We start from the raw sequence: 108,993 nt of genomic DNA on the forward strand, positions 1-108,993 counted from the left end.
CACGGTGACATTAAGGGTCACCAAAATTACGATGAATGTAATTTTTTTTCCAGGAACAAATTATCAGCTGTGTAATGTGACCTCTTTATATTTATTACCACATTAAGCCATATTTTAACGGATCAGGTAGGGCTATATTTTTGATTCCAAGGTTTCTTTAAATGTCACTTTTGGGACTCCACATATGGGTTTGAACATCTTCATTCTTATTACAAGTTAATTTAAGGACGTATTATTATTTTGAAGACTAGTTAATATTAAAATAAAAATATAGGGTTCAGTGAGGAAATATAAAAACCACCAAGAAAACACTAGAATCATTATCTTTATTATTTACGTATTTTTATGATTTGTAACCTTTTTCCTGGAAGATATGTACATAGATCAATTTCTGCCAAAAGTTTAATAACACAAAAATTATGAAAATACGTTCGGTTTGTTTTTGAATTTATCGCGTTCGGATTGTCAAATGCGACTGGGAAGATGACGTTTTATAATATTTATTACAATGACTTCACCTTTAGGTAAAAGTCATTATATCCGACTTTTTTACAAAGAATTTTATGTGAAAACCAAACTTCATAGTGTAAGTCATAATAAACGCTTCATCAATATAGGCGAAGTCATAATAAACGAATTCTACTGTATATCACTTAACCTATCTCAAAAAAGATCTAATATTCCCAATGATAATTCACCATTTACCATTTTCATTTCATTTCATTCCATTACCGTGAAAACATATCTTGCTCTTGACATATTATGTTCCCTCCAAAATAACTCTTAATAATAAATAAATACAAAAACATAATCAGCCTGTAAATTTCCCACTGCTGGGCTAAGGCCTCCTCTCCCGTTGAGGAGAAGGTATGAAGCATATTCCACCACGCTGCTCCAATGCGGGTTGGTGGAATACACATGTGGCAGAATTTCGTTGAAATTAGACACATGCAGGTTTCCTCACGATGTTTTCCTTCACCGCCGAGCACGAGATGAATTATAAACAAATTAAGCACATATAAATTCAGTGGTGCCTGCCTGGGTTTGAACCCGAAATCATCGGTTAAGATGCACGCGTTCTAACCACTGGGCCATCTCGGCTCTTACAAGTAAATACAATAATAAATAATTAATATTTATCTCCATAATAACTCGTGTTATATGAATCTTCAATGCGGGTCGTTAATAATAACGACCGTCGCCTTGAAGTCAAGTGAATTTATTATTATTTTTTGTAACGTCTTCATTATTCCTTTTCTTATGCCGAAGGATTTTCCTATATGTCATAATGTCAAAAATAAAATAACCGTTTTTTTTTTTTCAAAAATAATTATACTTAAATCTTAAATAAAATTCCTAAAATTCAAAATCAAAATATTCTTTATTCAATTCATTTATATTATAAAAGCATTTTTGAATTGTCATGATACTGTATTTAATAAATATAAAGCTCCACCGCACCGGTCTGGTAACTCAATAATAAAAAATATTCTACCGAGAAGAACCGGCAAGAAACTCAGGAGTTACTCTTTTCCAAAATTTCAATTATAGAGGATATTGGTGAAATACAATATTTTTTTTATATATTCTGCCTAGAAATTAACAAATATATTTAATATAATCTTGCATTGAGTAATACCTATGCCTTATTTATCAATGTTTTTTTGACATGTGCTTTAAATTCTTTAATAAGCCAAGCTAAAACTAACTAAGAAATCTTATTATAAAAAAAAAACAAAAGCGCGCGAAACCAAATTAAACAGCCAATATGTTTGTTGTGTTTTATTTTGGACTTGTAAGCTTAACCGAGTAAGTATTTTTACTTCAATATGTATGATTTGGTGATTTAGTTATGTTAAGCTAAATACGAAGTTAGAACTTTTTTTAAATTTATTAGTAAATTGTTTTAAGTATAAATTATTGTGTTTTTTTTTCTATTCTATTTCACTTCGGTGCGCTATATATATACGATACTGGATACATAGCTACAAAGCATGGTGTTTACACTTTTTTCTCCGGATAGAGAGCGTATTTAACATAATATTTTATTTCTAAAATTACCTTTTTTTTACTCGCTTGTACACGTATCAACCACCTAAAGTGGAGGGGGTATGTGGGACTCAGTAACCTACCATCGGTAACCTCTCCGTATCTTAGGCGGGCGCCACGTGATCGCTTTCGCATACCACAGTCACGATACCTACAATTACGTGCCGTAAGTATATATATTTTATTATTTTAAATATATAAAATAATTTAAATACACAATGCAATAACTTAAAAACTATTTTGCACGAATTTTGCGTCTAAAGAAAAAAAATTAATTCTCGTGTTTAGATGCTTAAAATGACATAATGTATTTAAATAAAATTCGCCATTCAAATACGTCTCAGGCGTATATACATTTTATAACAAGATATAGAGAAAAATATCAGGACATGTTGATCATCTTGATAATAAAAAATAATAATATAAAAGATTTAGACATATGTCACGACAGTCGCCCTCAGTTCAATCGAAAAATAAATAACTTTATTTGTGCTTAAATCTAATTTTATGGTTTGACTTATTGTTTTTATTAATTATTATTTATTATATAATAGTTAAAAAATGTATTATACTTCTTATTTTTAGTTATTGCTTATGTTTAATTTACATTTTAAATTCATACATTGTGTAATATGATGTTGCATGGTGTTACCTGTAGGCAGTAGAACTTTTGCTTAGATAATTTTGAAATGTAATTAATTTTTTATTTTGGATGTGATTTGTATCTACTGTCGGTTGTCCTAATTAAAATAATATACTTAAAGTGAAATAAAAGTGACCAAGATTTTTGATATTTTCTCCAAATAACAGAATAATATCGAACTCGATGCCTTTTTTTCTTGTGATAAGTATTATCATTCACTGCACCAATAATTACATTCTGTGAAACAAATATCAACAAGAAATACACAACAAAATTATTTTAAATACTCATTATTAATTTTCAAACCGTAATTTGTAAATTAATAACCACCTTTTAAATATCTACCTCGATTATCCAAATGGAAAATAATATTATTTAAGTTAGTGATGTTTATGATAAATGCAATTATTATAGATATTTCGATAGGCGCTTTAAAAAATATATAATAATATAACTAATAATTAATATAACTCTCCTATGAGAAGTATTTTCGTACTTTATTTCTGTAACACTATTTAATGTACAACCCCACAGGCCTCCAAAGGCTCCCTGCTAAAAGTAGAATTTCGGAGTTTATTCCGCACAATTATTTCCTTTGTCACCAATTGTGATATAAATGAAAAATAAATATTGTTGGAATTGATGAATCGTTAAGAATCAGTAGTGCCTGCTGCACACTGCACGGCTGTGGCATTGTAATCTCGTGTTTCAAATATTAGGCCATCTCAGTTTTACTTAAAACTATAATTAATTATAATTAACTATAATTAAAATAAGCATAACGAGACCCACGATACGTCCTGATTAGTTTGTTTACGAAGTGAAATTAATTTAGATGAAAATACGTAACAACTGTTACATATTTTTTACCTTTACGATAAAATCTAAACATCATTTACTCAAGTGGGTACAGTGTTGAGTTAAATGTAAACCTATATAAGATATACCAATTGTCTGTACATCTGCACCAGATTTTTTTATTGAAGAAATTATATTTGGAAGACAAATTTAGCGGAAGATATACACACGATGTGATATGGAATATATATTTTTTTATTTTTATCTACAACATTTTTGTGTTATGTTGTGTGTTGCTAACTTATATTCAATTAATAGTTCTATATCCATTAATTCACGACGAAGACTCTTTTGCTTCCCACTTTATTTTATTCTATTTATGATCATTGCATACGCATCGGATCTAATTCATATTATTGTTTTATAATATATTTTTTAAGTGAAACAATCGGTACAAGATTAAATTGAACATTAACATTGTAGTAATATTTAACCTCCTTGTTTTTATATCATTTTATAACTTATGTCATATGTCACTCTTAAGAACTATGTATTTTTATTATGTAGAATAAAACCGTTTATACGAGGTGTTATCTTATTACAATTTATTCTACATAATATTTTAATGTGTTTACAAGATGGATAAATACTTGAGACCTGATCGCTTAGATATTGATCCCTCCAATAGTTCTGCAGCGAAACATTGAGAACATTGGAAACGGACATTCGAGAGTTTTCTATCGGCTTCTGATTTTTCTCACATGTCAGAAAAAGTACTGACTTCTTATAAAAAACTTGATTTATATTGAGTGAATGTTCCACGTATGAAACAGCAATAGCTATATTGGATAAAATATTTATAAAACCCAAAAATATAATTTTTGCAAGACATGCTCTAGCAACAAGAAAACAACAAATTGAAGACTCGATAGACAATTATTTACAGGCATTAAAACAATTAACAAAAGACTGTGATTTTAAAAATGTTGATGCAGAAACAAATGGAAACGATAACATACGCGATGCATTTATTTCTGGAATACAATCTAATAAAATAAGACAACGTCTCCTTGAAAATTTAGACTTATCACTCGATGACGCTTACAATCAAGCCTTGTCTCTAGAGGGAGCAGAAATTAGTTCTCAGCAGTATAATATCAGCGTTAATGCTATTGAAAAAAATAAATCTAGAGATAATAGTATGTTTGTACGACCAGAATCATCTGAATATGATAGTAGAAAAAGTTCTTCAGAAGCAACTAATTATAAACGGAAATGCTTTTTTTGTGGTGACCGTATTCATATTCGCAAAAATTGCCCTGCACTAGATGTAACTTGCCAAATGTGTGGTAAGAAAGGCCACTTTGCTAACGTTTGTCGCAGTAAAATATGTAATAATGCGGCAACAATTAAACAATTCGAATCATCTGCATGCATAGTAGCTGCTTTTCCAAGCTCGTTAAAAAAAGCAACGTTGCCTGCCTACATAAAGGGAATTCGAGCACACGCGTTAATTGATACTGGAAACTCAGTGAGCTTTATTAATGATAATTTTTTTAAGCTTTGCGGATTAAAGAAATTGCCTAGTAATCAAACTATTTCTATGGCATCGACTAATTTCACATCACAGTTGATGGAAAAACTATTGTATCAGCAAAAATAGGAAATCACGATTACGATGACTTAAATTTATTGATTGTAAAAAACCTTTGTGCTGATTTAATTATAGGTCACGATATACTGGAAAAACGTTCATTTTTAGAATTTTCTTTTGGAGGGCCTAAAGGGCCTATAATAGTTTGTAATGTAGTAGAAGCGTCAATTCCTGCCATTCCTTATTTGCAAATATATCTGCCGACTGTAAGCCGATAGCAATAAAGTCTCGCCGATTTAGTCAAGATGACAAACAATTTATTATTCAAGAAATTAGAAAGCTTTTAGCTGAGGGTATCATTGAAGAGAGTTCTTCGCCCTGGCGAGCTCAGGTCTTAATAACAAAAAATGAAAATCATAAAAAACGTCTTGTTATAGACTATTCACAAACAATAAATAAATATACGCAATTAGATGCATATCCGCTTCCTAATATAGAAGAAATGATTTCTCAAGTATCGAAATATTTTTTCTTTAGCACAATAGATTTACAGAATGCCTATCACCAAATACCGATACTTGCTAAAGAAAAACAATATACAGCTTTCGAAGCAGATGGAAATCTGTATCAATTTCGACGTATTCCGTTTGGAGTTACTAATAGCGTTTCCAGCTTTCAAAGAATCATTGGCTGGGTGTTAAAAGAAGAAAAACTCAAAGATACATTTGCCTACTTAGATGACATTACTGTTTGTGGTAAGACATTAACCGAATATAATGAAAATTTAGAATTTTTTTTAGCTGCAGCTAGAAAGTATTGTCTCACTATTAACAAGGATAAAAGCAAATTCTCTCAAACAACGATAAATATTTTAGGATATAATATTAAAGATCAAGTTATAAGACCCGATGCTGATCGCCTTCGACCTCTAACGTCTTTACCACCACCAAACGATTTACCATCCCAACGTCGGATCGTTGGAATGTTTGCACATTACAGTCGATGGATACCTAATTTCTCTGAAAGAATTCATGCTATATCTCATAATAAAATATTTCCATTTTCTGAAGAATTAGTACAAAGATTTCAATCATTAAAATCAGACATAATTAAATCAGCTGTGTATGCAATTGATTATAGTCTTCCACTTACTGTCGAGACCGATGCCTCTGACCATTCTATTGCTGCTGTTTTATCTCAAGATGGTCGACCTGTCGCATTCTTTTCTAAAACATTAAATCTAACAGAACAAAATCATTCGGCCATTGAGAAAGAAGCTTATGCCATAGTAGAAGCTTTTAAAAAAAATGGAAACATTATCTTATTGGTAAACCTTTTCGACTAATAACCGATCAAAGATCCGTATCATTTATGTTTAATAACAAATTGACAAATAAAATTAAAAACGAAAAAATACAGAGATGGCGTTTAGAACTGGCACCATTTAAGTACGATATAATTTACAGGCCAGGTAAGCAAAATGACATTGCAGATGCATTATCACGTATCTGTTCCTCAGCTCAAGTCCAACACATAAAATTGATTTCATTACATGAAGCTTTATGTCATCCTGAAGTTACAAGAATGGCTCATTGGATTAAAACAAAGAATCTACCATACACTATAGAAGAAATAAGAAACATGATAAAATCTTGTCATGTTTGTTCAGAAATAAAGCCTAATTACGTACGGAATCCTATTCCTAGACTTAACTTAATTAAAGCAACAGCTCCATTTGAAAGATTAAGTCTAGACTTCAAAGGACCAATTCCAAGCAATACGAAGAACAAATATATACTAACAATAATTGATGAATTTTCGCGTTTCCCATTTGCATTTCCATGTGCCGATATCTCTTCAAAAACTGTTATTAAATATCTAAACTAAATATTTCTTACATTCGGTATGCCATCTTTCATACATTCTGATCGTGGTACAGCATTCATGTCTTCTGATTTGAAAGAATCTCTTTATAATTGTGGCATTGCAACGAGTCGAACTACACCCTACAATCCTCGAGGTAATGGTCAAGTAGAACGCCTTAATACTACTTTATGGAAAGCTGTACAATTAGCATTACGTTCGAAAAACATGCAAATCCACAATTGGTAGGGCTTGGCGCAAGCCCGTCTGAGTATGTATCATCCACTCTACAGATAATCTACCGTCAACATAAGCCAACATCACAACGGCACAAATGACATAACCTCTTAGTTCCCAAGGTTGGTGGAGCATTGGCGATGTAAGAAATGGCCAATATTTCTTACAGCGCCATTATCTGTGGGCGATGGTGACCACTTACCATCAGGTGGCCTATTTGCTCGTCCGCCAACCGATATCATAAAAAAGTTAATTCATACAGTGCAAGCAGAGCTAATATTATATTTAATATATTTGTTAATTTCGCTCGTTACGTCGCCTGATGCTCATGCGATTCTGGTCACATAAAATTAGCCGTTCACACATGCTTGATATATTTCTATATATATTTATTCTATAGTCGTTTTCGCAAAATTATCTACTTCTAAATCCTAAAATTATCTTGTATATTTAGAGTAGGGTCTATATGCGGAAGTCTATAGTAAATCAGTATTTAGTGTAAATAGGAACAAAGTTAATCAAGAACTCTATAGTGATAATTATACAGTCCGAAGACGCGAAGTCAAATTTTCGCTACACCTCATGTCCCGTACGTATAACGAATAAGAATGACTTCGAAATTTTAGAATGTAATCTGCAGTCTCCGGCGCCAATAGGACTGAAATAACATATGACAATCTTCCAGTATTTAAAACAGGTGAGTTTAGATTTATCGAGCGAAATAATATATCCTAGGAGATACAGAATTTATTTTCTTAAAGTAAGTTCAAATTTTAAAAAGGAGTATGAAGGGTTGGCAACTCTGTTATGACGTTGTCAGGAAAATGTCAATTGACAAATTATTGAAGTATTATAGCTGATTTTGAACTCGATTATTTCATTATTGATTTAAGCTGTTTGGAATTTTATATCTTTTGAAATGCATTTAAATTGAACTGAAGTTTCTTAAACTTTCAATAGGTGTCGTTTGTATAAAATGTCATTGTAATATTCATAAATTTGATACATTATTCGTGACTATGGAATAACTATGCAAACCTATTGAAGCGAAACAAAAAAAAAAAAAGAGTTATAATTGACTATAAGACAATTTAATCAGATACAATTATATTTAAGTAATTTAATATGTTACCACGAACATATTTAACTGAGCAAGATATAAGGAAACGACAAATTGATACGTTAAAAATTTTCAACGATAATGTAACCGAAATAAACGAAAACTCTGAGTATAGAGTGGAATTCGAAGCTAGCGGACGCAGTTTTAGTCTAAATGTAGTTCTAAACCCTGAATTTCCTAATGAAAGACCAAATATATTTATAAATCCTGTCATACCACATCCATGGCTCCTAGAAAACTCAAACCAAGTAATGGGAGCTCCAGGCTTGATGAACTACACCCCACATTCAGACTTAGGTCGTGTAGTTCAAGCTATTATCCGTGAATTCCAAAGATCAGTACCAATTATAAGCCACGAAGATAAATCAACGGACACAAGTCCCCAATCAAGTTACAGCTCACAATCATTGATGTTTCCGGAATTAAGTGAATTGACAGTTGAGGAATTGCAAGAGATTATGGAGAATCCAGATTTACAGGTAAATAAAAATGACTATTCATTGTGTACCTACAAAAAAAATGATGTTCATAAACTTATCAAATAGAGAACCAATTGGCAGCTAATGAAGTAATCTGTGTTGTGAGCATAATTGTGAACCTATCTCCATCTTGTGAATACATAATCAATAAGCACTCAATATATTATCACTAATTGATGGAACAATGATCACTTGGTGGTAGGGCTTTGTGGAAGCCCGTCTGGGTTGGTACCACACACTCATCAGATATTCTACCGCCAAATAACAGTACACTGTATTGTTGTGTTCTGGTTAGAAGGGTGAGTGAGCCAGTGTAATCACAGGCACAAGGGACATAACATCTTAGTTCCCAAGGTTGGTGGCGCATAGGTGATGTAAGGAATGGTTAATATTTCTTACAGCGCCTTTGTCTATGGGCGGTGGTGACCACTTACCATCAGGTGGCCCATAAGCTCGTCCGCCAACCAATGCCATAAAAAAAACAAAAGATTATATATATACAATACATATATAAAGTTACAACCTTAACTCCTAGAATTCATAACAAATATTTTGCATATTTTTACTTCCATATTTAAATATATTTTATGTACACTGTGAGTACATTTCTGGACTACTATTGCTACATCGAGTCTATACCCAGAGGTTGTCTGGAAGTGATTGCTTTTTACAAAAATACTCTTTTTGTACATGATCTCTAGTTTCAGTTGGAATAACTGTTCATTTATAATGCGGTGTACAGTAAAGAGTATTTATATTGTATTTTAATATAAATACACCTTAAAATTGAGGAAGTTTTGCACTGCATATAAATATCCATATTGTTATAAAAGAAACCTTTTTGCTGCTTGGTAATCTCTATGTAAACATGTCTGGGTAGGTACGACAAACTTGCCACATATTTTTTACTATCAAGCAACAATACTTAGAATTATTGTGTTCCCGGATGAAAGATGAGTAAGGCAGTGTAACTACAGGCTCAAGGGACATAGCATCTTCGTTTCCAAGTTTGGAATAAGGTGATGATGTATGTCACCAGCAAATTGTAAATACCGTTCATATCATATTTACAATTCTACAGTGATATATATAAGTGGTGTTGACTACATACCATCAGGTAGCCCACTTGCCAGTCTGCCTACCTATAGAAAATGAAAACCATACAAATTGAACTACACTTCTGATCCTGTTTTTTAATTTCAGGATAAATTACTAGAAACAAATCCACAATTATTGGAACTCGATTTGGAGACGGAGGAACTTATGACAAGCATTGAACTCATAGCACAAGAGAATATAATGAAACAACAAGTTTTAGATGATCTGAAAACAGACGTCCTCGACCGTATATCGACGATTGTGCAAATGAAGATGAGTTTTGAAGAATTGAATCGGAAACATCAAAAGTTATCTGAAATGTACGATCCGCACAGGATTAGAGACTGCTTAAAGGATGGAGCCTGTAAAGCAGACGAAGATGCGGAAGTGATAGCCGAACAGTTTTTATTAGGTATTTATAATTTCAATTTACTGCCACCAAATAGCATAGCATGTATTTTAGGGCAAAATACATGCTACGCTTTCATTAACATACAAATTATAAAATATATTCAGATCATTTGATTGTTTACGAGTATGCTATACTCATGTCTATCTTAAAGAACAACTTTAACTACTACTGGATTTCGGTGCAAGTTTAATACATATATAAAAAAAAATACTAACTTTTTTGTATACAATTTTATAATTTTGTTGCAAAACTGTAGACTTTCTTAGAGATTCGCGAAAAGAAGGCAGTTTGAATGTTGGCGAATTAGTGAAATAGAATGAGGAATGAGGATGTGAGTTATAAATTAAGATATATTAATCAGAAACTGTCTGTAGTGCATATGTATGTATTATATAAAAGAGCATCTATGAGTAAATCTCAAGGTATATAAATCTAAGGTTTATTTATATTTTCTCCTTTGATTGGAATATATATAGTCTATTACAGTCCAAGAATGATTAAAGATAACAAAACTTAGATTTACGTATTTCATGCGATTTCCTAAAAGCTCAGCTATATTGTACACTGCTAACAGTTCTTAATTAATATATCTTTATTTATAATATAACACTAATCCACTCTGACTCTATTCCAACCATAACAGGAAAAAAGCCAAGTAAACAAAATTTGACAGCAAATTGACGCGATATCATTGGTCGAGAGCTTGATTAATCTATGATATTCACTATGGATTTGCGAAAAGTGGCATTTTGAACGTCGACGAAACTTATCGGAATTTTTGAAGAAAAATTAAAATGGTAATAAGTGGTTAAGAGCAATAGTGTTGTGTTGTAAATAAATATATATTAATCATAAACTCTTAGTAGTGTACAACATAGCTGAGTTATTAGCAAATCGCACGAAATACGTATATCTAAGGTTTGTTTTTCCTTTTTCCTACTTCCATCGGAATAGGCTATAACTACTTTTACTTCCAAACTTTCGATAAGAGCTCGTCGACGTTTACAACGGATTTTTTTCTAAAATCCATAGATATTTATTAGCTCTCGACCAATATGTCATCAATTCGATGTCAAATGTTGTTTATTTGGCTTCTATACTCTTGTGGTTAGAATAGTTAATAGACGTAACCTTTGATTAATGTGAGTTATGAATACAAATACATTACAAAATTACGAATTATGTCGCGTAGTGGAATACCGAGCATTGCTCTTTCCAAAGCACGTGACCTTGAGCTTGGAAAAGAGGTCGGCGGCGAAGGACCACGTCTCAGATTCTGTCGTCACAAAACGTATCGCTCGATTAAATAAGGTTAATATTATTAACACATTAAAGTTTTCATTCGTGTCGAGATCCGTTTTGCATTCTAATTATTTAATGGTACTAGTGTTTGCCTGTTGATCGTAATTCGACCATAATATTTATTGGAAATTTGATTACTCATTACTATTTTTTTTTATTGAGAACACTAAGCTCTGTAATTGCTGTAAAACAAAAAAAATCAAGAAACTCGGTTGAAAGACAGTGAAAGAAAACGGTACTGAACCTTTGTTTTTGCCAATTTTATGAAGATGTTGACATATTTTTTTTTACAGGTAACATTCCAGTCGAGACATTCATAGCTAAATTTGCTGAAAAAAGAGCACTGGGGCAAGCAAGGCGAGCGAGAGAGGAGAGGCTGGCTCATCAGCTAGCTCAATTGGACAAAGCTACGACATAAAACTATTTCTAAAATCATCATACACATACATTTATATATACCATTTGTTTATGGTCAGTGTGTTAGCTGCATGGAATGGAACGAAAGGGAAATATTTTGTTGGCAGGGAGTTCCCCGTCACCATTTGAGTGGTGAATGATACAAATAATCGGTCTTTATTGTGTGCAATATCAAATAAAATTAGTTTGTAATTTATATTTATTACTGATTATTGATTAACCTTCAATGGTAAACAAACTTAGTAATTATACGTTTAATTTTTTTTATTGATGTAATACAAAGGTTGAATAAGCAAGACTATGAATAATTACAAACACAAGTGCCCGATTGCCCGTTGATAGTGTATAGAATAACTAAGGCTTGTTACGAGCGATAATGGCTACGGTACACAGACTAGTACTGCGTAAGTTTGATTTATACAATTGGATTAATAGCGTTGGATACAATTTTATTACAAATTTGTAACTTATTGTTAGATAATTATATTAGAATTGTATTGGAAACAGGAATAGTCAGTATCAATAAAAATATATAACCTCAATAGATTTATTTCGACCTTTGTTTTACTATTTAAAAAAAAATCGTGAAAAATCCTCTGTGTGTATAATATTAATGTTGTTGTATAATGTATGTGAGAATCAGTAGATTCACAGCATGTAGGGTACCTATGGTCTATTTTAACGGCAGAAGATTTAAAGATAGATTGACGTGACGCCATTTGTTGAGATCTGAAATAATCTGTGGTTTTCGATATTGATTTAAAAAAAAATGTCGTTTTGAACTTCGGCGATGTCATCTAAAATATTAGAAGTAAAAGTGGATATAAGTGAATAAATAAATATGTTATAATCAAGAACTGTTTGTTGTGCATAATATAGCAGAGCTATTATCAAATCGCATGGAAAATGTAAAACTAAAGCTTGTTTATCTTATTCCTTCTTCGGTTGAAATACGCTAAATATAACATGTTATGATGATATGTTTATAAGACTAAACAGAACATGCCCTTAAAATGTAATTTTAGCAATAAAAATAGTCGTGATTGTTAAGTACGTAAATATAAATTTAGTTGCATATTAAAATATATATTGGTATATATTTATCTAATTATATTATTAAATTTCTAAATTCTTATTTTATTGTCGAGGCTCTGTACTGTTAACGAATGATGATCTGTACCAAATGTCATTTCTTGAATAATACTGTTTCACACTGCATAATTGTATATCAATGCCCGCGTATTTACGAAGTAAAAAGTGTAAATATTTCGGAGGAGTTTTATTAAATTATTGCCTAGTATAAAAGAGTTATCTACATTATAAATCAATCGTTTATCATGCAAGTTTATTATAAAATGGTAACGCCATGTTTATTTTATCTGTATGCTTCAAAAATTGAATTTCCAGTAATCAGTATAATAATAAATTTAAAAAAATTGGCGGTTTATAGCTGTTTTCAGTTATCTTTTCAACTTTTAATAGGTAATTTATGATCTATACTACTCAAAGCCAGAAATAAAACATGGGCTTCTGATACAATTAATTCATATTCACTAAATATATCTTAAAATGGTTGTCATTTTTTTACATAAACATAGCTTAAATACTATCTTAATATCGATCATTTTTAAAATACATATTATGTAATATATTTACAATCCCCATAATAATTATTTCTAATGAATTTAAAATCAAATCTATACTTAAATTACAAAATATATTCCTTATTATTTAAAAAAAAAAACTATTATTTAAAATTAAAATACAGATTATACGCAATATTCTTAATTACTACGGAAAGTACTTCCTGGAACAGCCCAGGGATAAAAGTTTTTTAAGATACATAGTTTATCGAAATATCGTGAGTAGGTACAGATAATATTATCAAAATATTATCTGTACTTACTACTAACTGTATTATAATAACTATATAACATCCATATTATACATATAAATTTTCAGGTTGAATCAGGCTCTTTTTATTGGAAAAACTGCATTAAAATCCGTTGTGTAGTTTAAAAAATCTAAGTGTACGACAACGGGAATGGTCTGTTTTATATTATATATAAATTATCTCATATCTGTATGTAGTATGTACTACTGTTGACCTTTATTGACTAGAAGACATGGCATTTGATAGCTTATCAAAAAAGTAATGTATACATTAAAAAAACAAAGAAGTTATTGAACTCTATACATGTAGCCAGGTTGTCATTTTATATAAATAAAGTATTATTATTATATGTAATTTTATATATACTATATATATATAAAGATAGACTTAATAAACACCTCAAAACATCATCGTCGAGCCACGACGACTGATACATTAAATAAAATTGCAGCAGGTTCTGTATAAAAAATTACGTAGACTTTTAATTATATTTTGTTTATAGTACCGCATCTTTTAAAAAATTGCCACTGATTATATAGGAGATAAAATTTCATAGAAAAAGTCATATTATTTTGATTTAAGGTTTCGTGATTTGTATGTCCCTTTAGAAATCTCCTTTGCCATCTGAGCCGTCTTTTGTGGGTACACTCTTAGTTTTATTAAAATTCATTCAACTTCTTCAATCACAAATATCGAGACGAGTCATGGTAGCCATCTGACCATTATTACACTTTCCAGTTTACAATTTAATAACGCATTCCTCTAATGCAAATAGCACACTAACTTTTTTTTAACTTCATATTTTTTTATTATATAGTTACTTATATTAACACACTCATTTAGTCTATTTGACTAAACCAGTAGTATTTAGACTCATATGAATAAGTTTTTATGATTATTTTTTGAAATCTAAAACAAGGCTTTATAATTATTGTCATAAATTTTATTTAAAAATCGAAGAAAATCATCCCAAAGACAAAAACCGTTGTTATCTGTTTTGCAATACTTTAATTCTAACAAAGCAAAGTTTGGTGGGCTTTTTAGTGATAATACATGTCCATGTCTCAGCTGTTTATTTGTTTGATAAACATAATTAATTTTTAGCAAATATTTATTTAATGTCATGTCAAACCACTTCTGGAAAACAATCTTCCCACCAATTGGTGCTGAAACAAAACTATCCGGTAAATTATATGGTTTAAAAGACATTGCATTTAAAATTACATTAATATTTGCATCATGCCCCATTAATAAAACAACATTAGAGATTTTATTATTGAATATGTCAGTCATATATTTTAAAAGTGGTTTTGCTATATCTTTTGAGACTTGGGTCGTGTTAAAAGTAACATTATGATAACCAGCAGTAAGGTCCAAAACTGAATGCCATTTATTTTTTTCATTTAATTTGCCCCAAGCAACTTCTTCCATTGGAAATCCATTATAATATGACATCAAAAAATCATCAATAGCTTCATTACACAATTTTAAAGGTCCCGATAGTTTAGGCTTTTTGCCTACCAATATTTCTAATTGATTTTTATCCTTATTCATGTCACATTCATTTTCTAGTTTACAAAGATCTGAATATTTGTAATTGAGAATATTTTCCATGGATTTATAGGATTGCTCTAAATTTAAATTGTCTAAAACATATTTCATTTCTTTAAGAGCAATATCTTTAAAAATGGCTGACGAATTATGTATTACTGGATTAAAAATGAGATCTGTTTTATTTAGATCAGTATGGTGCACTATAATATTACAATCTGGGAAGGCATTATTAACAAATGCCTGTGCAGAGAGCAGTGTTCTTTGCATTGAATTTGCATATACATAGAATTCTTCATCTGTTGGACAATTTTTAGATAGTAAACCTTCATTATGTAACCAACTGAAAAAAAATGTACCCATATAGCCTTCTAAAACAAAACCTTTTTCAGTAAGATATCCAGGTTTTTCCTTAAAGTGTGGCCATGGCTGTGGGGTCATTCTGCCAAGGTTTTTAGACAAAGGAGTTCTCACATTGTGCCTGCTTAATATAACTACTTGCTCTAATCTCATTGATGGCACATTTGAAAAAAATATAAACACGAAAACAATCACTTGGATTAACACACATATTAATATAAGACATAGCGTATTAATAGTTTCGCGTTTGTCACGCATGATGTTTGAAAACTTAACTAGGAAAGATGCATACTACCTACGTATAAAATTGTGTAAGATAAATGTGTAAATACGATGATGAAAAGGTCATATAATTGTAACCTAAAAATACAATGTTTTACATAGTAATATTTAATCTTATTTGCACCTTATCATATACATTTACATTGAATTTAATAACCCTTATAAATTATTATAACATGAACATATATATATATATAAAAAAACAATAGTATTTTGCAATAACATTGTGTTTTCCGAATTTACACTTGTAACTTGACATGACAGAACAGAAAACAGATTAAATATCATACACATTATAAAGTCACTACAAAACAAAAACAAAAACTAGTCAGTGCTGCCAGCTCTGAAAAATACCTTGACGTTTAAAACCAATCCAATCGAAAAAATGTCTATTCCAATCGTATTCTAGTCGTCGCTATTTTCTAAGCTCTGTTATATTCTTATGATAACATTCTTATAACAGTTCTCAATTAATAAATATTTATAATACAACACTATTTCACTTAACTACTTGAACCCACTTTAATTCTAAGTTCCAATAACTGTTTCGTCGATGTTCAAAACTTCTTGACCAATGATATCGTATCAGTTCGATCTCAAATGTTGTTTATTTGGATTTCGTCCTCTCGTGGTTGGAATAGGATGTATCACTCACACAAATATAACTTGTTTTGCTATTGGTTTTCATATTGATTATATGTAAATAATAAATTTGACAAAAAAAAATCTGCTGAGTTTCTTTCGCCAGTTCTTCTCAGGTATTTTCTTTTCCGAACAGGTGGTAGTGTATAATTTATTTATTTATGACAGTCAATAAGTAAGTGTTATGCTTCTATATTGAATAAAGGTATTTGAGTTTACAGGATGTCTTAGTATCGTGATATGACTAAAATAAAATATACTTTTTACTTAGTTTATACTTAGATTATTTGTTAAGGTTAATTTTATTGAAAAATATTGAGAGGCGAGTGAATCAATAGACCTATACATGGAAATACTTATTTTGATTTACAATTTAATAAGGTTTTCTGATTTTATGCTAAATATAGGCGTTCCATGAATATCACTTTTGCATATACATAAATTGTTCTTACGTCGCCTATAACGCAAATTAAATGTCGCACAAAATGCGATGGAGCGAGCTGTGCTCGAAGTATCTTTTAAGGGTATGATCAGAAATGTAGTTATCTAGCGAAGAACTGGAGTTTCAACATAGCTTGCGTGATTAGTAAAATAGCAAACTGAACTGAAAAGAGCTATCTGAACTATTTATAATATTAGCTCTAGGACATCATTACGCGAAAAAATTAAAGAAATAGGTGTATTAACGGCTGCTTCACAATATATTTATGATAATATAATGTTTATACAGAAGAATATACAAAAGTATTCCATAAAAGCTGATATACATACTATTAATACAAGAAATAAAAATAAACTTGTAACCCCTACTTTCCGTTTGCATACGGTACAGAGAACGTTTTTGGACAATGGTATACGCATATATAATAAGATACCGGGAAATGGAACCATTTACGAAATTTAAAAAGTTTATTAAGACTAAATTAATAAATAAGTCTTATTATTCAATAAAAGAGCACTTTTTAGATAAAAACGCCTGGATTTAGGTTCGGGTTCCATCACAGGACACTAATTTTTGTAAAAAAAAAACAGCGTTGTAAATCTGTCTATTTGAAAAGAGCAACTATGCGAGTTTCTTGCCGTTTCTTTTCGCTGGAAGCTGCTTTCCGAAACGGTGGTAGTTTTTTAATATCGACGATTCAAAAACACTTCGCTGTGAAGTTTACTTGAATAAAATAGATTTGATTTGATTTGAAGTGCTAGTGAGCTGGTCACGTTTGTCGAGAAACCGATGGCCGTTGGAGCAGACGAGTCCTAGAGTGGAGAACGGAGATCGGCTAACGCAGCGTAGAATGTCCAGCCAGATGTACCAATGACGTGAAGCATAGCTTTTCACAGCCGGTCGCGGAACCCGACTGGCTGTGAAAAGCAGAAAACCGTGACCTTTGGCGCATTTTGAGAGAGGTCTATGTTCAGCAGTGGAATGTAATTGTTTTATGATAATTATATAGATGATGTTAATAGTATTTATGGTGCTTTGTTTGCTAATGATAAATCACTACTTTTTAAAATCGATAGAAAGAAAAAGTAACAAAACTACAAATTATATTTTGTGCTAATTTAAGACGATCTCATAAAAAAATTGATATAATATTTTTATAACATTGATACTACTATTAAACTATGAATTGAAATCGATACTTTTCGATACGTATGTTTTGATTATTTTTAAAGACGATTTTGTATGACGAATTCTACTTTAGTATACCAAACACCAAAGTTATGTTTATTCTTTAAAACCAAAATTTTTGCTATCGTGAGGCAAGAGACACAATACGGATTTATATATTGGAAATAAGTAGTTTATTATAGCGTCATAATATACTTACAATATGATGTAAAACCACAATAATATCGATGGAAACAGTGACAATTGAATTTGTAACAAAATTAAAGATACGTATATAAAGGTATATACATATCATAGGATTCATAACCATTTAAAAATACATTGAGGCTGAGAAGAGATATAAACAATTTGGTAAATTTTTAAACCAGAACAAGAGATATGTTATACACTTTTTTATATATTACATTATACATATATTTTAATTACATATATTAAATAGTAGTATAAATACATTTACATAATACATAAATACATTTATAACATACTACTATTACATTAAATATCCTTTAATATTTTCATAAAATCGTCCCAGAGACAATATCCTTGTTTGTCTTTTGGACATCCTGCAATTTCGAGTTCTACCCAACGAGGCGGGTTTTCATTCGATAGTTTTGTACCTCTCCGCAATTGTTCAACAGTTTGATAAACATAATTTACTTTTAACAAATATAAATCCAATTCTTTGTTGTGCCATTTTTGAAATACCAATTTTCCGCCTAATGGGGTAGTTTCATATTGATCTGGCAACACATAATGCTTAAAACCAATGGCCGCTATTACTGAATTCAAATTCGAATCATGTCCGTGTAATAGAGTGAATTTTGGCGCGTTTCGATTTTCAAATAAAGCTTTCATGTAATCTATTAATGGATTTGCTACTTCTTTGGCTAAAATCGTACTATTAAAGCGAACGTTTTGGTTTGCTTTTGTTATTTCTGCGAGAGATTTCCATTTGTCAGAGCTGTCGATTTTGCCCCAAGCTACTTGTTCTAATGGCATTCCTTCATAGTAGCTCATTAAAAATGAATCTAAAATAGAATTACCATAGGCTAATGGACCTATGATGTTAGGCTCATGTCCAATTTCATAATAAATAACATCTTTAGTATCAACAAAGCTACAAATATTGTTCATTTTACAAGCTTGAGAATTTTTTAAATCAATAATTCCTTCTAAGTCTTCATATGATCCTTTAAGTTGAAGTTCGTTTAATTTTTGCTGCATTTCCGCAATTATAACGTTCTTTAAAACATCTGATGTATTTCTTAAGATTGGATTAAATAATGGATCCATTTCTTCAGAGTTAATGCTGTGAACATTAACATTGCAAGAACTAAACGCACCTCGTACAAATGCTTTTGCAGATTGACGTGTCCTTTGTCTCGTATTTGCATAAATGAGAATGGAATCCTTATCCGGACAACTTTCACTTAACAACTTTTCCTTTTGAAGCCACTTCACGATATAATCACCCATGTATTCTTCTAATCTTGCACCTTTCGCTGTCAACATACCCGGCTCTTGACTCCAAGCTGGCCATATATTCGGCGATAAATGTTCCAAGTTAGCTGTCAACGGTGTACGAATATTATGCCTACTTAATATGCAAACTTGTTTAAGTTCATGTCCAATAACTATTAAAAAAAAATTTAAAAATATATAAACGTCAAACTTTCCCGCCATTTTCACTTATAACCGAACGCAATTAAAAATATTTGCACAATTATTTATAACTGTTTCGGTCGATCGAATCGACAACACTGATTACATTTCACTTGAGTTTATTTCATCACGCTCTCGTGATAATGTAGTTAGCTGTAGCTATCACAAATGAACAATTATTTAGCGATTGCTTATAAGTCAAGGACTCTCAACGCATCAATGTAGTCATATCGTATTTAATTAAAAAACAACAATTATTTCCTGTTTGCAAAATTAGTCATTATATTAACTAAGTTACTTTTACACTTTTTTTTATAATAACGTCGTCATAATATTCTTATTATTCTAATGTCATAGAGGTAAAGAGTGTTTTTTTATGCCGTATTTATCGCCACCTTCGAGTTGGATGTTAACTTTTTTTTTTTGCATTTCATTATTTAATTATTACAGAAGTTAGAAATTTATTGTCTGTTAAATATCACGCTGCGGCCCACGGGGCTGAACATGAACGCTGTTGATACCGCGCGGAGTATAAATATATACAATTTGTCTATTAATTAATAATTAATGCTAAGTTTTAATTTATTGCGAGTTACGATACTGATATATTATTAGAATATTAATATTATATAATAAGATTGTCATATTGAGTATTCTGAGTGACATATGTACGTAGTTCTCTGGCACGATTTAATAAAGATATCAATATTTAATAATTAATTCAAATGGATGATATTTTCCTTATTACCCTAATGAGCTGGAATCTTATATTTACGTTATTGGCTGCTAAGAGCCCTATGCTTAAAATAGATCATTACGAAAATTGAAACAAGCAATTGCATGTCATTATTGTCTGGTAGAATTTTTAGGTTATAATAATATAATCCCTGTTCCCATTGCAAAATAGATTGTTCCTATACAGGATATATAACTCCTGTATTCTCTTTGTTGATAATAAAATGTCCGGAACTTTCTTGTCTTTGTAAAGGTGTTTTGTTGTACGAAGTGCGTTGTTTCACGTGCGTTTTAATAATATAGGGTAACTGTTGCAATTATGACTGTTCTCCTGTTAAAACTCAGTTTGTATCTCACTCGTGAATTATTTATTTATGTTTTTTTTTTTTTTTATTTATTGGAAAAGTTACATCATCAACTTATCACTAAGCACTTAAAATTAATATCTGTTGGGTAACATACAAAGTGATACGTCTTTAAAGGTGTAAACATATAACTTATATTTTTTTAATAGTTTTTTGTTTTTACAGAAAAGTTCAATAAAAGTACTACTTTTTATTTAATTATCAAATAAGTAGCTGGTAATACTGTAAAGGTAAGGTTGTTGTTATTAATCAAAACAGATTTTAATGAAAAACTTTAGCAGTTTAGACTATACATAACTGTAGAGACATTTTCCTAGAGTGTTATTAATTTTACATTTGCTTCTATTGTTGGAACGATGTTCTTTTATGCTTACTTAATTTTTTTTTTTTTAATTTCGTCATAATTGTTTAAAACAATCTTGTCATTGCGATTTCATTATTTTCAAATGTTGTTAATTTATATCATTGTGTCTGTTATTTGGTACATAATATATATCGAAGGGAACATCGTTCCATTTGAGTGTCCCACGACACATTGTTTTTTTCATATAATGTAGTTACTGTTTCTTTAATGAATATTATTATTTTATTTGTCGCTTTAATATCCATAAGCAATTGTTGTCGTTGTTTGATTATCCATTTATTTGTTTTAGTTTATTAAATTTTGTATTATAAGCATTATATATATATGTATTATATATAAGCATTATATATGTATTATTACATTTTATTTACAGTATAACATTTTATTTTTAAATTATTGTACCCCTTCCCAAATTAGTTCTACAAACAGTCCTCTGCCCAAAGGTTGCCTGGAAGAGATCGCTGTTTTAGCGATACGGCCGCGTGTTGCATTCATGCAACTTTTAAACGTTAATTCTTAGATATAATCTATTATTAAGGGTTGGTGCAATAATGCATAAATAAATAAAATATTATTTTGAATATTCATAATTAATTTAATTTCTTTTTTTATAACAGATAAGCGGACGGGCAAATGGTTTAACTGATAATAAGTAGTCATCAGTGTCCATAGACATTGGAGTTGTCAAAAATCATTCCATTTCCAATGCCCCACCAATCTTGGGAACCAAGATGTATCTTGTGTTATAACATAAATAAATATAAACATTTAATTTATTAGATTTGGATATATAGAAAGCCCGAAATTCATATCTTTACCTTTTATTCGTACTTCGTACTTGGCAAGCGGCCATATTGGCGTTACTCCAAGCATGGCTTCCCCGATGCCACCACAGTTGACGCTTTACTGCTTTAGAATATTAACGTTACCCAGTTTGTTTAACATTCAATTGAAAGCCGAAAAGAAATATTATTTCATAAATCAAGATAACAATCTTATATTATTAAATTAAATTCAGAGGTCATATTCAAAGCGCGGGAAAAATTGCGCGCTTTCTGTTCATACGATTAAGAACAAAGGCTTTGTGTCATTCATCCTTGTGTTTTGGATACTGATTCATATATCAGGTAAGTTATTTAATTTTAATTAAACGTTTAAATATTAATATGTTTTTATTAAAATATAGTATAAATACTAACATGTTTATGGATATTTAGATTTTTTTGTCATAGTTTTGTCTTATTGTTATAGAAAGCTATGACGACATAGAACTTACACAAAGAGGTCTTATAGAAAATATTGATCGAAATTTATTCGACACTATTTTTTTATTTATTTTGTGTTTATTGATTATTTTGAACACCTGCATTGTTGTGACTCCATTCAATATGTGCAATTCTGACGTCCAAGCAACGAGAGTGCGGGACATTTGCGTAGAAATGTCATTCGGTTCAAATTTATTATGTTGGTCAAAGTATCAATTCGTTTTGTTTTTTTTTTAATTTATATATTTATATGACTGTGATCTGAGTTATAAATTATTATTTAAAAAAAAACGAAAATGTATTGTATGTTCTGATGCGAAATTGAATAGAAACGGCAAAAATTAATGACTGTTATGTGTGACTTACCGTGTTGTAGCCGATTTTCATGTCAGTCCTTCTTCTTTTTCTTTTATAAATACCGAATCGTTTTCATTTTGGTAAGACAAATTTAAATAGTAATGTTCAGTTTGCCGATGTCTTTAAGTACACAGAGATGTTATAACTTGATTAAATTAATTGATGGCGGTGTCTTTATAGTTTATGCATTTTTGTCATTTACAAGAATCATTTAGTAACTGCTTATCATATTTGAAAATAAATCTCATTAACAGTACACTGTTTATAAATCCATGTACAGATAAACTGCCACATATGAAAAGGTACATTTAATTAATATATTTTTTTATATAGTATAATTTGATATCTAATAAACATGTCAATTACAAGTAAACAGCGTGTCCAAATTCATAAATTAAAGACTACAAAATTTAAATTGATTTTTAACTGAATATAATTGTTGTATTAGAAACCAATGTTGGAAATTTATTATTTATGTAGTCGCCATCTTTGTTTTGAGTTTTATAACGTATTTAATTACGAATGCCGGTGTTTTGAGTCTTATTCCAATTGGCATAAGTTCATCTAATAATCGACCGCTATTAAACTTGTCACCTGACAGTATTTTGTCAGCTACGATATGAATTTATGACAGTGGAAACACTAAAAAAAGTTGTCTATGATTTTATGCTTACTTTAAAAATATAAACAATAATAATCCAACGACTATGCTACCTACCAACCTACCAAAGTGATGGAAGCTTCCCTGGCGGTCACCTCTCGAGTATTAGCCATTCAGTGCCTCATAGTTTTAATTTCTAATTTTATTAATTGTAAAATTATTTTAATCACTCTTTATTCCCATTTCGAGTAAAGCAGTCGTTGGTTATAATATAATTATTATTATAATATTAATTAATAATTGATAATTTCTTCGACCCCCTGCTGCAAACATAATTTAAGGCTGTATAATGTGAATCCAAAGCTCAAAACATAAAAAAGTGTGATATTTTTTATTGCAAGTTAGCTTGTGCTTATATAATAGTGTGCGTCACGATTACAAAGGCTCTTTTATAAACATTGAAATTACGCACACAATAATAATGTCATTATAAATATTTCTTTCTTCACTCACAAAGAATGAAAACACTGTTTTAAATACGTATACATGTATGTGCATATAATAATGTACTTTATATATAAAAATATGTCCTTACGCTAAAGATTGACTGTCAATAAATTAATATAAATTAAATAAGATGCCTAATTTCCATGCAGTGGCGTAGCTAGGGGGGCAAGGGCCCCGGTGCATAAAATATGAAATCGGGCCGTCACCCCCTCTTTAACTTATATTGTCCTTCAAAAAAATCTTGTGAGTATGGTCGAGGTTTTCTAGCTTCAGGAGCTGGTGAGTTGGCTGCCCCGCTCGTTTCAAAGATTAGGTTAGTGGGGCCCTCGTTCACTGCACCACCTGATTCGACGATAGCTAAACCACTATTTCCATGCAAAGGTTATTTTAGGTAAATTCGTGTTTTATAAAGTAATTATTACGATTTTGACCATTGCTCCGACTTACTTGCACTCGTGATAACAAGCGAGTAAGAAATTGAGAAAAGGCAGTTTTAAGGCAGTTCATCCTATTTCAACATTGACCTTATTAAAATCGTATAATATTATGAATTCTCTCTATTATTTGCGTCTATACACCCAAAAATAAGTGGGACTCGAGCTATCTGAGATGGGCCTAGGTTCTCTAATTTTTTTCCTGAAAAGACCTTAGCTCCCGGGGACCTTCCGATGCGAGTCGAGGACGAGTATCACAGAGGTTTTATTGCCTAAAAATCCCACAACAACCGGTTATCACCGATTAAGCTTAATATCATAAGCTACTCCTCGAGAAGAAAGGAGTACTTCGACCGGAAGTCGGATATCATCTACGTATAATATTGACGCGGGAATCGTATCGGATAATTGTTTATTAATAAATTTATAAAGGCATAGCAACGCGAGCCAAGCCATTAGCTGGTGTCATGTAATATTAAAACATCTTGATATTATCATTGTTTTTAAGAGTACGTCATTGTGACGTCACAAACACAAATGTTGAATTATTTCTCTCAAAGCTCAAGGATACCAGCAGACTGGCTACTAGCTGGCTTGAGTCTAACGCAGCAGATTCGAAAGACGGAATATTTAGAAATAAATTTATTATTCATTAGATTTCTAGTTAGAGAGAAAGCATGAACGAAAACTGTAGGAAGAAAAGATAACAAGATCTCATGTTTCTTATAAAAAGGAATCTTCAAGATGTCGTACCAATATTTATTTGAAAATAAAGTAACTGTCGCTAAATGCCCGGCTGGGCTAAGGCCTTCCTTTTTTGAGTTTTGTCAATAAATAGAAAACAAAATCAAAATATACTTTATTAAAGAAGGCTTTTACAAGCACCTTTGAATCGTCATTTTACGAACTATATTAAGTGAAATACAATCGGTTCGGAATGTAGATTCTACCGAGACCACCGGCAAGAATTTCAGTAGTTACTCTTTTTCAACATTTAAAATACAATGTTATGTTAGTTTAATACAATTATATATGCATATAATATATCCTGACTGAAAGTCAATAAGTAATTAAGTTGTAATTTTTATTATTTATATTTTTATTCGAGACATTTAAACTATAATTGTTCAATTTCAAATTTATTTATAATATAAACATAAACTATACACTTTCTCAATTATAATTGTAAGGCGGCAATAAAGATAAATAAAAAAAATTAAAAAAAATCCATTCCAACCTTAACCAGGGGGGTGAAATAGAAAAGTGGCCAATATCCTGCCTGTCCTCGGAACTCAAACAACACACAATATTTCAACAGAATCGGTTCTGCGGCTTAAGCGTGACGAGGTGACAGTTACTTTCGCATTTTGGACAACATCACATACATGACTCTGAACCCAATGTAAGTAGCTAAAGCACTTGTGTTATGGAAATCAGAAGTAACGACGGTACCACAAATACCCAGACCCAAGACAAAATAGAAAACTAATGAACTTTTTCTACATCGACTCGGCCGGAAATCGAACCCGGGACCTCGGGTGGCGTACCCATCAAAACCGGTGTACACACTACTCGACCACGGAGGTTGTTTCGCACTTATAATATTAGTAGGAATGTGTATTATAACATATACATGCCCTTGTGTGGGACGCTACATAGGTTAACAATGTTAAGAGCCGGTATTGATGCCGAAAAATCTGAAGCAAAAGATCTAAATATTCGTGTCTTATGTCAAATTACTTTTTTGTCCCATTGAAACACTTGGCCCTTGGAGTAGCGGTGCAAAAAGCTTCATCAAAAGTATAACACATATATATTACCTCTACTGGTGACAGGAGGGCTGGGTCGTTTTTAGCCCAGACGATCGGAATTGCGATTCAAAGGAAATGCTGCTAGCATTCTTGCCACCATTCCACATGGATTGAAACAGTAAATATTTTTAATTCATATTTGTATATATTTAAGCACTTAATGTTATCAATTCTTATGTTAATAATGAAAATGTATTCAATACATATACTTGGTAAATAAATAAAAGTGACATCGTAAACAAGTGCGTCGTACAAGAAAGAGTTATAATTTACAAATTCAGTTCATTCAAATCCCGCAGGTAAACAGGGCAGATATATTTAGACTCAATCGAATGCGTACTTGTAGCTACGAGTTTATAAACAGACGCCTACACGTTGAATTTACGTTCGCGTGAATTAAAACTTGTTTTTGTAACTGCATTCTTTGTTTACGAACAATATATTTATCGATTGGTGGTAGGGCTTTGTGCTAGCCCGTCTGGGTAGGTACCACCCACTCATCGGACATTCTACCGCCAAATAGCAGAACCCAGTACGTGTTGTTGTGTTCCGGTTTGAAGGATGAGTGAGACTGTGTAACTACAGGCACAAGGGACATAATGCCTGAGTTCCCAAGGCTGGTGGCACATTGGCATTGTAAGGAATAGTTAATTTTTTTTAACAGAAACAAAAAGAAATGCCAAAGAAATCCAATGTATTCCAGTGATTACGAAGTTTTTCTTAACTATTAAACACGAGATAAACATAATTAATTCATGAATCATATAGTATTACAGTCATTGAATCATTAGTAATCTCCCACGTGCGTTTTTTTTTTCAACATTTTTTGATCAACGAAATATTTGACTAACAAATTAAATGTGTTTTCTTATTAAATATTTATTGCTGTAAGGCCATTTCTGCATTGACCCTACATAAAAGACATTAGGATAATATCATAGACAACTAATACTTTTATTAAATATGTAATTAGACTTATATCAAACTACATTATATACATTATTTTATTTGGTACCAACAATAATTTCGATACTACGTAGTATAATGACCTGAAATTCTGTTTAAAATTTGGTTATTAATGCCAAACAAAGTTATTTAGTGTCAAGGTTCCGGTCAAACAACTGGGCTATTTCGGGAAGCCATTTATCTCCGCCATTTTGTTTCGAATACAGTCACTGAGACTCGGTGTGTTCAATAAACTTTTTTTGTTTATAAATTAACTTATTATACATACATTATTTAAACATTATCTATTATAAAATTTTATTTATTAAATAATAAACAATTTTATTTAATTAACATTATTTCAACATTATTAAAGAATACGGTTTATTTAATTGTCATGTAGTTTATTTTTTTATTTGGAAAAAAAGGCTTAAATCGCTATTGTTAGTTAACAACTATTTACATTCGTAAAAAACTATATGTTTTGTTACGAAAGCTTTATTATGTTTTACAGATTTCAGAAAGCGACGAGTCAGTTTTCTAAAAGCGAATTTGAGTCCATACCAATAAAGTAAACATAATTGACTCTCTTTAGCCGGTATAACTCTTATTAGAAGAAAAATAAGTTTAAAAAAAATTGAATTCTAATTTGAATTACGCATTCCATCCTTCCATTGACTGTTATATATGTTATATTTTCTGTATCTCATCACTAGCCCGTCTGTCAAAAAGATCAAGCTAACTTGAACGGGGTGTAATAGCTGTTATTTCCCCCAAATAATTGATAAAATTACAGATGTAAAATCCGATAATGTCACATTTTTTATTTGACATTAATAATGGTAATACTATTATGACAGCACCATATTAAATGACGTTTGGGTTTAAAACACAACAAAGAGTACACATTCACTGTAAATACAATACAGGATCCCTATAGCGATAAGGCTGCTTTTGCCTTAATCTACTGATATACAGTACTATGATATTACTATATTGTGCTTGTGTGCAAATTAGCTAATATCTATACAACTAGCCGAGACACAAACGGAAACAGTCCGGGTACAGAATTGTCAAAAATACAACTATTCGTAAAAGTAGTAATTGTCTATGGCTAAATTTCATTGTCTATTACAAGTACTAATAATATATGACAATATACCAGTGGAATAATTCATATATAATGTAAATATCAGTTAAACAATATATTAACTCATTAGTGACAATAATACGAGGATTAACGGCTTTTCGAGGCAATAAGGAGAGTGTTTACCACTCAACTCCGAAACTCCGAGCTGTTACTGGCATATTCGTAACGGAAAATAAATCTTTTGGTCCTACCTGAGATTGGGTTTGATCTCAAGAACTTCTTAGCTGGTCAATAAACTAACGAGTTCAAATCACCCACCCGCAGATGTATGCTCTGTTTCTGTGGATATTTCCGTTTCTATAGCAACGCTGTCCATTTGCACTTTCATCTGACGAAAGACGTCCGTAACCTTGAATTCACATAGGAAGTGCTAATACTAAATAATACTTACGAATTAACGTCGATTCTTGCCTATTTCAACACTGAAATGCTTATTTCATTGAAATTACAAACATAAATATAGACAAGAGTATTACATAAAATACTGTAGGTTAAATGCTTAATCTTGCAGTAAATAATAATTATTTATTAACTACTTTATATTTCGAATTAACAATTTTATTAATGTCTACTGGAATCGAATGATTACTCGGTGGCATCGATGATAGAGCTTTATGCAAGCTCTTCTGGTTAGGTTAGGTTAGGTACCACATACTCATTACCATATTCTACCGTCCATCTGAAACACTTCAACACTTCAACAAAGGTGATATTAAAAAAATATCGAACTAAGTAATTTATTATCTGTGTTAAAAACGATCGGAATTTTTGGCGGGCTTTTATATAAAGTGACATTTGATGAAAATAAAAATGTCCGCTTCTAATTGATCACAACGACAAATATAATTCACAAATTGTTAAATTAACGAGTGTGACTTCTTAAAGAATATTAAAATTAATATTTAAAATAACAAGCTGTAGAAAATAGTTTACGATCTGTCGGTAGATATTCACTTAAAAAAGTTTTCATGAATATGTAGCAGTCTAGTGAGGAGGCTCATTAGATAAAACGATCTAATAACATTGGAGAAAAATAATTCCTTACTGTTGAAATTAAAGCAACACGCAATCGACACAAAACAAATGATAAACAAAACACACGTGGCGCCATCTATTATCCACGCTAAAATAAACGATCAAGGTTATTGGCCCGTACGACAAAATTGAAAAGGTCCCACTAATAATATTAAATCTTCCGAAGCTTAATATCATTTGGAAATGGTTGGCGTTCATCCAAATTGGAACGATATGTGACATTTCATCATGATCTCGGGTTTCCCGAACTTTAAACCTTTGTAGGAAAATGTGTTGATTGATTTTTCTTTTCTAGGTTTGGTTAGGTTTTGGGACGTTCGTTAATGGATAATGAGAGACGACTGCCTCGCTCGTCTCGTAGCTAGCTAGTGAGAGTGAAGTGAAGTTAAGGGTTGGACAATTGTTATTGAGTTTTTCTGTTATGAAATTCGCAATTACAACCCTAAATTTGTAATTTTGCAAAGTTAACACTGTTACTCAGAAGTACTCGTTATTAAGTCTTGTTAACTTCCAAAGGATCACATTTCCCATCCCGAGAGTGTGCACCCGTGTTTACGCGCACACGTGAGCAACATAGGATTCACGTCAACACCTATTTCATTGAAAACATCGTGAGGAAACCTGTATGTGTCTAATTTCAATGAAATGTTCCCTTGCCTGTTCCTTAACCTCATAGGAGAAGCGTGGTGATAACCGTTTCAAACCTTTTGCTCAAATGGAGAGGAGGCCTTAGCTGTGGGATTATTACAGGCTGTAGTAACATACTATTAAAAAATATTTTCAATATTAACAACAACAAATTGACATGACATTACAATAGAATTTGTAAATCTGTAGGATATATGTATTTTATTAATATTAAGTTCATAATTATATCACCATCATGATCAGCCTGTGTCATTCCACTGCTGGACGTAGGCCTCCCCCAAAATACTGCATAATAGCACTTATAGCACTGCTTTGGTATCATGCAAGATTCCCATAATTATATACGAATAAAAATAGTTACCGCACAAATCGTGAAATATGTAGGTGTTGAAATATTAACGACTAAGCTTTAGTTTAACGTGATGTCACTCGCTGTTTTAGTTTGGCGTCACGCTGGTTGGATTATCGCCATCTTTGTATCGATTTTCTTAGCATTTTTGATCACGAGTTTAGTGTTGAGAGATTTCCTCGAACGATCATTGTAGGGTCGCCAACCTTTATGATCTATTTTCTTGTAATAGTGGTCACGTATACCTACTCTGACTTTCTTGTTGTGAATCTGAACCAAAGATTTTGGACTTAAACTCGGAACAAAACCCTTGTGTATCATATGCTTATAGACTATCTTATATTCGGCTTTATGGAAAAAAATTATAAATGAATTTAGGACAATTCATGGCCTAGTTATTAGTATTTTATAGACAAGTTGTCACCTGCGGCTTCTCTGTTGTCTTAGGTACTGTTCGTCAGGTGTTATGCAGAAGAAGAAGAATTAAATTATCGCCTATGTACTTGAGGCTCAAGCTTGTTTCATTACAAATTTTACCAAATTCGGTTCAGTGGATTGGTTATCTAAAAGTAATTGACAGACAGTCACTTAAATAGTTGCATTTATAATATCAGTATACATAAGTATTTTAAATAAGCGTGTCCGAAAGCGGAGCCCATTGTCAATACTACTTGAATTTTAACAATAAAGGAGACAAGCTATATATATATAAAACTTGGTTCGATCCAAAGTGGTGATTACAGTTATTCCATCAACAAAATCATTTTGCCGTCATAGAAACCACAAAGATAGAAGACAGCGTCATAGAAAACTTATTCTTCCAGAAACTTATCGAACTTTTCTCAAAAAAATCAAATGAAAACATTCCTTATAAGTAAGCTCATTAAAGTCTCGAATAAAATATAAACATACCATCGAAGAACCGATAAAAAAAACTCAGTAGTTATTCTTTTCCGCCATTTCAATTACAGAGTAATAATACCCGGATAAGAAACCACATTAAATGTAGACATTCAAATATGACAATATTATAAACACTAACAGCTTATGTAGCAGTTGAAACCACATGTTTTTGTCCGCATGATCGTTACACAATTGAGACACTATCGCCAAAAAATAGGTCGAAGCTCAGGCATGACTTTGGCGTGTATAACATACGATGTTAGGTGTTTATTATTATTGTTTGTAATTTTGCAACGCAATACAAACAGACGTGGTGTCTAGCGATGCTTTTGTTTTCGATACGAGTTAGTTTTATCTATTCATAGTTGTGTATGCCACGTGTCTGTACTAGAACTCTTTGTAGATTTATATGTGTAAAAAATAGATCTATTGTAGACGATTGCTACGTTATTTTCTTTCTGTCAGTTATTTCCAACAAGAAATGTTAAATATCCCTTGCGTCATCAATGTGCGAAAGCTTGGGCACCAAGATTATTGTCAAACTTTTTATTAAGTATATTTCGATTCGTAGGTAAGAAAGTCTTCAAAGCAGAGGGTTTCTAAGCCCAACTGTTAGACATTAACAGACTGTTACTAAACTTTTTTATATTTTTTCCAGTGATCATGCCGTCCGAGGTTATAACTGACAAGTCCTTGCAGCGTGAACTAGCTGACTCCATCATCCGTATGGTGCCATTGGATGAAATACGCATATTGCTCGCTTGTGGGGCTAAGGTAATATATTTTTATTCAACAGTCTAAGAATGCCAACCATAGAGAAGTATTATTTAAATGTTTTCGGCCTCAGCGTGATTGGCTTCCTTAACATTAAAAAGTCTGATAACTAAGGAATAACAAACACTTAACACAGATAGAAACGTTTAAAAAAAAGAAACAGGATACCTAACAAACGACCCCTCTCCCCTCCCACATGGGTTTGAAGCCACGGGCGGAAGCTTATTATATTGGTTTTATTTTAATTTTTGTGATATAAAAAAATAGTCGTGATTTTTGTCATGTAAATATTTTTTATATGTTCAGGTAAACGAGCCCGTGACCCAGGGCCTACGTCCACTGCACTACGCAATCTGGCAGAGATACTTGGAGGCGACAAGGCTTTTGCTTGTTCGAGGCTGTGATATAAACGCTAGAGACGATTGTGGTTACAGCGCACTGCATCTATCCGCCGAACACGGGTAAATATCATCAAAACTATTTCAATTTCTTCTAATCGAAAGAAAAACGAAATTGATCAGTATGATATATCCATCTCACTCTCAAGTAATAAGTAATATTCTTATTCTTTCCAACACTCCAGATTAGCTTTTAGTGTGATAGAAGTTTGAACAACAACAAAATCCCAAGAAAAAGATTCGGTATAGAACCTTTGACTTTCACGTCATTAGGGAGTCGAAAAACTGTTGCGCTAATTACTGTTTAGGAATGGTTATAAATGACACTTAGTATTAGTAAATTCACATATTGCTCGTCACGCAGTATTTAAATAAAAAAAGCACTGGTTTTGTTCACTTTTACCTCAGTTACAAAACTGCAATCTCAAGTAAAATAATTTAATCCTCTTTAAGTAAATCTATTTGCATTTCTATAAACAAAAAGAATTGGATAAACCAAAATTTGTGGCTGCGGTGCTTCTTGCTTGCTGTAAGCTTCGCAATCTGGAAGTTATCTTGGAAGTTTAAGTTTTTTATATTATATCTCATCCAGATACAAGGAGTTAGTGAAGCTGCTGCTGGAGAGTGGAGCAGCTGTTGATTACCGTCCAGATACCGGCGAGGAGTTCCCTCGCACCACGCTCTGCGATGAACCCCTCAGACTCGCGATACGTAACAAACATTATGTAAGTATCTTAAGTAACTTGCCCATTTAGGCTTAGAAATATTTATTTATAATATACTAGTACAAAAATGCCATATTTTATCTGGACCGTCTCAACTCATTTAGGAGCCCGACGGTGCACGAATTTTTTAGGTCTTGATCGTATTCTTGAATATTATCTACATATTTTTTGTTTTTCGTAAATTGGCCTTAGTAGGCTTCCTCCCCTTACCACACGGGTAGTGCGCACTACCAGAATCATTACTAAAAAAAACATTTACATTTCGCGGGCAACAGCCCGAAATTTGGAAGGTAAAATTGTTTCCAGTCCTGTACCTCGGCAAGTACATAAATCCGTTGATCTTGAACTCTTTCCGGTCGTGTCGGCTTGGTTTTATCATCGGATTATGAGAATAAGGGAATAGAGTGCACCTTAAACAAATATGTCCTGCATAATTGACTGGTCGAGCAAGACGATATAATAATCATGATTTTATAACCGTTTTAGCTTATCATATACCTAAATAACGCATATTTTTCTAGGAAGTCGCCCGTCTTCTTCTGGAACACGGTGCTGATCCAAACAAACGTTACTTCTTCGGTTCAGAGATCAATCTCGTCTCGGACCCCGAGTATTTGGAGCTGTTGCTGATGTTTGGAGCCAATCCTGACTCCAGGGACAGAGCTGGCCTTACTCCGTTGATGAAGGCTGCTAGACAAAGAAAGGTAATATTTCGCCAACCAAACTAGTCATCACTAAATAAGATTACTTGAGGACAGCTCTGTTAGCTCTGGGACAATATCTCTATGTGCACACCATCCTGTTAACATATATCCTTATGTTAAGATAAATTTGAAGAGTTTACTATTTCACAAGGTAACCCAATCGGTGTTAGGGCTTTCTGGGTAGGTACCACCCAATCATCACATTCTACCGCCAAGCGGCATCACTTAGAGTGTTGTGTTCCGGTTTATTCCGGTGACTCAGTGTAACTATAGGTACAGGGGACTTAACAGCTTAGTTCACAAGGTCGGTGGTGCATTTTTGATATAAAGGATGGCTTGTTAGTCAATGATGATTTGCCGATGGTGACCACTTACCATCAGTCGCCAGTCTATTCTAAAATATATTACATTTAATGTTGCATTTCGCTTTCAGACATTTCAAAATCTTATTCTGAGATGTTTTTTTTTTCTGATTAAAGTTCAGTTTTTTTGGCCAGTATGTTACCAAAAAGTATTTGCATAAATTTTTCATTTCTTTTATACATATATTAATATGTATGAGCCTCAACTTTATGTTCAGGGTATCGAGTCAGTGCTGATGCTGATCAGCTACGGAGCGGACGTCAACGCGATCGCCGACGCGAGGAATGACTACCGAACGGTCATGCATTACGCCGTTTTGGGTGGTGAGATATTAATTTTCAAATATTATTACAGAAAAATGTTTAGTTAAAAAATAATACCAACTAAAGTAACGCACGATGAACAACTTCGACATTGAATTGCTGCGATGTAATCAGTCCAGATCTTGGACAATCAATGATGTTTACCTATCATGGCGTTTTGAATATCTGCGAAGTTGTTATGGGTACTTTGTTAGTAAAATTAAAGTTAAATTACTGTAAGCGGAATAACAATAATTTTATATCTAAATATATATTAAGAACTGTCTAAATAGCAGAGGAAATAACGTGGAATATTTAAAACTGAGGTTTGTTCATCTTCACCCCTTTTTCGATTGGAATCGAGTATGGCATCATGCCGAGATGGCCCAGTGGTTAGAACGCGTGCATCTTAACCGATGATTTCGGGTTCAAACCCAGGCAGACACCACTGAATTTTCATGTGCTTAATTTGTGTTTATAATTCATCTCGTGCTCGGCGGTGAAGGAAAACATCGTGAGGAAACCTGCATGTGTCTAATTTCAACTAAATTCTGCCACATGTGTATTCCACCAACCCGCATTGGAGCAGCGTGGTGGAATATGCTCCATACCTTCTCCTCAACGGGAGAGGAGGCCTTAGCCCAGCAGTGGGAAATTTACAGGCTGATTATGTATGGCATCATAAAAGAATTAATAGTTTTATTCGTACCTCTTTGATTCACTTGGAATACAAAAAATCCCATACAAGTCGAAAAACTAAAATACCGAAACAAGACAATTTCAAAACCAATTTTACGGCACAAATTAAAAACAGAAGTTTGGAAAAGAATCGTCCTAATATTAGGTTTCATTTTTTAAATATAATTTTTATTATTAATCTTCATTGAAGACTTTAATAAGAATATAAAAATCAGAAATAAATAAGGAATACCAGAAATGTTTCCACGTTCTGATGAAATTACGATTTTCTGAGGAGTAAATGAACCAGTCCGCCAGTCACCCGTGGATGGATAAAATGGTTGGTGTAACCCGGCTTAACCCAGAGTAGGTACAGAGCGGTGCAAAAATACCGGGCTTGATGCGTTGTGGGCACAGACAATGTTACGGTCTGAAAACATCGGTGAGGAGCCCAGGAGGTCTGAGAACATTCTTGAATGAGGAACGCCAAAACACTGCTTGCAATCATGCGTTTGTCTTGCTTAAGACGGGGAGTTACGTCTAGCTGCTTGTATAAATATTTTTGCAAGATTTTTAAATGCAAATGCTCTGCAATAGTTTTGCATACATTTTGAATAAAAGATGACACTTAATCGCTTCAGTATTTTCTAAAACCCATTTTTGTTTCAGGCAGCACAGAAGTTGTGAATCTCTTGATCAAGCAAGGGGCCAGAGTGAACTATGAATGTCCGGACTTGAATAAGCCGAGTCCATTAGACCTCGCGATATTGAAGGGGGATGTGGCTATGCTGCAACTACTGTTATCTGCTGGTGAGTTTCCTTCGAAGATTATTACCAATTTTTCTATGATTCCGATATTATGATATAGAATACAATAATTTTTAGGCTCAAAAATACTACGGAAAACTAAACGCAAACGCGTAAATACATTTTTTGTATAGTTTTCCTCCCCCTCCCTATTTGCTTTGAAGTAGGTGGGGATTAAACGAAAACCAGGTGACACTTTTAAACAAGCGGTGTCTAAACTGTTACCGTTAAATAAATAATATTGTTTAATATCAATTCGAAAACACTTCGTAATTGTCGAAGATAATATTTTATTAAACACATCAACATAAGCACCCCCGTCAACACGTTGTCAGAGAACCAATCCACCATAAGCATTCCCAAGTGAATCAGCCATACGCTAAAAGATCCCTTCTATACAATTTACATGTATAATTAATCTTGAATGAATTATTTAGTTTATTTACTATAATTATACTAATTATTACTACGGCATGTGTAGGAATATGACATATCATTGATTTGATGTCAATTGCTAACCGTTTTCCCCATATCTGAAAAACTGTGAATTTTACGGGTACGTCGATGCATTTAAAGTACGATAACATAAAACGCATGAAACGTTCGTCCTATCTCTTTCTAACTTTACGGTAACCCGTCTGTAAGAAAAGGATGAAGCGAATGTGTAACCGATTTCGATATCATATTCGTTGCATCTCTTTCTCATAAAACGTACAATGTAAAGTTGAAAGAAGACAGGGCGACGTCTAAAATCGGATGTCAACATCGATATTTAAACCATATATCCGCTGACAACCAATGCAATGTCACAAAAATCGGTTATCGCCCATATTTAGTTACTATAGAGTTCCCTCTCAAACATATCCTTCTGGCGTAATGTCAAATATCATACTTACTTATCAAAGACAATGAGATTTAGACATAGACAATTTAACTACTTTTCACTAATATAATGTATTCCTAACATTAAACAAAATTGATTAACGGAAATAAATTTCATAAGTATATTTAAATAGTATGTTAATTCTGTAACTTTAAATGCAATAAATATTAAACATTTCAATTCCAGGAGCTCAAGTAAATTCATCCAGCTCGGTTATCGGTACACCTCTACACGTGGCCTGTTCAGACAACATATCGAATAGAAAGGAAATTGTTAAGGTAGATCACATAACTATAATATTCTAGCTGAAATATCTACTAAACCAATCAAAATCAAAATATACATTATTCAAGTAGGCTTTTACAAGCACTTTTGAATCGTCATTAAACAAACTATTTAAAGTAAAGCTACCAACGGTTCGGAATGTAGATTCTACCGAGAAGAACCGGCTAGAAACTCAGTAGTTACTCTTTTTCAACATCTAAAAATACAGTCATGTTAGTTAAATACAATTATATATGTACGTTATGTCTCCCGCCTGGAAGTCAACGAGCATTAACTCCACGCTTTTTTATCATCTATATAATCTTGTATCGAATAATATGCCTTCTTCGATACAATCTATCTACATAAAACTTATAGCAGAATAGTCGGCGCGTTTCGGAGAAGGTTTAGTGAATGATATTAGAACATATCCCAACCACGTGGTGTCACCCCGTCTGTGTAGATACCACCCATTGATTAGATATTCTACTGTCAAATAGCAATACTTACCCGTGTTCCGGTTTGAAAGGTGACTGAGTATAACTACGAACACAAGGGACATAACATCTTTTTGGACTATTGGTAACTCCCAATGGGCCAACATTGGCGATGTAAATATTTCTTACAGCGCCAATGTCTAAGGGTGGTACTTACCATCAGGTAGTGCATTTGCCCGTCAGCCCGCATATTACATAAAGAAGATTATAATCAGCTGCGTGTTGCAATTTCCAGCTTTAAATGTAGATTATCGCCTTTTTGTTAAGCTTTAAAGGCCATGAGTAAATAGCATGTTATAGCTTTTTTAAAAACATATCGTATAAAATGACATAAATATTATTTCTCGAAAATTCTAGATCCTTCTAGAAAGTGGTGCAGATCCAAATCTAAAAGTGTACAATGAAGATGACGGCGCTCAACTGCGACCAGCCCTAGCGGAGTACCTCGCCAGTAACACGGAGCCCTGTACAGAGACTGTAGCCTTATTGCTTAGATATGGAGCTAGGGTAAGTAATTCTAGAATGTTCTTTTTATCTGATTCAAATATAAATATATAAATATCTATGGACGGTGGTGACCACTTACCATCAGGTGGCCCATAAGCTAGTCCGCCCACCAATGCCATAAAAAAAAAAAATACGTCATATGTTTTTTAATATGTGCTTGTCTGGTTTCAATAAACCTACCCAAAATCGCTTTATTTTTCATTTCCCAAAAAAAAAAACCGCATAAAACTTAAAGTCTAGTTTCGATTACGTATTTTATTGAATATTTACTAATTATATGTTATTTACTATCAAAAGGGCATCAACATCGGACATAAACCCACTGACATGGAACCTGCTGGCGTACTGTCAAATATTTTTTAGATATTACAGATCTTATCAGTACAGATACATTTACTCACGAAGGCGCTAAATTATCAGCTTGCATTAGTGTGAGTGACGCTCGTGCTTAAAATTTGTCTTAGTGTGTGTGAGGCGACTAAGAGTAAGGACAGCAAAAAACACAAATAAGATTCTATTTTTAAAATTGCTTTTATTAAAAAAATATTGTTACATTACCGTGAGTAAATAGATCTATACTAAGAGATTCCTACTCATTATAAACATAAACATAAACAGCCTGTAAATTTCCCACTGCTGGGCTAAGGCCTCCTCTCCCTTTGAGGAGAAGGTATGGAGCATATTCCACCACGCTGCTCCAATGCGGGTTGGTGGAATACACATGTGGCAGAATTTCGTTGAAATTAGACACATGCGGGTTTCCTCACGATGTTTTCCTTCACCGCCGAGCACGAGAAGAATTATAAACACAAATTAAGCACATGAAAATTCAGTGGTGCTTCCCTGGGTTTGAACCCGAAATCATCGGTTAAGATGCACGCGTTCTAACCACTGGGCCATCTCGGCACCTACTCATTACATTTATTAATTATCTGGGGTAGATATAGTCGTCGTCTGTACGGTGCGAAGTTGGCGTTTGTGTTAACGCTACAGTAACATTAATGTTGATAACGCAACATTATGTACTGACCACTGTCATTCAATTTAAATACGTAAAGGCCGGAAAACACTCATCATGTTTGCCTGAAGAAATTCTCAGTTCAAATTTTGAAGAATATTTTGAGAAAATAAAAATATCGTAAATAGGTCTGCAGACATTTTGACTAACAAATTATATTCGATTTTCGAGTTGTTGATCTTGCACCGTAATGACAAGGATTTTTAGTCTGTAATTAACATATTTATTTATTTAAATCTTCTAAACGGTTGGGTCAAAAGTTAAGACCCAATCGGTTGTCTGGACGAAGCCTGAACGGGCAGCTAGTACACATACATAATTACATATATATTTACAGGTGATAATGAAAACCCAGTTCCGTGACCCGGACGGCATCCTGAACCATCTCCAAAATGTCACCTCTGAAGATTACGAACATATATTCTTCCGTCTCCTAGAAGCCGCAGAGGCCTTCGACTTATGTATGATAAAGAGAAATAACGTTCTGAAACCCAATCAAAAACAGCGCTTAATTGAAAGCGCTAAGACTCCAATTTCCTTACTGGCTCAAGCGAGAATATATCTGCGTAAATTCTTCGGCACCGCACTCGTAAACGTTGTTAAAAAACTAGAAGTACCGATAACTCTTCACAGTTACTTGCTTTTTGAGTATAAATAAATTCGTTGGTAAAACTAATTCTTGGCATTATTTTACATTGTGGCAGAACGTCAAATTCTTTTGCCCATTAGTTAAGTTTTTATTCAATGTTGCTAGCTGTCAATGTCACCTCGCGTAAAGGGGTAATTGTACAGGGATCGAAATGAAGGGACTTTATTGATTTTTATGCAATCTACGGGCATCGGAGATGTAGTTCCGAAGAACTAGACTTTAAATTGCTGGCAGTTTGTATTCTTATAAGTAGTTATAAGGTAATGATGGATTATATAAACGTTTCGTAGAATTATGTAAAACAATATGTTTTATGACTAGCTTTGGGTTGTTAAGGTCATTGTTTATATAACGAATATATAATTACAAAATAGAAAAATATTTTTTCAATCAATATTAGATATTATTCTGTATTAGATTTCTTTTTTTATTAAATTGAATAATGCTTCGATAAACAGTTAATTTTGAATTACTATGCTATATCCTGTATGTCGTGTTATATTGAACGAATTTCGAATTGATAAAAAAAATTGCTTTTTATTATAATATAGTTCGTATGATTTTCGTAGTCTGATTTTAAAATATTGTGATATTTTGTGATACACTTTAGGTTAAGATTTATGTTAAATATCTCGATGTATTACAAATACTCATATATTCGACTGGGTTATATATTTTAAATAAACTAAGTTTGTGTGTAAAAGTATTTTTTTGTTGTTTTAATTTCCTGTGTTCTTATATTATAAAAAGTCATTTTTAAAAACATTCTTTAAAATAAAATAAGCAATCTTACTACATAAATTTAAACTTTTTGTTTATGTTAAGCTTCAAAATATTATAAAGCAACACGACACACGGAAATTCAACCACGAGATTTTACAGTACTGAACGCAATCACTTGCAGTAGGTACTGAACTCATGGGCTAAGATGAAACCACGATAAAGAGTCGCCGACAATACAATCTCATTATGTTATTTATTTATTAGCTCACCAGCAAAATACTCACTAATACCTCGTAATACTGACACATATTTAGTGAAGAAACTAAGTGGTATCTTAATAATAGTTTTTATTGACATTCAAAGGAGATAGTCAAAACCAAATATTAAGTTACGTTTCGTAGTAGGTATTTACGTACAATTATACAAAGATGGTCTATGAAATTAAGTTACAGAATAACTACTATAAGTTATATTAGAAGAATATAATCCTCAAAACAAGCAATCTCCCATCTGTTATGTTATGACGTACAAAGTTTTCGGAACAGAGATTTCGCACTTTAAGTATGATGTAAATCATCATACCGTAGATGCATTTCTTTGATGAACTAGTGTTCAATTACTCATTATATGTTAGTTTTGTAATAATTCTGCATTTCTATCGGTTTAGCCTAATAACTTTTAAAAATAAATTAGTAAGAAAGTTGTTTAATTATCATTTTTACCAAATTTTTAATATGAACTATCAGTGAAATATTCAAATAGAAACTAGCAGGTAATATAAAAATGAGTTTGGATGAATTATAGAATATCTTAAAATTAAACCCTCTAAGTTCCAGAGGAATCTTTATGAGGTTTGTAGTTTTACAAAACCGCGCCAAAATTATAGTTTCAAAATAATATAGTTTATACATACAGCGATGCCAATGTGTGGGGAATTTCCCGAATTGTGGGGAATCGCAAGTCGATCGGGGATTGGTGTGGGTGATTGTCACTATGCGGGTTAAACGAGGGGAATTTTATACTTATATTATACCAAAACGTCAGGTAATTGATTCTTTAGCCGTTCTTTTCTTAGTACGAAAATTGAAATTTTAGTCGATTATTAGTTAGCATTATACTGGAAACATTCGTAGCAGCCCAGAATTTAGATGATGAATTAGCTGACGCTATGCTGGATTTCACTGAGCACGGGCTTGATGTGGACAACGATGCTGAATGCTACTGGAGAAACGTATTCTCTTTTAAAAACACCACAGGACAAGATTTGTTTCCATATTTGAAGAAAGTGATCCAGTTTTTACTCGTGCTTCCATTCGCTAATGCACCAGTTGAGAGGAAATTCAGTTTCTTTTACATTAGCAGCCTTTAAGTTTCCCACTGCTGGGCTAAGGCCTCTTCTCCCTTTAGGGAGAAGGTTTTGGAGCATATTCTACTACGATGCTCCAATGCGGGTTGGTGGAATATACATGTAGCAGAATTTCGTTGAAATTAGACACATGCAGGTTTCCTCACGATGTTTTCCTTCACCGCGGAGCCTGAGATGAATTATAAACACAAATTAAGCACATGAAAATTCAGTGGTGCCTGCCTGGGTTTGAATCCGAAATCAATTATTTAAAAAATATTAAAACAATGAATTGAAACAGACTACACACAGACACGTTAGTTTCCTCAATGACTAGTAGAGACGCAATAAAAAAACAGAGTGGTATTCAAATTTATCCCGAAAAAAATGTTAAATACAATTAAAGGTATAGCAAAAGCCTTAATAAAAACAAATAAAACATAAAACTGCATGATTTTTTTCCTTTATTTCTGTGTGGGGAATTGGGTTTTTTCCTCTGAATTTGGGGAATTTCGCTTTGATTTTTGGCGAATTAGGTGAATAGGTATTGGCAACCCTGATGATAATGGCAACACTGAATATAACGTCAAATTTCATGACTTGTCAAAAATTACAATTTGTTGAAAGCCACGCTTAAAACATAATAAAAGAATTCAGGAGTTTAAATCATAGATAATACACTTATGGTTTAAATTAAAAATTATTAATACTATTAACAATGGCTGACAAGCAAAAAGTTGATTTGGGTTTGTTGGAAGAGGACGACGAATTCGAAGAATTTCCCACCGAGCGTTAGTATTACTGCGTCGTAATAAATAGAATACAAAATTGGATTTTCATTTCGTGTGCATACATCTATTTTCACAACCGAAAAATCGTTTTCAGTGATTCCTATTGGAATGGAACAATTTAAAAACGAATGCAACTTTTTATATTTATAAATGAATAAATTAATAGGGAAAGACAACAGTTCAGTACCTTCTTCCAATTTTATTTTTTTGTTGATACTTATTAAAAAGCTTTAGTGTCAATTGAAAATCACTAGAAATACATAATATATCTATTTGTTTGACAGATTGGGGAACAGAAGACGCTGATGACGAAGATGTATCAGTGTGGGAGGACAACTGGGAGGATGACATTGTTCAGGACGACTTTAATCAACAACTAAAGTATGTTTGAGATTAAACCTTAACTAATAAATTAAAGTAAAGATGAATTTGGTATTGTTGAGTTAATTCATCTAATAAAATATCTTTAGCCTATTCCAATCACAGAAAGAGTAAAGACAATAAAACAACTTAAACATTGAATTAACATATTGGTGTCGAGATAGGCGAAGTTAACTATTAGTTTAATTGAATAGTGTTGTATTTATATAAATATATATTAATCTAGAACTGTGTGGTACATAGTATTGGATAGAAATAGAAGATAGAATAATGTTTATCTAATCTTTTTTTTTCTCTACTCATTCTTCTATTGGAATAGGTTACTTTAAAGCTTATTTGATTTTAGAATAAAGGAATAACTTACATAAAATTAATGTTAGTTGCTCAATATGTTATACAGTATCACTTTTAAATGTGACTTATGTGTTTATTGGTGTACAGTAAAATAATTTCATTTTATCATTAAAAGTAAAAAAGATTGATGCAAGTGTTACAATCCTAAATAAAGGAGCTGCTCAAGAAAGCTTACTTACTCTAAATTCATGAAAATTACAATTATTAAAAAGATTGAGCGAATTGTTACCTAGCATCACCTTTTTTGTTGATTGCTATTAATATTGCACTAGCAGTTAGGATTAAATTAAATCTATTTTTTAATTTTGGGTAAATTTGGTGTTCATCATCATCTGAAAATGTTTGTGTTTGTAATGAAATAGGAAGTTGGTTCAATGGTGTAATCAAACATACCCACTGTTGGACGAAAGACTTCTTTCCTTTTAAGATTTGTAACTTTATTTCAACATGCTGCATACAAATACATATTTCCTGACAATGTTTTAAAGATTAGTAGACTTTGAATAAAGCTTGTATTACAATACTGCAATTTTTATATGATCAAATATGTACAGCATATATTTCTTTGTTACAGGCAGCAACTTGAGAAACTTCGTGAACAAAACATGAGTTAATTTAGGCATTCAATTTTAAAACTGTCCGTCAGTTAAAAATGTATTTTCGTTTTATTATATTCATTAAGTTAAGCTGTGGTACAATTAAATTAATAAAGTAAATTATTATTTTATTGGAATGCATATAGGTTACCCTAAAATTAAGTGTGTGTTAAGCTTGTGTTTAGGGGATGATAATAGCTTAAATGAGTCAACATTGATCTTTGATCATGTCTTACTCAGTGTACCTACCATTAAACGAATGAGGTTTATTGTGTAGTGTCCCAAATTTTAATGTTTTAAAGATGAACTATACATAAAAATAATATTTATTAGGACTTATGGAAAAACTATCTGGAGTAACATAATAATATTAACTACAAATACCTACCTATATTTTCTTATGAGTAATTTACCTATATCTCTGAAACTACTGGACCGATTTTAATGAAACTTACACTAAGACTTAATTCTCGAGAAATTCGTGGACTTAAAATACACTTACAAAATTAAGCACACACTTGGAAGTCTAAATGGATCATCATACTCAAATATTAAATTCTAACAATGTTAAATACATACATGTCGAATTGATAACCTCCTTTTTTTTTAAATCTCTTAAAAAGGGACATTATGGGCTATATAACCGTTCCCGAATCTGATAAAAAAATATTGTTATAATATTTTTTTGCAGTGTTAAATTTAAAGTGAGTAGGCTAATTTTATTTTTAAGCCATTTGATTTTTTTTTTGTGATTATACCTAATAAAAAGATTGTATATGTAGTTGTTATATTTATCTGATGATAATTTAAGGCCTTTGAGATTAGTTAGAAGCAGAGAGTAATTAAAAACCTACAATCTACGTACAATATATTTGCGAACAAAAAGCACTTGCGAAGTTAATTTTTTTATTATGTAGTATTTTAATACCTTTCTAATGGTAGGTGCAAAATAAAAACAAATTATAAAAATCATTTATTTCAAAAATTTAAACTACAATTAACTATTGAAATGAATGAGACCGGCTCAATATTATCAATGAATAAAAAAATACAGACAGTTATAGTTCACTTACGAGTTGATTTCCATTGAGGCCTGTATGCACCTACTTGATCATTAGTATAAATAAAAAATCTCATCATAAATGATAGCTTACTTCATTTTATTTTAATATCTATGTAATTAATTGATTAGATTTTTTAGTTTTACTTCAGAATTAGAACTGACTTCAACCCCTCTACTTGGAAAAGACGTCCCAGTCGGTTTGCAGTTTCGACACATAGCAACTGCAGTACTGTTGCAATTCAATTGCAATTTAGCAGTTGGTGTGTAGTTCTGATACCATGAAGACATCACCAAGGCCCCCATAAGGCTTCAATTACGATTACGTAGTAATCCCGAAATATATCTCGAGAAAAACTTACATTACACTGAAATATATAAATAACTGAATCAGTTTTTGGATATGCGAAGTATCTCGTTCACAAACAAAACAATCCAAAATTTTCGAGTACAGTATAATAATAATTGTTAAAAAAAAGTGTTAATAAAAATATTATCTAACTCATATACAACATATAACATACAGAAATTATAACGGAAGGTACATTTCAACTTTTTTTTACGTATTAATAGCGGGTCGGCGGCATACAGCCGAGTGATTTATCACGGAATTTACTAACAAATTCATAATGCAACATTGAAAACGCCGACTCGACATGTTTTTTCAAAATGGGGAGATGTTTTCGCCCTATTTTTCATTTATTTTTAAACTAATGGGTAGCTGTTGCTTATTCTTGATATACTTGCTGCTTGGAATAGTTTAACATAACAATTATCTCCTTCGCAGCTGGAGGGGAGGTTTCATACAAATAGCTATTTAAAAATATGATCACTTACAAAATTTTCTTTCAATCTTAATACCATGTTTATAAGAAAATATACAAATCAATAAGATTCGACTATTCATGTGAGAAAAAAGCTATTCATTAAGAAATTAAAAACAAAATCATGGAGTTCAAAATTTTTTTTACAAAAACATTATCAATATGAATACCTATTGGTATAGGAGAAATTGATAGATTAAGGTTTTATTGGTATTTAAAGTCCCTCCCTCTCTTTTTAAAAGCACTTATCTACTTATTTTTATTTGATTATTATAGTACATCCAGTCTTTAAATTTTTCCCGAGAATACTGGTTAAAAATTAATGTTTCCATCTGCTTCATTCGGCGCAAACTGATACACATCTGACGACTCCTGAGGCTGGGTGTTACGATCTTCTTGATCAACGAAGTAGTTATCCAAGATATAGAGAGCTTTCTTATAGATCTGTATGAAAAATAAAAAAAAAAATTAGTAATGGAATAAAACACGCAATAAATGTTTTTAACCGGTTTGAACCAGTAAGACAATTTGGGATAGATTTTATTTAGTAAGTAAATTCAGTACATACATAACTATTATCTGTTTGTATTTATATTATTAGTATTGATAAGAATTGTACAACCATCTGATTTTGAGTGTTCAAAGATAATACGATGTTATGGTCCTCTTGAACCTAAAATAACACTGGCTTACTCACAATACAAAGTGGAACATATCAATAAAAAAAATAATTGTTGACTTATAGACAGGTTTGACTTCTACTGACTAACCACCTAGTAGAGATTGTGACGATTGTGATTGTAGATAAAGAGCAATAAATTACGTTAGTTTGTTTAAGTTCGAAAGTCGACATAGATCTCGATCGGTAAATTTCATAAATTGCATTAACATTGTCTACTTTAATTATTATAATATTTAATACAATTTAGACTTATTACGATCTGATCGAGCGTCAATTTCATCTCTCACATAATATGTTTACTGATAACATAACAGATCGGCGGTCATACAACTTTTATATGGCTCTTCACAACTAGTCACGCATTTTTTTTTAAGCGAAACGGCACAAATTGAAAGCTCAAGCAAAAAGACAATGTCTTTCATCCAGATCCAGAACAGAGCAGTCATAGAAATTTCAGACACGTAGGGCAGGGCTACACAATTCCTTAAGTTTTACTTCAATTGAACTCATACCTGTTCATTTTCGTGTTCTTGCAACGATTCGATACGATCTAAAGCACCAATCTCTTCGAGTTTTATACAGAGAGGTTCAACTTGGCCGAATTCCGCAGCAGCCTGTAAAATAAAGAAAAAAAAAGTTGCTAGGCATTTTATTTCATATCAATTAAGTTATGTCCAATTTCGCGTTTTACCTTAACTGTGAGATTCATTTCAAAATCTATATTAAAATTCTGAACATAGTGATTTGCCATACATACTTTAATATTCACGATTTATTTCTACCAAGGAAAATTTGAAACTGAGATGTTGTCAACAAAGTTGATACTGGTCTAAAGAATTTTGACTGTGAACTTGTTGTATTTGAAGAATTACAAAAGTTGCAAACACATATTATGTCCAGCTATTTTAGAAATTACACCAAAATGACTCTTGTTTAAGAGGTGTATCTTAATCAACGATTTTGAGTTCAAGTCCAGGGCAAGCACCACTGAATTCACGTGCTTGATTAGTATTTAAAACTAATCTCTTGTTCGGCGGTGAAAACATCGTTAGGGTGACGTGACGTGATCTGCCACGTATTGGAGTAGCGTGGTGGAGTAAATTCCATACCCTCCAAACGGGACGTTAATAGGCTGCTCACTTTCCTTTTTAACCAAAAAAGACTCGATAGAAATAATCGGCACTTACTTTCATCAATTGTGTAAGTCCGTCCAAAACAACAGTGACGGCACGTTGGTCGGGGGACGCCAGTATCGCGCAGTAAGGCTCCAAGAAACCGGCCGATATTAATGCATCCAGCTGTCCCGGGGTCCCTCCCAGGCAAAGATTAGTTATCGCCCAAGCTGCTTCTTTTTGACATCTATAATTAAATATTGATTATATTTATACAATATGAAAATATTTCTACCATGCGCTCCTTACCCTCCCCCGTAACCACGAAGAGGTTTATCCTTATTACAATACTGATCCTATCCACTGACAAAGAGTGTATTGAGTGATTAAGAGTGATTGTATTTCAATGGTTTTTTTTTCAGTCTTTACCTCACATATTATTCCAAAAATTTGTAGCGGTGCAATATAATTATTAACGAGCATTTTTTTTCGTCTCAACGGAGCGATAGCAAGTGAAATACGTTTTTTTTAAGGTTTCTTTAAACATAATATATGTTTCAATCTTTAAAACCCGTTACATCCGATAGAAGATATTGTCTTTCGTGAGAAGTTAAATAAAGCGCTAAAAGCGTTTTATCGGAAAATAAATATAAATCGCTAATGCCGGCACAATATAATATTTAATTTATAACCTCGCACTGACATTAAGACGTACAAATTCAAGTCAAAATTCAGCATTATACACTTGGGGAACGTATCCCATTTGTTTTTGGCGGCAGCGCAGTACACTTAAAATACTGCTGTAAAAATATCTACGCATAATTTAATATCACAACAAACTTACTTGATGTCCTCGGTCGTGAGAACAGACACAAGGTGTTGCAACAGCCCTTTGTCAACTGCCATTTGGATCTGTGTCTGAGTCCCGGCGAGCACGTTGCTGACGGCCCAAGCGGCTTCCTTCACCAGTGACGGTTTCCCGCAGTGCATTAGTGCTATGAGGTGATCTAGACAGCCTGCTTCTAGACAACGATCCGTCTGCAATATTTGCAAGCTATGTATAACAAATTTCAATGATAGGATTAAATATAAATGACTTAGATATTGAATATGGTCGAGATCTCTTTTTTATATACGCAGTCGGGAGGAAGTTATTACGACAGCATATAGACATTGTAAGAAATATTAACCAATCCTTTCAATACCAACCTTGGGAACTAATATGCTTTATCTCTAGCACCTGTACTTACAATGACTCACTCACCCTTCAAACTGGAATATGGTAAACCTAAAGATGACTGTTTGACGCGAGAATATCTACCATAATCATCCAAAATAATCTACGGTATTCATTATGAAATCGTTAAAAAAAAATGGCGAAGTTGTTATCGGACCTTTGAAAGTAAAATTAAAGCGGATATACATTCATTGAACGGGAAAAGTTTCGTATTATAAATAACAAGATCTTTATACCACAAAGCTATCACACAGAATAATAAGAACATAAATCTAAGTTTGTTTATATTTTCTCCAATTGTCAATTACCGTAATAAATCTGATGTGATTAAGTACTCTGTAAAAATATGATTAAACTTACTTGTACATCCGAGCCGGTAAGCATGTTGCCGACAGCTCGCAGCGCTGGAGTGCGGACAGCCGGCGACTTGTGCTGCAAGAGCTTGACCAAGCGCGGCAGGAGGTGTTTCGTATTTTGCACTTCTTCTATACGCTCGTTTGGACCGTCGGTCAAATAAGAAAGGGCCCAACATGTGTCCGCTGTGAAAAAAAAAACAATTGGAATTAAATAAATATCAGGAAAGTTGATTTAGTGAATAAATAAAATTTGGAGCTATTACAATTTCGGAACATAGATTCTAACAAGACGGTTTGGCAAGGATTTCATTCATGTAAAACTCTAGCATGTGCACGCGTGTCGGTGTTGAGGAATTATATATACAACACCGCCGAGCGAGTGCAACGAGCCGAGATGGCCCAGTGGTTAGAACGCGTGCATCTTAACCGATGATTTCGGGTTCAAACCCAGGCAGGCACCACTGAACTTTCATGTGCTTAATTTGTGTTTATAATTCAGCTCGTGCTCGGCGGTGAAGGAAAACATCGTGAGGAAACATGCATGTGTCTTATTTCAACGAAATTCTGCCACATGTGTATTCCACCAACCCGCATTGGAGCAGCGTGGTGGAATATGCTCCAAACCTTCTCCTCAAAGGGAGAGGAGGCCTTAGCCCAGCAGTGGGAAATTTACAGGTTGTTTATGTATGTTATGTTATATACAACACTACTGCCACCTACTAGCACTAACTGTGCGCACTAACTGGCACTACAATAGTCTAACCACAAGAGGACACAAGCCAAATAAACAATATTTGACATCGTCGAGAGGTTGAATAATATTTTATATTAACCAACCAACCAACGTTACCAACGTTACCAACGTGAACCAACGTGAACCAACGTAGGTTTGAATGTTATAAACTTTAATTAACTGTAGTTAAACTGACTTCTATAACATCTCGTTTAATATGAATTATTATTATTCTAAAACAATAAAATTGATCCTAGTCTGATGTTCTGATTAAATCTGATGATGAAGCTCACAAAGTTTTTTCAATTGTGTATCGATTTGTTACAAAATGCTTAGGTATATAAAACCTGAAGACACCCAGTTAATATTATCGTGTCATTAAATTTATTCCTAAAATGCAATTCAAATGTAAGTTTGAGCAGACGCCGACGCCTAAGATCTTTTCACCTCAAGTAGTAGTTACGACTATCCGAAGGGCCAAATACTCTTTATACATATGGGCTAAGACCACTGCTAAGACCTATATAGGGCTATTATCTGAAGTTTATGCAGGGGTGACATAAGATTACAGGGGGTGACAGGTAATAAAATATCCTTCCAAGGGGTTAGAGTAGAAGTTTCTGCCCATTTACTGATACCCTGTCTGAAATTTCATCAATAATTATTTCTGATACATTGCACATTTAACGGTTTTAATCGAAAAAAAATGTTTTCAAGTCAAATCGACTATTTTTTTCGAAGAATTTTCAAAAAATCTTATTTTCGTAGCGTATTAAAACAACAAAAAAAATGTATTTTCTAGATCATTTTGATTTTTAATGAGTTTGTTAGTAATTTGTTTTTGAAAACAACAAAAATAATAAATTTCTTACCGAGCACTTCTTGGTCGGCTACAGTGAGGAGTTCCGCAACATAAGGCAGTGCTGGGGCGACTAGTTCAAATTTCACTAGGGGATTTTTATTCCTGTAACAATTATATAACATGTAAGTAAATTTAGTTACCATCCATGTAATGGTAAACCAACCGCAAGCATTAACATGGATAATTTTCGGTATGTCTGAAAGACCGGTCAGGCTAAGTTTGCCATGCAATGTGTACAAAATACTGGTAAAAATTAAAAAAGGAAGCGCGAGTACATGTTTAGAAGTCTGGACAAATAGCTCTTCCAAGTTGTGCCCAACCTCCCGGTTTTTCACCTTCCGAATCCAATCCGGTCCCATCTTCAGGTCAGACAAGTTTTATGTTAATTTTTTTTTAAATCTGGTGCTTGGTTAACTTCCTCCAATGTTTGACGCCATTAGGCGGAGGACGAAACTGCAACAATTACACCGGATCTTGTTCTCGACATTCCAACACCTCAAAATGGAGATAATCTACAGGATCACCATTTACTTGAAGGTAGTCTCTACGTAAGCCTACCTGGGTAGGTTTTCTTTATGATATAGATGGGAAACGAGCTGGAGGCTCATCTGATGGAAAGTGATTACCACCGCCCATGGACATCTGCAATACCGGTTGGCTTGCAGGTACGTTGTCGGCCTTTAAGAAATGTGCGTCTAGATGGTGTGGATGAAACTTCGAATTTTGAAGCGATGTCCGAAAGTGAAATTCAGCTGTCGGGATTTAACCAAACAATTCCTCGGAACATCCTACGTGAAAAATACCATAGAAAATACAGAGTGATAAAACATCTCTACGCAAAGCCAAAGGATCAAGCAGGTCAGAAAGTCGTGATCAAATGATCGTCGATAATTTGAGCCGATCTGCGGTGAATGAAAACCGGGGAGCAGAAGTAAGAGCAGAACTCTATGTGAGGTCGATTTTGCCCCAACGTGAAGTACCGTCTCGCCTTGCACACCAAGCTTTTCAGATGTCAATTTGGCTTTACCCTCTAATTGACCGCGGAACCGAATAAGGTTTGAAACATCAACGTCCAATATTCCGATATTAGCTGTGGCAACAATGGGAATGTATCAAATCGTGGAGATACGACAAATAGTGACTTTCTATTGGTTAACGCGCACTCTTTTTGGAGTTAAATTGGACTAGGTTTAGCCGGTCACAGACTGAGACTATGTTTTACACTTGATGACTTGATTTCAGACATAAGTTTGTTCCGGTTTTTGTCGACGTGTTGCCGAGAAATACTAGCACGGCCGGTGTATAAAACGCCTAAGGTACTGTCGTCTGCATAGCAGTTGATGTTGCTGATTTGCAACAAGTCATTGATATGCAGAGGAAACAGAGTGGGAGATAGTAAACAGCCTTGTGGAACACCAGAATTGACCTTCATTCGATTTGACGTACATCGGGGAAGGTGTATGATCTTCATCCGGTATTCGCGTTGGTGAGATGATCAGGTGGGTCGAATCATATCAACTAAAGCAAAGTCAAGAACAGATCTACCAGCATGATCGACAGTGCGAGACCCAAGCCATTCGACGTGATATAATTACGATCTCTGCAGATGGGATCTTCTGCAGCACAGAAACTGTAGCTAGTTGCACATGCTCAACGAGTTGGTCAGTTTCCGCATCACCGCTTTGGAACCTAAAGAGGCACGCGTAGATGCGCGCAGACGCAGCCAGATAATGGATCAGTCTCGCCCTTCAAGGTTAAAGCGACGTTAAAGCCAACACCAACCCGTCGGTACAAAAGAGTAGAAGCGATCGGCGGCGGACGCACCTGCAGAAGTTGCTGTAGGTCCAGGCGGCGGTGCGCAGCTGGCTGGGCGCGGTGGCGGCGGTGAGGTGCGGCAGCAGCGCGGGCAGCGCGCCGAGCTGCAGCACCGCGTCGCGCGGCGCCGCGCCGTCGCCCGCGATGTTGCCCAGCGCCCACGCGCTCTGCTCGCCCACCACGCCGCCGCGCGCCAGCAGCGACACCAGCTTCGGGATCGCTCCTCCCTAGTCGACGAGAGTCATTCATTTAACCAAACTGAAATACTTAAAACGCCACTTTTCAAATTTGAAATATAAAATAACATAAATTAACTTTGCAACTAATGATTGTAAGAGCAGTATATTAAATAGTATTAAATACTTATTTTTTAAAGATCTCTCCTCCTCCCTGTGCTCCCATAAAGGAATTGACAACATGTGCCTTAAGTTACACGATTTAATTTCTATGTGCTGTTGCAAACATGAATAATAATTTTAAAAAAAATCCTAAACATCATATATTTCTAATCTTGAAGTAACAAATTAGTATAATAATTAACATAGTTATAAAAGTTTATTTTACAATTTTTGCTGTGATTATGTAAGATTATATTTGAATACCTAATCAGTTACTTTTGATGAAATTATGTAAATATTTGTCCTGTAAGAAGTACACTACATAAATGTCTACTTTTTTTTAAACAGATAATTTATACTTACATTAATAACAGCCATGGTATGTTCATGTGTGCCAGATGCAATATTTGTGAGGGCCCATGCTGCTTCGAACTGTAAATCTTGGCTAGAAACAAAAAAGCAGTTTTTCTTTAATGTATGCGTGGATTGATAAACATGCCGCATAGTTACTGCAAATGTTTGGTAATTTGAGTTGTTAGTTTTTAGGTATCTTTGAAGTTTTTAAGGATTCACTGGAAGCATGACTAATGGAAGTTAGTGTCTAGATTTGATCTTAGAGACATAGAGATGTTCATCAAAACTAAATGCACTTTAGGACTTGTGAATGTGTGACCTTTAATAAAAATGAATAAGTCACTATTTACTGAATTGTTGCTCGACTACATTAATGAATATGATTCAAATTTCATACAATCAGTGGTTCAAAAGAAAACGAGCTTTATAGAAATAGATTATTATGCTACATTGACCTTTTTAATGACTTCTAGAAACCAAAACGATAAAACGTACATTACATTCCATATACACCTACTTTGAATATTAATTGGTTCATAAGACTTTCTTCAGATTTGGACAATGTAAAACACATTGGAACTGGTCAGATTTAAACTTGTAGCGATTGATTAAAGTCCAGACATATATAACACCATAATAATTAAACAATACTATAGCTATTTTGATGAAACTCTTCAGTGTTAACTTATCAGTATTTTGTAGAGGTCAACATAATTATATAACAATTTTTATCATAAACAAAATAAGCCTAAATATTATTAATAGTTATGTTGATGTTTATTGAATTGTAGGTAATGTGATTTAAATTTTGTACTAGCTGTACTAGCTACTGCCTCTTGGAATTTAGTTTGTGGCAAAAACTTATTAACAACTCTTCTACTTAAACGTAACCCTCTTAAAGGATGAAAAATATTTGATAGTAGCCTATAACTTCACGTTGTACCAAATTTCATACAAATCATTTCAGTAGTTTAGCCATTAAAATGTTCTTTTTTCAAACAGTTGCCTTACAAAAGTATTGTTATATTGCCATAGTACCACAGAACTATTTGAAAACAATTAAAATCAATGTTGAAGCATTGACTGGTTACTGTAATTTTTCATTACGTTAGGCTATTACATGAAAATCTCAGAACATTCATTGCAATCAAAAAATTATCAAGGAACATTTGTGTTTTACAATATATTAAACTTTATAGATGATAACATTGCTTGAGATTTAAATATTCATCTTCAGGCTGTTTCAAATAAAAACACACTCATTACAATAAAAGATTATTCATGTAAGATGTTTTTATAAGAGACAAGAATTTCTGAATCTCACTTACATATTGCAAGATCAGAATAATATGCAGGGTAATAGGATAGTATTTAGTGTCATTACCATTCATCCCTATCAAGAGCATCCACCAATGGTTTTATGACACCAGCGTTAACCATTATAGAAATTGGAGGATTCTGTTCCCTCGAGAGCATACGTCTACCGGCTCTGGCTGCAGCTGTCTTTACAGCTAGATCAGCTGATTTCAAACCTGAAATCAATTAAACCTTTTTTAAAAACCATCAATTGGTTGATAATTATATCTATTTATATGGTGTACTTTTTTTACTTTGGACAAAAATTAAGACCACATGTTATTCAATTATAATTCTTCTTGATATGAATATATAATTATGTCATGTTAATTAGTACCTTGTACGATTTCTGCAGGTGTCATGACCTTTTCTGTGTCCAACACCTCCCCCGCCTCCGGGGACATAGCCCTACGTTTGAGGAGTTGTTCATCTCTAGCCTGTTTGCGGAGAGTGACGCTCAACTCAGCCCTCTTACGACGTAATTCCTGGTGAAAAGAACTTTTTGTAAGAAATATATGAAAAGTTTAATGCAATATGCATTCGAACGATGAGAGCCAGAGAAATCTGGCATAAAGACATTTTTTAAAATATGAATCGGTACATAATTATTAAATTACGAAATATTCTAGTTAAAGCATGTCATTAAATTAATTTTTAATTAAAAATAAAATTGATTGCATGCATTTCTGCCAATGATTTAATGGTATAACAAACAAAGGAAAGTTACACTTTTTTTCTCTTAACACAATTAAAATAAAAAAGTGCTATCAGAAAGAAGAGATTTAATTGCTAGGAATTAAGTTACTACTTAAAATGCCGATCCCGTGGATAATTTAAATATCGAATGTTCAAATACAACTTACAGTAGCTCCATGGCCAGCATTTTTGTAAGAGGCTAATCTTGAAGTATGTGTACGGTCTGCCATTTTAATTCACTTTGATAAATAAGAAACTTTTTCCTTATAAATTAATTCCATAAAATTTTTAACAAAGGAACAATGTGCTGGCCTGTTGGCAAGAGATATGAAATTTTAAAAGCCAACGGATTCATTAGCCCGACTTTGAAAGTTCATATGCTTCGAGTGTTGTCGCACGTAAATATATTATAAAAATATGAAATAATAAAAATATGAGATGTAATACACCATTTAAACATTATATGAAATTTGTATGACAAATTAAATAGAGACTTTTTAATTTTTTTAAATATGCGTACACATCATAGAGGATTTTTTGCATTTTTTATTACAGCAACATTTCATTAGTGTTGTTGTTTTGTTATACAATCGATTATCTTATTTCGTTCATGCTGTCAGGTTTCTTTAGTCTGCTTATTTTGTTTTATTTCTATTACAAATTATTCACTGCAATAAAGTAGCTTCTAAACTGTTTAAACTTGAACTAACAATATAATTTTAAATAATTATAGCAAATTAATTATCATTTTTAATTTATCATATTATACCTTTTTTATATACTTCTCCTTTACAATTTTAATTAATACATATTTATAATTAATAATAATATTTCCTAAGGTCCATCTCTCTTGAGTCGTAATATCAGTTATAATAATTTGATTCGAAGTCACAATTTTTACTTTTGAGCATTGACATAATAAGATAAATTATTAAATCTTTAGGTTTTATGAAAGAGCCAATGAAGTAAGAAAAAGCTTATTAGACTTTAACTTCATTATTAATCAAACTGCATTGCGACTGCACGGTAGCATTGAATTAATGCAGTCGAGACAAAGATCTGAAAAAATCCTGAATAAAATAAGAAGAAGTAGGAGGCGCTTTTACGACAGATATTGAGTGGTGGGACGGGCCTAACATGCGCAAAGACGAATTACCCTGCATTAATACCGCGTTAAATTATTATTAATCTCTGTCATGACCGACACTTTCATCCGGTGACCTTATAATGCAGAACGATTGTATATTAAAGTTATTAAAACAAGTTTACAAGCCATCATTGGCGTGTAATTACGCAAAACGTTACGCCGCTGGGCGTGACATCACAAATCAGTCCGGTCGGACTGAAGACAACACGTCTACTGTCTATCCCTTTCTAAATCTTGCGTTAGAAAGAGAGAGGCGATACGAGCCGGCTGGTGCTGATCGTATTCTGTCGAGGGTGTCGCCATTTTCGTTTTGACGAATATTGACAGCACGGCAGACAGACAGTGGCGCGGTCGTCGACGCAGCGTCTGCCAGACTATTTTTATTTTGATTGTGAATCATATAACAACCAGGTTTAATTTATTTATACATTATAAACATTCGTTCGTGATTAATTCTGTATTTACAAAACACATACTCGTGTCGAGTGATATATTGTTAAAGCGGTTCCGATATTTGGTGCTAACCTCCTTCTTTTTTACTTGTGTTTTTGAGAACTGCAAGACGTGATCGATATGTGCAAGATGTATTACAGATGACTTTGCATTACGTTTGACATCGTGTTAATTATCTGGTAAGTATTTATGTGGATTAATATAGCTTTTACAATCATTTATTATAGATTATTGTGATATTTCATTGTTCCTTTTTATAAGATAAGATTTTTTCCGAATTTTGTTGGTATAACTAGGTACTACGATTATTTTTCGCGTGTTAAATGTCAGATGTTCATTGTTGCGGTAGCTCCAGTTTGTTTACGAACTGTCACGGGCAGTATACGGCCTAAGATATATTGCCTGGGTTGGCGACTATGCGTGGGCCGCCACAACAGACGAAAATCAACCTTATGCTCTGGTGTTAAAGTATGAAATACATGAAGAAGTATCGCGATAACAGCCCGTGGAATTAATTTATCACACGCCGCGCTTGACAAGTTGAAAACATAAATTCGACCTTGGCGCACCACGTGGTTTGAAGTCGTTGTGCTTTCTTTTTATGTCATTGTTATCTGTGAAAATCGATTTTCAAAATATTATTTTTTGCAAATTATTTGAAACACAGTTTTAAAAGATCATTACTATAACGACGCAAACTATCGTTTTAATATCTACAATTCTTGTCAATTTCGTTAGACATTTCAATTTTTAAGATCTTAGTGGAAATCTATGGAAAATTGCAATATAAAATTGTCTTTAGTATATTGTTTGGAATACCTTAGTATATTATTGATATTTTGCGCGAATATATAATTTTTTACATTCCTCTTTATTTTTTAAATAAGTGCGTCATGAATGTAACATATCGAATATTAAGAAAATTTTGCAATATATTTAAATACAAATCAAATTTGATTAGTTGTATAAAAAAAAAATCAAAAACGTTTTAACGATTTTTTCACTGTTGTTAATTTTCAACTATAATAAAATTAAGTTCGCAATTAAAAATAATTAATCTTTAATGTTAGGATTATTGAAAATATAGGAGTGATTAGATAAAAAAAAATATCAAGGTAATTATTGATAATTTTTTCTACATGATAATCTACAATCAATAGGCCTATTTAATTATATTTTCTGAATGACAAAATAAAGTAATATAGATTGCATCATATTTATAAAATTACATTTTTTTTTCTAAAAATCACACTTATCATATGTTACTATATATTAAAATATTGTAATTGTTCACCTCGTGGAATTAATTATGTTAACATTTTTTACCCAAGGGCAATATAATATGTTTATAACGAACAAAGGATCTTGACAGATATAACCAAAAAATACTTTTATGTCAACTTTTCTAGATGGTTGCTTCGTGCAAGTCCGTTTGGGTAGGTATTTATTATTGTTGTGTTCTGGTTTGAAGGGTCAGCCAGCGTACCTAAAGCCATAAGAGTAATAACACCTCAGCTCTCAATAATCTTTTCTAATGTAATAAATGAGGAAGTAAGTTAGTTTCTTTAATTTTTTGTTACGTCTTCTAATCTGGTCTTAATGATCATCATAAAATTTTGAATATGCATTGGTTATTGAAAACAACATGAATTGCCTAGCTAGTCTTTCCTCTCCCTCACAACTAGGCTAGGAACTACTATTAATATAAATAGAAATAATAGATTTAACACCATTGTATAGACTACTGGGAAGTGTACCACCACAGTGTTATTTATATTAAGCATTGTTTTAAAGTGTTCATATATTATCAATATTAATAAAATTTGTAATATTTAAAGCTTAAATGACAAATTTTTTTTTCTTTGGCCCTTTTGCACAAAACATTCTGCCAGTCTCATAATTGTTTTTAAACATTTTCGAACTATATAATCTTCGTGCTATTAATCTGGCACTTGCTACAGTTTCTCTATTTTTCCGTGTCAATTATAATTTAACACTTTCTGTGACTTTCATTTATGTTAGATGTTGTAACAATATTTAGTTTTTGACATGCTTTTGATAGCTGAAAATGAAAATATTGTTTTTTTTTGTACTTTGTTCAAATCCCTATCTTTTATAAAGAGTTTAATTTACTAATTAAAATATCATATTATTAATTGTATTTTACTTGGATTACATGTTTTATCTATGAAAATAAGTAATAGGTAATAATGAATATATATATTTATATGTAAGTTTGTGATGTTATCCCCTACCTACTTTATTGTACCGTTGTTTCATCAAGACAAATAAAATTAGGGAGGTAACACTAGTAATTGTGTATTTTATGGTAAAATAAATGTACTAACTTCCACTTACTGGTGGGGTAAGGTAAGGGGCATGTGTTAGGTAAATGTAGGCTCTTGGATTTTGCACTATTTACCTTGGATGTTCAAAGTTCCATGTCAAAAAATTCCAAAAGAAAATTTGTTTTTTTTTTTTCATCTTTATTTTTGTTTTTAGTTTTATTTAAGAATTTATGCCAGCTCTATCGTATCCTAATCTAGATATATACTTTGAACATAAAAATAAAGTAATTAGTAGTAACGAAACTAAGCAAAAGGTACATTTAAATGTATTTAATCACCAGCATCGCAAACTGAACATAGTCTCCCAAGGTGACAAAGGTCCCGGTCGTCCGCCTTTCTCATCTAGTCGCGCCTCATCATCTATTCAAAGTTTATTTTATTACTCTCAAATTATTCCCTCGTCATTTATTTCGTGCACTGACTTAAACAATCTGATCATCACCAGTAATTACAATTCACTTTCTGTATGTTCTCTATTCAAACCATAAGAGGAGAAAAACCAAATAAACAACATTTGACAGCGTATTGACGCGATATCATTGGTCGAGAGATTGATTATTTTATATTCACTATGGAATTGCGAAAAAATGGCGTTTTGAACGTCGACGAAACTGTCATCGGAATTTTGGAAGTAGAATAAAAGTGGATATAAGTTGTTAAGTGTAATAGTGTTGCATTATAAATAAAGATATGTTAATCATAAACTTTAAATACGTAAATCTAAGGTTTGTTTATCTTTATTCCTACTTCGATTGGAATAGGCTATATATGTCTACATGTTTTTGTCTAGATCAAAAGTTTATTACTATGCTGAGTTACATTAAAATCCATCGTGTATTTTGATACTAGCGACCCGCCCCGGTTTTGCATGCGTGTAATTTATTAATAAAGAAAATGTTATGATATAAATATAATTTATTTTTGCACTTAGAAATATTGCTTTAGAATTGGATCATTAGTTCTGAAGATTACTCTCAACACACAAACAAATCTTACGTCTTTATAATATTAGTATATAATATGTAGACAAATAAAGGAGATTTCGTGGTCATACAGACAAATAGCATGTTTTATTATATTTTAGTATGTTGCAAAAACCGGCAGACGTCCTGCCTGCGTGTGTACATGAATATTTATGGCGATCGGTTGAATGTTATGGGAGTTGATGTGCTGCAGCGTATTCTAGGGGCGAATTATAAAAACAAATTGGGTAGTATAAAAACTTTCTCCGTAAAAGATACACATATGAACTAACTTTCCCGGTGATCGGTCAAACGATGTCGAAACCATTCGTCTATAATATCTATACTAATATTATAAATGCGAATGTGACCCTGTCTGTCTCTCTGTTTGTTTGTTCGTCGCTCTTTCAAGGGGTTACATAATTATATTCCGTTTATATCTCCCATGTAAAAAGGGGCAAGAGTTTTGTATATCCTGCAATAAGGGCGGGGATACACCGAGCACAAACAGTAAAGAAATATATAATTTGGGCTTCTTCCCACTGTTCAATGATTTTTTATGTACTATATATATATATATTTTAATATTATAAATGCGAAAGTAACTTTGTCTGTCTGTTGCTCTTTCACGGCCAAACCACTGAATCGAATTTGATGAATTTTGTTATGAAGCAAGCTTGAACTCTTAAGGCTATTTTTTTATACCGAACACCTGACGATCAACCCCTTAAACGCGCAACTATTCTCAAATAAGTACAACGACATTCATTTTTATTGCACTAGACATCTATTTATTTTTATAAAATTGATATAAGGACGGGGAGATAGTTTTTTCGCACACCAAGGGTGAATGAGCCTGTGCAACTACAACAACAGATAAAGTCTTAAGTTCCCAGGGTTGGTCACGAATTAGCGATATAAGGAATGGTTAATATTTTCTACAGCACTAATTCCTATGTGCGGTGGTGACCACTAACCATAAGCAGCCCATTTACCCATTCAAAAACGTCCCTATTTTTAAAAGCAAGCCTATACCCTTATCATTTTATTTGCATCTGTATCCGTACTTCATACAAAAACAAATAAAATTTAGTATTTAGAATACAAAATTATATTTTTCTTTTTTAATAATCCTCAAATACTAGCTTTGTTGATTGAGAAATTTTTAATCAAATGTTTGAAAAAACATTAAAAAGCGTATTACTACATAAAAAACGATATAGAAAAGCGTGGAGTTAGAATTCTTCGATTTCTATGAAGAATTAATAATAATCCAATTGTATTTAATTACCTAATTAACTTTATTCATGAAAAGAGTAAAGCATTGAGCTTCTTGTCGGTTCGTCTCTGTATAATCTACATTCGGAAAGATCGGTAACTTAAGATTTTAATTAATCCTGTAAATGGATGATTCGTCAGAAGTCAGCTAAATTGGTTTATAAATGGTCTGTGGGGCATAATAACACATGAATTGTACAAGTGGGTCGACAAATTTATTTGAAGCATCGTTTAAAAATTTACACGCGTTGAAAGTTCTCAAATCTGCTAATTCAAAGTGGAGATGAAGAAGAAAAAGTAACCGTCCAAGTTTAAGGTCTGGGAGTTATCCTATAACTTAGGTACATTTGTAGGTTGACTAACGCAGACTTCACAACCAATTCCTTTTGTATCGTTGGCACCCTTAGGTAATAAATAGAAGTGTGCTTTGTAGACACCCTTGTGTCTACTTAGACTTACCTTTGCAATGCGTTTTGTTTACTACCTACAGCGCTTTCCAAAATTTCATAATTGGTATCGATCGTCTTATATTTTTAATCTACTTCAAAGAAAGAAGAAGGTTATTAATTACGTTATAGTTTGTTTAATATGTTTGTTATCTCAGAGCTCTTTCATTTATGAACTGGTTCCTATTAAACTTTGGTCTCATTGCAATTTGAAGTTGTTTTTTATTTTTCAATAATATCTAACAATGCTCTGAATTATTTCTAACATTCTTAATTATTACTCGCGGTTCTTTTTTGAGTGTAGTCTCAATTTAGTTTACGACATTTGGTTCCTATTATTTAAATTTTATATTGAGACACGATTTAGTTCATTATAGTATTGATTTTTTTATTTTTATATACGGTTTTTTTTTTGCTAATACTATGTCTCGACAATAGTACCCAAAAGAGAAGTAGGAAAATCGGTTGGCATATAGATGAGAAAAAGGTACTGAAATGTTTTGTCTTTGCTCGTTTTTATAGATGTAAATATAGTTATACCTGAACTTTTAAATAAATTCTCCTACGTGGCTTTGATATCAAATTGTTGATGTCCCCATGACCGATTTCTGCCGTGGTGACCTTTCTCCACTAAGACTAGCCAATCACGCAATGCATCAAGGATTTGAGTCGCTACGAGATATTTTACAGAAAACGCTTATAACTTTCAACTGTTCCCATTTGAGTTTAAAGCTAGCCCCTACACTGGATAAACTCTGGATTATTTTACAATATTTTCTTAAAGTATTGCTTTAGATAAATTAAATACTTAAGGTTGCGTGCAGTTACGTCCAACATATGTATATACATAGTTGTATCCAAGTTTGATTATATAATTTGAACCTAATAAGAACTTATCTGGTTTTCGCGTTCTCTTAGAGAATACTAGTTATAACAAATGAAATAATTTGACAAATTAACATTTATAATGTTAATTTAAGCTTTCAACAAATAATAATTTCTAAATAAAATTATTTGATTACCGTAGTCTTTCTTGTTATGATTCTGATTAATATAATTAATATTAGTGATCCCAATCGAGAACAATGGATTTGTTTTTCAAACTAATTGAAGGATCCATGATCCTTAAAGGTTATTTTAAATGTATATTTCAAATGAAGTTGAATAAAATTGAATTAATTAAAATATTTTTTGAGATGAACTAATTTACTTTGGAACACTTAGATTTAATGTGTTGCTGGTATATTTCGATAATTTATTATGCGATGTTGGCACCGCCTCTTCCAATCGAGTTTTCATATTAATTTTGTAATAACTCTTTTTTTATATAAAATACCTATAATGTACCTAAAGGTAAGTATAGCATCATGATGATCGGTTAAGTATTTTAGGCGTAAAAGCATAACAAAAGAAGTCACTTTTGCATCATACGTAATTAAAATATTTGTTTGAAAACCTCAAAATATTATACACAGTTTTAGGGCAGGAGATGTTACATCAGTTTTACAAGTAAATGTTATACATAGCATCGCTGTATTGCCATATTGAAACTTACCCGCTGGGGTTATAATGATATAGAAGCAGCATTGTGATGTCTATTTCTTAAAAAGAGAATGGATTTATGTGTATATGTTTATAAGCATATAATATTCATTTATAGTGGCATGGTACGCTTTGAAGGCAATCTGATACCTGAATCATAAATGTCGCAATCAGTTAAAAAAATCACTTGAAAAAGCTTGGTTAAAAAATAATCTGAGGCTAAAAAACCAATGGAATTCTTAAAAATAAAATACCGTCTAAATTTTGTCACGAATGCAGAAACCGAACGGAGAATTTAACGCAGCTTTCCCGCGAAAAAACCGCTTTGACAGCGAAAAAGGCGGGAACAGCCGCCATTACAGACAAGTGACGCCTCGGCCAGCGGTATAATTGGCGAGTCGGAGTTATGGAAAGATTTTAATAACGTTCAACCTCAAGTTATTGCTTGTTCATCTCGAAGTTATTTATCTTTTAGTTTTTAGCATATCTAACATGAGGTTAGAGTGCAGAAAAGTTAATTAGAATTAGCTAGAACTAATTAGAACAGATACGTTCGTTTCTTTAATTAAGTTCTTTTAATTAGTGTATTCTTTGCATAATGAAAAACCGCAAGATCGTTTATTATCTAGGTTTTCTTTAAGTTTTTTTTTTTTTACTTAAGAATTTTTCAATAACAGTTGCAAGTCTTCGTAGTTAATAATGAAATTTTATTATTATTATTATTTTACTTATATATAGAACACGATTTGTCTTCTCGGTGTCGATTTATACAATATTTTCATCTTCAATAATATTTCTGTAATTTTTTACGAAAATCAGGATTAAGTTAATTATTGTAATTTATGTTCTATTTCCAAAGCAATAAGGACTAGGTTGTAACGTAGTGTTAGTGTTCTTTGTTTAACTTAACGTATAATATTCAGATTCTAACCAGAAGCCAGTTTTAGGTAGTGAATAGTCAACGCAGAGAATTTACTCTTTTCAATGTACATTAGGTGAAATCTTTTGTGGGAAGCTAAAATTGATGGCAACTTTTCTGTTCAGTGAGTACGTGATACTTTTTTGAATCGGTAACTTTGAATTTTTGACATACTATCGAACTATATACTATAATATTGGGTGAGCGTTCAAGTCGTGAAGATGTTATATTTGAGACCCATTTAGGGCTGTTTTATTAAAGGCTTTATTTATGAACTGGTTGTGCTTCACGGTTTTATCTGCTATTTTTATTATACATTTATTTATATATATGTATAATTTTGTTGGTGGTAAGCCTTTGTGCAAGTCCGTCTGGGTAGGTACCACCTACTCATTATATATTCTACCGCCAAACAGTACAATACTAAGTATTGCTATACTTAGTATTGTTGTGTTCCGGTTTGAAGGTTGAGTGAGCCAGTGTAACTACAGGCACAAGAGACATAACATCTTAGGTCCCAAGGCTATGTTATAGATTTACATATATCTTTCTATAATAATCAACTCACTTAAAATCGTGACAAACTTGTGTGTGCGTAGACTCTAGTGATTTAAATGAAATGAAGACAAAACGATACATACTTACAATTTTTATAGTAGTTATTTATTTAGTATTTCTAAGGCATACTCCCAAAACGATACTAATAAAATTGTCAACGAATTTCCTTCCCAAAATTTATGTATCGAAGTTTCGAGAATTTTAATAAAAAGCTTTGCCAAAATTAAAACTAGCTGAGAACGTGTTCCGAATGTATATTATTTTGTAACAACCATTTTTCCCTTTGCACCGGAAACATCTCGCAAAGCGAATTCAAATTTGGAATTGTATAGAGGGATGCTGACTATACTCTCAGAGGGTTAACTGTCTTGTTTCTGGACTGGTCCGTCGATTCGTTGGGCGATATGGTCTTGAGTTAAATAGTGGTACGAATTTTCTTCGATTCTACGTATAGTGAGTTTTACTACGATTTCGTTAGACTTCTGGTTTGGTTATGTAATTTCTTAAAGTTTTAATTATTTTAATAATAAAACGAAATTCACGTCAATAGTTCACATTTAAATCGGGTGAAACTGCGAATCGCAGCTTTTTATAGGATATTATATACTAAAACCTTCTTAAAACCTTCTCCTAAACGTGCTGCATCTTCTGGTATAAGATTTATGCATATAAGTGTAGCGTGATTTTTTCTTCATAAAATTACCTCTAACAATACTTAATTCCAAATCCAAAATAATCAGCCCATACACAATACTTACACTGGCAACAAAATAACTATTCCTGTATTTGATTTGCAGTTACATACTATTCATTTCATTCTGGTGGCACTTCTCTGCTCCGAATTCGAGGCTTGCAATATCAATATGGGCGGGAGATGACCTCAGTGGGAGATTTTGAAACCTTGGATTGATTACGAAATAAATCCTTTATCATAAGTTTGTCTTAATAATTGAGACTCTCGTTGTTCCACTGGCTAGATAAGTTTGCAGTACCCGAGTTAGAGATCGAAGTGCGTATACTCACTTGAAAGAGAGCACGTAAATTCGTTGGTCCAGCGCCTGAACTCATTCCGGTCTTGTCGGATTTGCCGTCCCACTGTGAGAGTAAATGTAACACAATTACATATTATCTTGCGTTTATTTACTCGTTGAAATTTCAGACTTGCAACTTATTACGTTTGTCTCGATAAACAATATTAAAAAAAAAAAAAGTAAAGATAGAAAAGATTGTGACAGGTGAATGTTTACAATAATAGACTAGTCTTCATATCGTGCCTTTGCTCGATTTAATTTAACACGAATACATTCGTAAATGTTCGTGAAACGGTGATACATTAGAGCGGTTCCTTATGTTACAAGTAAATGCTCTAGTCTATACTCACCTTAACCACTCTCGTGTGCAAACGGTAAAAGGTAAGGCAAAGAGACTCCTGGGAATCTTTGTTATATTGAAAAAAAAATACCGCTGAGTTTCATTCGTTGATTCTTCTCGGGGTATTTAAAAGTAAGTCTACTGTGGAAGTTTTTTTTTTTGACAATCAATAAGTAAGTGTAATGCCTCTTTATTGATTTTGAATTTAAATTTTAAACCATTCGTATTTATAAATGAAAAAAATATATAAATAATAAATATATTAATACAAAGTTAGCTGTAATAAGACGCAATTTTTGCGAGTCCATCTCGTATTCCGAGGCTGAAGCGTGCAACTCAATATTTGAGCAGATGTGCTTCTGGGAGGCGCGCGAAAATGTTATTTTTATGCGACCTACATGGAAATGCCGATGCCTAACATAGTGATGGGTTCTTATCGACAAAATACGTAAACTCTTCTTCGGTAGATTGAACAGTGGCAAAAATAAATTGTTGTTTTTTTTTCATTTTTTTACCGTTTTACCGTTACAGCTAAGGATAAAAAAAATGAATGAATCAATTATTACAGTACACATTCAAAAATTCGTTATTTTAAGGTACATCATATGTTCTAATAACAGTATGTACGTCAATAGTGGAAAAGAGTAACTATTGAGTTTCTTGCCGGTTCTTGTCGGTAGAATCTACTTTCTGAACATGTGATTGAACTTCACATTTAATTCAACACTGCAACATAACGATTCAAAAGTGATTTAATGAGCCCACTTAAACAAAGAATATTTTGATTTTAAACAGTATCCATGCATTCTGTTTTCGGTATATCTGCCATTGGTACATCCGTGATTTTTTAATTGAAATATCGACAGTACATAAATCATCGATACAAGTCAATAGAAGCGCATCACTTGAAAAAATTACCCTTCCCGAGTCCGAAACAGCGCCCTCAACGGAACAAGAATTTGTTTCTTAATACATGGCTCCTCTATTATTTAACGAATATAATCATAAATTCAAAGAGGGTATTCGAATGAATGTTTTTTTGTGTTGCTATTGCATTTTGATTACATATTTATATTTTACTTTTCACAAGTTCAAGTGATGTAACTTGATTTTGTTTATGGCAACATTTATTTCTTAATTGTCAGTATGACGTTTCTTATAATCAATTCATCTTTAAAGTCTTTGATAACCTATTGACAGAAGACATAAACATAATAAATAATAATAATAATAAAGTCTTTGGGGTTTGAGGATGAAAACAGACTATTTTGTGCAATTTTTTATTTCAACATGTTTACAAATTAGTTGGCAACACATGAAGAATGTAAAGAAAGTTTAAGGTCAAGCTATGGGGAATATAACGGTCGCCATATTATGGTTATTTTTTTTTTATCTATTACAATAAAATTCATATAACTCCTGCTTCAGTGCCTACACTATGAAGTTACGCTATTTTTTACTGTTAACAGTTTTGTTGTTGAACGTGTCTTGATATTCATTTGTTTCAAATTATTATTATTATATGTCCTTGAGAGAAATCTTCAGTTGAGACAGTTGACTGTGAAGATAGAAGCACGATGTGTAAAATATTGATCAAACAAAGATAGGTAAGTAAAATGACAAATGGGAGAAGAACTAACCATCCGTTACATAGTCAATGCGCCGCCAACATTGGGAACCAAGATGTATGTTATGTTCGTTGTTAAACTGGCTGTCCTTTGAAGCTGGAACCAAATATATGTATGTGCCGAAAATATAGGAGTCTTTACCCTTACTCTCATAATCCGATGGGTCAGGAAATCCACCATGAGTTCGGGCTTAGAATAAACGATATAGAAATGTGCTTTTAGAGCCACTAAATTACTTCACAGTGAACACGCTCATTGTGAAGGAAAAATAAAAAAAAATTATTAACAAGCGCTTTTAAATCATCATTTTACAGAACTGTATTAAAAGTGAAGCTACTTCCAGTTTGGATGATAGACTCCAGAAAGTAAATACTCTTTTCCAAAATTTTAGTGTAATCGACATTAAAATCCGTTGAGGGGGTACAGATGAAGTTAGCGGAGTCAGATAGATAAAAATAGATATTGATATATCTATAATTATAAGAATTCAACACTTATCGAATACCATGAAGGTTTAATACAATCTTAGTTGCAATTCGTCATATCATATTGTCTACCTTTCAACCGATCACCATGACAATAATTGTTATATATATATCAAACCAAATGTATTTTATTCAAGTAAACTTCACAATGAAGCGTTTTTGAATCGTCAATATTTAAATACTACCACCGTATCGGAGAGCAGCCTCCGGCGATATAAAACGGTAAAAAACACGCATAGTTGCTCTTTTCAAATAAACAGATTAACAATGCTGTCATTCACAGTTAGTGTTCAATCAGTCCTGTGATGGAATCCGAGTCTAAATCCAGGCGGTTTTTTTTTTTGTAAAAAGTATATATATAAAAGTATGTATATATATACAATTATACAGGACGTCTGTCATGTTAACTTTATCTCAATACTAATATTATAAATGCGAAAGTAACTCTGTCTGTCTATTTGTTGCACTTTCACGGCCAAACTACTGATTTGAATTTGGTATGAAGTAAGTTTGAATTCCAAAGAAGGAAATAGGTTACTTTTTTATTTCTAGCACCTGACGACTAACGTACAAGAAGAGCGAAGACCCGGGTGACGACTAGTATTATATAAGAAGGTTTGTTAAGTTCGTATTCTATGCGTTCGCTCATCATTCATTCTATTGAATTGATTGGTACGTATTTGGCACTTGAGGTTGCTGGCACAGTACCATCGACGTTTATTGTTTACGAAAAGTTTTAATACAAGATAATTATAATAAAAAATAGTGGTCGTAATTCGATTAAAATGAATAGTGAAAATTTATTTTCAGTAACGAACGCGTGTTTTTCTTCTGTTATTTCTACCTTTTTTTTGTTAATAAGGTCTCGTCAAACGCTACAGAATTAAAAATATTCTGCTTGATAATTAAAGCAGAGGGTGTCTTTATATATATCAAATCAAAATCAATTTATTCAAGTAATCTTCACAATGAAGCGTTTTTGAATCGTCGATATTTAAACATTACCACCGTTTCGGAAAGCAGCCTCCAGCGAGAAGAAACGGCAAGAAACTCGCATAGTTGCTCTTTTAAAATAAGCAGATTTACAATGCTGTTTTTTTACAATAATCACTGTCCTGTGATGGAACCCGAGCCTAAATCCAGGCGTTTTTTTTTTATGAATAATATGATATATTTATTAATTTAGTCTTAATAAACTTTTTAAATTTAGTAAATGTTATAATGTAAAGTTTAGTTTGAGCCGAGATGTCCCAGTGGTTAGAACGCGTGCATCTTAACCGATGATTTCGGGTGCAAACCCAGGCAAGCAACACTGAATTTTCATGTGCTTAATTTGTGTTTATAATTCATCTCGTGCTCGGCGGCGAAGGAAAACATTATGAGGAAACCTGCATGTGTCTAATTTTCAACGAAAATCTGCCACATTATATTTTATATTTTACTGATTAATATTTGTGTGGAAACCTGGATAAGTAGCCCTGGGTGCCGTTACGATCATTCAGACCAAATATGGACGAGCGGCTAGTTTATATGTAAAACAGTCTAATTCTTAAAATTCTTAATGGTTATCATTTGGTTATTAATACAAAAATATTATTCTATATAAAGTTTTATCATAATTGTCGTTATGTCGATAATTTTTTAATATTTTTTTCTGAATTTAAATATATATCGTTTGTTACTCAAGTGCAACAGAGCTTCTGCATTCTGTAAGAAATTCTCGAAACCTTAGAAAAATATGGTTAATTGGCAGAAAGTGATAAGTTACTTTGACTGTAATAGTTATACAATTTATAAGATACACGTATCAAATTCGCGTATCATTGTAATTCGGCTTACAACGTTTTACGAATGAGATACGAAGCGAGTTCTTACTGAGTAGCACACTGTATGCCATTTCTACTGATCATTCTATTGTGTGTCCATAATGATAATTTTATTACTTTTTGTAAACATGTTAAAGGACATACATACATATTTAATGAGTTAAGTAACATTTAAAAACTGTCAAGTTTTACCTTTTCTTAATTAAAATTCGTCTTAGGAAAATAGTCAAGAAATTCAACGACTTGTTCAAATGTATATGCTTGGTATGTTTTTAAAAAAAATATTGTTTAAGGCTAACGAAAGTATGGTCGACCGGTCGTAGTAAAAAAGTAATACTGACTATACATTTTGTCATTTGGATGTTGATTTCAATCTATTTTACTCAAAGATAATGCGACCAATTTAAATTGTTTGCCGTTACAGATGACGTTATATGCAATGTCATGATTTTTTAAAATAGTCGGGTAACCCTTGATTCGCTTTTTGTTCATATTGCAACTTATCGATAGAAATCAGCTATCACATAGATCCACAATACTGATTTATCGTCTGCAACGTTTACAACAACAAATATTTAATAGCAACAGTTGCTATGCTATAAACGTAACTGCCCTGCTGGTAACGAGGGCTGTGCTTTGGGCGACAGTGAACATTTGCTATTTTGTTGCCCATTTGCGGTTCAGCCTTTCAAAAAAATAAATAATTCTAGTCATATATTGATACAGATAAATCAAGATACTTGATTAGATAGATAGATAGCAAAAATTAAACGTAGACCAAAAAGGTCTCAAGAGAACTAACTATAAATGCCACGCTAATGAAGATTTATCTTTATAATTTTTTTTATGATATCGGTAGGCGGACGAGCATAGGGGCCACCTGATGGTAAGTGGTCACCACTGCCCATAGACAATGGCGTTGTAAGAAATATTAACCATTCCTTACATCAGCAATGGGCCACTTACCTTGGGAACCAAGATGTTACGTCCCTTGTGCCTGTAGTTACACTGGCTCACTCACCCTTCAAACCGGAACACAACAATACTGAGTACTACTGATTGTCGGCAGAATATCTGATGTGTGGTTGGTACCTACCCAGACGAGCTTGCACAAAGCTCTACCACCAAGTAAGTGTCACCAATGTTTGAATAAATCTTGAAAAGATAAGCCCTCTATACAAAGTAACAAGTTAAAATCAAAATACTTTGTTCGACATAGAAGTTTTACACTTGCTTATTGATAGACAAAAATCTACCACTGCAGCAGTTTGGAAATACTGACGGACCTGAGAAGAACCGGCGAAAATTAACGTTTTTTTTTAAATGTCATATTTTTCAATTATTGTTTTCATACAATAACAAATAATATATTTTTTGTTATTTGAAACAGCCTGCATTTAATGCATTATTGGATCGTACCCTATGTCTTTTTCTATGACGTGCGTGCAAAATTTCACTACGATCGTAACAAGTAACTAAATAAACTCTTTTACGAATTTATAATATTAATTTTGGATGGAAAGATTTTTTAAATAAATTATCACATAGAAGAATTCTCCAAGAGATGGCCACTCGGTACAAGTTCTAATTTATCTGAATTTTCAGATACACTTGACGTTATAATGTAATGTTTACACAAAACATATACGATACGGCTTTTCCTTAACTGCTCACCAAATAACGTTAATAAACATTAACACAATTTTACACCTTTTAAAAATTCTTCAAGCATGCTCCTTTACGTTAAGTGATCGTAATTCTATGCCGTGTGTGGCCGTTTATGTGTGGTCCAAGCTATGAGCGTATAGATCATACTATGCTTATTAACAGGAGAAATAAGAACAAATAAAAAACATTGACATTAATTTATGATATACAGTATGGATCCGCGATAAAATGGCACTTTGAATGTCGATGACTCCTTTTTGGAACTTTGAAAGTAAGTAAGGTTAAGTTAGGGAGAGAAGTGTTGTATTTTATATAAATCTATATTATCAAGACCTGTTTGAGGTACATAATATTACAGAGCTGTTAGTAAATCGTATGTAATGTTTAAATATAAGGTTTGCTTATCTTTACAACTTGGAATAATCTGTTGGTATATTTTATAAATACACATTATGAAATAGGTTTAAATTGTTTCGATATAGGATATGATTTTTGGTTGAGTTAAAGGGCAGTAGCCATTTTGAAATTAGATGGATTCAAGACGTTAGATTTATCCTTAGCTTAGTTCGATGTTTCAATCGTTTATTATTTTAGTTTCCTTTTATAAATGGTCTTGATAATTGCAGTAAGGTTAACTAATAGAGATTGCCTTCAGACATTCAATGTACCTTTTGATGTTTTGTTTGTTATACGTATTCATTTATACGGTTTATAATACCATTATTGAATTCTCCCATGTCTGTGTCCCGATTGTCTGCCCTTATTACCTCAACTGTTGGTCAGGAAGCTACGTCATTATGGAATTAGGGACACTGCACTCAGTCTTCTGATTTCGTATCTGAGCAATCGGATTCAGAGGGTTGATGTAAATGGAAAGAGATCTCCCGGGTCTCCAGTTACTGTGGGGGTCCCTCAAGGATCAATTCTTGGACCATTCCTCTTCCTTGTTTATATAAATGACCTGCCACACCTCCTAGGTGATAAACTCGAGATAGTATTGTTTGCTGATGATACTTCTTTAATTTTTAAAATAAAAAGACGTCTTTCAATATATGACGATGTGAACAATACTCTCTCTGAAATAGTAAATTGGTTTAGTGTTAATAATTTAATGTTAAATAGTAAAAAGACTAAATGTATTAAATTCACTACTCCCAATGTAAGATGTGTCAAAACGAGTGTACGCTTAAACGGGGAAGCATTAGATGTTTTAGAATCAACAGAGTTCCTTGGTATGACAATAGACTCTAAGCTCCAATGGGCCCCCATATAAATAAGTTGGCGAATAGACTCAGCTCTGCAGCCTATGCGGTAAAAAAAATTAGACTTTTGACTGATGTGGATACGGCTCGCCTTGTGTACTTCAGTTATTTCCACAGTATAATGTCGTATGGCATCCTACTCTGGGGTAATGCAGCTGACATTAATACTATTTTTGTACTGCAGAAGAGGGCTATTCGTGCAATTTATAACCTGGGCCCAAAAGATTCGTTAAGAGATAAATTTAAAGAAATTAAAATAATGACTGTCGCTTCTCAATTTGTTTTTGATAATGTTATGTATGTACGCAAAAACATAAACGATTTTCCCAGAAATTGTGACGTACATTCTATTAACACTAGGAACAAGAATAAACTTGTTACTCCAAGTACCCGATTACACAGGGTTAGTAACTCTTTTTTGGGGCAATGTATACGTTTTTACAACAGGATCCCAGAAAACGTACAAAATTATTCAATTATAAAATTCAAAAGAATCGTTAAAGAGCGTTTGTGTGCTAAAGGATATTACAACACTAATGACTTTTTAGTTGACTGCACACCTTGGGAATGAAATGATCGCCTCCAGGCTGTTTCAAATAACTAAAATATAATTATTATTGTACATGCAAAATGGAAAAAAAAAAAAAAATATATCCCGCTGAGTTTCTTTCGCCGGTTCTTCTCAGGTCCGAGGTGCTAAATTCCGAACCGGTGGTAGATTTTTGACAATCAATAAGCAAGTGTAAACACTTCTATATTGAATAAAGATTTTTGATTTGATTTGATTTGATTTGTGATTGGTCATATGTCCAAAAAATCCTCTTACCAATCGCTATTTTCGTCAGTTCGTTCTATGTCGTTCTATTAGTTTTTTTTTTAATATAAATTCAATGAATCATACGCTTGTTACTTGTGCCACGATACGTTTCCAATATTTATTATTAATTAACAAGACTAAAACCGAAACTGGTTATCTATTGTTTGTAGCAAATAGATTTTTAATAGTTACAATTTGTTAGCTACGATAGCTGCCGAGTTACACTGAACGTATTAAGTTTTTTTTTTAGTATTTGGTTATTTACCAACTTCTTTCCGTTTGAAAGAGATTGTTATTGATTCGATTTTTGAAATTTTTTTTTATTTTTTACTTTTTTTAGGACAAAACTTTGAGTTCTGAAACTGTCATTAGTTTAAAATCATTATACTAAATATATTTTAATGATATAAAGTATAGTTAACATAACATATATATCCCTACAAATATTATAAATAAGTTACTTTCGAACTCTGTCGGACTGTGGGTTAACTATTCACGCTTAAACTGCTGTACCGATTTAGATCAAATTTGGTATGGTTATAGTTTGAGTCCCGGGGAGAACATGGGTTACTTTCGAATGCAGAAAGCTAACATATGTGATATCAATCTGTGAAATCATTCAGATGTTACGAGATAGTTACAAAATACACGTAAAAAATATAGGTATATGTCTAAAAATAGTTTGATGCTGTACTTCTGAGTTATTCATTTTATGCGACAAAGATATCCGTTACAGTAAAACTATTCATTTTAAATAAATACGCTTTATAGAGAAGGTCGTACGTGACAATATTATAAATCTTCACGATAACTTGCTATTATTGTGTACTGTAGTGTTCATTTCATAGTTGACTTGTTAATGGTTTAACTAGTATAGAATAGAATAGTGCGGTGCGTTGTAGTTATATTTGCATACTTTTAGAAGACATAAGAGGAGAAAAACCGAATAAACAACATTTGACAGCAAATTGACGCGATATCATTGGTCGAGAGCATGATTAATCTATGATATTCACTATGGATTTGCCAAAAATGGCGTTTTGATTGTCGACGAAAATGTTATTATAAATAAAGATATTTTAATCATATACTCTTAGTAGTGCACACTATAGCTGAGTTATTAGCAAATCGCATGAAATATTTAAATCTAAGGTTTGTTTATCTTTATTCCTACTTCCATTGGAATAGGCTTTACATAATTTAATTAAATGAAATAATAAGGTTGAAGCTTGTTTGACATGTTTTGTAGTCTTGATAGGATATATATTTTTTTAATATTTTTAGTAGCAAAGGGATGAAAAGCATTGAGAAATGATCATAATGTTTGAGTATAATTTAGTTATATCAGTTCGTGTTGTAGTCAATTTACATTAATGTGTTTTAATCGTTGTTTTTATGTCAGCCGTGAGGGTTCAGTGGTTAAAAGACGTGAATCCACACCGCAGATACTACTGAGTTCATGTGCTTAATTCATATCATACTCGGCGGTGAAGGAAACCTGCACGAGGCGGATGATAATCTGCCATGTGATTCCTCAAAACTGCATAGGAGTAGCGTTGTTTAGTACTTAGTCTACCTTGTGCTCAAAATGAAGAGACTTTTGCCCAGCGGTGAGATATTACCAGGCTAATACTATGCTTAAATTTGTAATTATAGGTAATGAAAATCTCCAACTTTTATAAAAGTTAGGGGGGGGGGGGATTAAAGTCACCGATGAGTGGAATAATGCTGTCTTCTTTTTTCATATGTGAAATCGATACTGACAGAAAGATATAAATGAGTGTTTGTCTTAAGTCTAAACACCCGAAATAATGTTTAATCCTTTTTTTGTGTTATAATCTGCACAGACGTCGTATCTGTATTTGTTGGAGTTTGGCAGTTTTATGTGCATATATATTTTTATTCCCATCAGCATATAGCATACAGCACAATCAAAATTTGGATATTGTATAGTGTCAGTTTTTTTCTTGTGTTTTTCGGTAGTAGTAGTCTGTCTTTGTAGAATCCTGAGTTCCTAGGCCGGTATGGTATTCGCCTGGCCTATCCTTGATGGAGATATCCCTATTAAGGATCGCAATTCTAAGGTCCAGAGTATCCTCTTCAAATTTTATAAGTAAAACAACGAATTTCTCATCTGAAAACAGTCTATCTGTATAGTTAAAGATTGAGAATTTAAATATACCATAACAATTTCCTATATTTATTTCTCGTTTTATAAAATTAGTAAAAGGAAAATTAATGTTGCACTGGCAACACTTGAGAAATTGGACTAATTGGGAAGCGTTCAAGATTCGACGTCCGAACGAACGTCTCCAATACGTTTTTTTTTTTTTGTTTTAATTGTAGTGAAAAGGGCTTTCAACTCGAGCACTCTCGAATCGAAAGTGTATAATAACGAGCTGACATAATTTAATTGCATATTCAGAGTCGATTGCGTAATTTTAGTGTTTTAATTGTTACCTAAACATGGAAACCGGTTTCGTCCGGTTTCGTCATAGATATAATCAAGAACATATTTATCTGGTTTTATGTTAATGAAATATATTGTAATATAGATTGTAGATACACAAATGCGATTACATTTATTTTCATCGTCCAGTTGTACCGGCTATAATCGACTGTAAATATTTTAATTACGTCATAAGCAGTGACGTCACATGTGTACCATTTAATGACGTTAATATTTTTTTTTTTTTTATAGAAATCGACAGGTTTCAAGGTATTAAATAGTAATTTAATATTCAGTTTAATAAAATTGATGAATATTATAGATCAATTATTGTATAGAGTAAACAAATCAGACATGCTATAGTAATTGTGTTAGTGGGATTTAATTGGTCTGAGTTGAGAGAGAGAGACTGAATCGGTTAAGTGTAATATATATATACGATGTATCTCTCAGATATGTACAAGATTACAGTTTTTTTTATTATTATTATTTACTTGGTGACTTTGTGCAAAGTTGTCTGGGGATCTACCACCCGTAGATGTATACATATGCTATAATCAAACAGTAATACTATTGTGTTATGGTTTTAGGTATGAGTGAGTCAGTGTAACAATGCATTGCATTTTCGACACAACACTGTATGTGTTATCACGTGTACAATTATATCATGTATGGTATAATTGATACTGTTATTGCTTTGTTGATTAATTAATACGTTCCTTCTATTCTATTAATTATTGTTTTCCTAAAGATTTTATCTTGGATTCTAAGTATTCGTGTTTAATTTAAATGGAGAAAAATAACTCTAAAAAATATATTATTTTAAAATGTTATGTTAAATCTTTAAAAATATATTGTTATTTAAAACGAATAAAGAAGAAAATACTAAAATATTTCTATCGATAAACTAGCAACACTAAACAAAGTCTCAGCGCGGCAAATGTAGATAAGTTAGCAATTTGAATTCCGCACGCGTTCGATCCGGCGTTCGAATTTTGAATATTTACAATACACGTATAGCGCGTGCTGGCTGAAAAGTTGACGCCGAATTGAACGCGTTCGTTTTGTTAAGTTGGTATAAAAATGTGACAAAGATAAAAAATAGTTGTGTTTTGCATTCGCTTTTTGATTAAATAATTAAGGATCCAGTTTGTTTTTTTTAATTATCGAATTAGCCAATTAGCGAATTTCTTAACACACTCAAGCATATAATTATTACGTCCTCTAAGCTTGAAGAATAATGCAGTATAAATTTAACATTTATAGATATATACATTTTCCAAGTATAGGCTGTTGAATTTGCTGCCCTTGTGATTGTCAATACTCAGTAGTCTTCTCGGTTTTTTTTTTACTGTTTTCACTCTGTTTGATTATCATTGTTAGGGAGCTGTTGATCATTGTGATGTATGATTTGGTCTCGATCGGTATTAAAGTCGATTTGGTCCAGTTTATTTGGATGCGTTTTTTAAAAGTGCTTGCCGTGTTAAGCCCAAAATAGTTAACAAAAATGGAAAATAATTAGTAAATTAAACTAGACATTTATTAACCTGTTCTTGTTATCGGTCGTTAATAATTTATGTTAAAACTCGTAACAGTTACAGAATAATATAATTAACAATTTTAGATTAAAAATAAGAAAAAAATATTAAGACACAGACGGTGTATATATTTACCAAAATTATAGAAAAAAAAAACATTACTGAATCTAAACAAGAAAATAACGACAATATATTTTTTTTTTTTAAAAAAACAGTGACTGAAATCTGTTCTATGTAAGTGTACCGTTCAGCTTCCAAATTGGGTTCCAAAAACCCAACGTTGATTTTTAATAGTAACCATTTCCATCCCTTAATAATGAAAACGTAATGTAACACGCAATTGTCAGTGCTATCCGGGATTTAATAAAATAAAGAATTTTTGACCGACTGAGAATTGGTTATGTGGATATCTTCCAAAAGCCAGATGGCAATTCCTCAGAGAGGAAGGGTACGGAGGCAGGATAAGTCAATTGAAAGATTAAGAAGTAGGTTGTAATTGTTGATTACCTACTGACATTGCTAGTTACAAGGTTTTTTTTTATGATATACGTAGGTAGGCGGACGAGCAAATGGGCCACCTGATGGTAAGTTGAATGAAATATAAATATTCCTTACATCAATATGAGCCGAGGTTAGAACGCGTGCATCTTAACCGATGATTTCGGGTTCGAACCCAGGCAAGCACCAGTGAACTTTCATGTGCTTAATTTGTGTTTATAATTCATCTCGTGCTCGGCGGTGAACATCGTGAGGAAACCTGCATGTGTCTAATTTCAACGAAATTCTGCCACATGTGTATTCCACCAACCCGCATTGGAGCAGCGTGGTGGAATATGCTCCATACCTTCTCTTCGAAGGGAGAGGAGGCCTTAGCCCAGCAGTGGGAAATTTACAGGCTGTTAATGCATGCAAATAATGCTTACATCAATGTGCCGCTTGGGAACTATATTGTTATATCCCTTATGGCTGTAGTTACACTGGCTGACTCACCCTTCAAACCGGAACACAACAATAATTACTAGCACAAAGCCCTACCACCAAGTAGGAACCACACCTGAGCAGTCCTTTTAGGATCTTATTCCACGATACGGGTTTGTTTAGAATTTCTTTCGACCTGTACAAGTAAAGATATTCTTCTTTATCACAATTCAAGAGCCACGTGATCAAGCCCCTGGTCCATCTCACGTAACGGACATACGATCGAAGCGAATATCAAACGTGTCAATGTATGGTCACGTAAAATATTATTAAATTAATCAGGTATATAATGTGAATTTACTTAAGTTGGTCAAATGTTTTCACCTCCAGGCATAATTATGGTATGGTCGATTAGGGCTATAAATTAGAAATTTAATTGCTTATAATTTTTTTGAATGGCTTCAATGTGTTGCTTAAGACACTTGGCCTAGATTAATATAAAATAATATGATTAATTTTGATGTATCTGTCCGTGGATCTGTTTATACGTAATGTGTAACTAGTTAGTTTCTTGCCGGTTCTTCTCGGTAGAATTTACTCTCCGAACCGGTGGTGGGTTTACGATTAATCTAACACTGTAAAATGATTATGGGACTATTTTGATTTTGATGTGTGTTTGTACGTTTAGCAAGTTATAAAACTGTTTCGGTTGATTTTCCTATTTGAAGAGCGATTGTTGTTACAAGAATGAGGATAATAACTTAGTTCACAAATAGCTTTGTTTAAAGGTAATACTATTTCTTACAGATTTTTATGGCCAATTTCTATGGACGCTAGTTGAACTTGAATGGATGATCTCTGTCAGCGTACCTATTATAAATGAACGAAAATACTTTTTGCATATGTTTCTTAACAAGTTTATTTAGATAATAAAAAACGTATATATTTATTTGTTGACTATACATAATGTGATTATTTGAGGATTATTATTTGATGGACGAAAGTAAAAGTATCCGTTGGAATTAATTACATAAGCGATTAATTTATTATACATAATTATTATATATTAAAGAACACATTTATAAAAAGGTATTTTAGAGTGATTATAACGTACCAGTTAGTTGTTCCGGCTTTGCTCGGGTAGAATTTGGAAGACTTATAAAAATGTATTGAAAAGAACCAATGTATGAAGAAATTTGGGTCAGTGAAGATATTTTGGGTCAGTATTCTGCTTGGGTCTGAACAGAATTTCTCACCAAATTTTCATCAGAATTGGATTACTGGTTTAGAAATGCAGGGAGAAAAAAACACAACAGAGAAAATCTAGATCCGACGGTTTGGGTTATTTAGAGTGTCGGGAGTGTCCTTGACAGAAACCCTCCCAAGACCTTTGAGTCGGTGCCTTAAAATGAGTCAATGAGTCACGAACGAACTTGGTAAATAATATAATGAACATATTACTAGCAACTTGATTTAATTTTAATTTATTCATTAAAAATATTAAAACCCATCTGGTTGCCATAAACATATATAACTACATATATGTAATATAATTAATTAATATTTATTGTTGATTAATAATGAAAAATCCTGAGATATAATATACCCATAGACAACGCGTCTATAAATATTATATTATTGTCAATTTTATAATGGCTGCTTTTTATGTCATATGGCAAATTGACTATCTGACGGTAAGCGTCACGACTGCCCATAGACATTCGTACTTTAAGAAATATTAAGCATTCCTCATAACACCATTGCGCCCATTTGCCTGTAGTACTGGCTCACTCACCCTTCAAACCGTAACATAAACACAACAAAACTAAGTTCTTATTTTCAAATCAGCATTGAAATCAAACATATGTTTAACATTGTGAGACGAGTAAATAAAATGATAAAAGATTTTTTATAACTGGTAACATTGCTTGCTGGTAGCAATTTGTTGCAGTTAATATTTCTCGAAGGAAAACATTTTTCTACGATATCTCTTGTTTTCCTCGCCCTGTTCTTTGCTTACGTAATTATGATGTTAGGGTTAGTGGCATACTGGTCGATACTGGATGGTGTTATAAATTTATTAGGGAAGTTGTGCTATTTTTTTATATTTAAGTTAATTTTGAATGCAACATTTTAATTTTTAAAATAAGAATCGGTTCTGTGATGTGTACGGAGCTGGATGTGCTTTAATTATTTTTATATTCAATTTTGAATTTTCGGTGTATTTCCAAATATCAACACTCACTTTTTGTTTGGCACTCACTTGAATTTCATTTAACGTTTTTATTAAGAATTTATGTTTTTGTTTGGGTTTACACATGACTCAAGTTTGTGTATTTTTTCGTAACGCTTGAGTAAGAAATTAATGAACTACCCTTATCTGTGCCCAGTCAATTAAAAAACAGCGCTAACTAAGTAACAAAAATAATCATGGGGTCTTTCTAAGACGTTTACACGTAGGCATATCATTGGTGATAAAGAATAACTAGGAGACTTGCCTAGTCTTCAAAAATAGACATATATTTTTGATTTTAATTGTTTTTATAGTAACTATATTTTGTTTGTAGTTTAATATATTTGTAGTTGCCGCCCGCGGCGTCGCTTAATTTTGTTGTCATGTTTTGGACATAAAAAAGTAGCATATGTCCTTTCTTGGAGATCAAGCTTGCTTTGACAAATTTCATCAAATTCGATTCAGTGGTTTGGCCGTGAAAGAGCAACAGACAGACAGACAGAGTTACTTTCGCATTTATAATATTAGAATATATATATATAGTACATAAAAAATGATTGAACAGCGGGAAGAAACCCAAATTATATATTTCTTTACTGTTTGTGCTCGGTGTATCTCCGCCCTTATTGCAGGATATACAAAACTCTTGCCCCTTTTTACATGGGAGATATAAACGGAATATAATTATGTAACCCCTGTTTCCCCGGAAGAGAGCTTGTTACGGTACGGACTAGCTTTTGATGGTATTATTCCATTCTTAACCGTGTAGAATAATATTATATTGAAATTATTTATCATTCTAATATTGTAGACATTTCTTTACGAAGTATCGATCTAGTGATGTGATGGATTGTTTACGCGTTTTTTAGAGGGGCTTTTAGATATATATATATTAATACTCCTTGACATTGCCAATGCACTCTCATCCTTGTGCTTGCACTTCAACTGGTTCATACACACAAACCGTTGTACAAAAGTATTGATGTATGATGGTATTCCGTAGCTACGTTATAACCCTGCAGATCTCGAGTTTCTGGGTCGGACGAGCAAAAGGTACATCCATATCTTCTGTGAAATACTCAGTTTGCTAATAATGAGCTGGGAGTTTTAAGGTGGTGTTATAGCGTTGTTGTGATTGTATCTCTAGTGTTTTGTAACCAAAGAGTAAAACGGGACCCTATTACTAAGACTCCGCTGTCTGTCCGTCTGTCACCAGGCTGTATCTCATGAATCTAATCTAACCAATAGAATAATATTTAAGGCGGTTCCTACAACAGACATATTATTTTTGTCGTTTTTTATTATATATAGATAATGTTAAGGAACCCTGCGCGAGTTCGACTCGCACTTGGCCGTTTTTTTATATGTCATCTGTGTTAGTGTATTTGTATAAACTAAGAATGTAATCAAAATCATACATAGTATTTTTGCTTATATTTTATAGCATTTATTATCAAAAATTGGAACCTGTTAAGTTTCGCGACCCTTACGTACGAAAAGTAATTTAAACTCGACATTAATTAACCCGATCATTTTGATAACAGCAGGCTTTGTGTCTCAAATTTTTGTTACAATAGTATTCAAATTTACACTTGAAACCGATTTTCCTTTGCAAAATATAATCCAGTTACACAAATATTTCTAACGTAGATATTATTCTAAACTATTGTTTTGATTTTTACAATTGTTTTTTTAAGTACCTAAGTATTCAGTTTTTTGGTCGTTCATAATGATTAATTTATTTTTTATACTAAATGAATACCCGGCTTCGCTCGGATGAATTATAAGACAAATACGGTTTATCATATACTATCATATCTTTTTTATAAACGTGACTATCAAACGTGTATATTTTCTATTTAGGTGGTGAAAATTAACAATAATCATTATTTACACAGCTTTCTGAACGCACCCGTAAAGTTAAACATGGCCGCGCGTAGAATAGGATATTGTTTTAGGAAAAAATATTTATGAAATCCGATAAAAATATATATGATATGATGTATGTGTGTAGCGCATTATTAATTTATTATATTAAAATTAAAAATCGTAATTTTTAGTCTGTATATCACGTGACCTACACGACACTAACACGAACCGCCATGGTATGGCGTCATCAAAATTGTCATTTCAATATTATCTGGCCCTTTGATGAACGACTTTTTTGGAGTTTTAATGCTAGTATTTACATTCCATCGATAGCGGTTGTAATTCATTATTTTCGCAAAAAACAACAAATATTTATAGCTGTTAACGTTGAATGAGTACCGGTCGTACTTACACGACTGTTGTTTTTAACAATCTGACGTCATCAAAATGACTGACAGCGTTGATGCGGGAATAAAAAGGTTTAAATATTAATTTAATTTTATAGCAAGCGTGTTTATTTTACCGATTTTTTTTTTGTGGCATACTGTTAGGAAAATCAACATTTTGAAGTACTGTTTCAAACATAGTAGAATATACTATTGTCTTGTCATTGAATTTCATGGATTTAATATCGAAATATTTCGATTATACGAATTTTGCAGATATATGTTGTTGACTAAAAAATATGTTTTAACGAACTATAATTTTTGATAGGTTATGATCGGGTCTATAGTGGGAAATTATTAATATATATGTATGTATGTATGTATATAGGCTAAGAAAGATTAAGCCGACCCTAAATAGGGTGGAATGGGAAAACGTAGTATCTTATATCAATCCAGTGGCAACATTTGTGATAAATGCGACGCGTTAGGTTTTTAATATCCGTTTTTATTGCCCACAGCGTCTAGTGTTGCCAGTTCGTTGTTTGTTTTCTTCAAATATGGAGTTTATTGAATTTTTATCGTGTATTTTTTTTATCGTTGTACTTTTAAAATTTTATTTCTTTATTGTAATTGTTATAGTATAATTCTTGACATTTTTAAATGATTGGCGTTTATTAAATCAATTTAATTTATTACTAACGCCAGGCATATATTATATCAGTATGTAATATATCGTATATTGCATACATATATAATTGTATTTAACTAACATGACTAAATTTTTAAATGTTGAAAAAGAGTAGGTAACTATTGAGTTTCTTGCCGATTCTTCTCGGTAGAATCTACATTCGGAATCGGTGTTAGCTGCACTTTAGTTTGTTAAATGACTATTCAAAAGTGCTTGTAAAAGCCTACTTGGATAAAGTATATTTTGATTTGATTTGATTTATGTATGTTTATCTTGACAAAATCTCTGAGATCCTCAGTTTTAGGGTGTTTATTTATTGTAATAGTTGGGGGGTCTGTCAACTGAGCCAACTGATCGATATTTGCATTGTAAGAGATTACATCGCCCGTACCATACCTTACGTCGTCAAAGGTCCATCAAACTTGGGAACTATTAGAGTTTGATCCCTGATGTCTGCAGTCTCACTGGGTCACTCACCCTTCAAACGACAAAAATATTAATATTGTTCCCTATATTTATATTTAAATCTGCAATATGTATGTTTTACTAATCGACTTCCGGTTACGGGGCCTAATTTCAAAGACAAACCACCTCCGTAGTTTCGTAACGCAGGGTGTGGGCAAGTACATTTTAATTATTTATCAAAGGTAGACGTAATGTCAAAGGACATTCCCTTCCAGTCAACAATGAAATAACCAGATTATTAGTATCTTGTATGTTTGTATATCAAAGCAACAATAGCGCAAGGCTCCGTAACATCCCAGGTTTGTACATAAGACAATTATGGCCTACATTCGTATTTGTAAATATAATGTTTTTTTCTCATTTTCTTGTCGAATTGTTTTCCCTGTTGGGTTAAGATGAACTGGGAGGATTAAAAGCTTTAACTTCCTGCGTGACACCCATAGCCAATTTCGTTGAGCTCATAGCTTGTTACTTCGTTCCGTATACGTTTCTTCCACAATCATTTGGTTATCCTATTGAGTTGAGTTCATAAGTGATTTTGTTATATTTTTATCTCCTTTTATAACCGGTATGTATGTTCATTGTTCACTAATGTCATCGTTGTATAGATTGTATATTGAGTGTTTAAAGAAATATACTACTGAATACTCGTACTTCTTCAACCCTTCTCAAAAACTTTTCAATTGAAGCTACAACAGTTAGATAATCAAAAACACATAAGAACTTTTTTTTTTTTAATTAACTGAGATGGGCCAGTCGTTAGAACGCATGCATCTTAACCAATGAGTGCGGGTTCAAATCCCACTGAATTTTCATGTGCTTAATTTGTGTTTATAATTCATCTCGTGCTCGGCGGTGAAGGAAAACATCGTGAGGAAACCCGCATATTATTCTGTCACATATGTATTCCACCAACCGGCATTGGAGCAGCGTGGTGGAATATGCTCCAAACGTTCTCCTCAAGGGACAGGAGGCCTTAGCCCAGCAGTGGGAAATTTACAGGCTGTTAATATAAAATAAAATGTAATAATAATTACGAAGCTTCGTGAGAAATAATGGTGCTTTCGAAATGATAGTTAAAGTATATTTGATTTGACGAAAATTTTATAGGAATGTTTGATAAAATAACGTATACCGTACAAACAGTGTTTAACGAGTATTTAGTTAAACATAATTTTATCCCTTTCTGTCATCACTGATTTCACATTCGAAAGAAAAAGACAGCATCATAACACTAATCACTCCCCTGAGGAAAATTTAGAGATAAACCTGTTAATGTATACTATAAAGCTAAGAAGTGTTTTTGCTTCGTTGTTTGCGGGTTTTAAATTTGATTCGAAAAATCTCTTTGCCGTTTGACCATTTATTAGACTAAACATCACGCTTTGACCCAGGGGGGGGGGGGAAGCAGTAACGTTCAACGCGGGGAAATCGCACTATCTTTACATAATATAAAACAAAGTCGCTTTCTCTGTCCCTGTGTCCCTTTGTACGCTTAAATCTTTAAAACTACGCAACGGATTTTGATGCGGTTTTTTTTAATAGATAGAGTGATTCGAGAGGAAGATTTTTGTATATAATACATAGACAATATAGTTAAGTAACACTGATAATTTTAAAAGTTTCTAATGTGATGTCGTAAATTTATATTTTTTTTGCGCTTACATTGTAAACGCTGGCTGAACCCTACTAGATAGATCAAAATAATGTACTACAGAATTGTACATATCAAAAATGTCTACAAAAAAGTCCGCGATGGTATGGGTCTATCTGTTAGTTATAACCCACAATAACATTTTTTTGTTATTTATTTTTTACCACAAATATTGGCTAATTTTCGAAACGAATTTAACCTATACAGCATTAATCCTTATCCAGTGAAATACCTTAAATACATTGTTGATGTAATATTGATCTATATGGTCCTTTACAGAATATGATTTAAAAAAATATTTTCGAAGATATTACAGATTTAAAAATTGCGGAACGTAACGTTTGCGTAGGTACCGGCCGGCCGGGGCGGCGGGAGCGTGCCTATAAATAGCGCGTCGGAGGCCGCGGTTCTCCCTAATGCACTTTGAATTTAGCAGCGATCGGACGTGGTTATTATCGGAGCTCTCTAGCGAGCGAAATAACAATACTTAATAAAAACGTGCTTTTCAGCGCGACAACGTATCAGTAATTATAAATAAGTTACGATAAATAATTGTATGATAGTAGTTTTAAAATATAAATGATTTTCTAATCTAAGGTTAATTTTTAAATCGCACTTATAGTAATTATAAGAACATAAGTTAGTTAATTAGATAAGATTAGATTAAATAAAACCATAATTATATTCTACTAGCTGTTACCCGCGGATTCGCTCGCGTAGAATATGTATATACTTACAAATTAACTTAAAATAGTACGTAATTTAAGACCTCCTAGTATACCACATTGGTGTGTATTTCGGCCCTTAGGGTAGAATATCTAGAAACGCTTAAATGCGAATCAACTCATTTTTAATTGGTAGCCCAAAAATAATAAAATTTCGAGCTCCTAACTTCAAAATGACGGACTTCCAGACTAACCTGTATACGAAATGTCAACACCAATTTTTGCCTTTAGACATAAAATATCAAGAAACGCTTAAATACGTATCTACTCATTTTTAATCAGTATCCCAAAAATAAATTTTCATGTTTTTAACTTATAAATGACTGACACCCATAAAAACTTTCAACCCTTATTTCACCCCCTTAGTGATAGATTATCTAGAAAAGCTAAATAAGTATCTACTTATTTTTGATCATTATCCCAAAAATAAAGTTTCATCTTAAAAAATGACGGACTTCTATACAAGCTTTTAACCCTTATTTTACCCCCGTAGGGGTAGAATATGCAGACACTTAAATAAGTATCTACTCCTTTTCAATCAGTATTCCAAAAATAAAGTTTCATGTTTCTAACTTAAAAAATTACGGACTTCCATACAAACGTTCAACCCCTATTTCACTCCTTTAGGGGTATTATTTCCAAAATTCGCTCCTTAGTGGGTGTCATGATATGTTAGTTTATAAGTATACAGACTAAAATATAAGTTTTATGCTTCTAGTCCTAAAAATTACAATACTTTCAACAACTTACAACCTTTCATCCCTCTTTTTAAACCCTTTACAGCATTTATTCCAAATAAAAAGTAGCCTATGTCCTTTCTCAGGCTCTAGACTATTTGTGTAACAAATTTCATTGAAATCGGTCCAGTAGTTTTGGCGTGAAAGCGAGACAGACAGACAGACAGAGTTACTTTCGCATTTAAATAATATTAGTATGGATTAGGATCGTGGTTAAAATTTAGAGTTAGATCAATTTAATATTAGGGAAATTATTTTCAAAAATCGTAACTTAAGGTGAGGTATATAAGTTCAGAAAAAGAACTTATAGAATTGGTATTTTTTGTTGTTGATGATTGTTGAATATCTTTTGTTTTTAGTCGCACGAATAGTAAATTATTTTTTAAGTATTAAGAAGTAAGTAAGACACCACAGGACCACATAACTGGTGTGTCGTTTACAATTTTTTTTTTGGTAACCACATCCCTGCCTACCAGTGTAACGTGTAGAAAACAATTTGTTATGTTACTTTTAACTATAATAAGTAATAAAGCAAAATAATGTTAAAATGAGAATTTAATCCAATTGTAGGTACGCAGTTGACAATGAAATAATATCAATGAATAAACATAGTTTTTCCAAAGGAAAATTTGCACAAAGAGATTATTATACAAGTCATGGTCGTGATCTTACGAATTATAAATAATGTAATTGATATAGATAATTGCATAGGTTTTGTATTAGAACTTCATAACAATGGTGTGGTGTACCAAAAAAAATTTGCAAATGACTCCGTAGTCGTGTCGTGTTTCGTTTTCGATGATATAAATACATTTTGTATCCTAGAATTTTCTCGTTACTTCAGATTGAAGTATTATAAAACGTTCTGCGCTAATCAATAATATTATTGCAAGTGAATGATGACGATGGTGATGATGATGATGACGATGGTGACGATGGTGATGATGACGATGACGATGGTGATGATGACGATGACGATGGTGATGATGACGATGACGATGGTGATGATGACGATGACGATGGTGATGATGACGATGACGATGGTGATGATGACGATGACGATGGTGATGATGACGATGACGATGGTGATGATGACGATGACGATGGTGATGATGACGATGACGATGGTGATGATGACGATGACGATGGTGATGATGACGATGACGATGGTGATGATGACGATGACGATGGTGATGATGACGATGGTGACGATGGTGATGATGACGATGACGATGGTGATGATGACGATGACGATGGTGATGGTGATGGTGATGATGACGATGGTGATGATGACGATGACGATGGTGATGATGACGATGACGATGGTGATGATGACGATGACGATGGTGATGATGACGATGACGATGGTGATGATGACGATGACGATGGTGATGATGACGATGACGATGGTGATGATGACGATGGTGATGATGACGATGACGATGGTGATGATGACGATGACGATGGTGATGATGACGATGACGATGGTGATGATGACGATGACGATGGTGATGATGACGATGACGATGGTGATGATGACGATGGTGACGATGACGATGGTGATGATGACGATGACGATGGTGATGATGACGATGACGATGGTGATGATGACGATGACGATGGTGATGATGACGATGGTGACGATGGTGATGATGACGATGACGATGGTGATGATGACGATGACGATGGTGATGGTGATGGTGATGATGACGATGGTGATGATGACGATGACGATGGTGATGATGACGATGACGATGGTGATGATGACGATGACGATGGTGATGATGACGATGACGATGGTGATGATGACGATGACGATGGTGATGATGACGATGACGATGGTGATGATGACGATGACGATGGTGATGATGACGATGGTGACGATGACGATGGTGATGATGACGATGACGATGGTGATGATGACGATGACGATGGTGATGATGACGATGACGATGGTGACGATGACGATGGTGATGATGACGATGACGATGGTGATGATGACGATGACGATGGTGATGATGACGATGACGATGGTGATGATGATGATGACGATGGTGACGATGGTGATGATGACGATGACGATGGTGATGATGACGATGACGATGGTGATGATGATGATGACGATGACGATGGTGATGATGACGATGACGATGGTGATGACGATGGTGATGATGACGATGACGATGGTGATGATGACGATGGTGATGATGACGATGACGATGGTGATGATGACGATGACGATGGTGATGATGACGATGACGATGGTGATGATGACGATGACGATGGTGATGATGACGATGGTGATGATGACGATGACGATGGTGATGATGACGATGACGATGGTGATGATGACGATGACGATGGTGATGATGACGATGACGATGGTGATGATGACGATGACGATGGTGATGATGACGATGACGATGGTGATGATGACGATGGTGATGATGACGATGACGATGGTGATGATGACGATGACGATGGTGATGATGACGATGGTGATGATGATGATGAAGATAATAATAAATAATAATAAACCCTGATATCTCTTCATGGGAGATACCGCCACGATATCAACCATCCTAACGGTGACAATAATGCGTCAAACGAGTGGTTGAGCCGAGGCGAACTTTTCCCAGAGACGGAAGGGTTTATGATAGCCATCCAAGATCAAATTATAGAGACCAGAAATTACCAAAGATATATCATTAAAATACCAAATTTACCTACTGATACCTGCAGACGATGTTACAGTACTACGGAGACAATACAACATATCACGGGAGCTTGTAAAAGTAAAGCAGAGACGGACTACAAACATCGTCATGATCAAATCGCAAATATTATACATCAAAAGCTGGCTCTAAAATTCAATTTAATACTAGTCAACCAGTTCAACCCTACTACAAGTATGATCCGGAGATTATATTAGAAAATACCACTCACAAGTTGTACTTTGACCGAGCAATCCTAACAGACAAAACTACACATTACAATAGACCAGATATAACACTTGTAGATAAAATTAACAAAACAGCACAGATAATAGACGTTGTAATACCAAACACTCACAATATACAAGACACAATTGCCACTAAACTCACGAAATATAACGATCTCAAAGATGAAATTGTAAGGACGTTGATGTTACAGAATGCAGCAATAGTTCCAATAGTATTATCCACATCAGGAGTCATACCAAAAAAACTTCACCGATCCTTGAAAACTTTAGGATTGCATAAGAATACATACATTCAATTACAGAAGGCTAGCATACTAAATACTTGTAGAATAGTCAGAAAATTTCTATCACAAACCGCACAAATCCAACATAATACCCCAAAGTAAGACAGGCGTGCACTTGGCCTAGGCCCGTGTACGTCGACTAAATCCGGTAAAATTATGCCGAGTTAAATTTAAGTATATAAAAATAATAATAATAATCTCTTATGTGTTTGTGATCAGATGCGGTGGCGGTGGTGAAATTGGCGGGATGCAGGGCGGCGGCGCGCCCGCCACCGACGTCGACCAGGCGCAGTTCGAAGCGGACAAGCGCGCTGTTTACAAGTAAGTGATAAAGTTCGCTTGCGTTAGTGTCATTGTATGTAATGGGGTTTGGGGAGAAAATGAGTGCTGGTATTAAATGAGTTTTATAGTCCCGCAAGTCTCAGAAAAAAAGAAAAGCTTTTCAAACTTCGCGTGGACCCTTCAGTTTCGAACGGGACAATCCGACTATGGACACGCATGGTCGCGTCCATAGTCGGATTGTCCAGTCCTGAACTGACTGTCAGCAATGTCGGAGCCGACGTGGTGCCACTGAAACTATAAGTGATATCTTCATCTTCATCCTTCAATCTCTTGATTTGTGTATACTTATTTATGTTCTAAAATAAATAATGATTATGTTATGTATGTTAGTAAATGCTACTATATAGTTTTATAAATTAATGACTTTATCAACTAGTTCCGTGCAGAAAGTTAAACTTACAAAGCAGATGGACCATTGGGCTATCTTGTGGTTAGTAGCACCGCACTTAGATACTACATGTAGAAGTATAACTCATTCTTTAAATCGTGAATATGACTGCCTTATTATTAAAACAACACTACTTACAAATATACTTAAAAAAAATATTTATATGGTTTGTTAACAAATTTCAGACACCCACTCTTCCCCCTCCTCGCTCTACTCCTGGAGAGATGCGAGCAAGCGACAGCTGGCGCGGAGCCTCCAGCTGCAGATGCCTTCGGTGCAGACCTCCAAGCCTTCGTGCAACACCAGAGGAGGGACAGGCGACCTTTCCTTGTGGACGATCCAGAGATAGACGGGCTGATGATCAAGAGCATTCAGGTTGGTGGTGCTTCAATGATTCTTCATTAATATACTACTGGATCGACGTAAATCTGTGTATAGATTTAGTTAAGAATCGGCCAATAGTTTCGAGAGAGTAGGTACTTTTTTTGGAGTGTAAAGTCAAATAACATTTCATTGTAATTAGGAGTCATGTCAATCTACATTATAATTATAAAATATATATTATGGATTATTTAATGAACTTTTTATCAATCTTTTGTTTAATATCGTCTGATAATGTGTAGGACCAGAACTTGTACTTTATTTTAAACTAGTTTCATACATTAAATCAAGGCGAAATTCAGAGGATCGTGCTGATGGCATTACAAACTAACGATTTTACAATCGCCCAAAAGACCTCACTCCTTACATCCAAGAAAGTACGACTGAATTTTCATGTGCGTAATCGGTATATTTAATTTTCATGGTAAATTAGGTAGACCTGCATGTTTTGGATGAAAATCTGCCTCGAGTGTAAACCTGCATGAAATGTACAGGCTTAAATTAAGACTCGTATTAAATTTGCATTGAAATTTTCAGGTCCTTCGGATTCATCTCCTAGAATTGGAAAAGGTTCAAGAGTTGTGTAGAGACTTCTGCGGCAGATATATAGCGTGTTTGAAGACAAAAATGCAGAGCGAAAACTTGTTACGAACTGATTATAGTGCGGGTAAGGTTTACAAGAATCTATACTAATGCTATGAATGCAAGGCCAAGCCACTGAACCGAATTTGATGAAATTTGTAATAATGTATGAAGCAATCATGAACACCAAAGAAGGACATAGGCTACTTTTTGCCTTATACCTGATGACCAACCCCTAAAAGGCGAGCTAATCCGCGGGTTCAGATTTTACACTGCTGGTAATGTAACTGTGTCTGTTACATCGTAACGACTACCAATCATAATGATATTTAACATTGAGGTACGGCGGTAGGGGCAAAACTTTTTCGGCAATTTATTAAAAAAAAATTTTAACAAATTGCCGGACGTATTTAAGCAAAATATAAATGAACCAAGCTACCCAAATAAGTTAAAAGAAATTCTTAAAAAAAAATGCTATTACACACTCGAGGAATATCTGACAGATAAAATTGTGATAAAACGTCCGTCTCTCTAACATTTGCTACGCCCTAGCAGGGTTTATTTCATGTAAACTAAAGTTTAATTGTATGTGTGAGCATGAAACTGCAAATAAAATAAATAAATAAATAAATAAATAAACTAAGAAGTACATAAATTAGGGGATTTACGAGTAAAAAAATTTGGCCCAGTGATTAGCACGCGTTAATCTTAACTGATAGTGAGATTGTGACTTCAAAACGAATTTTTAGATGTTTCATTTTAATTTAATGATACATGACCATGGATCTACTTAATAAAAGGGTGGATTAAGCTTTTATCCTTCTCCTCAAACGAGAATTAGCCCTTAGCCCAGCTGTGGGATATTGACAAGCAGTTACTTTACATTTTTTTACTTTTTAATTCCAGGTGGTGTTGAAAGTAACAACAATCTCTCTGGGACGATGGATGATCATTCCAGTACGTCCAACTCGCCACAGTATCAGGTAATATATGTTTATTGTAATATACGGTGTAGTTAAAGTAAATCTATAGTCCATTCCAATGGCAGGAGGAGTAAATATAAATAAACTTTGACCTTGAACTGACATATTTGAGTAAGTGACAAACGTGATTTGTTTGATGAATGAACGATCTAGTTAGGAATGACAGAAATTTATGATAGAACAGAAAAATACAATACACTAACTGATTCAACACACATATGTGGTACCGATTTGAACATTGTGTGAGCCAGTGTAAGGCTTATTCCAATAAATAATAAATATAATAAATATTGGACAACATCACATACATTACTCTGATCCCAATGTAAGTAGCTAAAGCACTTGTGTTGTGGAAAATCAGAAGTAACGACGGTACCACAAACACCCAGACCCAAGACAACATAGAAAACTAATGAACTTTTTCTACGTCGACTCGGCCGGGAATCGAACCCGGGACCTCGGAGTGGTGTACCCATGAAAACCGGTGTACACACTACTCGACCACGGAGGTCGTCTAAGGCTTATTCCAATGGAAGTGGGAAAAAAGATAAACAAACCTTAGATTACGTATTTCATGCGATTTTCTAATAACTCAGGTATATCGTGCACTACTAAGAGTTTATGATCAATATATCTTTATTTATAATACAACAATATTAAACTTAACTACTTATTCTCACTAGTATTTTACTTCCAAAATTCCGGTAGTATTTTCGTTACGTTCAAGCGCCATTTTTTCGCAAATCCATAGTGAATATCGTAGATTAACCAATGATATCGCGTCAATTTGCTGTCAGATGTTGTTTATTTAGCTTTTTTCCCTCTTATGGTTGGAATATAGTATAATTACAAGCACATAACATAAAATTTCCGTGATAATGTTGTTTAAAGTGTGTGTCTAGTGACTGTTAGCGATGAATGTGTGAGTGTTTTGGTGCAATGTGCAAATATTCTGAGGTTTTGTTATACTAAGTTGGAGTAAGATGAATCCAATTATTTAAGCACTTTTTTATTGTTTTAATAAAACTGCTGTTGACTGGAGAACGTCGTATAAATTCAGTCGGAAATTCGAATGATACGTGAATCCATGGCTGATTTTGCCCCAACTAACCCAAATTAATTTTTGTAACTGGCTTCCAAATAAAGCGTAACTCATTCTTCCTAAATCATAATTTATATTTCAAGTGAAGTACTAATGCTGAAATTGGGTATCAAGAACGAATGAAACTATGAAATTGAAATTATAAAGTCTTTGCTCGATGTTCCAGAATGAATGTATGAATGAGTGAGTGAACTGTATAATCCAACAATAGTTATGTCCCGGCAGTCCCCCGCGCCGCTGGCCGCGCCCCCCTTCCCCGCCTACCCCGCCGTCGCCGACCTGCCCTTCCAGCACCGCGAGCCGCGTGAGTACACTCGCCTCCATACCGACGTAGCGTTATCACTGTAGGGGGAGCTCCCGCATTGATCTAATGTTTGAAGTGCTCGTTGTGTGCAATTTATAATATACAGTGGAATCCGTTTATAATGACATCGAATGCAATTGACACACACGTCATAATAACCGGACGTAAAAAAAGCGTTTTCTGAAAAAAAAAAAAATTATATAGTATATATATATACATATATATTTTGCACGTAATAAGTACATACGAAACATGTATATATGTACTATATTTTTCATATTTTAACGTAAGTAATCTGTAATTTTTGTCTGCTTTTGATTTTTTCATTTTTTTGTAATAACAGTCTAATATTATTGTGTATAGAAGACATAGCCATGGTCAAATTATCATTTTCAGTATTGCTATGAACAAATCTGCAGACGACCTTTGAGTGACAATTACTCACTCAGATTAAAAACAATGAGCCAGGTGCCGAACGTCGCCGGGAACGTTACCGAAGGTGTAAAGAATCATGTCGGTCACTATAACCGGACACGATTTATTAAAAATGTGTCATAATAAGCGAACTGTCACTATAAGGAAAGTCATTATATCCGTCTTTTTTACAAATAATTTTATATGAGAACCAAACTTCATGGTGTAAGTACGTCACAATAAACGGTTGGTCAATATAGGCGGAGTCATTATAAGCGGATTCAACTGTATTTGGTTCGTGCAAAGTTATTTTTAGTTCAGTTAATTTTAATGTCAGCTATCTATCCGGAAATATATTTAACAAAGTAACGATCTAAATAAAATATTATAATTACGATAAACGTAATTAATTTAATTTTTCACCAAATTTATGACAAAATTTTGAAAATTAAAAATTTGTAACAAAATATACATTGTATATTGAGATAAGTTGTGAAGTTGTCTATTTCGATCGACTTGAAACTTAATTGACGGCTTAGGGAATGTGTTCATTATTTATTTTATTTTAATTAAGACAACCAACAGTAGATACAATATCACATCCAAAATAAAAAATAAACATTTCAAAATTATCTCGGCAAAAGTTCTACTGCCTACAGGTAACACCATGCAACATCATATTGCACAATGTATGAATTGAAAATATAAATTAAACATAAGCAATAACTAAAAATAAGAAGTATAATAATTTTTTAACTATTGTATAAAATAACATTTATTTTTCATATCACGTGAGCACGCGACGTCTCTCATTTTTGTTTTATAACGCCTTTAAATAAAACCTTTTTTCAATTACCTAATATAATAAAAAATTGTATTTATCTTTAGCTCTATACTATATGTAGTATATAACCATTTTATACGAATGTTTGCAGCGGCTCTCGTAGTACAAGGTTCGACACCGATCGGTCAAATCGGCGCCGGACTCCTCTCAACGGATTCGTTTACGGGTAAGAAAAGCATATCTATAAAAGTTTATATCAAATTAAATATGAAATTATCTATCTATATAAATACGAAAAAAATTTGAATTTCTTATAGCGCCTAATGCAAAATCTGCTAAACCGATGTACATAGAACTTATACCAGAAGACAGAGATTTCAGTGCATACGATTTATAAATTGAAATCGTGATGCTAACTGGTAATAAAAATATATACGTATAGTACGACACAACTTACATGTAGCGTCGGCAACGTCGGCAAAGTTCGTAAAACCGATCGCATCCGAGTTAAGTGATATATAAAAACGTCAATATTTATACCAAATGTCTTATATCAAAATTATCTTTACGCAAATGTAATAATTTGTAATGTCATTTAAAATACACTCGCCAAATTGACTATAGATTGTTTATTTTTTAATTTGCCGATGCTACATTTAAATTGTGTCGCGCTATATAATATAATAACGACCTTTCCCTCCCTCTCTCTCTCTCTCTCTTTCTCACCGTCCCTTTCTGTTTAAACTTGTTTTTTGTTATTGTTTCGATTCACTCGGGATTTTTTAGTAACAATTTTATTTATTGTTATTTATTTATTCTCAAACGTCGGTTAATGTATTTAGTTGTGTACTGTGTGTTATGTAATATATAAGATACAGATGTATGCACGCGTGTCTGCCCGCAGGCACGAACTCCAACTCGTGCTCGTCGGTGTCGGGCTCCCCCCCGCCGGCGGCCGACGACGAGGAGGAGGGCGGCAAGCGCGGCGTGCTGCCGCGGCACGCCACGCAGGTCATGCGCGCCTGGCTCTTCCAGCACCTCGTGGTCAGTCTACCTTCAATTTATCGTTCTGTTCCGACTGCGGCTGATCTCTTAGTTGAGTGTAATAGTGTTGTATTATAAATAAAGATATATTGATCATAAACTCTCAGTCGTGCACACTATAGCCGAGTTATTAGCAAATCGCATGAAATACGTAAATCTAAGGTTTTTTTTTAATCTTTATTCCTACTTCGATTGGAATAGACTTTAGGGGTAAACTGGCTCACTGAACCTTCAAGAGTTCGAAATGTCGATATGGTTCAGTATTTCGAATCGAATGTTAATTTGTGTTTATAATTCATGAGCAAGATGTTGGAGGTAAAAAGGGCTTTGCTGAAACCATTTACAGATTAGTCAGTCTTCTAAATTGAACCCACTAATACATATAGACAATAAGTTAACAACTGCAACACAATACAAATTAGTATATATTTGCCTACTTGCCTAGTTTACGTTATAAAAAAATGACGTGAGGGGGGTAAACAGGATAGGGGTATGATTATGATATATTTATGTTTCCAGCATCCGTACCCAACTGAGGAAGAGAAGAGGTCACTCGCGGCTCAGACTCGACTCACTCTATTGCAAGTCAACAATTGGTTCATTAACGCGCGACGTCGTATATTACAACCGATGCTGGACTGTCAGGACAAGCCGGGTACGTATCGTTCGTTCGTTCATTGACATTCATTACAATTCGGTCTAACGCTATAGGTAGTTGGATCGGCAAGGCATCCTGGTTGAAATGGTCGCCGCCATATTAAATTTCAACCATAATCAATTTGTCACCAAGCTGATATGTTATGTCCCTTGTGCCTGTAGTTACACTGGCTCACTCGCCCTACAAACCGGAACGCAACAATATTAAGTATTATTGTTTAGCGGTAGAATATCTGATGAGTGGGTGATTTATTGACACGTTACATTCAGTGGTTTCCGGATCTTGATTTTCTGTCACAGATGTCTGTAACTTTGTAAATTTTATTACAGGAGGTAAGAAAAGTAAAAACGGGTCGTCCATTAGCAAAAGATACTGGCCCGACGCGCTCACCAACCCCCAATTTACAGCCGGTGAGTTGTCAAGTCACTAAGTTCAGTTAAACAACACCCTTGAATGTAGCTTGGAAGTATCTTGTTTCTTTCTCTGATAGGAACCGAGGAGACAAGGAAGTTAGAGTATTTTCTTTTCCGAATGGGCGTGCTGGTAGTTTTTTATTTAACTTTCTTCTGTAATGTATAAAGGAATTTTTGATTTAATAAGAAAAATAAAAATCTACCAATTTGACTATCTTCATTGTAAATACTGCAGTCTGTACAATCAAATTTGACTAAATACCTGATGCAATTCCTTGCAGGTCTTCTCTCATCATCAGAGGACGAAGACCAAGAGGGTGAACAATCCGGTGATGAACACGAATCCCAGAATGAGGAGCAAAGTGAAAACACCAATTATCCACCCATACAGCAATCTATGCATTGAGGTAATTTAATGAATTCAGTTTTAAAACACCGTAAGTCAAATTATTAAACTTGCTAAATATATTTTTTTAAAGATCTTAAGTAATTATTGTTCGCCGTCGGAATAGTTTCAAAAATATTCTTGTCTCTTTCCAGCACCATAATGTTAGAACGGGACAGCACGTCACATGACACGCATACAAACAAAAAGACAAAACTGTGTATACCATAGATATAGGTAGACTTAATAACATGTATACGTAATAATTACCTCACTATTTTAAACTAATAACCAATAGTTGCTTTTATATCTTTTTGCAATGGTCATATAGAATAGATAATATATAAATCGGTCTTAAAGTCATTTTTATATTGAAACGATTAAATAAAAATCGATTATTCGTTATAAATAATATTAAACATCGATTCAAAATCGAGAATATCAGAAATATATTGTCTATTTTGTAGAACTGAAAGATTAAAATAGAATTAAATGAGCACTCTTCTGCGCTTTTTAATCTGTAATTTGGTTTTATCAGCTGTTTCGTTAATTGTGAATGATGTACGTTGAACTAAAAATTCGCAGAAGAATTTGCTGTTTCGGAATTGCCCTTTGTTTAAAATATATTCATTTTATGAGCTGGCAACATTTAATTCAGAATGCCATTCGTCATAATACATTTATGTCGGGCTTACGATACGAACAACCATGCTACTAGTTTATGTATTGTATTAAAAAAAAAATCTACACAGTTTATTAAAAAAAAGAAATTTAATTTTGAAGAACAACATTACACATTTGTAATTCAATCCTAACATTCATTTGACATGCATTAGCGGCATTTTGAAAGCGAATGTTGCCATATCATTAAATGAATTATTCTAATCATTTTATACACAGCTTTAAAATAATAAATATAATATTATTTACCGCTTAACAGTTATTGTGTATCGTCAATTTTTTAACCGGTTGTGAGTAAGGTAGTTTTTTTTTCTCACTTTCACCGACTGAACAGAATGAAAAAAAATAGTAATAAGAATATTTTTACCACGAAAAAAGAAACTATAGACAATACCGTCCATAGACAGAAATTGTATTTATTTGTATATATGTTTAATATACTCGATTATTTTTTATTATTTTTTCTTTTCTACAGCCGCCATATTAGGTTAGATGTAATATTAGTACAAACATAGGATGTATAATGCGATTTAAAACTTGGTATTGAAAGAACTATAGTGATAATATCCTCCTATTTCCGGTTTAAATTTCAGATACGTCACAATATATTATTTTACGAAAATAAATATATATATATATTGATATATAAGTTTTGACACACAAGCCTAATTATAATTGGCCAATTAAAAATTAAACTTCAAATCTAATTAATTTGTTAAATTAAAAGCTATACCGTTTGCTGATATTCAAACCAAAAATTACTACCGGTTTTGAAAATGGTTCACTAACCTGCTCGTTAACTAACCATGCTTTTTTAATGTGATACTTTATAATAAACGTATAAAATATTTACAATCATAGCTTATCACAATGAAATAGTCCCTATGCAGTAACGTTACTACATTATACGTGAAATTTAAATTGTCATTATTTTTTTAGTCTGTGGCAATATATTGTTCTTTTTGAATTTAGAATTTATTATAAGTACAAGTAGACCTTTGAAAACGCTTTCGAATCGTCATGTGATATTTGAATACAAAAAAACGTTTTTTTTTTGTATTCAGATTTAAAGTGTAATAGAGATTACTGTTTCTAAGTGAGAGTGGTAAATAAATAGGTAGTGTTAACTCATGTAAACTTTATCATATCGCTGACTTTTAAATGTTGGCGGTTTATTGCATAGTAGCGTATAAAGCCATCATACAATTGACATTTTCTTAAACTATATTAATTATATTTATAATGATTTTATGTTCTAAGCGAACAAGTTTTCTCAATAGAAAAAAAATACTTGAATTTACCTCTTCCTCTGAGTATAGCAGTCAAATTAATAACAATAATATATTTTCATTTTCTATTGCTCAATTTATGAATAATATAATGTTGCTACAACGAACAAATAGCCCCCCCCCCTACCTTATTTATATAATAAATTAATTGCTACCTAATTAACCCTACCAATTAGCTTCACTTTTAATAAGTTTTGTCAAGTTATCTAGCCTCTCTTTCTATCAACAACGTTTATTCGTGACTCAGAAAAGGATGGATAGATATTTGAGCTGGTAAATAAAAATCGTGTTATACATCATATATGTTTGTTAGCGATAGTTGGATTATACGATCGAAGTAAATAATGTATACTCAAAAAAAAACCCTATTTGATTCAAAACTGTATACGCGGTTATAACGTGAAATTTTAAAAAGTTAGATGTAAATTTTTATTATTCAGACAAGGTTGAAACGATTGCAATCGCAGTATTCGATTATTGGGAATCGATTTAATATCGATTTTCATTAAGTATTAAATTATCGTAAGTTTAAATGTATTCGATAAGCGTGCTATCGATTAATGTTAATATTAATTGTGGTGAGCAATAAGAAATTGTATTATCAAATCAAATTATTCAAACAAACTATTCATTTTTAGTAATTAAGTTAAATTTATAATTAGAATAAACGTAACTACATAATTCACTTCAACATGTTTAAATCCAACCAACTTTATTTGATCTAATATTCGATATTGTAAAAATAACTGCGTTGGATCAATCGATATTTTTTAAAAATTGGCCAAGTCTTTGGTCACGGATTGGAATCGATATTTGTTGGGCTTCAAACCTTTTCAATGGCAGAAATATTGTTCGCTCAATAAAGATTTATACTTTTCAAACATTGGCCCAATCTCGTACAGCCAATATTCAGTATACGTGAATGCCCACCATAAATAATAATTTTAAGTGACTGGGAATAGAGAGTAAGCTGAAAGTGGCTTCAAAAACATACTCCACATAGTGTTATAATCCATATTTATAAGTAATTAATATTTTATTTAATACATATATATTTTGTCTTTATTTACAGCTTTAATCACTAAAATATAATTTGAGAAATTTGTTATATACATAGACAAAAGATACAAAGGGACTTCCCTTTTTCTATAAATACACTATAATTGTAAACACAAATGTTGTATTTTTTTTTAGAACGTATTCGAATTTATTTACTGTCTGTCACTTTCAACGTACTCTCTGCTCCGAGTGTAAAAAGCTTTGTATCTTCCATTATTTTGTATTAAGGAGAGAAAATCGTATTAATATATAGAATAAGTAATATTTTTGTTAAAGTTTTACTTAAATTTTCTCGGCCTATTTGTGAAGGTAGCCTAATGTTTTAGTGTATAGTGTACCGGCATTTTTATTAATTATCTGTATTCAAGAGAACGAATGAGTTACAGACATTTGTTCGTTCATTCATTCGACAGTAATATCTCATATCATTGAGTGTGTGTAGTCTATTCCAACCACAAGGGTCAAAATGCAAATAAACAATATTTGACATCGATTTGACGCGATATCATTGGTCGAGAGCTTGAATTATCTATGATATTCATTATCGATTTGCGAAAAAATTGTGTTTTGAACGTCGATAAAGCAATTATCGGAACTTTGCAAGTAAAAATCAAGTGGATATAAGTATTTAAGTGGAATAGTATTGTATTATAAATGAAGATGTATTAAGCAAGAACTGTTAGCAGAGTGATATATATCTAGCTGAGCTGTTAGCACGGAATACGTAAGTCTATGTTTGTTTTTAGTCTGTCTTCGATTGGAATGGACTATAGGACATATTTTTAACCACAAATGACAATGATTACGTCATCCAGATTTTTTTTTTAATTAGTGAAACTTATATAGAAAAAATATATTCTACCACGTTGACTTTTTAATTTATCTGTGATCTGTTTTGAATGAAAATAATTTTGCCTTATTTTTATGCTTGATTGTTTTAATCTAAGTTTTGTCAATAATTTGTTGACGTGGTCATTATATATTATATATAATAAAAATGTCGGTAATTTCGTCTGTTATACGATGCAACGGATATACGTAATTTTTAAATGTGAAATATAAGATTTTTTATAATAATTTTTAATTCATCTGTACCTATATCTTAGGGTAAAATCGTATTTTTAAACTGTTTTAATGGCATCCGTCTTGAAATTAAATGACAGTTGTTTTTTTTAATTTCAAGACGGATTTTTAATGGAGCATAGAACATAGATTGCACAGCCTGTCTTTATGTACAGCGATATAAATCAGTTATCAAAAACAAGACAGTCTATAAATACTGTCACTTTTTTAATCCATAGACAATGTTATGCAGTCTATGTTTATGTGAAAAATGTCCAGAATGTAGTATACCATAGAGTATAAAAAACGCTTGTTTAGACGTAAAATTCGAGTTGATTAATTATACCTATCATTATAAGGCATAATATTTTACTAGTCAATAAAAAATCTAAAAGTCAAGTCTCGCTGTATGATTTTTTTTTGTATTATTACGAAGATTCTGAGGTTTGTCAAAATTTTGCCGCCAATTTTCATCAACAGATTATAAATATAAGAAGCAATTTCAACAAAAAAATCTTATATCAAAATGAAGATTATACTGTTACGATATATTCTGTGATATTGCAAATTAATAATGGTTTCTGATATCCAAAATATTTTTCCAGATATATAAATGTCACGGTAGTTTATAAAGAAATAGTGTTACGCACGCCATTTTTAGTGACAGACTGTTAAACCGACTTAAAAGATATTGTTGACGTACATTAGATTTTATGTTAAATAAATATTGAACCTTAAAACTGTTTTACGTTTAATCAGTAATATTTATAGAGATATGTTCTAAAAGCCATTAAGCCAAGAACAGAAAAAAGAGAGATGTAAACTTTTCGCGCCAAAATTGCCGTCAAAAGTCTTGACAAACCTTTTTTAATTATCATGTACAGTTCGCTGCAAAATATAATCTTTTTCGCATGCCACGTGTTTGTTTTATTTATCAAAATGTGTTCTTATTCCAGAATATTACGATAAAGCATTATTTTGTAAGCTTTATTCAAAACCATAACAAAAATATTAGGAGGGAATTTGAGTAAAAAAATAGTCAGTGTGACAGATTGTCAGTGGTAGAGTTTTGTGCTACTCTTCAGATATTCTACCGCCAAACAACAATGCTTAGTATTGTTGTGTTTCGGTTTGAAGGGTGTGTGAGCTAGTGTAACTACTAACAGAGCACAACCGACGTAATTAGCTCCCAAGGTTGGTGGCGCATTTACAATAAGGAATGTTTAATATTTCTTACTGAGCTAATGTCTATAGGTATTGGGGACCATACTAGGTGGCCCATTTGTTGGTCCACCTACCTATACTAAAAAAGCAGCCTTACCAGTAGTTTAAAATGCAGCAGTAACTGCAATGTCTTATCATAGATTCAAGAAGAAATGGAATGTTTGTGTCAGTATATAATATAATTCCAGGATTAAATATCTTATTAAAGGAGTTGTTGCCAAGGAAATCCATGAGGCACCTGGAGCTTCATGTGAGATCCAATTATAATTATGAAGACCAATACTTTGAGTTCGATGCTGGTTCTTTAGAAACAGAACAGGAGTTATTTTACAAGTCCAAAGCTCTACGACTGATGCCTTTATTGATCATTATAGATCAGGATAGGGACGTCCATGCTTAATAGTTATAAATAATAATAAATTTATTTCTTCTCTCCAAAACACATTTCAGTTTACATTTCCATGCACCTTAATCATAGGAGTCAGGGGCCCAAACTAGGTTGCTCTGTTCAAAAGGTCTCCTGGCTCCCCTTCACATTAACATTACATTAACTGCCTGTAAATTTCCCACTGCTGGGCTAAGGCCTCTCCCTTCGAGGAGAAGGTATGGAGCTTATTCCACCACACTGCTCCAATGCGGGTTGGTGGAATACACATGTGGCAGAATTTCGTTGAAATTAGACACATGCAGATTTCCTCACGATCGTTTCCTTCACCGCCGAGCACGAGATGAATTATAAACACAAATTAAGCACATGAAAATTCAGTGGTGCTTGCCTGGGTTTGATCCCGATATCATCGGTTAAGATGCACGTGTTCAAACCACTGGGCCATCTCGGCTCCCCCTATAGAATAGGAATTATTCATTTATTTAATTTTACAGAAAGTAGAAGAAATACCAAACTTAGAAATACGTTATCAATTATGAAATAAAAAAGGTAACTTATGCTCGTAAAAATTAAGTGTTTTTAAGAAATATAAAACACATCAGGTCTGCTCGAAAAACTCTTCGTATCCTAACTTACTAACTCACAAACAGTTGGATCGATTAAAAAAAAACTGGTGTCTCCTCAAGCTTATAGATTTACTTAGTTAATTTGTAAACTTCATAAAGTTATTCTACTTGGAAACATTCATCTGATAACATTTTGCCGACATCTAATGTGTCTATGAGTCGAGACGGCCCTGTGTTTATAACTCATCCGTCGCCGGTGATGAAGGGAAACCTGCATGTAACATTTAACCGAAAATCTCCCACGTGATTTCAAAATTGAACAGCGTGGTAGAAAAATCTCTAAGCCTTCTCAAGGGAAAGGTACCAATTTTGGGATTTTTACAGGTTGTAGGTTTGAATATATTTAGGTTTTATATAGAATCTTAATACGAAAGGTTTTTTTTAAATTATTTAAAAAAAGAACAAACAATTGAATATTCACATTTTATTATAACAAGGTACTGGATACAAAATTTTGATCTTAAAGTATTATTTACAGTATCATATTGTGTATAATTATTAATGTCCTTAATACCCTCTCAAGTACATAAAAATTGGAATGTCTTATGTAAATCATTTACATAATTATAATATTAATCTGAAGTCTTTATTCTTAAAGCTTAATATGAGCTTTTACATTACAACATTATAAAGTTTGTGGCAACACCGTATAAAAAAGCGCGAAATAAAAAATTAGGCTAAATAAATAAAATGCAAGACAGCAACCCGATAATATCATGAAAATAAACCACAAACAGTATAATTATGTAACAAATACAACAAAAAAAATATTAAATGTGTCATATTTTATGCTTAAAACTATTGACCCTTCATACAAAAAAAATTGAGCAAATTAAAAAAAAAACACCCAAGAGCCCTAGACTTCATATTGTTAGATAAATGTTAACAGCAATAATTAATGTCGTATCAAAATATTCTGTATACAATTTAACTTTATTTCATTAAATTATTTAATAATTGACATATGACATATAAAAACAGATTATATTATAAGTACGAGATATGCCGTATAGAGGTAGGGAGTAGTTATCTTTATGTATACTTAAATACAGAACAAAATCCATGGAATCAAATTGCGCCATTTTCAACTCAAACTATTAATAAAAATTTTAAATTCCAATTAATAACAATATATACCTATTCCAACCAAAGAAAAAGACAAAAGCCAAATAAACAATATTTGACATCAAATTGACGACATACCGTTGGTTGAGAGTTTGAATAATCTATGATTTGCGAAAAAAATGGCGTTTTGAACGTTCGATGCAGCATCAAGTGGAATAGTGTTGTATTATAAATATAAATATTATTCTAGAACTGTTAGCGGTGTGCAATATAGCTGAGCTATTAGAAAATTGCATGAAATACGTATTAATATATAGGGCTTGTTTATCTTTATTCTTTATACGATTGGAATAGACTAAACATGTTAATCGTTAATTTCCGATGAAGACCTAAATTAGATACGTCTCCGTGCCTCTTTACTCCATAGACCGAAATTAAATGAGGTATCTGAAACAAAACTATAATACATTTGCCATAAAGCAATGTAATATCATCTATACAATGCTTTATATATATATAGCATTTTCTACAATAAATATATTATTTAATTGGTAACTTCATTTTGTAATATGTTAAATCTAAGTGAATAAAAGTACAAAAACAGCAAAATGTACTGGTATTTCCACAAGTATTAGGAGTAAACACCGGTGTTTTTCAAAGTGTATGTATGTAGACCGTCTGTTATAAACATTTCTTAATTGAGTTTTATACTTATAGTTATAATATAAATAAAATTTCACATATTAACACGACCGTACTTTAGCGAATGTAAAATAAATTGCTTTTAAATTTGAAGTTAATAATATTAGATTTAAATTTGTTAAAGAAACCGACGTCTTTTAATTGTGACTTTCGAAAATAAGTTTTTGTCTCTACTATATGTTGCCATTATATTATTGATAGTGTTTTTATTTTGTCATAGATTTAAGTATTATTTGTTCGTTTGGAAGGAGCAGAATGTTTTGTTTTAGCCGCTTATCGTATATTAAAGCAGTTACTTATTCTGAGAGAAAGTTGAAAAACACCGATCGAAACGATAAACTAAAACAATTTAAGTACATTTAAGGATATGAAAATTTCATGGACCGTCTCCCCTTGTTCATTATATTAAGTTTAAAATTTTCATTATCTAACAGTCCATCACCCGAAATATTTGGTTGAAAATCTTCGTTACGTAAGCACTAGATACATAGCAACACAGTTAATTGTCACTTTAGAAAGACAACGGATTTTGGCGGGAAGAAGACAAAAAATATTACAAATAATATTATTGCTGTTTTAATAATATTTAAAGAAGTATTTTTATAAAATAAGTAAATATGCAATTTGACGGCTTTTTAATCTACTATATAATGTATATAATAAGTATAATTTCTGATATTATCTTTTAAAAAGATTTCCACAATTGTTCAATTTATCCGGATTTAAATAATTTTAGGTTAGTTTCTAATATAAGACGCATAATCAAGAATGAATAACAATTAAAGTCCAAACCTTAATTGGCTCATTACGAAGCCAGCACCACAGGACCAATAATGTATTTAGCAATTTTTGAATTTGGTATACAAAGTTTCGCCACAAATTTTAACTTTTAAGTTAATGGCGTTGATTGTCCGTGTGCCTTTACCTATTTGATTGTAATGTGTTTCGATTATGTGTGCCTGAGCGTTAGCGTCCTATAAATTGTCCTGAAGATTGCGCCGCTGGCAGTCCGCGTGACCAGCCCATATTCACGACGCTGACCGTTTTTTTTATGAAAATTGTCTTATAATTTTAAATTATGGCAACAGTATTATGTCAAACTAGCCATATTATGTAATTTTATCTAAATACCGAATTCTTGAAGATGTTTTTCTATGTGTTTGAATTTTAGAAGTAAAATAATTGTTTTTATAAAGGTTTTTTTTTGTTCTGATATTTTATTTATCGATACAGTCATTATTATAATTATATTTTTGATATATGTCATATGTATTTATTGTCTAAATCACTGAAAAATAAACTTTATCGACTAGTACTTAGTGTTCAATTTTCGTATTTTATAAACCGTTATATAAATCTTTTGCTAATTTACGTTTTATTTGTATAATACAAATTACAATTATAAACATATAAACTTTGTATATAAATATTTTTAAGGGATTGTTTAGTTAAAAAATATATTGTGTATTGTGTCTATTTCTGACTAATGTCAAATCAATGATGACTGAAAGAGAGAAATAACTGTTTAAATAAACACCAAATATACAACGATTATAAGTACGACCGTATACGTATAATATATATACTAAAATATATCTCAGTTAAATTTAGTTTTAACTGTAGGACTGGATGTATACAGACAGATTTCTCGTCGATAAAAGTTCACAAGATTCCATTCATTAACGCTATGTAATTTACTATACTTATATATGTTTGTTATACTATTTTATTTGTTCTGTTAAAACATTTAACGTAACTGGAACGTTATGACCTCAACTCCTTTGTTGCCCTAGAGAATCAAGACCCCGAAATC

The 108,993-nt window shown here is 32.7% G+C and overlaps 6 protein-coding genes across 6 annotated transcripts; 3 read left to right on the plus strand and 3 right to left on the minus strand.

Moving 5' to 3' along the window:
* The first annotated feature begins 8,137 nt into the window (after window positions 1–8,137).
* LOC113391650 (vacuolar protein sorting-associated protein 37A-like) lies at window positions 8,138–12,541 on the plus strand. Its single transcript, XM_026627683.2, has 3 exons — window positions 8,138–8,783; window positions 9,987–10,293; window positions 11,889–12,541. The coding sequence occupies exons 1-3, from the start codon at window positions 8,310–8,312 to the stop codon at window positions 12,011–12,013; spliced, it is 906 nt and encodes a 301-aa protein (XP_026483468.2). The 5' UTR covers window positions 8,138–8,309; the 3' UTR covers window positions 12,014–12,541.
* A 2,247-nt stretch (window positions 12,542–14,788) lies between these two features.
* Window positions 14,789–16,248, minus strand: LOC113391659 (glucose-1-phosphatase-like). The gene has a single exon (XM_026627693.2). The coding sequence runs from the start codon at window positions 16,073–16,075 to the stop codon at window positions 14,816–14,818; it is 1,260 nt and encodes a 419-aa protein (XP_026483478.2). The 5' UTR covers window positions 16,076–16,248; the 3' UTR covers window positions 14,789–14,815.
* A 2,601-nt stretch (window positions 16,249–18,849) lies between these two features.
* Window positions 18,850–20,190, minus strand: LOC113391649 (glucose-1-phosphatase-like). Its single transcript, XM_026627682.2, has one exon. It carries the CDS (start codon window positions 20,052–20,054, stop codon window positions 18,867–18,869), a length of 1,188 nt encoding a protein of 395 aa, XP_026483467.2. The 5' UTR covers window positions 20,055–20,190; the 3' UTR covers window positions 18,850–18,866.
* Window positions 20,191–22,375: 2,185 nt separating this feature from the next.
* Window positions 22,376–40,470, plus strand: LOC113391653 (ankyrin repeat and SOCS box protein 3-like). Its single transcript, XM_026627687.2, has 10 exons — window positions 22,376–22,624; window positions 32,161–32,276; window positions 32,583–32,737; window positions 33,267–33,399; window positions 33,921–34,103; window positions 34,684–34,789; window positions 36,116–36,256; window positions 37,323–37,414; window positions 38,255–38,404; window positions 39,760–40,470. Exons 2-10 carry the CDS (start codon window positions 32,166–32,168, stop codon window positions 40,078–40,080), a joined length of 1,392 nt encoding a protein of 463 aa, XP_026483472.1. The 5' UTR covers window positions 22,376–22,624; window positions 32,161–32,165; the 3' UTR covers window positions 40,081–40,470.
* Window positions 40,471–45,248: 4,778 nt separating this feature from the next.
* LOC113391630 (importin subunit alpha-1-like) lies at window positions 45,249–56,052 on the minus strand. The gene is made up of 11 exons (XM_026627657.2): window positions 55,854–56,052; window positions 55,328–55,475; window positions 55,019–55,166; window positions 53,644–53,725; window positions 52,952–53,169; window positions 51,138–51,229; window positions 49,537–49,715; window positions 48,784–48,977; window positions 48,015–48,186; window positions 47,340–47,441; window positions 45,249–46,589 (listed from the first exon to the last, which is right to left on the minus strand). The coding sequence occupies exons 1-11, from the start codon at window positions 55,914–55,916 to the stop codon at window positions 46,458–46,460; spliced, it is 1,530 nt and encodes a 509-aa protein (XP_026483442.1). The 5' UTR covers window positions 55,917–56,052; the 3' UTR covers window positions 45,249–46,457.
* An 877-nt stretch (window positions 56,053–56,929) lies between these two features.
* On the plus strand, window positions 56,930–99,309 carry LOC113391631 (homeobox protein PKNOX2-like). The gene is made up of 12 exons (XM_026627658.2): window positions 56,930–57,465; window positions 91,524–91,625; window positions 92,220–92,409; window positions 92,953–93,082; window positions 93,904–93,980; window positions 95,308–95,386; window positions 96,736–96,810; window positions 97,489–97,628; window positions 98,148–98,283; window positions 98,616–98,696; window positions 98,981–99,106; window positions 99,240–99,309. The coding sequence occupies exons 2-11, from the start codon at window positions 91,552–91,554 to the stop codon at window positions 99,103–99,105; spliced, it is 1,107 nt and encodes a 368-aa protein (XP_026483443.1). The 5' UTR covers window positions 56,930–57,465; window positions 91,524–91,551; the 3' UTR covers window position 99,106; window positions 99,240–99,309.
* The last annotated feature ends 9,684 nt before the right edge of the window (window positions 99,310–108,993 follow it).

This window comes from Vanessa tameamea, chromosome 30, assembly GCF_037043105.1.
Source record: "Vanessa tameamea isolate UH-Manoa-2023 chromosome 30, ilVanTame1 primary haplotype, whole genome shotgun sequence".
Taxonomy (NCBI): Eukaryota; Metazoa; Arthropoda; class Insecta; order Lepidoptera; family Nymphalidae; genus Vanessa; species Vanessa tameamea.

Coding starts and splice junctions, on each gene's coding strand:
- LOC113391650 (XM_026627683.2), top strand. CDS start 8,310: ATGTTACCACGAACATATTTAACTGAGCAAGATATAAGGAAACGACAA. Junction 8,784..9,986: donor TGGAGAATCCAGATTTACAG/GTAAATAAAAAT, acceptor TTTTAATTTCAG/GATAAATTACTAGAAACAAA. Junction 10,294..11,888: donor AGCCGAACAGTTTTTATTAG/GTATTTATAATT, acceptor TTTTTTTTACAG/GTAACATTCCAGTCGAGACA.
- LOC113391649 (XM_026627682.2), bottom strand. CDS start 20,054: ATGGCGGGAAAGTTTGACGTTTATATATTTTTAAATTTTTTTTTAATA.
- LOC113391631 (XM_026627658.2), top strand. CDS start 91,552: ATGCAGGGCGGCGGCGCGCCCGCCACCGACGTCGACCAGGCGCAGTTC. Junction 93,981..95,307: donor CCAACTCGCCACAGTATCAG/GTAATATATGTT, acceptor ATGTCCCGGCAG/TCCCCCGCGCCGCTGGCCGC. Junction 98,284..98,615: donor GGACTGTCAGGACAAGCCGG/GTACGTATCGTT, acceptor ATTTTATTACAG/GAGGTAAGAAAAGTAAAAAC.
- LOC113391653 (XM_026627687.2), top strand. CDS start 32,166: ATGCCGTCCGAGGTTATAACTGACAAGTCCTTGCAGCGTGAACTAGCT. Junction 32,738..33,266: donor CATCTATCCGCCGAACACGG/GTAAATATCATC, acceptor TATCTCATCCAG/ATACAAGGAGTTAGTGAAGC. Junction 34,790..36,115: donor GCATTACGCCGTTTTGGGTG/GTGAGATATTAA, acceptor TTTTTGTTTCAG/GCAGCACAGAAGTTGTGAAT.
- LOC113391630 (XM_026627657.2), bottom strand. CDS start 55,916: ATGGCAGACCGTACACATACTTCAAGATTAGCCTCTTACAAAAATGCT. Junction 53,170..53,643: donor ATACCATGGCTGTTATTAAT/GTAAGTATAAAT, acceptor CTCGTCGACTAG/GGAGGAGCGATCCCGAAGCT. Junction 48,187..48,783: donor CTCACGACCGAGGACATCAA/GTAAGTTTGTTG, acceptor ATTTAATTATAG/ATGTCAAAAAGAAGCAGCTT.
- LOC113391659 (XM_026627693.2), bottom strand. CDS start 16,075: ATGCGTGACAAACGCGAAACTATTAATACGCTATGTCTTATATTAATA.